This window comes from Schistocerca nitens, chromosome 2, assembly GCF_023898315.1.
Source record: "Schistocerca nitens isolate TAMUIC-IGC-003100 chromosome 2, iqSchNite1.1, whole genome shotgun sequence".
Lineage (NCBI taxonomy): Eukaryota > Metazoa > Arthropoda > Insecta > Orthoptera > Acrididae > Schistocerca > Schistocerca nitens.
Window position 1 is genome coordinate 496,651,996 of NC_064615.1, and position 144,179 is coordinate 496,796,174.

The window sequence follows — 144,179 nt, forward strand, 5'->3', positions numbered from 1 at the left end:
GGCTAGTACTATGCAGTGCTCTGTGCACGCACCCAACCCCAAAACTCTCTCTCTCTCTCTCTCTCTCTCTCTCTCTCTCTCTCTCTCTCGGCAGGAACAGTACAGCTGGGATGCAGGCTTCTGTAAGGCCTTACAGCTGAGCAAGTTATTGTAGTGGTTAACATGCTGGAATCTCAGTGAGGAGGAGACGTCCCATGGAACTGCAACAATCAACCCAGTTACCCTCAAAACTATGAGTGACAGTTCTCAAGGGTGTGTGTGTGTGTGTGTGTGTGTGTGTGTGTGTGTGTAAGCGGATAATTGACTGTACAATAGTAAGTTTTTGTTGTTGCAAGTGACTTTTCATGCTATTGCTTTGAATTTTAATGCTATCTCTATGAAATAATCATTTTTTGTCAGTTCCTGGGACTCAGAAGTCTTTGTGCAGATCAATAAGGTGTTACTCAAGTGAATTTCTTCAAGTACTCAATTGCTTAATCCATCATAGAAGGTGCCAATGTGAATATTTTCATGAACATAAGTATTCATTGTTTCTTTGAAGTCGGACAGTTGCTGAGTATAACAAAGCAGTGTATGTATTCCCGTTTGCCAGAAACTATGGGTTGGTGTAACTCATTTGAGTGAAAGCCATTAGAAGGTGCCTTGTGACTGTACCTGATTCGCTTTGCATTTGACATAGCCTTTAAAATCGTATTCACTGACCCTGTGAATTGCAAAAGAGGAAGCACTAGCATAACTGAAACTAGAATGAAATTTTCACTCTGCAGTGGAGTGTGTGGTGAAACGAACCTTCCTGACAGAACTGTTTGCTGGAATGAGACTTGAACTTGGGGTGTTTGCCTTTCACGGGCTAGTGCTCTACTGACTAAGATACCCAAGCTAGAGCACTTGCCCATGAAAGGCAAAGGTCCTGAGTTCGATTCTTGGCCCGACACACAGTTTTAATGTGCTAGGAAAGTTCATAACTCAAACTGATTATAAATTGTTCATGCATTCCCACCAGTACATCTTATAAGGCAAGCCAGATGGACACAGAATTCCTTTGGCAGTTTAAACTTTGCTTTTGCCCAACTATACCATGATTGCTGATTTTCTGTTGCTGATCTGAGAAGAGAATAAAATCTTTGAAATGTGCTGATACAGAGGAGTGTTGAAGATTATATGGGTAGACAAATTAACTGATGAGATGGTACTGAATTCATTTGGGGGGCAGAAAGAAATTTTATGGCCCAACCCAACTAAAAGAAGGGGTCAGTTGATAGGACACATCCTGAGACATACCTTTGCCAAAGGTAAGGATTGTCACATTTGGCTCTTCATTGCTAGTCTAGGGCAATTTTTTAAAAATTCTTTTACTTTTGCATTCTAGTTACACGCCAAAAATTTGACTTCTTCTGGCTAATGCAGGACCCACAGGTCCTATACAAAATTCGTCCTTCACTCTGATGTTTTTATAGTATTTTAAAATTTTTTTTTACAACCTTCTCCCCTTGTTTGCTTTTATGTATTTTCCCCATGTAGGAATTCTGCAGATGCCTCAAAAAGGCAAAACACATCATTAAAGCTTATGCTGTTTTTGGAACTTAGACTGTTTTTTGCTACTGAGTTCACTATATTTAATCCACACTACTTCAGTAGCATGGTGCATAGATGCACACTCCTGCCCATGGCCCTCTGTATGTGCTGCTTGGCAACAACATGGCATATGCTGATGCATTGTGCTTTGTGACAACTTGGGAGGGTGGAGAGCAGGCAGACACGTGAGGGCAGTCAATATTATTGCTTGTACAGCAGCTTACTTACTCACCATCACTTAATCATATTAAAACTACTCATATGTGATAGCACCCATGACTAACAGCTAGTGTTTAATATAAAGTTGTGTGGCAAGATGGGTTGGGAGACCCCAAGGCGCCGCTTGTGTGAGTGAGTGTCAGCGTCGGCATCAGTCGTGCGAGGCGGCAGGCGCACAACCGGAAGCTCCATCTCTGTCGGGTCAGCGTGCGGAAGGCAGCCGCTGGTCCAACTTGTAATCCAAAAACCACTGGGGGGAATGATCTGTCGCCCAACTCGGGAGTAGCGGTATGAGAGAGGTGGCGGCACGTGAGCGTGCCTTCCCCGAATGCAGACTGAGCTGTCCGAAGAAATGAAAGCTCGAACACATGACGGGTCACACTCTTATGGGAGGGACAAGCTGTGCACCATCTTGATTTTGAGTTCCTCGGTGAGGGTCAGGTCTGTGTTGTCGGTGAGTGGTACAAGCACACGATTATCTAATACCATAATTGACGCGGTCACATGGTACGTTGTAGCGCAAAACGAAGGATGGGGCGTCCGCATCTCTAATACCTGAAATGTCTTCAAAACCTGTCAATGGGGATGATGATGATGATGACATGCCTGAGTAACTCGCAAACTGCGATGGTGAATTGTTGGACAGAGAAAATCCAACCGTAGGTTGCATGGGCTCGTTAGCGGGTTCGTTAAAAGAATGTGCTCGGGCATTCCGACTGGGATGGCAGAAGGGTTGTCAGAGTCTATGAAGGCAGGCTTGAGCGTGTGTGGAGAAACGGGGCGGGCGATCTTTTATTGTAATGTCTAACATCATCTCGCCCCTCCAGAGTACTTCGTAGGGGCCAAGGTAAGGGGGTTGCAAGGATTGTCTGACAGTCGTCCCTGAGCATGACGTGTGAGCAAGAGCTGAGTGAGTGCCATCAGCATGTAAGTGTAAGGTGGGGAATGGCTGACAGGTGGGTGTAGCCGGTTGTTTCTAAAGTGTGCACGCATCCTTCTGATAAAGTCTGGGAAGGAGGGGGAATCCCTGGGATCTTAGTTCCCCAGGTAAAACTGGATATTCGTCGAAAACGAATTCGAAAATCGTCCCGTGTAAATCTGGTTTAAATGTAGAACATAGGCACAGCAACACCCAAGGAAGTGCCTCATACCAGATAGAGTCGTGGCACCTGAGTGCAGTTTTAAGGGTGCGGTGCCATCGTTCCACCAACCTGTTGCTTTGTGGGTGGCAGGCTGTCGTATGGATCTTTTTAATACTGCAAAGATTACAGAGAATCATAAAAAGTACATATTCGAACTGTCGACCGTGGTCGGTTGTGATGGTGGACGGACAGCCGAATCTAGTGATCCAAGAAGACACAATTCCTTTGGCCACAGTTTCTGCTGTGATGTTGGGCAAGGGGATGGCTTCCACCCAACGATACATTCAGTCTATTGTGGACAGGATATACCTGTGGCCCTCTGACGGAGGCAGGGGACCGATAAGTTCGATATGTACATGACAGAAACGTCCCAGGGATGTCAAACTTACCGAGTGTTGGAGAGGTGTGATGTCCTATTTTGTTTTGTTGACAGGAAGCTCTCTATCAAAAGCGGAATATTTCTTCTGTGCTGTAGACAGTTTTTTGGAGAAGAAATGAAGTAGTGAAACTGTGTCGCCTTTGCTCTGTTGTAATACTGCCCCGACCACGATGTCGCTGGCGTCCGTAGTGATGAACAAATCGGCTGACGGATCAGGGTGGGCAAGTATGACTGCGTGAGCTAAAGCTGTTTTAAGAACCCTGAAAGCCTCTAGCATGGGTTCAGTCCAACGGACTGGTTTATCGCCCGAAGTTTGTTTGCCGGAGAGTGAGTCCGCCAGCGGGGCCTGCACGGTGGCGGCAGAAGGTAGATGACGGTGGTAGAAATTTATAGTACCTAGGAAACGTCTAAGTTCTTTGTACGTAGCTGTGGGTGGCAATGACATGAGAACCTGCACGCGGGATTTGGGAGGCCGTATTCCGTCTGTGAAGACAGTGTAACTTAGAAATGTCACACAAGACTGACGCAATTGGAATTTTTCGTTGTTTTCCTCGACACCGTTGGATGCCAAAGTCTGGAGGACCTGAGATAAATGATCTTCGTGGTCTTCAGTTGATTTGCTGAAAATGAGTATGTCATCCAGGTATGTGAAGCAGAAATCAAATCGTTGTAAGATTGAGTCAATGAAACATTGCCATGTTTGTGCCGCATTCTTGAAACTGAATGGCATAAAGCTGTACTGGAACAAACCGAGCGGCGTGATGATCACAGTCTTTGGAATGTCTTCCGGTGCTATGGGACTCTGGCAGTAAGCATGTTTGCAGTCAGTCACACTGAAGATTGTGGCACCCGATAACATATGAGTGAAATCGTTTGTTTGGCACGGGGGAATTGTCCATGACAGTGTGAGCATTTAAATGTCTGTAATCACCAAAAGAACTGTCGTGTTTGGTGATAAGGTGAACTGGTGAACCAATTGCTGTCCAATGGGTTTAGAATGCCTGCCTCCAGAAGTTCGTTAATTTGCTGCCAGGCCGCATGCAACTTAATGGGGTTGAGGCGTCTAACTTGTGTCTAATAGGAGGGCTAGCAGTGGTAATTATCTTGTGTGTCATTCCGTCAGTGACGGAAGAGACTGAGAGCTGCACACGAGGCTGAGTAACGTTCTGATGTGGAGTTTTGGGTCGAGTGGGGTGCGATGAGGCATAGCCGTTAGCGCGAGTGGGAAAGGCAGCACAAAAGTCACATGCCTATCATGCGAGTGCAGCATGTGCTTGTTTGTAGAGGTCGGCTGCACGCACAGCACAGAGCGGAGAGGGGTGCGCAGCGACTGTCTGTTGTTAACTTTCCGTTGGTTAACTGGTGCTGGCGAGAGAGACGCTGGCATCACGCGAGGGACAGCGATGGCCACCGAGTTGCTCAGCTGGCACGCAGGAGAGGGGGAATGTTTATCAACAAGTGGGGCAGCTGCCTGCATAGTGGGCGTGGTCGTGCTGTGCAAGTGACTGTTATTAGAGACAGTGTTTGAAACACGAGGCACTGCGCATAGTGGGCACTTGGGCAGTGCAGAGGTCACTGAATGCGAAGTGTCACATGCAGTGAATGTTTTTGAACCAACCTGATGAGTGTTTGAACTGTTGCTTGGCGATGAAGTTTGATCCGGTGAAGGAACTGCGGATTGCAGTTTCATTAGGGAGGTGCGGGCCGCAGTGAGCTCGTTGTAAGTGTGAGCAATGTGTTGTTTCAGCTCGTCGTTCTCCCGGCGGAGGTGCACCACTGAGTCGTATTCTGAAAGTAGGTAGTGACGCAGGTCACAGTCTTGCCCGTGATGGTGGAACACCCGCGAACTAAATCCCATGTTGCGGCAGAACCGGAACGGCATCTGAGTGTTAGACGGGTGGTGTAACACTGAACACTGGACTACGTTCGGGAAGAGCTTGTAATGGGACAAAAAATCCATACCGAGAATTGGTTCGTCAAAGTTGGTGATGTAGAAGGTCCATGGGAAACACAGAGAAGGGAATAGGTGCATCGTCACTTTCACATAACAGAAAGTTCGTAACATTGATGCCTTGACAGGTCAAAGGAGAGACTTTGTCGGTGAAAAGTCGGTAGGAGCTAATGATTGAGGTATGATAGACATGTCAGTGCCAGTGTCAGTTATGTAGACAAACTGCGATGAAATGTCTGTCACGTGTAAACAGCCGCTTGGCCGAGGGGACGAGTGGATGGAGTGCAATGTTAGGGGATGCCTGTGATGTTCCCCGCAGGACTCGATGTAACTTAGTTCCTGCGGTTAGCATTGGCAAGGTAACCTGCACTTGGCCTCAGCCCCAAAAATCTTGTGGTACCAATAGTACGGATGTGGCAGTGACTGTGACTATGACAGCAGGGGAGGCTAGTCCTCATTGATCTGTTCTGGGACATAAACCGGGACGTATAGAGTGTGGGAGAGTCTTGAGTACTCGGAAAGAGGAGAGAGTGAATGAGTACTGCTTGGTGGCGTGGAAGCGGAACAGGCCCTGCCCTGCCCCTGCCTGAAGATGTCCGGTGAACAGGAGGTGTAGTGTCACACAGCGATGGGGGGATGACCTGGGTTTTTCTGGCGCAGGAGTGCATACAGCTGATCTGCGATGTATAGTCGAGAACCGATAGACTCAAAAGAGTGCGGCAGTAGGTGTATCTGTAGGTCACTTGGCAGACCATACTACCCACAGAGTGACATCAGGCATCGTGTGTTCCCTTAAGAGTAACGAGGCGGTGCCAAAGTTGTGACGGAGAGCGGTCCCCCAGGTGCTCCTCGTACAGAATCTTGATTATCAATTCCTGTGGTGAGCAGGAAAGTCGGTCCAATATCGTTATCTTGGCGAACTCGTACTTCGAAGGCAGTGGAGGTGAAAGTAGATCACAAATTAAATTAGAGTGGTCGTGAAGGTGTGTGACCAAACAGTCACTTGATGCAGCTCGAAGAGCTGCTCCACCAGTGCTAACCATGAAACTGGACTGTCCTCGTATAGGGGAGGTAGCTTGGGTAGGCGGCCTGGAGGTGGAGATGAAGATGAAGGTGGCTTCGGTGTGTCTTGGAAGGCCTGCGGTCCCGCTGCACACGAGTTCATGCTGGGATCCAGCATCACCGGAGCGAAAATGTTACTAGCGCACACATTCAGAACAATAGCTGGTTGTAATGTGTCTGAAGAAGCCCGAAACACGATGCAGCAGGCACAGTCGATACCATGGGAGCGAACAGGTGAGCTGCGCATAATGAGGGCCCGTAAACTGGACCAGAAATTGCAGGAATAGCACTGACATTATCCAACTCGGAAATGACGTGGAAGGCCGGCGTGGCAGACGCAGACGGTTCTGCGGAAGTAGCGAGCAGTTGGAATCGAGGGCCCCCCCATGGATGAGGAGGGGGGGGCCTGGAGCTTAAAGTGACAACAATGAGAGTTTTCCTCCGCGCACACTGGCCACGTACTCTTTGTGGTAGGACCATAAAACACTGGTGAAACCTGTTGGCGGTCGCACTGTCGTTGTACAACGTTGGTGGGTGAAGAGGCTATGTTGGGTGCACTCTTACCCATGTGGTTGCGAAACTGGGCCACTGATCCAGTGGTTTGTTGTTGCCACAACAAAAATGTCTGTTACTGATTTGTGAGGAAGGTGAGGCTGGCTTAGCTTGATAGTTGACTGCATGTGCGGTTTGCACACAGCACTACTGTAACCAACGTCGTGGCGCGTTGAGGATCAAAGCAAGTGTGCGAGTTTCGGTCCCTTTGAACTTCGTACGAGTGATCGATCGTCACACTATTTAGTAGATTGTCCACTTCACTTTTCACTTGTTGTTGTGCGTAATCCGGCGAAACAAAGCCTGATTCCATTGTTTGAGGTAACTGTGTAACACTCGGTCGTTGTGGAATTGCTAAAGTATAGGTTATCCTCGTCGAAGATCGTAAATCATTGTCCATTAGCTGCGAAATAACCGGTTAGCTTGGTCGTAAGAGCTGGGCCTCCAAATCTTCGTAAAGAATGTTCGGTGATGTAGCCATGGCGTCGGACGTGAAACCTGTTGATTCTATATGACCGGCACGGAAGTTGCGGAAGACATAGAACTTTTTTGTCTGAGGTCACCAATATGGGATTCTGGATACGGATTGTAATATACGTAATAAACAGTTCCCAAGGGTTCTATACACGCATATATTTTACCATAAAGACTGATATACATGAACACTGCATGAAGTACAAAGGCAGAATGAATTAAACATTGAGGCTCGTCAGAGCAGTTAATATTCCAAAGATTGTAATTTGTGTGGTCAATGTGACCTATCAATGCCACATATCTTTATGCTTGCTGCGGAAGGTGGCCGCACAAACTAACTTGTTAATAATAATAATGATGATGATGATGGTAATAATAATAATAATAATAATAATAATAATCACATTATGTTCAGACGCAACAGATTCACCTTCTGGCCAGAGTCTTATCCAAACAATTAATCATCAATGTACTTGTGTGATTTCGGCATAATCATTTACAGTGGTGAAGAAACATATTATTTTTAAATTTATGTTGCTGACAGGCACAGTAATTTCCCCCTTCCCCTATCCCCCTTCCCCTATCCCCCTTCCTCCAGGAGTGTTTAGTTTCAGTTGTACTTTGGAAGGAAAAAAATAGGTTTATATTCTATCCAAATTCACAAGCATATAAAATTCCTTGATGTTTTCGCAAATCTGAATGTATAAAAGCATAAGAAAATTTTATGTATGAATCTGTTGGAAAAATAAGAAGAAATATTCTTGATAAGGCTCTTGACAATTTTTAGTGGGGACTAATGTTGAGGAAATAATGTGATTTATAGTTGTAAAAGTGACAAAAAATGCTACAATTTGAAGGGCAAAAATTTATTGTAGAATGCATGACTGAATCATTCAGTCACAAACATTCCAAAAGAAGACACTTAAGCATTGAAATATGTCATGAAACACCTCACTGAATACACTGATTAACCTCAGTCTCTCCTTCAGAACATGGCCTTAACAAGTAATATTAAATTCTCCTCCTACCTCCCCGCCCCGTTGGGGAATATTTTTGTTGTTGGCCACATCAGTCATTTAGCTAAACTTCGCAGGAGCTGCTTCTGTTATCCAGTACCTTCAAGCATATTCTCACTGTCGGTCAAAATAGTCTGTTGAGCTTCTTTCTCAAAATAAGAGTACTACTCCAGTTCTAGTGTGCCTAGTGTTGGGTGCAGAGTCCTGTACAGCTCATCTTTGCGGTTCTTGTTTACCCGATACCCCTTTCCTTAGCTCTTTTTACAGGTGGAGAACCACCTGGCGAAGTATCTAAAAATCTGCATACAGCCTGAAAATTGATAGAGATATCACTGCAACTTTCAGCCAATTACCTCAACTAGCGATAACAGGGGAAGATGATAAACAAAGTGATATAATTTGTATGTACATTTGTATTCTGGCAGGAGCTTTTTTCAAGATTATTTTCATGTAAGGTTCAAATTTATCCATGTTCATGTATTCCTCTTTTTATGCTCAACAACTTGATGAAGGGTATGCACAGTGTAGGTATTGTGTTTTGGATTATATCGCATAAACTTGAGTTTGGAAAATGCAAGTAAGCATGGATTAAGCTTGATCTGTAGTCAATAGCCATACTCGATCATAATTTACTCCATAAGGCCACAACACAAAACACGCATTGTTGAAACTTTGCATCAGGGTACTATTGTCCATTTTCTCAAGAAATTATGTTAAAAAGAAACCTGGGTTTTACTTGTTCTTCATTCAGGAATCTCACTAAAAACTTGTTGTTGGTATATTTTATGGAAGTGGCCAGCAGTGGTTGCTGCTCTCAGGAGCATCAGCTGGTTTTCATCAGATTATTTTGTAATGGGATTGTTGAGCTTGGAAAAGAGATGCAATAGCTATATTGTAAAAAGTTCAGTTCTACTCTTTCAGCCTTTTTTGTACTTTTAACATGCAGCAGAATGCAACTTTGTTTATGCTTTTCATGAAATTCAATAGAGAAGTTAAAAGAGCTGCACTTTCTGGCAGATATGACACACTGAATGACCCGCTATTAAGCTGTTTAATAATGTCATATGTACTCCTAGTGCCCATTATGAACCTTGCATCTCGGTTGCAGACAAAAAAGGAGATCAAAGCACAGTACCAGAAAACAAATGCAACACCATTAATGACTGTGTTCAGTGGCAGCAGGGTACTTTGTGTGCATACTGAGTGGATTTAGTGGTAGTGATTCATTTGTCATAGCCTCAGCGATCATATGGCAGCCAGACCTTTCTGTGCACCCCCAGTGTTGACTCTGCAGACAGTAACTGTGCTGAGTTTAGGTGGCGAACAATGTTTGCAACATTCACACTAGGTTACAATCACAGCCCATTGACAAGCACATACTCCTGTTTAGCAGCTTCAGCCATTTCTAGAGTGCCGCATTGTGAGCCCTCAGGAAGCTTGGTAGATATATCAGCGCCGGCCGCGGTGGCCGTGCGGTTCTAGCGCTGCAGTCCGGAACCGCGGGGCTGCTATGGTCGCAGGTTCGAATCCTGCCTCGGGCATGGATGTGTGTGATGTCCTTAGGTTAGTTAGGTTTAAGTAGTTCTAAGTTCTGGGGGACTGATGACCTAAGATGTTAAGTCCCATAGTGCTCAGAGCCATTTATTTTAGATATATCAGCAGACTTGCACACATTGGGCACAATGTAGCCTATCAGTGGTGAGTTGCTGCTTTCGGAGGTGGTCTGTGGAATATTCCAACATCTGTAGACCAGTTTCTACTCATCCACATAGTACATAGACACGTCAGTATCGATGCATTGTACAAGCAGCAGTGGTCAGCAAAACATCATCCATATTGGCATACTGAATCTCAGACTGCTTCTACTCAAAGTAGTGAGGCACTCTACAATCAATCAATCAATGCAGCAATGTTATCACTGATGTAAATAGTCTGCCCTGCAAATAATTTTCCAAATTTATTTAGAAAAATTGCAGAGACTGGCATACTTTGCCATGTTACATTCTTTCTTTTAGTGATTTCCTTGGTTTTTATTAGCATTTCATCTGGTTTCTTTTGAAAACTTTATTTTTTTTTATTTTTGTCATGACAATAGTATTTCTTCACCATATGTCAAATGTACAAACATTTCTGCATACAATATTGTGGAACCTTCAACATTGACATGTAAACAGTGTGTTTTCTAACAGAAATAAATAAGCTAGAAAGATAAGAAATTTTATGAATCTGTTTCCCCTCTTTCTGGGAATGAAAAAGAATTACAAGAGGAGGAGCTTTTAAGCTTGCAAGTGTGTTACATGGTGTCCAGTTACTAAGTATTTCAGGTAAAGAAACTAAAAAATAGGCATAGCCTAAATGACCTCAAAATATGTTCAAAATACTTGGACATAGGGTGTCACTTTGAGGACTTAATCAACAAGAAAGGCAATCCAATGAAAAGGAACATTAAGGATAAGTGGGTACTTCTAATAAACAAAAGTAAAAATGAAACAGGAAAGTCTGTTACTGAATATCACTAATATTTCAGTTCCTTAGCAATGATGATTGAATACATTTATTTTTGATTAGATAACGCAGATTTCCAAAATACCCCATCCAAATAACAGACCATGTGAGATCCAGTGAGATATAGATCAAAATGTTTGAAAACCTGTCTTCCACGAGTCACTTTTTCAGGCTACAACCTAAACATTCAGTACTCTGAATAAAAAATGTGATAAAATAAATCTGTAATGAAATTTAAAATTGTGGCAAAAAAGTAGAAAATGCTGCAAAAGGATCTCTCACTGAAAAGAATTTGCAAAAAAAAAAAAAGTCATTTACGGGTATTTGTTTTCTTTTCATGTTAGCTATTTACAACTATATTTGAGGTGCAGCATTTAAAAATTCCAGGCTTAGTTATTTCGGTTAATGTCATGGAAGATACAATTTTTAATAGTAAAAGGTCGCATAAGCAAGCATGTATTTATTTGAAAGTATGATGGAATCCTTCTTAAGGGATAGTTACTGTTTTCAAAAAATTGGTGTTCATGATCCATAAAGCAGCAAGTGGACTGTCAAAGAGCTCCAATCGTCACAGGCAGTGTTACAACGACAGTATTAAGTCTGCCTGGATAAACGAAACATTGGTGTTGACATTTAACAAAACAGATATATCCATCAGAAAGATATGTTAAACTTGCTAAGACCTGATGCTTCCAGTTTAACCATTATCCAGTGCTTTATTAGAGCTACACATTCAGTTGCTATAAGTACATGTTACACAATGAATAAATGAGGGAAAGATGAAAAGGTTTAGGGAACTTGCACATATAATGAGGTTTCTTTCTAAAGAGATGTGCAAAATGAAACTCATTATATTGAGCTCAGATGTGAAACAAAAAGTAGTTTAAACATTTGGCAAATCACAATGGGTAAACATGTAGCATTTAAACCATCATATTGTAGTAAAATCTGAAAAATTCTGACAAACTGAATTTTATTCCACATATTCAGATCAAAGAATAATTCAAATGAGCTGACCTAAAAGTTGACAGCAACTCGTACATCTGTAAGGAAGACTGATTGTTTCCAGAGTTTGATATCCACAAAAGCTTTTTCAGGCAGAGCCATATAATTTTAATATTTCCTTTGTTTTTTTGTCTTGAAAACTGGCATTTATTTTATTTTATTTTTTACACTCAAGAATTTAAAAATTCGTATCTTGAGTACACTTTCAAATTAGTGCCTATCTTGTTACATAAACTTCTAAAAGAACTTTTGCATCATCTGCCAGTATGTGTGGGGGCTTTGGTTGAAGGGAGCAGGGAGTAAAAAAAACATTATGAAACAAAAACAACAACAACAAAAATACTTAACTGTAAAATCAAAATTTGTTACTGAGTAACGTTCAGTACTGTAGAATTTATTTCTTTAATTCCAGTGTATGATATCGAAAATTGTCATCAGACTATCACTTTCAGTCTATAGTCTAATAATGCCAAAGTGGCACTGTTAAGAGAGAGAAAACAAAATTAGCAAAAAGTGCCACTGAACAAAACTAATAATATGGTGTGAACTTGGGCATAATGCGAATGGCGCTACTGGTCACAGTATCACAAAAATGTTGACACACATAGGAATTACAGACATTGCTGCAAGTGAGCATTGATTTAAATCAATGAGGAAAGTTGAAAATTTGTGCCAGACTTGGATTCAAACCTGGGTCTCCTGTTTACTACGCAGATGCTCTGAACACAGCCAACTGGACACTAGTCAATGCAACTGCACGGACTATCATAGCTGCTTCCCTTCAGTCCTAAATTCTCAAGTTATCCATGCACAATTAGTGTAGTGCCCCTTGCCCATTGCTCTTCGCACTTTGCAGATTCCCGTAAGAGTTCAAGCCTGGTGTGCATTCACAGTGAATGGATCATTGGCCGTCTTGGCCTGTTCTTTTGGACATGTCCGAAAGAACAGACACCACATATGTACCAAAATTTGTCCCAATTGGCACAGCCCTCAAATTCCCCTCACAAATGACCGACATCCATACATGACCAACATATATGTTGAACCTGATGAGCTGCATGCATTGGTATCTGGCTACCTCCATATTCTTCTTTGATGGTCATCAGGCCTCAGAAAAACATGCACACATTAGCTAATGCAAATTGTCATTATTGGTCTAGATCTCTCTTCCAAGTGTTGTGTTGTTTTGTCTCTTTTTTTTCATAACATGCCTATGAGTCATGATTTGTGTGTAGCAGCCATTAGTTTGCACTGTTGACTGCAAGACATATCTCCAGTGTTACAGTGGGTGAATGTTTGAATGACGTTGCTGTAATGAACACCATTTTGGTGTGCAACTTCCTGAACTGTCAACCCTTCTTGCCGTAAAGCGATGATGCACACATGGTCTGAGCTTGAAATGATCCTTTGAAGCATGTGGACTGTTTTACAGTGTGCTCAAGCTATATTTGCAAGTTCACAGTTAGACTGTGAAGTTGACACTTACCTCCATTACACAGATGACTATGTAGTGAGTTCCAGTCAAAAGAGAAGTTATGAACAGCTTGTTAGATAAAAATATACTTACACTGTAGATTTCACCAAACTGAATCTCTCTCTTAATAATTATTGTTCATTTATTGTCATGTCATCGTTCTGAAACGATATTACACAAAGATGAAAATGAGAAAATTTTATGTTTTTTGTATCTTTCTAGCCTTGTTTCATTAGCTAACTCTTCTTTCTGCAGTCTTTCATTTGTTTGTACAGACCAAAAGCTTTTGTTCTATTTAACTTAGATTTTTAAAATTTTTGCTTCATACGGAGTACTAATTGTTAATTTCTGATAGCAATATTTGTAGCTCATTCTTTTTTGCCAAACTATCTGTGATGGCTGTTCCTGAACTCTTATGGTTCCACGTTCCTGCCAGCTGTGTCTGGCACACCAACCTAACTATGCTCCCCCATTTCTGTCCTTTCCCTGCCATCGAAAATTGTCTACAGGCCACTGTAGAAATCTATCTTCCTCTTCTTCTTCTTCTTCTTCTTCTTTATCACTGTCGTCGGTTTCATTTCCAGAATGCAAGTGTGGGGAAATGTGACGAATGATTTGCTTGGCACTGAGAACACCAAACCATGATTTACAAAAACCTCAATATCCTCATTTTAAAATTAAATTAGTCCTCACAATTACTGTTTGTAGGTAACCTTTCTGCTTCAGTATTTAATAATGTGAATGTAAACTTACTCAGCATATACCAGTTTACCACAATATTGTTGCACCTGGGAGTACTGGCACTTCCATTAGTTTATCGTGAATTAGCATGTAATCAGGGCTGACACACTATGCACAACTGACTTGAAAGCATTGACAGTGTGATGTGTTTTCCTGATACACAACTGCACTTGTTTCTGTAACCTTACCACACCTTTCGGATAGCCAAGTGCTGTTGATGAAAGCTCTTGCGTTTCAAACCAGTTGATTACGTTAAAATACCACGGCGTTTCAAAGGGTGTCATACTCCCCACCTTCTGGCATACAAGAAGCTGAGTATAACACCGTTCAAAATTTCATGTTATTTTTAACACTGCCACCCAGCTGGGTACCGAGAGCTTTCTATCAACAGCGTTTAAATGTCTTCAGACAGCCTTGTAACATGCTCCTACTTTGTCATCCTGCTAAAATGAACAAAACATGAACAATAAAGCTCTTTCTGCCATATACAAGCAATTTCAACATATTTATTAGTACAGATAACACATTCATAAAATGTTGTAGGTAAAATGATGTATCCATATTGTATTAACATTGTTTAATTGTTTTGCAAATGGCATGTGAATACTTCAGTGTAACTGTCTAGATCTTTCACTCTTATTAGTCTGCAGAAGGTGTAGATTACTATATGGGTATCAGCTGCTCCAAACTCATCAATTTTGGTCATTGAAGAAATTAGAAGTGACAGGTTCTCAGATGAATACTGCAGGTAAAAGAAGTGATATACATGCATGAAAGCCCTTTCTATAAATATCTGTTCCATATCTGTGTCATCAGTTCTTATTGTTTTAAAACATGGATATATTATTTTTGATCACAGCTCTTTTGACATCCTGATATGATTACCTGCAAATATAACACATGAAACATCATGCTCTCTCCATGATTACCAAATGGAAATGGCCTGCACACAATGCACACCAAAATAGTTAGCAAATGAGTAGTTCATTCCATAAGAGCTAGCAATCCTTCCCCCTACCTCCCCCTCCCCCCCCTCCCTCCCACGGTCATAAAAAGCTATACTTTTATTCTGTAGGGGGAAGAAAAGGTTCTAAACTTGAAAGAAATATAACATGAGAATTATGGTTCAAATATTACTAAAGCCATATTGTTTGTTTCACCATAACATTGCCTTTCAATGAGACATCTGACTGTCCTTTCTCCACACCATTTGAGATAATACACAGTCCAGTTGTATTAATGTGACCACTACCAACGTTTGACGGCAGTGCGCAATAATCACTCACAGACGGCACAAGGCAGCTCTAGCAGTGAAGGGTATATAAAGTGTGTCAGGGAGAAGGGGAAAACACGCAGTCATTGTAATGTGGAAACAGAGCAGTTTATGTGATGTCCTAAAGGCAAAATGACACTACCCAAAACTGACACCAAGGCAACTGTGGTATATCACAGGTCATAGCTGACCAGGGTGGGTGATGGCTTCAGAGATGTGCACGGGCCAATAGGTGTGCAGCTGTTGAGCTATAACCCTGGGTTCAGTGTGGGGGGGCGGGGGGGGGGGGGGGTGAGTGGACAGCTGTAGCCTGTTGTTGGGGTTGTGTACCACTGAGGCTACACTGGGGACGGAGCCTCTCCGTCGTTTCTAGGTCCCCAGTTCAGTACAATACAACTGTTGAGTAACTGACTGCCCAGATGAACCAAGAGGCTACCAACAATGTTTCCTCAGTGACCATTAAGAAAATGCTGATGCGTATGGGTCTCTGCAGCAGGCATCTGGTTCATGCAACTATGCCGACTGCTGTTCATCAGTGCCGAAGGTTCAAATTTTCAGTGCAATAACACAACTGGTGGCCTTTTCATGTGAATCACTTTTATGCTACAGTGGACAGAAGGCCACTGGCAGGTCTTTTATTTATTTATTTATTTACACATCAAATTCTGCAGGACAAAATTGAGGAGCAAATCTCCAAGGTCAAGGAACATGTCAGTACATGAAATCGCAACATAAAAGTAATAACAGATAAAAATAACATGTGTATGAACCCAGAAAAGTCAATCCATAAGTTTAAGTAAACACAGTCAACAATATTAACAAGAATCAGCTTAATTTTTCAAGGAACTCCTTGACAGAATTGAAGGAGTGGCCCATGAGGAAACTCTTCAGTTTCAATTTGAAAGCTGTGGATTACTGCTAAGATTATTGAATTCTAGTGGCAGCTTATTGAAAATGGATGCAGCAGTATACTGCACACCTTTCTGTACAAGACTTAAGGAAGTCCGATCCAAATGCAGTTTTGATTTCTACCAACTATTAACTGAGTGAAAGACGCTTATTCTTGGGAATAAGCTAATATTGTTAACAAGAAATGACAATAAGGAATTTATTATTATTATTTCTTTCTTTCTTTTCTCAGACATTATGTCTGGTCAAAAATGGAAAGTGACACGGACCTTGATCAAGCGTGACTTCCTTTTAACTGTACGGTATATGTTATATTGCATTTAGGAACTTTTGGGTAATTGAACATGTATCAATAATTACGGATTTCTGTAGTTGTATATATAAGTTTGGATGTAGCTGTATTGCATTGATGTACTGGTGGATATTGTGTGGTATGACTCCTGTAGTTGATGGTATAATTGGTATAATGTCAACTTTATCCTGTTGCCACATGTCCTTGACTTCCTCAGCCAGTTGGATGTATTTTTCAATTTTTTCTCCTGTTTTCTTCTGTATATTTGTTGTATTGGGTATGGATATTTCGATTAGTTGTGTTAATTTCTTCTTTTTATTGGTGAGTATGATGTCAGGTTTGTTATGTGGTGGTGTTTTATCTGTTATAATGGTTCTGTTCCAGTATAATTTGTATTCATCATTCTCCAGTACATTTTGTGGTGCATACTTGTATGTAGGAACGTGTTGTTTTATAAGTTTATGTTGTAAGGCAAGCTGTTGATGTATTATTTTTGCTACAGTGTCATGTCTTCTGGGGTATTCTGTATTTGCTAGTATTGTACATCCGCTTGTGATGTGATCTACTGCTTCTATTTGTTGCTTGCAAAGTCTGCATTTATCTGTTGTGGTATTGGGATCTTTAATAATATGCTTGCTGTAATATCTGGTGTTTGTTGTTTGATCCTGTATTGCAATCATGAATCCTTCCGTCTCACTGTATATATTGCCTTTTCTTAGCCATGTGTTGGATGCGTTTTGATCGATGTGTTACTCCATTTCACTACTCCAAATGAGTAGGTCAATATTGGTATAGCAGAAGTATTTATAGCTTTTGTCTTGTTTCTTGCTGTCAATTCTGTTTTCAGTATTTTTGTTAGTCTTTGTCTATATTTTTCTTTTAGTTCTTCTTTAATATTTGTATTATCTATTCCTATTTTTTGTCTGTATCCTAGATATTTATAGGCATCTGTTTTTTCCATCGCTTCTATGCAGTCGCTGTGGTTATCCAATATGTAATCCTCTTGTTTAGTGCGTTTTCCCTTGACTATGCTATTTTTCTTACATTTGTCTGTTCCAAAAGCCATATTTATATCATTGCTGAATACTTCTGTTATCTTTAGTAATTGGTTGAGTTGTTGCTGCCAGTAGTTTTAGATCATCCATGTATAGCAAATGTGTGATTATGTTCCAGTAATATTGTATCCATAATTTGTATTATTTAGCATGTTGGATAGTGGGTTCAGAGCAAGGCAGAACCAGAAGGGACTTAATGAGTCTCCTTGGTACATTCCACACTTAATCTGTATTGGCTGTGATGTGATATTATTTGAATTTGTTTGAATATTAAGTGTTGTTTTCCAATTTTTCATTACTATGTTTAGGAACTGTATCAATTTAGGATCTACTTTGTATATTTCCAATATTTGTAGTAACCATGAGTGGGGTACACTATCAAAAGCTTTTTGGTAATCAATGTATGCGTAGTGTAGTGACCTTTGTTTAGTTTTAGCTTGATATGTCACCTCTGCATCTATTATCAGTTGCTCTTTACATCCTCGTGCTCCTTTGCAACAGCCCTTCTGTTCTTAATTTATAATTTTGTTCTGTGTTGTATGTGTCATTAATTTCTGTGTAATGACTGAAGTTAATATTTTGTATATTGTTGGTAGGCATGTTATGGGGCGATATTTAGCTGGGTTCGCTGTGTCTGCTTGATCTTTAGGTTTCAGATAAGTTATTCCTTGTGTAAGTGTATCAGGGAATGTGTATGGGTCTGCAATGTAACTGTTAAATAATTTATGTAATAGAGGGAAACATTCCACGTGGGAAAAATATATCTAAAAACAAAGATGATGTGACTTACCGAACGAAAGCGCTGGCAGGTCGATAGACACACAAACAAACACACAAACAAGTGTGTGTGTTTGTGTGTCTATCGACCTGCCAGCGCTTTCATTCGGTAAGTCACATCATCTGTTTTTAGATATATGTTAAATAATTTAGTTAGATGTGAATGTGTTGAGGTGAACTTCTTTAGCCAGAAATTTGCTATTTTATCTTTTCCAGGGGCTTTCCAATTGTGAGTAGAATTAATTGCTTGGGTGACTTCATGTTGCAAAATTATCACTTCAGGCATTTGTGGTATCATCTTGTATGTGTCTTTTTCTGCTTGTATCCACCGTGCATGCCTGTTATGTTGTACCGGGTTTGACCATATGTTGCTCCAGAAGTGTTCCATGTCTGTTATGTTTGGTGGATTGTCTATTTTAATGTGTGTGTTATCTATTGTCTGGTAAAATTTCTTTTGGTTTGTGTTGAATGTTTGGTTTTGTTTCCTTCTATTTTCACTTTTTTTGCATCTTCTGAGTCGTTTGGCCAATGCTTGTAATTTCTGTTTCTTTTCATCTAATTGCTCTATCGCTTCTTGTTGTGAGATTTTACCTAACCTTTTTCGTTTTTTTTTTTTTCTGACATTTCATTTCTTATAAATTGTGTTAGCTGTCCGATGTCTTTTCTCAGTTTTTCTATTCTGATCTGTAGCCTGTGTTGCCATGCTGGTTTTGTGGGTTTCTTCTGTATGTTGGTTGGTTCTGATCTCTGTCTAGTGTGTATATTTAGTGTAGTGAGTGCTCCTATATAAACCAGTAGTTGTAACTGTTCCATAGTTGTGTATTCATTTATTTTGTTGTGTATGATTGTGTTGATAGTTTTTATTGTTGTTTCGACTTGTGGGTTATTTGGTGGTCTATGCAAGAATGGTCTTATGTTTGTATTTGTGTCTTTGTATTCTATATATGTCAGCTGAAATTTTTCTTCTATATCTAACATGTGTGTCACTTCGTGTTCTATTTGTGCTTGTTCTGGTGGCTGTCTTAAGATTTCGTTTTCCTGATTGTTTAATTGGTGCGTGTTGTTCTTTGTTTGTTTGCTCTGGGATGTTTGAGTCCATTACTGTATTTTCTTCTTCTTCTGATTGCACATTATTTTGTTCCAGTATTTGTTGTACTTGTTGTTTGACGTTTTCTAATTCAGACTGGGGTATCCTGTTATTTTTGATTATTACACGGATCTGATCAGCTAGTCGTTGTTCTGTTAAAAATTTTAATTCTGGGTATCTGGTAATAAATGTTGTGTATACTTGTGATCTGTATCCAGTTGTGTTGGTTCCTAGGTTTGTTGCTTGGTAATAACAGAACATGAGGTGTCAATTAACTTCATCTGACCATCTCATCCTCTGTCTTTGTTTTCCTTCTAGGGTGGTTGCAGGAAGCATATCCTGCAAAACACCTCTATTTGGATTTAAATCATTTTCCAGTTGGCTAGCAGTGTCGTTACCATTGTGGGCGGGCATAGGGTTCAAGCGTCGTCCCCGACCATGACGGCGCTTGTCCGAGGCTTCTTTAGTTCTGTCCTGAACCAACTAATCACACTAAAAGGGGGGTTTAGCCCTATTAGTGGTTTGTTCTTTTCGTCGCCTTTTATGACTGGCAGAACATACCGGAGGCCTATTCTTTTCCCGGGCCTTATTATTATTATTATTATTATTATTATTATTATTATTTCTTTACTTTCTCAGACGTTAAGTCTGGTTAAAAATGGAAAGTGACGCGGACCTTGATCAAGCGTCACTTCCTTTTAACTGTACGGTATATGTTATATTGCATTTAGGAACTTTCGGGTAATTGAACATGTATCAATAATTACGGATTTCTGTAATTGTATATATAAGTTTGGATGTAGCTGTATTGCATTGATGTACTGGTGGATATTGTGTGGTATGACTCCTGTAGTTGATAGTATAATTGGTATAATGTCAACTTTATCCTGATGCCACATGTCCTTGACTTCCTCAGCCAGTTGGATGTATTTTTCAATTTTTTCTCCGGTTTTCTTTTGTATATTTGTTGTATTGGGTATGGATATTTCGATTAGTTGTGTTAATTTCTTCTTTTTATTGGTGAGTATGATGTCAGGTTTGTTATGTGGCGTTGTTTTATCTGTTATAATGGTTCTGTTCCAGTATAATTTGTATTCATCATTCTCCAGTACATTTTGTGGTGCATACTTGTATGTAGGAACATGTTGTTTTATAAGTTTATGTTGTAAGGCAAGCTGTTGATGTATTATTTTTGCGACATTGTCATGTCTTCTGGGGTATTCTGTATTTGCTAGTATTGTACATCCGCTCGTGATGTGATCTACTGTTTCTATTTGTTGTTTACAAAGTCTGCATTTATCTGTTGTGGTATTGGGATCTTTAATAATATGCTTGCTGTAATACCTGGTGTTTATTGTTTGATCCTGTATTGCAATCATGAATCCTTCCGTCTCACTGTATATATTGCCTTTTCTTAGCCATGAGTTGGATGCGTCTTGATCGATGTGTGGTTGTGTTAGATGATACGGGTGCTTGCCATGTAGTGTTTTCTTTTTCCAATTTACTTTCTTCGTATCTGTTGATGTTATGTGATCTAAAGGGTTGTAGAAGTGGTTATGAAATTGCAGTGGTGTAGCCGATGTATTTATATGAGTGATTGCTTTGTGTATTTTGCTAGTTTCTGCTCGTTCTATAAAGAATTTTCTTAAATTGTCTACCTGTCCATAATGTAGGTCTTTTATGTCGATGAATCCCCTTCCTCCTTCCTTTCTGCTTAATGTGAATCTTTCAGTTGCTGAATGTATGTGATGTATTCTATATTTGTGGCATTGTGAACGTGTAAGTGTATTGAGTGCTTCTAGGTCTGTGTTACTCCATTTCACTACTCCAAATGAGTAGGTCAATACTGGTATAGCGTAAGTATTTATAGCTTTTGTCTTGTTTCTTGCTGTCAATTCTGTTTTCAGTATTTTTGTTAGTCTTTGTCTATATTTTTCTTTTAGTTCTTCTTTAATATTTGTATTATCTATTCCTATTTTTTGTCTGTATCCTAGATATTTATAGGCATCTGTTTTTTCCATCGCTTCTATGGAGTCACTGTGGTTATTCAATATGTAATCTTCTTGTTTAGTGTGTTTTCCCTTGACTATGCTGTTTTTCTTACATTTGTCTGTTCCAAAAGCCATATTTATATCATTGCTGAATACTTCTGTTATCTTTAGTAATTGGTTGAGTTGTTGATTGGTTGCTGCCAGTAGTTTTAGATCATCCATGTATAGCAAATGTGTGATTTTGTGTGGGTATGTTCCAGTAATATTATATCCATAATTTGTATTATTTAGCATGTTGGATAGTGGGTTCAGAGCAAGACAGAACCAGAAAGGACTTAATGAGTCTCCTTGGTATATTCCACGCTTAATCTGTATTGGCTGTGATGTGATATTATTAGAGTTAGTTTGGATATTAAGTGTGGTTTTCCAGTTTTTCATAACTATGTTTAGGAACTGTATCAATTTAGGATCTACTTTGTATATTTCCAATATCTGTAGTAACCATGAGTGGGGTACACTATCAAAAGCTTTTTGGTAATCAATGTATGCGTAGTGTAGCGACCTTTGTTTAGTTTTAGCTTGATATGTCACCTCTGCATCTATTATCAGTTGCTCTTATTATTATTATTATTATTACTATTATTATTATTGAGAGGCCAGTGTCAAAATACCCAGACTTGTGAACAGGGGTCGACAGGAGTTTCATGAACTTACACCATTTCTAGCCCAAACCATCCGTTTCAGAGCCAAAAATATCATTTTAGAATGGGAAGAGTTACTCCAAAATATAATACCATACGACATAAGAAAAGTAGACTAATTTTCGTGTCAAATAGCCACTCGCTCCAGATACCGTTCGAATAGTAAAAATGGCAGCATTAAGTCTTTGAACGAAATCCTGAATATGGATTTTCCATGATAGTTTACTATCTATCTCAACACCTAGAACTTTGTACTGTTCAGTTTCACTAATCATATGCCCATTCTGTGAAATTAAAATATCGGGTTTTGTTGAATTGTCTTACTGTGATTAGTTCATGAACTGCACTATTTGAAATTGGGCCAATGTTGCACGCAACATCCTAGCTAGTGTCATCAGCAAACAGAAATATTTTAGAGTTACCTGTAATACTAGAGGGCATACCATTTATATAAATAAGGAACAAGAGTGGCCCCAACTCTGATCCCTGGGGCACCCCCCACATCACAGCTATTCTCAACACTGAATAACGACCTTTTACTGTCTGTTGCTAAAGTAAGAGGTGAACCAATTGTGAGCTACTCCCCATAATCCGTAATGGTCCAACTTCTGGAACAATGTTTTGGGATCAACACAATTGAACACCTAAGTTAAATCAAAAAATATGCCTAGCGTTCGAAACCTTTTGTTTAACCCATTCAGTACCTCACAGAGAAAAGAGAATATAGCATTTTCAGTTGTTGAATGACTTCTGAAGCCGAACTGTACATTTGATAGCAAATCGTGTGATATAAAATAATCAATTAACCTTAAATACGTAGCCTTTTCAATAACTTTAACAAACACTGATGGCATAGAAATAGGTCTAAAATTCTCTACATCCCTTTCTCCTCTTTTACAAAGCGGCATTACTACTGAGTACTTTAATCCTTCAGGAAACTGGCAATTCCTAAAGAAAAAAATTACAGATAAGGATAAATACAGGGCCAACACGTGCAGCATATATATGAGGGTCCTTAGTCTTCAGTGATTTAATTATTGACTCCATCTCCCCCTAGTCTGTATCAGAAAGGAGTATTTCAGACATCAATCTGTGAAAGGCATTTGCCAAGAAAGTTACATGATTACCTGTAGAAACTAAATTTTTATTTAATTTACCAGCAATGCTCAGAAAATGATTGTTAAATACTGTGCATATATCTGATTTATCAGTAACAGAAATAATTTTACTACAAACTGACTTTATATTGTCGACCTTGTGCTGCTGACCAGACACTTCCTTCACAACTGACCATATGGCTTTAGTTTTATCTTGTGAATTAGATATTCTACTTGCATACCACATACTCTGTGCCTTTCTCCTCGATTGTGACTACTTCTAAAATTTCGATATCATTCCCACTCTGTTCTACATGATATCCTTATCCCACTAGTCAGCCACCCAGGCTGCCTGTTACTGCTAGTACCCCGTTTAGAACATTCTAATTGAAAGCATTATATTTGTCATTTATGTTATCAGCACTACAAACATCCTGCCAATATTGTTCCTTGGCCTGGTTTAAAAAACTCTATTGCTGTTTGATTAACTTTCCTACATAGTTTGTAATATATGTGAGATTTGTTTGAGAACAAAAGCCTTTTAGTGTTCAAATTTGTGCATCATGGTCCGAAAGACCATTCGCCCTTTCACTAACAGAATGCCCATCTAGTAATGAAGAATGAATAAAAATATTGTCTATGACTGTGCTACTGTTCCCCCGCACTCTAGTTGGGGGGGGGGGGGGGGGGGGGGGGAAGTCTGCATCAGATCATATGAATTTAGGAGAGCTACCAACAACCTTTTTCTTGCACCGTCGTAAACAAAATTTATATTAAAGTCACCATATATAACTAATTTCTGGTACTTCCTACAAAGTGAATCAAGAACCCCCTCTAGCTTGAGCGGAAATGCTCTGACATCATAGTTAGGGGACCTATAAACAACAACAATTAGAAGTTTAGTTTCACTAAATTCAACTGCCCCTGCACAACATTCAAATAGCTGTTCAGTGCACTGCCGTGATACGTCTATGGACTCAAATGGAATACTGTTTTTCCGTACATAGCCACTCCCCACCCCCACCCCACAACGAACTCCTTGGAAAACAGCCGGCTGACCTGTATCCTGGTATGGTGTGAAACATCTGAAAGCAAACACCCTGCAACAATCATTAAAAGGTTCTGTACTGGAGAGCAATCACTGGATGATATCATTCTGGAAGGCACAGTGGGTCAACACAAGTATGCATCTATCCTTTGGGACCATGTCAATCCCTGTATGTTTTTCCTCACTAGCGGGACAGTGCAATGTGTAACACAGCCCACAGTGTACGTGCGTGGTTCAAAGAACACCAGGATGAAATAACTGCACTACCCTGGCCACCACACTTCCCAGATTTAAACACAGTCGAGAATCTGTGGGACCACCTTGATCAGGTTGTTTGCACCATGGATCCTCGACTGAGAAATGTAGCGCAGCTGACCATGGAGCTTGAAGTCACCATGGCTCCGCACCCCTATTGGTACCTATCAGGGATGGTATGCTCTTTCTGTGTTGATGATGTAAAAACAAATTCTGATTAATTAATTGTAAGATGAACACAGAACTTGTACTTCAGTGCCAGCACTCCAACATATTGTTGATGCGTGGTATACCACTCTTTGTACTGTTAAAAGCAAGCTGGTTTACATGCCATCATTCACCTCATTTTAGTTGCTGAGTGACAGTATTTCAGCTGGCTGCCAGAATGGTAAGATGTCTTAAATTATTGTTATAAAACTTTTTATGCACTTTTAAAAACACACCTTGCGAGTATTTTGTGAAAAAGATCTAAGTCACTTTGTGTAAAATTTGACTGAATGAGTTCTGTACAAAACAAGAAACAGTAAGAACCAGAATTTATATTTTATCTGCACTTGCTGCCATATTTCCAAGAGTTCATATTGCAGTCAGTACAAGCCCTATTAAAAAAGGAAGGTTAGAGTTTAATGTGACCCAAACAGATGTATAATGTTAAAAATAATTTACATCCATCACTGTCCCTTGTGTGTGGACACTGCATCATATTGGAATCTACCAAAAAGTATTTCATTAACACCATACACTAATTATGTCTGCATATCATCATCACACAATTGCTATACATTGTATTTGCATTCTTTCTGCTTCGCATCATTAAGCTTACTCCATGTTATTGGACTTGACAGATCTTTTGTTTCACTAAGATGTTGAAATCCTTACAGTGGAACAGTGAATATTCAACAAAATAAACACACTTTGCATACAAATACTGTCTCTCCATAATATAATTTGTATCTTATCTTCTCAGCATATACCTACCTTGAAATGTGGTATGTATTTCAGGGCATACTTATGTCAGGAATACATTCATAGAACTTTTACCTATGCTTGTGCTAGTAAAGTGAAGCGACACAGCCTCAGTTTAAAACTTTGTGTTTATTTTGTGACCCCTACAATTATATCCAAATAAAAATAAAAATTTAGTTAAGAATACCTGCACCTCCCCTACCTTTTGAACTGTGATGATTTCAACATTAATGCTTTTAATAATTAAGAATGTAAAAGTTTATAATTTTACACAGTCAATCTTTTAATTAAAAATATACTAGTCAAATTTCAGCCAATTAAAATGAAGTGACTGGAGAGAAGCACCAGTCATCACTTGTGACTCCTTTTAAAGATCTAACAGATTACAACTGAGTCACCAGATTTTAATTTTTGATTACAATAAATGGTAGTGTGGATGCATCCCCAGCAATAATGTGTATTAAGAGATTAAACAACAAGCTAATGAATGAGTCAGCCAATATTTACATTAAATGTAAGACAATTAATATGCCAATATTGGTAAAGATGATACTATTGTGGGAATGATTGAATTCAGACAACAATGCCTTTCACACTATTATGTTTTATTTCTTTTCTTAAAAAAAGAACTTGTTAACAGACCTTAAATAACAAGGTCAGGAATAAGATACGACAATATATCTCATTATTTCACAAAAGTGAGTATTTTGCATCAAAATAATCCCTTCTTTAACTGAAGGAATATACAGTTTACATTTACTACAAAGACAAAAAGAAGAAACTATGTCTTTCACATGGATCAAACCATTTTCCACTTCAGATGTAAAACATTAATGATTCTTATAATACAGCAAAACAGATAGTAGTACAAAGTAAATTTGAAAAAGATGTTTTGTCTCCAAATGTTCTGACAATCTGTCAGTATAACCATATGCTCCTTCCTCAGATTTCACAGTTGTCACAACTAAACTGCTTCAGCTTGTTCTCTCAGAGACAAAAAGCTAGCAAATGACCTAGGACAAAGCGCTACTTTCCAAATCATGTTCTCTACATATCAAATCACGTTAAATACTTGCTATTAATGTTAGTTACACAAGATCCACCCAACAATGATCTTCAACGACACTGTTGGTGACTGTTTACAGTTATTCGCTTCTCCAATTCCACCTCGGGTTTAAAACACACATAACTGTAGTCATTTCAATAACTTAATTAAAATAAAAATTCAGTTGTCACTGAAAATTAATTTCACTGCACTACTCATCAGCTAGGTGTTGCACTAGTTGACATAATGCTTTTGTGTTTCAATACGACAGTTCTCGTATTACTGCTAATGTATTTGCACTACATCCACCTAGGTCACTAGCCACCAATTTGTCTGTAATGCATTGTCAATTTTTACCAAAGTGAGTGTCAAAAACACACATTAATTATTAAAACCAGACTTTTAAAATATTGTTGAAGCAATAATGGACTGAATGTATGGCAAAAGTACTAATGTACAGTGACATCTTTGATCTTTAAAAAAGCAGTACTTAGTCTCACCTGGAAACAGTCACAGAATGTTCAAAATTCTGCCTTGGAGTTCATGCATGAAACTTGCGATTTAATCTGAACAGCAGTAGTTAGCCAAATAAAACTGTCAATCCAGTACACATATACTGAATCTAACACTTAAAACATCTCACAGGGAATGAACGAATGAATGAAATGACCTCCAAACTACTACGGTTTTGGAAACATAGACAGTATTGCAGCACATATCTTTTGTGGATTTGTTTCATCTGGATACAACTGCATAGCTTTCTGGACCTGTTCCTCAGGGAATATTGATGCCAGATGGTAATGTAACCGGCGCCTGGCATCCTCCGTACCGGAGGAAGAGAACTGTTGGTGTGGTGGTGGCATGTGTTGTGGAGGTGGCCAAACGACAGATGGCACTGGTGCAGGTGGGAGCCACACAGGTAGATTTGAGGGTACAGGCAGAGGGGCATCACTCAAATTCAGCTGAGGATCAGAAGTCGAACTGAGGCGATGCACGTGTCGGGGCCCTGGACCCGAAGGGGGTGGAACGGGCGTGTTCCAGTGGCGGCAAGTGTCTGGCGCAGATGCGATGCGTGTCACACTCTGGTGCCAGGATGGCGACGGTGACTGTGACGACTGTGGCTGCACTCCACCACCCGCACTGTGGCGTGCTGCCAACGGTCGATGCTGTTGTGGTGCTTGTGACGAAGGTCCACTACTGCCACTTCCGTAAGCATGTCCTCGCAGTTGGAAAAGTCTTGCATCGTATGCAGGGTTCAGCGTCAACTGCCTCTGGAGCTTCCGGTGAAGATTGACACCTGATCCCACAGCTTCCTGTGCAGGAGGGGGGCTCTCTGCAGGCTCAGGTGCCAACCTCTGTGGTGGTGCAGGGAACTGCTGCCCATGAGTGCTCCACGTGCTGCCCCATGTGCCATAGGGAGTAGGTGGAGGTCCAGACATTTGTTGGTATGTGGCATACCCAACTTCAGGAGTCTGGTGCTGCTGTGCTGCGACATTTTCTACACTGCGACTTTTTGGAACGCTGCATCCATTACCTGATTTTGCTGACTGCTCTGTGAGAGAGACAGGAACAATAGGCGTTGGAGCAGTAGATTTAGTTCGTGCCAGAGGAATCTTTCGAGGCTGTGTTGCCAAAGCATCAGAATGCTCTGGCAAAGGAAGGCTCACAGATTTACCTTTGAGTTGTGTGCCTGAAAAAAAAGAGAATAATAATTTTTCAGCTTATTTTGTTTTTTAACTGCCTATGACTACTGCTGAAATAATGTTGTTTCTGTTGTGTTGTCAGATCTTAGTGATTATTTTTCTTATTGTTTCTTATCTATCTTGTCTATGACGAACAACAGTAGTGGATTACCTGTCAAATAAGAAGATTGGACAGGAGAGAGGACACAAAAACTAAGGCTACTTGTGTATATTGTGGGACTTTAGACCAACAAGTACTATACCATTTTTGTGCTATTCCTGACCTCCATAATAAGGAATACGGAGATACAAATTTTAGATGCCATGCAATTATGTATCTAAAACTAAAGTCTGACTGTACTTGTGCTAGGTAATAAAATTTGTCTGTAACTTGAGTAAAAATTGCATGATTTATAACAATCATTGATAATTACTGTCAATAGGCTTAACGATTGATTTCCTTGATGTTTAAATTATACATGGTGCATTAAAAAAAAAGTAGGTAACATTTAGTGATTATATTCCCCTTTTAAAGGCAACAAAAAAAGCATGTATCAATGTTGGTCCATAAACGCTTTGCTTCTGAATTATGAGACAGGCAATTAAAGCTACCATCGTGTGTGTGTGTGTGTGTGGGGGGGGGTCTGCATAGACCATCTCACTACATATGTGTAATAACATATAACATCAGCAGTAACTAAGAATTCCCACACCCATGTAACCATTTACTTTTACATGAACAAGCCAGTTCCTATCACCCATCATTTTTATGCACCATATTTGAGGACTCACCTCAAACTTCAAGGAAATTACATAATCCATAAACAAGTAATCTGGTTCCTTTCACTGCACTTAATTTAGAAACAATATTTAGTGTTACAGCTTTATCTTATTCAGAAAGAAAAAGAGAGATTTCTTCTCTCTTCAACCCACCAGGACTGCAGTCACGACTCTCCATTCCCCGTGCCTGCAACTGCCGCTGAGCATTTTCAACAAGTCGCTCGGTGACCGATTTATGTGGAAGTGGGCCACGCTCTGGGTGATGGAATTTGCACTTGTTTCCATAAGTGCACTTTTTACCATATGGACATGGTGGAGGAGGGTCACCACGTTGCTGCATACGAAGAAAAGCATCCAATGTTGGACCAGAACGTCCCAGTGGGTCATCAGGTGGCATGAATCTGCAAAGAAATTATGATACAGTACCCAGTTGCATAAAGTTTCAAAAGAAATAGAAAAATCAAAGGATTGTTTGTGAAAGAGTCAGTATATAAGACTGTGGAGCAATGAGTTTGAAGGGATTTGTTGAAGTTAAGATTGTGGTCAATCACTTTATAGTGCTGTGCAATTTCAAGGCTTATGTGGTATTACTTCAAGATAAATCAAATTCAAAGTAATGTTCTCCATGGAACTTTCACAATAAAAATAATGTACTTGATATGGATCATCGTACATTCCAAATTTCACCTTGTTGCATAGTGTGAACTAAACATATATAACTGAACATGGCTTTTATTTCTAGAGTTAACTTGGGTAAGAAATTTTATGGAAAGTAACAATCCATTTGTGAAACTTATATTACACAGCACTTGGATGCAAATATATTTGTTATTAACTGAAACATCTCTTTACATACCTGTCATTCACAAAAGAATACATGAGAATTCGCTCTGCAACAACTTTTCGGTACTCTGGGCTCTCCTGTACCAGATCTCTGTAATTATCATTAGAAACAACAATTCCATCAACTGCAGATGCCAACTTCAAGATGTAACGATCGTCATAGCATATCAATCGTTTGCCTCCAACCAATCTCGAAGGTGTGAAAACGAGGCAACGATCTCTCTCTAGCTCCGTGAGGATTTCTTGATCTGAAAATAAACCCATTTGAAGAATCAGCTTTTGTTCACACATTACACATGGAGGAGAAATATTGGGTTCCAGTTCAATAATACTACTTAACTGGTAGTTCTAGAAACATTATCAATGAGTTCAAATCTTTTGATTCCAGTTCCCTTAGAACAAGAAGTAATACTAAGCTTCAGTTATGTATTATAATGGTATACTTCTTTACTTAAGCAAGTAATAAGCATCATGAAAATGTGTTATTAAACTATGACATTTTCAAAATCCTATAGTTTCTAACATTTCTACAACTTATAGTAATAACAATAGTGTAAACATTGCACCTCAAACACTCTCACCTGTAACTGGATTATCTGGGCGTGCTGCTTCTTTACGCCATTTTGGAACAAATACTGTTATATCTTTGTGCCCTCTTGCTCTGAACCAGTCCACACAAATCTTTATTCCTCGGCAAGAAAATACTTCCTTGTTACCATGGCTAAAAACAAAAATAACATTTTTACAAACTGAACTTCATGCAACACACAATTTTAAGAAATCTGATAACATAAGAAAGAACACAGAAAGAGATGAGCTTTGTCACTGGTTATTTCTGCAGCTTTTGAAACTGTTTTACTGGTTCTATTCATGCCTCATGGGGGCATACAAATTTTAATGATGATTTATAAATTCCGTGGCTGTCACATTTCCATACTTGAAGCTGCTTCCCCATTGATGTAATGCCCAAGGCAATATAACAATGATTTTTTCAAATAAAAAAAGCATCAGAAAAAACAAACAAAAATGAATTGTGTCACAACAAGCATGCAGTTCAAGATACATGCTTGTGCACACTAGCGCTGTACTTGAGAAGCAATGTCACTATGCTGATTACAATCTGCGACATGAGAAGTTGGGGGATCATACGCAAACCATGAATACATAGTAATAACAAATTCTTCTAGATATCAATGAGCAAAGCCTAATGAATCTAGTACAGGTGGAAGTGTCAAAACGGTCTTGGGGCTTGGGGGGGGAGTCTGGATAAATGTTCTTGGACCAGCCCTGCTAATAACAGCCACACACACACACTTAAAATGTCTCAGAACAGGTCTAAAAGGACCATAATATGCTGCATTTATTCTATATTTGTGGCCGAAATCGAGAGACTGCTACAGGAAACACTAAATGTAATCTATGAGGCACTGGAATAGATACCAACTGTGTCGAAATATGTAGGGGTAAACACAAATATTTAACTATTTTCTTGTTAGATGGTGACCACTTTAAACAACAATGTGTTTCCTCCCTAAATCCTATTAATGTCGTGGGGCCTGCAACTACTAATAAGGGCAAATGCTCTGTGATGTGTATCACTGGGACGCGGAAATGTAAATGATGGCCTACTATCATATTCTCTTCCCTACACGACAGTGCCCATCCACTTCCTAATGAAATACTGAAACTTGTCTTTTTTTTGCTACGTTATCCCTCCACAGCTCAACAAATGGTCACAATATGTGACATGCTCATGAAGCATTAACATTCAACCGATGCTGCCAAATTTGCTGGACTTGCGTCACGAGGTTCAAACTTCATGGGACGGACCTCACTAGTATGCTATAAAATCAATGATAAGACATAGGAAATGCTGCATGAGTAAATATGGCGACCGGATAAAGAGCGGAGACAGTCTTCAACTCATTCAGCGTCGTGCATGATCGTTTCGATTTTCGATCCTTTTTGTGGGTAACGAAGCTTGCCGCCTCTCCCTATACCATCTGCCCAAACAACGTCGAAATCCGAATTTTTGTCGTTGTTTTGATGGTTGGATTACTGTGTAAAACCTCGCCGTAGAAGAAGAAAGAATGATTAAAGTCCAGTCGACAAGGAGATCATTAGGAGACGGAGCACAAGTTCGGATGAGGGAAGGAAATCGGTCGTGCCCCTCGCAAACAAACCATCCGGGCATTTGCCTTAAGCGAGATAGGGAAATCAGACAAAGCATGTAGGGTGGCTATAATGAAACTTTCACTACTTGAGACAGAGCTGAGTGAAAACTATTTGCCGTATGGGTACCCAACTAAATAGCAATGACGTTCAGACTCTGCGCAGGATTTGCGTTGTTGCTATTGTTAGTGTCGACACTTCTACTGGTACGGCGAAGTAGAGTTGAAACGCAAGTATCAGTGTGCATTACAATTGCAGTCAGTCAACACGAGTGTGGACAAGGTGAGCGGGGCCTCGCGCATCAAGCTGTTTCATCAAATCAGCGGTAGTACTACTACTCTTCGAGAGTATCGATGCTTAAAGGAATACGGAGAGGCTAGTTCCGCACCTAGGTTGGTGAACATGGTTCGGAAGTTCAAACTAACTGGAAATTTGGGAATTCTCCTGGAAGAATTGCGCCACAAATTGTTGAAGGAGTTGCTGTTGCCATAGCTGAGAATTCTGGACGCAATGTGCGATCTTGAAGCAGTGCACGAGCTGTGACGACAGCTGAACATGTCTGAACACTCCATGGCCCACCATAAGGAAAGTGCTGCGCAAAATTGTGAAATTTACCTCTAGCGCGACTCCAGGTTGTCGTGCATGCAAATGATCGTCACACAGAGAAGTTTGTAACCTGGAACGTAAACATAGTACGCAACTAACGAATGTTATCCCTCTTTTCCGGAAACTGAAATGCGTTTTTTTTTTTTTCTTCCACACGTCTTTACAAATGTTTTCACAAAGTTTCATTGTCCTAGGATCATTCATTTTTCATGGGGGCTCTTTCAAGAAGTGGAAGTTTAATTTTAGTAAATTATTTGTATGTGGAATGTCGAACGGATATTTTAACCGTTGCCGATTGTAAAACTCGCGGTCACAGCTGTGAAATTTCTGTAATAATACCAGCGTACACACTCAAGGTCACATTTATTTAGTTTTTATGCGAAGTAATACAGCAAAAGTTGCTGACACAGCCCCAAGTCTCACATATGGTACCTACCGAATACATACACACATCTTCGGAGAAATTATAAATTATGACGACTTGTGGACATGTCTAGAAGCTCGTGCAGGCGCCTAAGGCATTTTTAAAACCACACTGTCATTACTACACAAGCGCTCTGCCGGAACGAGAGCATTGTACAAATAGGAACATTATGGGGCAGCCCAGAGATTAACTCAAGCATCTCCAACTGGACGCTGCAGGAGCTCAAAGCACAATTATTAATTCCGTACGTCACAGAGGAGGCGTTTGAAAACATGACTGATCGCCACCAACAACTCTCAAATCCGCTTCAGCTGACTGTAGGTTGATACTACCCGTGAGGTGCAGTGTTTCAATCACTGGATTACCTTGTTCAGACCATTCAGTCAGTCATTTTTCCAATGATCGACTTATGTGTACGTTTCATTTAAGAGCCTATATATTGAGAGTGAAACATAGCAGCCTGGTGAAGGAAGTGCCAATATTTGTAACGGTTTTATAAAGATTTTGTAATTGCATCTGACGAAACAGTTCATAGGATTTAAAAATATCTGCAAGTAGTGTTAAGGGTGCCGTTATAGCTACGAAGTGGGGTCGCTGTTGCTGTAGACAATAGCTTCTGTGGCTCCGCACTGTTCACAGCAATGATAAATCAGTTTGCGTCGATGTACTGATGTTCCAAATAGCTGCACTCTGCAATAGACTCCATTCCCCGTTGTGTACCAGAGCATAATCTTTCTGGGAGGGATTCTAGCAAATATCAGAACGTTACTTCTTACGAAACCAATCTTGCTTTAGACGTTCTCCTGAAAGGATTCCGCCTGCACTGGAATCCCAAAACGTTGCTCTGTCGCATCCTGGAACTGCGAAGGGTTCAAATATTAGATTGAGGTACCGTCACAGTTCGAAATTAGCATTCGAGTTTTAATTATGAACATTAGAGATCGCTGACAGACTTGCGGAAGATTCAATCAAATACTGTCACAGCAGTACTCACTGGAATTCCCAGGAGACAACTGAGTGAGTTTTCCTAGTTCACGTCACCTCGTGACAACCACCACTGGCTGCGCCTTGGAACTGCCATGCCTCGACTTTATGACCAATGTGGCAATTCAAAAATGGTTCAAATGGCTCTGAGCACTATGGGACTTAACATCTGTGGTCATCAGTCCCCTAGAACTTAGAAATACTTAAACCTAACTAACCTAAGGACATCACACACATCCATGCCCGAGGCAGGATTCGAACCTGCGACCGTAGCAGTCCCGCGGTTCCGGACTGCGCGCCTAGAACCACTAGGCCGGCGTGGCAATTCACAAAAGGTATTTAAAGCCATCTGAATTTCTTCCATATTTCAACGGTATTGACTCCTCTTTCATTTAATAGATAGCTCTTAATGGAATCACCGCTTCACTGTTAGTCTGCAAAAATAACTGTTACTACAGGGACCACATAAAAGTGACTACAGAAAAAGCAGATGCCAAACAGATTCAACTGGAGGATCCTCAGGAAGTGTAGTCCACCCACGGAGGAGGTGGTTTAGAAAACCCTCGTTCCACCTATACTAGAGCACTGTTCGTCTGTCTAAAACCCTTACGAAATAGGATTGATCTACGAAATAGTAAATATGTAAAGGAACGCCCATGTTTCTTTATTAAGCGCGAAAGCGTTACGAAGATGCTTTTCGAACTACAGTGACACGCTAGAAGAGCCCAAGAATCAACCAAAATGTAGCTTCCTCAGGCAACGTATATATCATGAAGATAAAATTAAAGACATTCGAGCTCTCGCAGTGGCTTCCCAACGATTGTTCCTCCCGTGCAGCATCCGCAACTTGAATAGGGTAAGGTGGAGGGGTGGCGGGGAGAGAGAAACACGGTGATTAGCAAAGTACTTTCCGCCACACACCATACGGTAACTTGCAAGGTATAGATGCAAACGTAAAAAAAGAATATCATAGCAGCGTGTGACAAATTTTGTTTCAAATCACTGCAGAAACTTTCGAAGAGATGGAAATGGCAACATATGCTTGTCGCTGAATTTGTACTAAGCGAAGGAGAGGGGGGAGGGAGTTATTTCTCGAGGAACGATGATGAATGATTACCCTTGAGCTGAATTTCCTTGTACAGCAACACAGACAATAATGTGCCAAGTGCGCGGGATCTCCTCCGAGATGTCAAGAGATAAATGAGATGCTGGCGAAACTGTTCACACCATCACAAAGGTATAGATTAACCTCAATATCCTTCTGCCCATCATTACCGACGACGAAACATGGTGGTGTAAAATCGATTCACTGCAACTTGCAGAGCTGATGTAGACCACAGCCGTATTGGGGTGGTCTTGCGCCACCGACAGAACTGCCGAAGCTACGTTCCCCCGCCCCCCTGTAAAGCTAACTTTCTGTAGTTCGGAGAGTTAATAAATTCTATAACATAATTAGTATGTTTAATAGGAAAGAACCACAGCAAAACCAAATGCCGAAGATTTGATACAATAACTACATGGCTTAAAAGTTTAGTACAGTGATAAGGAAAGAAATTTAAGACTTTCAAAGCTTTGTTTTTATGCGCGCCAGAGTTTCATTCTCGCTAGAACAACAAAAAAATACGTAATGCATAAGGAAGGCCAACTTTCAGTGGTCTTAAGACACCACATGCTTAAGCAATGCAATGGTCAACCCTATTCGTGGTCCATTGAATATTGTCCCAGTTGCAGATTGCCAACAGAGGCAACAAAAATTTCATTTGAAATATTTCCTACAATTATTGATCGAACTTTAAGATTTAAATGTTGTCATAATCTACTCGTTAAGAGGTAGACTCTAACGTTAAGCTTTAACACAGTGAGACAAGTATTGCAGTTACAAACTGTGTGTATGCCTTGAAATAGAGTAACTCACGGCTCGTCAATAGCCACACTAAATTCATCCAGTATCTGAGAAAGAGAGCACTTAGCGATTTGTAACAAACTTTACGCATAATTTCAAACCTTTCCGAAACTTTTTCTCGTTTCCGTGTGTAACGTCAAATATTTAACACAACTCATTCGTAAAGTAATATATAAAACCTGTCTCTTGCCAATCATGAAGTACACTCTGCAGACCCTTGTCATAAATAAGAGTGTCAGATACAGGCGTATGATGAAATCAAGTTTCCTAAGTCAGCTGAGAGAGAGAGAGGGGGGGGGGGGCGACGAATATTTAAGAACCGACCTGTGAGTGAGTTCGACCACGGTGGGAAGAATGAGCGCTGTAAGATTGATTGAAACGAATGCACCCGACTCCACGTCACTATCTGGAGACAGGTTCAAAATGGTTCAAATGGCTCTGAGCACTATGGGACTCAACTGCTGAGGTCATTAGTCCCCCAGAACTTAGAACTAGTTAAACCTAACTAACCTAAGGACATCACAAATATCCATGCCCGAGGCAGGATTCGAACCTGTGACCGTAGCGGTCTTGCGGTTCCAGACTGCAGCGCCTTTAACCGCACGGCCACTTCGGCCGGCTCTGGAGACAGGGGTACGGGGGAAAAGACCGTAGGGCGGCATAGAAAGAGATGGACAGACCAGGTTAATGGCCGGCCGCGGTGGTCTCGCGGTTCTAGGCGCGCAGTCCGGAACCGTGCGACTGCTACGGTCGCAGGTTCGAATCCTGCCTCGGGCATGGATGTGTGTGATGTCCTTAGGTTAGGTAGGTTTAAGTAGTTCTAAGTTCTAGGGGACTGATAACCACAGCAGTTGAGTCCCATAGTGCTCAGAGCCATTTGAACCAACCAGGTTAATGAAGGCTCAAATGGCTCTGAGCGCCATGGGACTTAACTTCTGAGGTCATCAGTCCCCTAGAACTTAAACCTAACTAACCTAAGGACATCACACACATCCATGCCCGAGGCAGGATTCGAACCTGCGACCGTAGTGGTCACGCGGTTCCAGACTGTAGCGCCTAGAACCGCTCGGCCACTCCGGCCGGCGTTAATGAAGGCCTCAAGGGGAAGGAGTAATGTGGGATGCAGTGGACAGAGAAAAGCTATACCAGGACAGAAATCAATGGAGACATATCGTTCACAACGTTCCTAACCGGCCCGCTGGGCCGGCCGGAGTGGCCGTGCGGTTCTGGGCGCTATAGTCTGGAGCCGAGCGACCGCTACGGTCGCAGGTTCGAATCCTGCCTCGGGCATGGATGTGTGTGATGTCCTTAGGTTAGTTAGGTTTAATTAGTTCTAAGTTCTAGGCGACTGATGACCTCAGAAGTTAAGTCGCATAGTGCTCAGAGCCATTTGAACCATTTTTGAACCGGCCCGCTGGAAGAAAAGCCTGATGATAATGATGATGATGATACCTCAATGAAGTAACAACAGGATCTCCATTGCTCAAAATGAGCATGAGGCGGATAATATAAGAGGGGAGTAGAAGAACTAAGGCACCTCTTCCGGTTAATTCTCATATATCTTTTTTTGTAATTTTTGCACCCGCTGTATGCACCCTTGGCAGAGGCCTAACTCGCCGTGCCCACGGCACGGTTGTGACGTAGGGGTACTAGTGAGACACTATCGAGAGAAAGCAGTGGGATGTGTACCTCATGGCGACGTTGCTGCCGTCGATGACGATGGGTCGCAGCGGCACCTGCGGCTGCGTGGCGGGGCCGGTGGTGGCCGGCAGCGGCAGCGGCAGCGGCAGGTCGTCGGCGGGGTCTGCGGCGCCTGCCGCCCCCGCGCCGCCGCACACCGCCGCCCCCGGACAGGCGACCGCGAGGCCGGCGTCTTCGGTCGCGAGCGCCAGCGCGGGGTCCTGGCGCAGCTGCTGCTGTTGCTGGTGTTGGTGTTGCGCGCCCAGGCGCACCAGCTCGGCCAGCAGCTCGTTCTGCGCGGGCGCCGGGCCCAGCTTGAGAAGCGCCGCCTGCACCAGCCGCTCCGAGTAGCCTAGCTTGACGCCGAACTCGACGCGCGCCGTGTAGCCCGGGTCGTGCTGCGCCTGCGCCGCCGCCGGCTGCTCGCACGACACGTACTCGGCGAATTCGGCGCCCAGCGTGTCGGAGACGGTGCGGCTCACGTCGTGGTGCTGGCCGTGGCCGGCGCCGCCCGCGGACGCCGGCTGCGCCTGCGGCGGAGCGCCGACCGCCGGGCCCTCCTCCGCCTCGAAGTCGGAGTCGTAGCTCGAGTCGTCGCACGACTCGCCGCTCGCCACGCCGCACACCGAGTCAACATAGCTCTGCGAACACACGACAGTGCACTCCTGTTAGCACGGCAAACCTGTCAGTGCTGCAGCTGCATCGCTGCTGCACCATCACAGCTTTCGCAATGCTGCGTACGGAAAGCTATCCGATGAGCAGGAAGGCGCGAGTCGTAGAACAGGGGTGGAACTGGCAGTAATGGAACCCCCTCCCCCCAAAATAGCAACAGCTTCCTGAAGTATCGAGCGTCCATAAATGTTTACCCTCATTTCAAAATTAAATATTTATTATATTTATGACGATAACGTTTGTTTCTTGTTAGAGATCTACTAGGGAACCCGTGAAGTTTCTGCACAGCTGTGTCTCATTCAACACTTTCGCTGCCTGAGCTATATCGTAAAAGTGGCTTCCCCCCTCCCACGTGAAAGCTCAGTGTGTTGTGTGGCTAGCAGAAACCAAATCACCGATTAATGTGCACCGAAAGTTTCTGTCCTACTATGGCAAGAAAGCACTTAATGTCAAATTAATGAGAACGTGGATGGTTCAGAAACGCACAAGCAGAAACAGACTATCTGTTTTGGAGCAGACTGTGCAGGCAGTTCAGACCGCATTCACGAGGTCGCCACAGAAATTGACTGGACCAATCGTTCAAATGGCTCTAAGCACTATGGGACTTAACATCTGAGGTCATCAGTCCCCTAGAACTTAGAACTACTTAAACCTAACTAACCTAAGGACATCACACAACACCCAGTCATCACGGGGCACAGAAAATCCCTGACCCCGCCGGGAATCGAACCCGGGCGTGGGAAGCGAGAATGCTACCGCACGACCACGAGCTGCGGACCCGTTTAGATGAGAACAATAATTACTTTAAGCGTGTTCGTTTTTCTGGTGAGGATACATTTCATATTCGTGGCTCAGTTAATCGCCACAATAGCGGGATCTGGGGATCATAAAATCCTAATGTACGAGAACAGATCAGAGGCAATCCAAAAGTTAATGTGTGGAGCCGATTAATGTGTGATCGAGTCAATGGCCCATTTTTCTTCCTTGAAAGCATTGTACGTGGATATGTTCACCTACAAATGGTGAATTATGCCGTTCCCCAGGATATGCAAGACACCATCGTCTTTCAGCAAGATGGCGCTCTCTCTCATTGGGCTCTAGAACTCCGAGATTTTCTTAATGAAACCCTCCCCAAACATTTGCAGGGAAGCCCAATTCCATGGCCACCGGCATCACCTGACGCTACCCCCTTAGATTCCTTTCTTTGGGGGTATGTGAAACATTGTGTACAAAACAGCGGTTTCTGATAGTGTCACTTTGCAACAACGCGTTAGAAATGCCACTCACACAATCATACCAGACATGTTGCATGGAAAGAGACTGAATACCGGCTTGCTATCTTGCATGTTACCGGGGGTCCACATGGTGAAGGGATTAAAATATTTAAGTATATTAATGTTTACGCAAGGTTCAAAACTTAAATGGTATAATTCATGTTTCATTTGCTGTATCCAATAAAGATTTAAATTGTTTTGTTATTAGGGTAAACATTTATGGACACCATGTACAATAACTTATCCATTTTACTGGCTGTTGAGCTCCTTGGCTGTGGATTATATCAATTTAATAAATACAGCAATCAGTCGATGATAAATCAGATACTATGCTGTTTTTGTGCAAAAAAGTAAAAAAAAAGTTAGTGCCACATCCGCAAGGGCAAGAATCGAAATAACAGAAAGCAGAGTAGAAAGGGGCTGCAGCATGCAGTTTGCTGTCTATGTTTCAACTGTGTACTGACTGAAGAATCAAATACGTATTGCGCTAACTGAAGATGAGCGAAAGCCCGAAATGCTTATTAGCTCAAATAAAAATACGTAACAAAGCGGTTGGTTGCTACCTTTAATAAAATAATAAATAATAGTTTCCTAAAGCCCTTACATTTTGGCGTAGTAGGTGTCCTTGGGAGAATATCAGGGATATGGCAGGAACGATCGTTCGAAACAAAATATCTAGTCAACAGGGGCTCTAGAATGCGTACTGCGGCTGTGGTTGTGGCTGAACATGACTAACAGTACGAAAGGTTTACGGCGCAGTTGTCTCGGGTTCTCTTTGATCTTTCGATTGCCCCGCGATCTAATGACGTGTTGGTACAGTATTAACCTCCACGACCTATCTTCGCGTATCTAACGCACTATGGGTTTTAGGAATGCAAGTGAGTGTGAAACACGAACTGAAATATTTTCTAGGATGCAGGTCGTAAGTAACAAGGGCGACTAATAAATGAAGGATTGCTATCACGATCTTGCCTAATTCGCCAACTTTCTCTTGGTACTGGGCAACTATCTTTAACAGTGGTGTTGCAGCTATAATTTATTATCGCGATAGCGATATTACGGTCAGTTTACTACGACACGTTTCGTTTGTTAGGCATTTAATTCTCGATTAATTTCTTCCTTGTTTCAGTTTCCTTTCGTCATCTTGTTTTCAAACTGATTTGTAACGTTTTTCCCAACTATTATAGTGGTATATACACGAAAATTAGCCCCTCGTAATAAATAAAATATTGCACTGGCTTCAGCCGCATAGTTACTTCCGTTAGACAATGTTATAGTCTTTTCCTCTTACCTTTAGTTAAAAATCAGCTTAAGTGTTTACATATCCATACAAACCGGTACTTTATGACAGCTCTTACTGCAAATTTATTCAAATACAAGAGTAGTTTGTGTAGCAGTCAGATTTAATGCTATTTCACGTAAATGCCAAATTCTAAGCAGAGGGATAGCTTGTTGTTATGGCTATTTCGTAGTTTCTGGCGTATCCCCAGCATTCGCGCCGCGCGAGTCGAACGTCACGTGATTGTTCGAACACGTTTGATGTGTATCGAACGCTGCGGCATATCGGAAAATTTCTAGCCCGTTCGAAAACGAGTGTCGTTTGCCAGGTCAATGCTTATCTTAAGAGCTATAAGCACTTGTTGACTAGAAAAAAATGTATTTCACAGTATCAAAGATGAACAAGTGCTCTTCGCTCTTAAGGAACGCGTTTTAGAGCTCATGTTTACGAGACTTTTTGTTTCCAGTGATCATTCCTGTCACATTTCTGAATATGCACCTTCCTCCTGGAACACACTATATACCAATCTCTATACTTTTTCAGCTAACTTTCGGTGATCAATAAACTGGCCTGAAAACTGTGGACCTCGAGAATGGGAAAGAATTCTAGACGATTACAAGCAGGACATTCAGTAAGACAGGACTCGATGGGAAAGGCTCCGCACTAAGAAAAAATGAAGTCGGACTTTCCCAAATATAGGCGGAAGCGATTGAACCGTGTAAACTGCGAGATTGTGGAAGTTACAAGACTTTGCTGCTATTTTAGTTCTTAAACCAATTGCGTAAGATTGAAAATTCAATTTTTCGCACAAATGCGTTTTCAGTTGTGTTCCCCTGAAGTGAAGTTGCTTAGAAGTTACATTACAGCGACCAACCAAACACTGATCCAAACAAATTATTATAGATTTCTTAGATATTGTTGCTATCAAAATCGCTAGCATTTGTGGTACTTGAGTGACTACGCGGAAGTTCAGTGTGGGTCAATGAGTTACGTCACTGAAAACTGGAACATCTGAAGAACCAGCAAGGAATCCTGGTCAGGGTAAAGTTAGGAACTACAGAACTTCATGACAGCAGAGCAGCCCGTCGTCGGGAGTATACTCGCACAACAGCGCACGTTTCCTGCGAAGACGTACGTGGCCGGGAGCTGGTCGACAAAATACAGTACAAAGCTGGCTCCTATCGCTGACCTTATACAAGCCAACACGCACGCAAACAAAAAATTAAGTACATTAAAAAATAGGCTAACTTTTGAATTTTAGAGCGACGAGCCTTTTGTTTTTGTGCTCTTCAGTAACTATGAGTACACAATGAACTCCGCATGGCGGATGATACCCTGCACCAGTAATAGTGATTTCCTGTCCTGTTCCACTCGCAAATAGAGCGAGTGGAAAACGACTGTCTAAAAGTGTCTGTACGACCCCTAATTTCTCCCATCTAATCTTCATGGTCCTTACGCTAAATATACGTTGGAGGCAGAAGAAGCGTTCTGCAATCGGCCTCAAATAGCAGTTTTCTAAATTTGCGCAGTGGTGTCTTGCGGAAAGACCATCGCTTTCCTTCCCCCATTCGTATGTGAGTTCAAGAAGCATCTCCGTAATACTTGGGTACTGAGTTAACCTACCGTTAAGGAGTCTAGCAGCCCGCCTCTGAACTGCTTCGATGTCGTCCTTTAATCCAACCTGGTGGGTATCCCAAACACTCCAAAGTACTCAAGAATGAGTCGCCCTAGCATTCCATGTCTCGATGGTAATTGCCTGGCAGTCAAGTTTTCCTTGGCATGAAAATTAAGTAACCCCATGTGTCATTTACTGCCTCCAACAAAGCTGCTATTAGTCACAAAAACCTCTTACAAATATGGAAACATACCAACATAATATTTCTCATAAAGCATCTAAATGCTCCCCACCAGTCACTTCTCACTACAGTTAACGTCGGCGCCATACACCATGTAAAAGTAGCCATCTGAACATGGGCGTAACTGACCGAAACCAGATGTCCCCTGAACGAAGTAGTTATATGGAACGACGACATATCGAATCACCCGACTGACGTACAAATTTGCAGTCAGGGTGCGAGGGATAACCACACGAGTGCTGCTGTTGTAATTTGAAATCGCGCTCCAGATCGTAAATCCTGGAACCAAAACACGGCCATCACTGGCACCGAGGCACAACCAGCCATCTTTCATCATAAAACACAACAGACCTCCATCCTGCCCTACAATGAATTCTCGCTTGACATCACTGAAGTCGCAAATGGCGGTGGTCTGGGGTCAGGGGAATGACTCTACAGGGAGTCTAGGTTGGAGCTGTCCTTTAAGTAATCGCTTTGTAACTAACAACTCACTATGTCCATTCGCAAAGTTAGCAAAGGTTCACGACCGTTAGAGCGCGCATTTAAAACAAGCCATTTTGCATCCTCATAGTGGCCCTAATAGCTGGCGCGAAATTTGAACAGACATCGTCTTTCAAGTGTAGAAACACGCCTCCTTTGTGTTGCGACTATTTTTCCGTACGCGAGCGAGGCAGCGATCAAAAAGCATGTATCAATATACAAATATGAAAAACTGAGGTGCGAGATAATTGCGGTAGAATGAAGCTGATAGGAGAACGCAGAAAAATGATTGCGGCAGACGCCGGCCGTGCAGACTGGGGCGCGTCAGATAAGAAAGCGTCCGGGAGTACAAGAGCCTGATAAGGGGGCGGCTGGCGTGTCGTACCGTTAGGCAGCCGCATTACGTAAGGTAATGGGGCGGGGGAGGGGGGCTCCCCGCAGCAGAGCGTGACCTGCGCAACCACGGGGCTCGCATCCGCCTTGCCTCCCCTCCCCCTCCCCCTCCCCGCCTTTAATCCGAGCGGCCTTCACCGATGACGCCCAGCAGCTGACTCGGGCACACCCTCTGCCTTGCTGTAATGCCTCGCTTCCAGGAATCGTCCGCTCCCCCACATTCACCATTTCCATAAGGAACCGCACCACAGCCGATGCAAGGTAAGTCCTAGTCGGAAATGCCGTTCGCTAAACCACAAAGGAGAACCACTATCCATTACAGCAGCCCTAGGCAACAAAAGCGACATCTGCCTCCCAGCACCTGAGTGAATGGTTGCGTGCCAATGGCAGGAACTACAGTCCGCTGAAACTCTGTCGGACCGGATTTAAATCCAGAAGAGAAACAAGTGTCCATGAAAGGCAAAGAACAGGCATCAAATCCCGGTCTGGCACATAGTGTTTATGCATCAAGAAGGTCCTCAACAACGTACATTATTCTGCAGACTGAAATACTGATTTTAGAGTTGTTTCTGGTCCTGAGCTAACGCAGAAAAACTACCGCATTCGATCCTCTCGGCAGAGAGACCAAGCCCTTTCTTTTTAAGAATAAAAGGAGTTCCTCAGGAGTAAATTATTCGATTTTTTGTCTCCCCATAGAGTCTTAACGTGCCTTTTCTGCGCTCTTTCGAAAGATACTTTCCTGTTCGACAAATAAAACATTAACAAGTCGAAGAGACGTTGTACGAAAATGAAAGTTCTGTGGAGCAAGTGTGTGCTTCTGCTTTCGCCTAGTACTCGATTTGAAACAGGACTAGTTTTTAATTTTTGCTTTAGCTTGGATATATTTTATCTACCCAATCGATTATCGTACAGAACCGCAAAACACTGATTTTTCTTCACATTTTGCTGTCACTGTTAATGTGAGTTTTTGAACTGGGCATTTACATGTGGACATAGAAGATCACACTGTAAAGCATTTTGTTTGTGAGGAGAATCCAGACGATAATGGACACTACTGCATCAAACACTTCTACAGTGGTCTCTGTTCGGACTGGTCCCACCTACAGAAGATAAAAGCTAAACTTATAAAACACGCCGGAACACCACAGCAAAGAGAGCTCACGACAGTTATAAAAGGCAGTTTAAGTGCAGAGACTCAAGCGGTTCGATTGGAGTATTTCAAATAATAAAGAATTTCACAGCACAAACGTGACCACTTTTTTACTGGCTATTACAGCTTCTCAAAAGAGAATTACAGAGACATGACAGATGACAACGCCCTTAGTGAAACTATACGCAAAAGCAGACGACGAATGTTCTGAATGCGAGGCTCAAGCCTGGGGAGACAACGTAGTTTCACATCCATACCCAAGTAAACATCGTACCTATACTACAAAAATGGTTCAAATTGCTCTGAGCACTATGGGACCTAACTTCTGAGGTCATGAGTCCCCTACAACTTAGAGCTACTTAAACCTAACTAACCTAAGGACATCACACACATCCATGCCCGAGGCATGATTCGAACCTGCGACCGTAGCGGTCGCGCGGTTCCAGACTGTAGCGCCCAGAACCGCTCGACCACACTGGCCGGCACCTGTACTACACCTCGCGAGTGGTCTCTGCCTCACATTTAGCATATTTTTCGGAAATTTTTTTGCGCAAGGCTTCGCACCTTTGGAAATCGATGCTCACCAGTTTCAACGGCCTGTTGAATATAGATCATAAAAAGCACACATTACTACCACACCTCAAAGTCTCAGTAGATAAATCGATATATACTATGAAGTCCTCCGCCACATTTTTCCGTTTGGGCGTGAAGGATTATCTCAGAAGCTACTGTAGGGATTTTGATATATTTTTCACTAACAGGTAGACTGATTCAAGAGGAATGTTGTGTGCATAAATTACCGCCACGCCGGACAAGTCGTCTGGCCATAGATATTCAGTGCTATCCGTGCGAAGCCGGGCCATGTCGATAGTACACATCTAGTAATTTTTTTGTGCTTACTCTTGTCAGAAAGCATGCTCAAAATCAGCCAAAATTTTAAAAACTGAAGTCCATGTTACGTGGTACCTCAAGAAAAGTAGTGCCTGTGTAGTATTCGCAATTTTAACTGCCTTTTTTTGGTATATATTTCAGCAAATGTCCTTCGACGCTACAAAACAGCCCAGAAGATTCGCCAGGATGCCGAGTTCCTGCAGTAAAGAAGAGGCTGGCAGACGGCACAACCGGGCGATCTCTCTTAGCACTGCTTCGCACAGTAAGCCGCTAAATTCCAGAGACAAACCGCAGCGTGAGCAGGAGCGCGAGCTCAGAGGGTAGCATTCAGCACAAACAGCGTGGCGGCCGCGGACAGCCGGATCTGGCGAGGCGGTGGTTTCCTCGCGTCGCACCTCGCGGATGCCCTTCCCGTGACGCAAACGGCGGCCCGCCACAGTCTGGTCACGGAGCGCGCCGGAACCCACAGCCAGACGCACGGCGCGTGCTGCGGCGCAACAGGATACACGGAAAGCTGGCGCAACCGGCCGGCGTCCAAACGCGTCTCGTGGCGGGCTGTTTCTTGTAAGCCCAGTCCACCATCTTACGCACTATCATGTACACTAGCTGTTAAAAAGTACCCGCACACCCCTATGTAATGCGGAATGATGTCACGAAAGGTGGATCCGCCGGGATAATATGCCCCCGTCAGGAGAGCTCAGCAACTTAGAACCTGGACTAGGCACTGGATGCCACTTGAGAAACGAATCCATCAGGGACCTTTCCCTTCTAAAGCTACTCAAGTCGACTGTTGGCGATGAGATTGTGAAGCCAAACACAGACCAGGCAGACCTTACATACTGACAGACACGGACCTTCGAGCAGTGTGGATAGCAGATGCACTGTATCGCATGAAATCGACTGAACGAATCATGGAGTTCCTAAGTGGCACCAATAACCCAGCTAACACAATGACTGTGTCTATGGAATGGGGTATAAAGGTCGAGCAGCTCCTCGTAAATCACACTTTTCTGTAGGCAATGCTGACCGCGCTTGAGGTGGCGTAAAGAGACGTGACTGAGCAGTGGACGACTGGAAACGAGTGGTCTGGGATGATCAGTCCGTTATACCGTGCAGCAATGCGATAGAAGGCTTTCAGTATGGCGCATCCGCGGAGAAGATTGTCTGCCATCGTGTGTAGTGCCAGCAGTGAAGTACGGAGGGGGTTCTGTTACGGTATGGGACTGTTTTTTTTTATGGTTAGGGTGCAGCGTCCTTATTGCCCTTACGAAAACGCTAAACGTGAAAGCATATGAACACAAAAAATGGTTCAAATGCCTCTGAGCACTATGGGACTTAGCATCTGAGGTCATCAGTCCCCTAGAACTTAGAACTACTTAAACCTAACTAACCTAAGAACATCACACACATCCATGTCCGAGGCAGGATTTGAACCTGCGACCGTAGCAGTCGCGCGGTTCCGGACTGAAGCGCCTAGAACCGCTCGGCCACCGCCGCCGGCCATATGAACACACTTTACAGTACTGTGTACTGCATACCACAGACGAGGAGTTCGGAATCGGCATGACAGTGCACCCTGTCATAAAGCATCATCTGTTAGGCAAAGGTTTATGGACAATACCATTCCTGATAACTACTGGCCTACCCAGAATCCCGACCTGCACTGAACAGAACGTTTTTGGGATGAGTCAGAAGATCGACTTCGCTCGACACCCCACCGTTCAACATCCTACGTTCCTGATTTCGGCCGTTGAGGGAGAATAGGCAGCCATTGCTCCCCAGACATTCGGACGTCTAAGTGAAAATATAAGCAGCAGAGTTCAAGCCGTGACAAAGGCGTTGGACACACCCCATATTAATACCCACTAATAGGTGTTCGGATACTTTTGGTCAGGTACTATCAATCTTCGCGTGGGACTGCATCGAATTAATCAGAAGGCTAAACACCTAAAGCGAAATCTTCACAATGCAAATGCGATTGCAGGAAGACTATCAATCGTTCCACTCGACTAATCACAGGCTCTGTTTTATATAATCGATCCTCTGCAGCTCGCACGAAACTCAAGAACTATATTTTTAATGTTTCCGTTCTCTATACTGCCTGCATTGGATTTTTTTTAATTTATTGTCTCTGACTGGTATTGGGCCACACAGTCTTCAGCAGCACACTAGGTGCGTATCGTTATGTCCTATGAAGTCTTCAAAACTTGTACGGCACACGATCATGCATACATGGGTCGCAGTAAACGCCTTAAATATGATTCATATGGCACAGTGATACCCCCTAAAGAGGCCAGCATAATAAATTTAAAATACATGATCTGCCGCCACTGTCGACATTTCACTCTTCAGAAATAATGTTCCTAAGTAAATATTTTCTGTGATTTTGTTTCATGGCGTCTTTTGTGCCGCGACGAACTGAAAAATGTAAACTCTATTCTTAACGCAATCCTGCAGCTAAGAGTCCTTTGAAGTGGTCTGGTGAGGTACACTTAGTGAGAAAGAATAAACATATGAGATCCATGACAGTTTGCTTAGATTTTTCCCGTGGGATGACTTGGCTGAACCTAACATTTGAAGGCATCTTCAGTTTTCAGTTTTATGAAGAGTGGAATATCAATTCAGATTGCTATCTCTTATGGTTTCCGTAAATCTCTTTACGCATTTGCCAGGATAGTTCCATTAAATGAGTCACGACTGATTTCTTCTCCATCGTTGTTCATATGAGATAACGTACTATATGGAGTCTAGGAAGTAAGGATGACGTAAGTGCAATGGATGAACGTTACTGACCAAATGCTTACAATGAAACTTCAAAAAACTGAGTGTACAAAGACAAGGCATACTATCTAAATGGAAAACAGTGAGCACCTTGTGAGAAAATTCTGTACTTGCATTTTTCAGCCTCGGGACGCACAAATGATACGAAGTGTGGTATCGGCTTTCCAGTAAGTGGTCAAAGGATAACCAATTTATGGCGCCCTAGTCTATTCGGACCTCGTAACATAGTAATTTATGTATGTTATCAATTAACAATATAATTGTGTGTTGAATTCCTAGTGGTGTGAAGAGTGAAAACGAAATTTCAAATGACAGGTACCACAGGAAAAACAGCTGTAGGAAAGGAACAAGAACACACCATGTACATCAACATGCACGAAACATGCCACGGAAGATGCCTTGCAAAGAATGAAGGTGAAACGAGTATGGCACAAAAATGGTGTTTTATTCACCTGTAATTAGACGGCCTAAAGCAATAATTATCAACATGCCGTAATGTTATATGCAACTGACGACGACAGGACTACGAAAGTTGATTATGTTAACAGTTAGGGTGATTACTTTCGAGATAATAAACGGTTTACTTTTTTTCCATCTGCCTCGATTTCATTCGACTTTCCCTTATAAGATCGGTCAACTTACGGCCGGAGATGCCGCCCCATAATGTCAGTACGGTACCTGCGCAAAAAGCTTTGATGCTCACTGGTCTAGGAGGCGTTCATGGTGTCGGAATAAAGTTCCATTGTCCGGCTGCAAGGACCTGTGACCGGTGCACCGTACGTACACATTATGTGTGCACTCCTTTCTGACGTTACATTACCCTGTTATTATGTCCATGTTAATGACCATGTCACCGTTCTTTGGTTGCAGCAGGTGGCTTTGATGAACACTACAATGAGTTCACAGCTTTGGCTTGGCCCACCGTATCACCGAATCCAGCATTTATGGAAAGCTGTCGACACCTGCGTACGCTCTACGAACCCAACACCAACAGCATAGAAAGAGTTCTGGGTAGGGCTGCAAGAGATGTAACTGAGTTTCTCTCCAGAACGAGCCCAACACCTCGTACAGTTCGTACCTCGACGTGCTACAGTAGTTTCGAAAGCTGGCACAGGGGCGACTCCCTATTAATGACATCAGGGCACTCAGTGTACTTATGAGACTTGCGTATCGCTGGTAAAGAGGAGAGGTGAGAGAGTCGGCGAAGGTGGTCCGTGAAGAACGAGCGAGGCCGCGGGCCAGTGTGTGGGTCGGACGGAGGCCGCCAGCTTACGTAAGGCGGGACGGGACGGGACGAGACGGGACGACGTGCTGTCAACAGCGCAGGCTCATCCGGGACAGGACAGCGCGCCGTCTGAAACCTTACACCGCGCCTCTCCTGCTCAACTTCCCAACTGGACTCGGTTCAGATTCTTCGATGTTGTTTATAAGAGTCTGCGATCGTGTATAAAATTACGTGTATTTATACAATTCGCCGTCTCTCGCACACTGCCTAAAAGGCAGGAGCATCTCACATTTTGCGAGGGAATTACTAATTTGTTGTGGAAGTGGTGTGATTTGCGAGGTTTCAGCCGCCGAAATATTGCACATAAAACTGGTATCACAAACTTAGCCGGACATCAGGAATATACCCATGTCCTGTAAGTAACCAACATTAAAGGAGTTAATTTCGTCAGCGACTCTTTGACAGCGTTGTTGTTCTGCTCATCGGGTACCCCTGTAGCACATCCATTCACGAGATTAATGAGGAATTATACATTACTTCGGCGACATTTGCAAGAGAAGGCGGAGAAAGCTACAGGCGGGAACTTACCTCCAATCAGCGCAGTGATAAGACATCGAAAACCACTGCCAAAATATATACTCGTCTCTGATTTCTGACCATTTCTTCCAGTGTTCTTCCCACCTTCTTCCGGATTTGATTCTACGAGAGGTTGGATATCCTTACTTTTGTGTGCAGCAATGGTTCAAATGGCTCTGAGCACTATGGGACTTAACATCTGTGGTCATCAGTCCCCTAGAACTTAGAACTACTTAAACCTAACTAACCTAAGGACATCACACACATCCATGCCCGAGGCAGGATTCGAACCTGCGACCGTAGCAGTCGCGCGGTTCCGGACTGAGCGCCTAGAACCGCTAGACCACCGCGGCCTGCTGTGTGCAGCAGGTTGACACAGTAAACACTGAGGCTCTACATCGCGTCCCCTGGTTTCGCGTGCAACCTTACTTCCTTTTCAAACATCGTTACGTTTTGTGCGATACCAAACATATGGGGGATTCGGTAACAGGAAGGAAGGAAGGAAGGGAGATTAGTGTTTAACGTCCCGTCGACAACGAGGTCATTAGAGACGGAGCACAAGCTCGGATTTGGGAAGGAAATCGGCCGTGCCTTTTCGAAGGAACCATCCCGGCATTTGCCTGAAGTGATCCAGGGAAATCACGGAAAACCTAAATCAGGATGGCCGGACCCGGGATTGAACCGTCGTCCTCCCGAATGCGAGTCCAGTGTGCTAACCACTGCGCCACCTCGCTCGGTGGGATTCGGTAACACTACAGTTTTCACGAGTGAAGTTTCTCAATCTTCAACTCGAGCATGTACTACGAAGGATATTAATATTACGTACATTTTTGGAAGAAATTATCTTTTTTCCTGTAACTACTTCGCGACTCGTCGAGAAAAAAAGGATACAATAGTCTCCTAGCGCTTTTTGCTATTAAAGTGAGGAATATTCTGGATTCACTTTGCACACGTTATGAATTTAGGGACCAAGTAGGTAGTCAGATAGATATCGACAGGATGAAACACAAAATATGCAGGCCTATTTATCTGTTGAATTTGTCAAAATATTGAGAAAGTAGCACTTTCTTTAGAAAAAGATTTGAAACATTGCTGTTTTTACATCACCTACTGTGTTTTGTACTTGTTTTGCGGTTCCGTGCCTAAGTCAGTAGAAAGGGAATCCTCATGGTCCTCGGGTGGTGCAAAAAATTTAAGCTTCTAAGTCAATGCAATCAAAAACGAAACGGCTATTTATTTGGCTCTGAGCACTATGGGACTCAACTTCTGTGGTTATCAGTCCCCTAGAACTTAGAACTACTTAAACCTAACTAACCTAAGGACATCACACACATCCATGCCCGAGGCAGGATTCGAACCTGCGACCGTAGCAGTCCCACGGTTCCGGACTGCGCGCCTAGAACCGCGAGACCACCGCGGCCGGCAAGGCTATTTATTTCGCATATTTTAATACTCGCGAACTCATTCATCAGAACCTACTGATGAACTATCTATATGCATAATTAAGTCTGTACAGAGCAAGAGTACCACTCGCACTTTTTTTTTTTTTTTTTTTTTTTTTTTTTTTTTTTTTTTTTTTTTTTTAATTGGAGATTCAGTTCTGTTTTCGTGGCGTCTTCGTGAACGGCAGTGATTCCCAACCTGGTGTAAGACGAAACTTTATGAGGGGTGAAAATGAAATGGGTTTCAAGAAGATTTGGTCACCACATTAATTAAAAAGAAACCACTATTACGGTAGACTGTGATATATGGTAAATCATTGTCATCCTCCTCTAGATATTCCTAAGTAGAGCCATCTTCAGCGACAGAACTCACTGTTGGTGCTGCATATTTTCTAATGCCGTCCGCCTACCTTTCGTTAGTTTGTCTCATCAGTCTCCCGTTATTTCTTGGAATGCAGAAATGAACTTGCTCTGGCCAACCTGGCTACTGTCCAGCCCATCACCAATTCTTTTTATGAATGTCATGGTTCCGTCTTCTATTCTAGCCTGTCCCATAATATATTTTCCTTCCTGGCTCTTCCAGTAACTTGCAACGTGGATATGTGCTTTCGCCGCCGATCCAGTGCCACAATTAAAAAGGTCCTTATGTTAAAATACCACGTCTCACTGTCAGGAGTAAAAAAGTTCATACGAACTGTTTGTAAAAGTTCAACTTCATGCAGACTGAAAACTTATCTAGTCAACCAAGAGCACTGTAGGCCGTTTTTTCTCTTTGTTTTATTTCGTCTGCTGTTCATCCAGTGGTAGTAGTTACCACTCGTCATGGGTAATAAATTCTAACAGGAACTTTTTCTGGTTTGAAAAAATAAGAAAGAAATATATGGGTTTCAGATTTAGTTTTTATTATTATCATTATTGTTACCAGCTCCGCCCCGTGGTGTTACCCGCGATTAAAGAGTTATTTATAAAGTAATGTTGATGCCGAAACTCGCTATCCAAGTATATGCTGCATTACGAAAGTTCTGTCTTGGAGGTTTTGAATCGGTAGCCACTTGCGGCCCAGCAGATTGCGCGACTTCAATAAAAAAAATAAAAAAATTAGACGATTGTAGAAGCTAACAATATATTTCACTCAACTCTCTCGTTTACTTAAGTAAAACGTTTTTACGCGACCGAGTACCGAATTACAAAGTGTGCCAGAAAAGGGAGTAAATATTTGCACGACTCTCTGCGACGCGGGTAGCACGGAAAAGATCATAACTGTCTTGGTGTGTGCACGAAGAGCAGAAATCTACTGTAATATGGTCTCTGTAAACAACGCTCTGAGGCTTATTATATGCGCATATGTAGACATTTCTGGCTCTCGTACACGCGAGCAGCCAACTTATAGAACTGTCGATGCGGGAAACATAGTGTGCCCAGATGAATACCTGCCACTTTAGAAGTTTGTCCTTGATTGTTATTTACAGTGGTCGAGAAGGCCACTTTCAAAGGGAACTGCAAGCGTTTGAACAGGAAAGGTAAGTTTGTTGGAATGATATAAATTTGTCGTATCAATCATTGCATTTGTCCAAAAAGTCAAAACTAATCTCTACGCTAAACTCAATGCATTCATTTGATAATTAACTTTCATGGATGACTTTTTAGTCACGTTGACCATCTCAAGGGAAGAAGGATTTTTTTCGGAATAAAAAGGCTATTTCCATTCTAAAATTCATCGTCGAGCCGCATGAGCGTCAAGGTGTAAAAAAAGTACAAACACAAACTTTCGCGTTTATAACATATGTGGGACTACTACTACTAAAAGGACTCTTCGAATGCAGGTTCCATGCGGCACATGTTACAGGTGTGAAATTAGAGCTTAAACTATGGTAAGAAAGAAACAAAAGTGAAGAAGTGAATGAACTCCGAGTACGACTTGCGATCTGCAGTGGTGGACGCCAAACCAGATATAGAGAAGGATTAATAGAAATAAGCAGAACCAGGTATCCCACTGACTACATTTTTGCTTTAGTGAAAATATATAGAACGCGTGAATTTCAGTTGTTTGAACGTTCATTATGTAATAAAAATGATTTGTCAGTTTAAAAGCAGGAGTGTTAATTTTTCAGTGTAATGTTTAATGAAGTAGATAGTGTCGGAAGTTCCATGCGGCTTTTCGCGGATGATGCTGTAGTATACAGAGAAGTTGCAGCATTAGAAAATTGCAGCAAAATGCAGGAAGATCTGCAGCGGATAGGCACTTGGTGCAGGGAGTGGCAATTGACCCTTAACATAGACAAATCTAATGTATTTCGAATATATAGAAAGAAGGATCCTTTATTGTATGATTATATGATAGCGGAACAAACACTGGTAGCAGTTACTTCTGTAAAATATTTGGGAGTATGCATACGCAACGATTTGAAGTGGAATGATCATATAAAATTAATTGTTGGTAAGGCGGGTGCCAGGTTGAGATTCATTGGGAGAGTTCTTAGAAAATGTAGTCCACCAAAAAAGGAGGTGGCTTACAAAACACTCGTTCGACCTGTACTTAAGTATTGCTCATCAGTGTGGGATCCGTACCAGGTCGGGTTGGCAGAGGAGATACAGAAGATCCAAAGAAGAGCGGCGCGTTCCGTCACAGGGTTGTTTGGTAATCGTGATAGCGTTACGGAGATGTTTAGCAAACTCAAGTGGCAGACTCTGCAAGAGAGGCGCTCTGCATCGCGGTGTAGCTTGCTGTCCAGGTTTCGAGAGGGCGCGTTTTTGGATGAGGTATCGAATATATTACTTACCCCTACTTATACCTACCGAGGAGATCACGAGTGTAAAATTAGAGAGGTACGAGCGTGCACGGAGGCTTTCCGGCAGTCGTTCTTCCCACGAACCATACGCGACTGGAACAGGAAAGGGAGGTAATGACAGTGGCACGTAAAGTGCCATCCGCCACACACCGTTGGCTGGCTTGCGGAGTATAAATGTAAGTGTAGAAACTTTGCTTAGTATATTGGATGAAATCCGATCTCGTTCAGGCACGGTCGCAGAAAGGTCGCGACCACTGTTATCGACGGTGCTCCGGTGCTGTGCCAGCAGAGAACACTGTGTGCCGCCTACCGCATGCGGCGCTCGAGCGGAGCGCGCATCGGCGAGGAGACTTTGTTTGTGGAGCGCGCGAGGTGTGGGCGGCTGCATTAGTCAGAGCGGCGGCGGCGGCGGCAGCGGCCAGCATCCGGATCGCCGCGCCGTAAAAATAGAGCCAGCCGCAGCACGGCACGGCGGACCGGTCCGCTCCGGCCAGGCCCTCCGCATTCCTCTCACTGCCGGCCACTCGCCCACTCCTCCACATCAGCGACGTGACTCGCAGCGCCGCGCCACCTCCCGGTACCCAAAACCGTCTCAGCAGGAGGTGTGGGTCCTTTATCTGTTCATTTCGTTCTTCATCTGCAGTTTACAAGTCTGAAACCCTGTGATGTAGATGAATTATGTACTACACTCCTGGAAATTGAAATAAGAACACCGGGAATTCGTTGTCCCAGGAAGGGGAAACTTTATTGACACATTCCTGGGGTCAGATACATCACATGATCACACTGACAGAACCACGGGCACATAGACACAGGCAACAGAGCATGCACAATGTCGGCACTAGTACAGTGTATATCCACCTTTCGCAGCAATGTAGGCTGCTATTCTCCCATGGAGACGATCGTAGAGATGCTGGATGTAGTCCTGTGGAACGGCTTGCCATGCCATTTCCACCTGGCGCCTCAGTTGGACCAGCGTTCGTGCTGGACGTGCAGACCGCGTGAGACGACGCTTCATCCAGTCCCAAACATGCTCAATGGGGGACAGATCCGGAGATCTTGCTGGCCAGGGTAGTTGACTTACACCTTCTAGAGCACGTTGGGTGGCACGGGATACATGCGGACGTGCATTGTCCTGTTGGAACAGCAAGTTACCTTGCCGGTCTAGGAATGGTAGAACGATGGGTTCGATGACGGTTTGGATGTACCGTGCACTATTCAGTGTCCCCTCGACGATCACCAGTGGTGTACGGCCAGTGTAGGAGATCGCTCCCCACACCATGATGCCGGGTGTTGGCCCTGTGTGCCTCGGTCGTATGCAGTCCTGATTGTGGCGCTCACCTGCACGGCGCCAAACACGCATACGACCATCATTGGCACCAAGGCAGAAGCGACTCTCATCGCTGAAGACGACACGTCTCCATTCGTCCCTCCATTCACGCCTGTCGCGACACCACTGGAGGCGGGCTGCACGATGTTGGGGCGTGAGCGGAAGACGGCCTAACGGTGTGCGGGACCGTAGCCCAGCTTCATGGAGACGGTTGCGAATGGTCCTCGCCGATACCCCAGGAGCAACAGTGTCCCTAATTTGCTGGGAAGTGGCGGTGCGGTCCCCTACGGCACTGCGTAGGATCCTACGGTCTTGGCGTGCATCCGTGCGTCGCTGCGGTCCGGTCCCAGGTCGACGGGCACGTGCACCTTCCGCCGACCACTGGCGACAACATCGATGTACTGTGGAGACCTCACGCCCCACGTGTTGAGCAATTCGGCGGTACGTCCACCCGGCCTCCCGCATGCCCACTATACGCCCTCGCTCAAAGTCCGTCAACTGCACATACGGTTCACGTCCACGCTGTCGCGGCATGCCACCAGTGTTAAAGACTGCGATGGAGCTCCGTATGCCACGGCAAACTGGCTGACACTGACGGCGGCGGTGCACAAATGCTGCGCAGCTAGCGCCATTCGACGGCCAACACCGCTGTTCCTGGTGTGTCCGCTGTGCCGTGCGTGTGATCATTGCTTGTACAGCCCTCTCGCAGTGTCCGGAGCAAGTATGGTGGGTCTGACACACCGTTGTCAATGTGTTCTTTTTTCCATTTCCAGGAGTGTATTTCATAACCAAAAAGAACGCCCCTATACAGCTGACTATCGTGACTACGGGTGCGTTGCAAGGGAGTGGGAAATTCATTTACAATGGAGAAACGGAGTGTACAAGTCTGTGTCCGTGTGGTGAAGGTTTGCACTGAAACTAATCCAACAGAGACCCAACGAGCTTTCCGCAGATTAAACTATCGCTGACACGTCCCGGATGGCCATATCGTACGGAGTTGAATAGCTAAGTGACGCAGGGATGAGTCAGTGCGTGACAGCAAGTCTCATGGACGATCCTGGAGTGTGAGAACACGGGAAAACAGACCGTGTATGGCCACGTGTCCGCACGATCTGACAGTTCCAGACTTCTTCCTCTGGGATATTGGCTAGGATGGGGGCAACAACTCCATTTATTGGACCGGAACCTGTCTTGACAATCACCAAGGCTATGATCAAATTAGAACTACGGAACTGGCTTAGGAAACAGCACGTAGGATATTGGACCAAGGTCCATAAACAAAAACATGGTAAGGTAATGATGTCCAAGCCATGTTTTAAAAGAAGCTCTGTAATCCTGGGATTGAACAGGAAAGATATCAAACTCAGGACTGGACTGATGACCGGCCATGGGACTTTCAAAAAACACCTACACACAACAGGTATAATGGAAGAGGACCCTAAATGTAGGATCTGTGACGAGGGTGAAGAAACTGCGTCACACCTAATCTTTGAATGCATGGCATTGGAGAGTAAAAGATACATAACCTTCGGGACAACTAGACCTGAAGAAATTGTGTCTAACAAAAAACTGGTAGAGGGACTCTTTGCACTATTTAAGGGCACTGGTTGGCTTTACTAGATATACAGGGAGCGATACCGCACAATAAACCTAGTTTCGGTGCGGGCAGTGGCGGGTTGGTCCTAAGCTGTTTTAGCTCTCCTGTTAGAATCAAATCAAATCAATCCTCTCGGATATCGTAGCTCCAGGGGAAACCATGGAAAACCTAAATCGTGATACTCTGACGACGATCTGAGCCGCCCTACTTGCGCCACCTCGAACAACAACTTCCGCTCACAAAATAACAATAAATCGTCTGCTTAGTTTTAACTATTGAGTAGAAACCGTGTCGGCATTCGTTGACACAAGAAATGGTCAACCATTAACAGTATTTGTGCTGCCAATAAAGTGTGTGTGAAAGCATTGCAGACACTGGTTCGACACCAGTATGCTCCTAAGTTGCCAATACCAACGTATTAAGTACCATTAGGTCTTCTACCTGCTCACAAAACATAGTCTTAAATTCTGCAGTGAATAGCAGTTCTGCAATAAGTAATCAGTGCGGCATGATGTGCTGAACCTCGCAGTACACAGTGTGTTTTAAAAAAAAGTGTCACATATTCCTGAAGGAGGCAGCAGTGCTCAAAACCAGAAGAAAAATTCCTATAATGAGATGTCCGAAAACCAATAACTGTTGAGACATCGGCCGCTGAAGATTCACAGTTCCCAGCCAGCATTTTGTTTGCACATAAGGCAGGATTCACGACCGGTGGCAGCACAGTAAATAACCACAATATGCACGCAAATATGCAAATCGTCGAGGAACAGTGGAGGTGAGGCATCAGGATCAATGTATGGACAGGAACTGTCCGTGATAGATTCTAAGTGCCACACACCTGACCCAACACATTAACAGGTGCTAAGTATCACCGATTTCTGCGCGATGAATGGCCAGCGCTCTACGAGAACGTTACCGTTTCCGAAAGCCGACAGTGGTTTATGCGCTCTAGGGCACCATCCCATTTTCTACGGCTCATGCGCAGTATCTTAGTGTTTCAAGGGCGATGGGCTGATCGAGGACATCCGGTACACGGCGTTCCCCTCCACCAAACGTGACTCCGTTGCATTTCTGGCTATCGGGACATGTAAAGACGTTCGTCTATGTCCAATCCATGGACAATGTGCAGATGTGACTGGAATGACCAAAGGATGTGACTCAATCGGAATGAAGGCAGGTGTATCTGAAAGAGTGCGAGGTTCACTGTGCAGAACACCTGAAGATTTGTCAGGAGACCTGCCCACAGTATCTACTTCTAACAGGCAGATCGGAATGAGATAGAGGGGTCCATATCTTAACAAGTACTGGTTTTTGGACGTTTAACTGCAGGAACTTTTCTTCTACTTTTGAGTAATACAACCTCTTGGAGGAATATGTATTAGTTTTATAACCACCCTACGCACGCAGTGTAACCGCTCTCGATCGGTGCCTCCCTACACCCCCCTTCTCGGAATGTACCCATCGCAGTCATTGGCAAAGATGAGGGAAGTTACATCCAGTATTTCCGCAAACTAAGTGTTGCCGGATAGCACTAGACATTGCTGATCCTCCACCCACGTGCCAAACGAGAGCATCAAACAAATATTAAGTTGAGAGCGCTCGATTCACCAGTGTATGCTCTGCTGACGGTACAGTGAGATGACCGATTCCTGAGCTTGTCTGTCTGCAGCCCCCCCCCCCCCCCCCAAATCCAGGACATTCAATCTCAAAATCCTGAATGAAAGATCGTCAGGGAGCCAGCATAGCTTTCCTCTATTGTTCTTCCCTGACGTATCTTTTCAGCAAATATTCTCTCAGAAATCGTCCAGGACGCGCAGCAACGTCATCATCGCCGACGCCGGCAGTGATGGTTGCTCGAAAGGACGAGAGCGCGTGAACAACAGTGTCTTTGTCAACAGAATGTTTATATTATGATGCTGATGATGCGAAAACACTGTTTTCACTGCCAGAGGAATAGATAGGATCGGCATAATATTGAAATTAGTCCACCACACACCTCGCAGCGGCTTGTGGAGGATAGACGTAAGGCGATAAGCAGGACGACCTGCTTTCTGATTAGCTTATACAGGTTCAAATGTTCAAATGTGTGTGAAATCTTATGGGACTTAGCTGCTAAGGTCATCAGTCCCTACGTTTACACACTACCTAACCTAAATTATCCTAAGGACAAACACACACACCCATGCCCGAGGGAGGACTCGAACCTCCGCCGGTACTAGCCGCACAGTCCATGACTGCAGCGCCTTAGACCGCTACGCTAAAACGTATAGAGGTTTTTCAGGAGCGTCGGAGCAGAGGGGAGAATGTAGCTGGGGGTTTTGAGGGGCTAAGTCTATTGGGAGACGCATTGCTTCCACTCCAACCGAAGGTGGAAATCAAGGAAAGGTGTCTAACGACTGGTAGTGATGCGGAAAACAGGTGGAGGGGGTGTGCAGCACTACAGAGTTTCTTGAGAATGTCACTGCAGGAAGAAATACAGCTGCCTTACAAAGTCCGTCCTTGTTTAATAAGGATTCCTACATGCGTAAGGACCTTTCGCGAAGAGATGTGCCAGATGGTGGTACTCCACAGCATGTGACTGCAAATTTTCGTCATGTCCGTGTTCCGCTTGTCATGAGGTGGCAGTAAGGTGCGTTACCCGCTGGACACTAGAGTGGAGGAATGCTGCGCCTCGCGGAAGTCTGCGTCAGGGTGGGCGAGCGCACGTCGGGCCCAGGAGACGGCTCGGTGGCTGATGGCGCGCCGGGGCGGCGACCCAGCGACCGACTTGGCGGCTGCCCGCTAACTGTGCGGCTGCAGGAGCACGCAACGGTCCGCCGCTTCCTGCTCAGGACAGCGAACCCGGCCCGGCCGACCAGGGCCGCGGCTCACTGCACGCACTTCCCATAGTGTCCGCCATCGCCACAGACCATCACGCCTCTGAGTGGACTCTAATCTCTCTAATTTTATCTTCATTGTCTTTTCGCGAGATATACGTAGGTGGAAGCAATATACAAGGTGTTTCGCAAGTCGCGTTACACACTTCTGGAGGTCGTAGGGGGACTTACTAGATCACGTTTTACGCAGGAAGCCATCTCAGGAAACGTCATTCAAAGACGCTACAGGCGTCAAAGTTACAGGCGGCGGCGCTTGTAAATGTATATACAGGGTGTCACATGTATCTTGACCACCCTAAATAACTGTTTGTCCAGATGCAAATTACAAAATGTTTCAAGCAATTGTTGTTTAGCTGTCACGGGGACATCAATCAGCATGATTGCCTTCGTTGTAGCTTTGTTGTTGTTGTTGTTGTTTTTTTTTTTTTTTTTTTTTTTTTACGAAGATATGAACAGCGGTATGACTTAAATGGCACCCTGTATTTTTTTATTCGGTAATTCATTTCCTCTCCTAAATACCTATTCAAAAATGTATCACAGTGTACCATTCACTGAAACACAACGTTATTAATTACATAACACAACATCGACTTTGAGCCCAGGATCTGTCTACCGGACCTTTTCTTCTTGTTTTGGTCCATACTACCACCTCTGAAAGTTACCTACCCTACAGTTTTAACAATAACAGAACCAGTATGTACTCCACTGTCAGATGTATCAGAACGGTTTTCGCTTATAATTTTCGACTCGTTCATTTCCGGTACAGCAACCCTTACCTCAAACTGAAAATTTATCCCCTCCACCATCATCCTAGAAAGTTTCTGTGTCATCACAGAATCACCCTGTATATACATACAATTACAGGCGCTTGTAACTTTTGACGTTCTATAGCGTCGTTGGATGACGTTTCCCGAGACGGGTTACTATGTAAAACTTTATCTACTAAGTCCCCTCTACATCCTCCAGAAGTGTGAAACATCCTGTGTTAGCTGAATCTTCACGGAACACACACTCTCGGGATATCTCAACACTGAAGCGCCAAAGAATCTGATATTGGCATGCGTATTCAAATACAGATATATGTAAACAGGCAGAATACGGCGCTGCGGTCGGCAACGTCTATCTAAGACAGCAAGTGTCTGCCGCAGTTCTTATATCGGTTACTGCTGCTACAATTGCAAGTTATCGAGATTTAAGAGTTTGAACGTGGTGTTATAGTCGGCGCAGGAGCAATGGTACACAGCATCTCCGAGGCAGCTATGAACCGGGAATTTTCCCTTTCCCGTACGACCATTTCACGAGTGTACCGTGAATATCAGAAATCCGGTAAAACATCAAATCTCCGACATCGCTTCCACCGGAAAAAGATCCTGCAAGAACGGCACCAACGACGAGTGAAGAGAATCGTTCAAGCAAATTGCTGCAGATTTCAATGCTGGCCCATCGACAAGTCTCAACGTGCGAAACATCCAACGAAACATCCTCGATATGGGCTTTCGGAGCGGAAGGCCCACTCGTGTACCCTTGATGGCTGCACGACACAAAGCTTTACGCCTCGCCCCGGCCCATCAACACCGACATTGGGCTGTTGACTGGAGACATGCTATCTGGTCGTACGGGTCTCGTTTCAAATTGTATCGAGCGGATGGACGTGTACAGGTATGGAGACACCCTCATGAATCCTTGGACCCTGTCTGTCAGCAAGCTGGTGGAGGCTCTATAATGGTGTGGGGGCGTGTGCAGTTGGAGTGATGTGGGACAACTGATACGTCTAGATACCACTCTGACAGGTGACATGTTTTAAGTAGCCTGTTTGTGTGTTGGCAGCGCTGTAGACTGTGTTAATATCGCTGACAGCGCTCTGCGCCTTCGGCAAGAGAAGCTATGGTTGGACGTACTAGCAGTTGGCGAGTGGATAGGGAGGTGTATGGACATGATACTCTTAGTGGAGATTCTGTGTTGGTAGGATATGCAAGTAAAGTGATATGAAACGATGTGTATATAAGAAAATAAGCAAGGAAATGTATGATAATGAATATTTGGTTGATAATGTTTTGACAGTCGACCTATTGACAACTACATGATGTTGTAAACTGGATGTCACATGAACAAGGTAAAATTTTCTAAATACATTGTTTGCTCTTTAACAAAATCTTCCTTTCACTAACCACAAGCCTCCTAGTAGTTAGAATCTTTTTGTTTAGCTGGATGTTGTTGTTACTTGCTGTAATTGCTGTAGTTCGTATTACGAAGATTTTCTGTGAGGTAAGTGACTTATGAAACAGAAGGGGGTTTCCACTATCGGGATTCGTGATTGAAATGAGTTTAGGCAATTAACAGAGTTGGAGGTAGTTTTTTAATTTCATATTTTCTGGATTTGTGTTACTATTAGGATTTCTTGCAATTCAGGGCTATACTTTTGTGTTAATTATTGGAAGTCATGTTGTCAATGTATAGCAGTCAGATTGCGTTGGGCTTGCATATTGTGGGTAATCAATGAGTAGGTTAAGTTTGAGTTGTCTGTCAGGGAAAATTCTGTACGTGAGTATTAAAAAAAAATAAATGAAGAGGTAGTTTCAATGTACGTAAACATCCTGTCTGATCACCTGCACCCATTCATGTCCACTGTGCATTCCGACGGACTTGGGCAATTCTGGTCGGACAGTGCGACACCCCACATGTCCAGAGTTGCTGTAGAGTGGCTCCATGAACACTCTGGGTTTAAACACTTCCGCTGGCCACCAAATTCTACGGACATACGCATTATTGAGCATATCTGGGACGCCTTGCAACGTGCTGTTCAGAAGACATCTCCAGTTCCTCGTACTCTTACGAACTTATGGACAGCCCTGCAAGATTCATGGTGCCAATTGCCTCCAGCTCTACTTCAGGCATTAGCCGAGTCCACGCCACGTCGTATTGCGGCACTGCTGCGTGCTTGCGGGGGCCCTACATGATATTAGGCAGGTGTACCAGTTTCTTTGGCTCTTCGGTGTACTTAAGAAACAGGCACGCAGGACGCAAAGTATCGCTTTATACAGTAAATGAGGAACCATGGACATTCTGCAAAATATCAACTGCAACAATGCAAAGCCAATAGTGACGTAAGTGGGAGAAATTACAGATTATCATTCATCGACGTCGGTATCTTCAGAAGAGCAAAGTACTTGACTTGAGAGAGGGAGAGAAATGCTAGAAAAGGCAGGGGTGAGAGCGGAAGGAGGATTATTTGTGACCTTGATTAACCACGGTGTTAGGGGTCGATTGGCATAGGCCTACAGAAGACCAGGTCCTGCTCTATCTGCATTGTTGGATTAGGCACTCGCGTAACGATAATTATACTTCAACTTTCGTGAAACTTTGGAAACGAGTGTTTGCACTTTTGAGGGCGCACACGTGATAGTAGTGGTGCCGGAGTGTGCACAGGTTTGTCGGGGCGTCCCTGCAGCGGTGTGTAAGCAGAGACAGGGGTGAGGGACCGGCGCCGGCGATCGGATCCGGGTTGAGACTCGGGCGACACGGCTGGCGCGGCAGCGGCAACAGGATCCAGGATCCGGGTTGCGGCGGTGAACCCCTCGCCTCGCAGGCGCACCGGCAGCGACAGCGGCGGATCCGGGTTCAGAACCCGGCGGGGCCGCTCGCGTCCTTGACACATTGTGCCGGCAGGCGGTCGCCGGTTGCAAGGACGCCGCATAGGGAAGCAGGGCCGGTGGTGGGGGCAGGGGGAGGGAGAGGGAGAGGGGAGGCAGAAGCGTGAGCGCGTGCGCGGCCGGCGGCGCTGCCGTGGGCGGGCTCGCAAAAAACAGCCGCTCCGCAAACACAGCCACCGAGGCTACGCCGCGATTCAGTTCATGCGAGGCGCACCCAAAATCAAAACACACATTCTGTAAAACCTGACACTGTCAGCTAAACACACTCGTCATCCGCAACGGTTCACTATAAATTCCTTTGTCCTGATCCCAAGGTAAATAAGCAGTAAAGTAACCGGTTTCAGTCTTCAAGATCTACGAAAAGTAAAAACGATTATCAGTAAGCGAATTATACATTTTAAAAACATTTAAAAAATGGAAAATTACTTATCACTCGTAGGACTCCGTAGCTGTGTGATCAGCGCGGCTGATTGCCATGCGGAAAACGCAGGTCGCTTCCCGGTACTGTGACGGACTTTTCCTTGGTGGGAGGACTGGGACGGGGTGCACTCGACTTCGCGTGATGCCAACTAAGGAACTACTTGTCCGATTAGTAGCACCTCCAGGTCACGAAAACCGACATCGGCAAGAGCGGTGTGCTGACTCCACACCCCTTCGCACCGCATCTAATGACGCCATTGTCAGAGGATGAAACGGCGGCCGGTCGGTACCGATGGGACCCGCCACGATCTATGGACACGGTGATCAACAGCCAACTCAAGACCGACGGCTGTGCGTCCTAGTGCGCCAGATGCTTGTTGAACAACTGACACCGAATACATAAATGCACCTTCAAATTACAATCGAGACACATTTATGGTGGATTATTAAGGATCGCGTGTGTCCGTACAGTTCTTGGAGGACGCTACTTCAGCTGTGCATCGTGTAAACTGATTACAATATTAGCGATAAATTACTAGAAATAGAAAAGATCGTCCTGAAGTTAAATGGCCAGACGAAGTGTAGGAAAGGCAGACGTCAGGCTCAGATTCATCGGCACAATCTTAAGGAAAATGGAATGGCTTACAAAACACTAGTTCCGATTCTTGAAGAACTGCTCACCAGTGTGGGGCCCTTACCAAGATGAATTAATAGAAGGCAGAGAAGATCAAGGGAAAAGCGAAACGTTCCGTATGTATGCGCAAGGTTACGGAGATGTTCAACAAGCTTCAGTGACTGAGTATACAGGAGAAGAGTTTTAGATCACGGAAAGGTTTGCTGTTGAAATTCAGAGAGCGGACGTTGCAGGAAGAGTCGACCAAGATACTACTTCATCCCACATAGTCTTATGTCAAGACGAAAAAATCGGAAACACGCCGGTTAACCAACAACTATTATTCCCACGCACCTTTCCGGAATGAAAAAGAAATGAGGGCAATGAAGACATTGGTAACAGAAATAATTTCAGCCACACAACCTAAGGTGGCTTGCAGACCGTAGATGTAGTTCCGAATAAAACTTCGATAGAAAGAGACTTCGTGATAAATAAATGTTTCATTACCTGCCTTAGCTTGCTGAGTTCATCTCGCTTATATCCATAACCCGTCACTGTGATATCCCTACGCAAAAAAATATAAGAAATCATCTGAGCATGAAGGCATAAATTCTACAGCGTCACAGTTCTTCTGTTCTGAAGAAACGCATGGACACCGACCGAGCCCACAATGAAAATACTGAACACCTCTGAACCGGGCCACCTCCAGGGATTTTGCCGCCGCCCTCTTCCCTCCCCTTCCCTCTCCCCCAACTTGTATTTTCAGACATATTCAACATTTTTCACAATCTCATTCATCCATTATGTCTTATTTTCACCTATCAAACATTTTTATTATTTTACGTGAATTTTAAGACCAGTATGGGCCACAATTCGGTGACACCTACGTGGAATGTTTACGGCACTGTGCGTTTTGAGTTATAACCCCAAAATTCATTACATTAAGTGAAATAAAGTTATGTAAGTCGCACAGTATATAAACTAAAATCTGTTCAGTTTTTCTCGTCCTCTGAGCAGAGGAGAGCGCGTGCGTTGCGAAAACTACAGCAGCCAGTACACTGTCGGCAGTATCTTCGTCGCTTCTGTTATGCGAAGTAGAAGGTTATACGACAGCAAGTGACTTACATATAAATCGTTTATTTGTTGCAAAAACAAGTGTATAAATCGGCAGTGTATGTTTAGTGTATACGTAGTACTTAAAAGGAAAAACGGCTATGGTCGGATATTGAGGAGGCGTGCTCTCCGACATGCCACGACCATCATTTATGGCCCAAAACTAGTAGTTTTGAAATCACTCATTTACTGTAGCGGAAAGTTACAGTTGAATCCTAAATAAAGTAGCTGGAACGCAAGTATTATGAAATACGACGAAACTAGAGAAACAGCTCGTGCAACGGAGTTCAGTTGCTGCAGCTCCAGAATGAGGGTTCCGTATGATCTAAATATTTATTGAGTATGGTTCAGTATCGAGAAAGAGAAGGGAATTAGGTAAAATTTAATAGAGGCTACAGCCAAGGAAGAGATTAATTTGGAGGACGTGGAAAGAGGAGGAGGAGGAGGAGGAGGAGGAGGAGGAGTGTAAAAGGTATTAACGGCAGATCCAAAGGAAAGGGAGTGGCGTGGGAAAGGATGAAATACATTTTCCACGTGTAAATGCCGCTTAATCACAATATCTGGATTCAAAAGACTATGGCACGTGACGGGTAGTGTATATTTTACTTATTCTTTATTTGCTTTTATTTATTTTTTTACGAAGTGTTTTTCTCAGTGATACTGCTATGGGTGATCAAGGTTGCTGTGTACGAACTTTTAGGCCGTCATATGCTGACAATTATTTTTATTTCTTTGTCATAAAGTTTTTCGCTTTTTTAGGGAACTTTCATGCTGACGTACGTGTAACTACTTTTTCGAGGGTTAGGTGCATAGCAGAAATTAAGCTGGCAACACTGCCGTCAGTTAAGTTCTGCCATTTTGAAAGACGCAACCATGGTGAGGAACTCCAGCACTTAATTTGCGACATGTTTCACTGCACCGTACATTATTTCCAGTAAGATTAGCTTTTATGAATGGTTTGTATTTACAGATTGTCACAATTCATTGATACAAAACTTTCAGTACCTGATTCATCCTTTCGGACCCATACTGAAGTTTAACATTTTGCCGCCCTACTTCGCCGTCGCCCCCCCCCCCCCCTCCCCCATTTTCCCTAGAGCCTAGAAGAAGACGGATTTTATGCATCAGAAATAAGATGTTTTTAGGCTTCTCCTAATGACAAAATTGTCGCGTTGCTCTGGACTGTATTAAGGAAGGCTAGGGTTTAAAGCCCCGTGGATGGCGAGGTAACCTGAGACGGAGCACATGATGGGAGTGGGTAGGCTAGGGGAGGAAATACGCCGTGTTTATCAGAGAAACCATTGCAATATACTGCCTTTAGCGAGTTAGAGAAACCCTGCAAAATTTTAATCTGCATGGCCAGACGGACATCTGAACCTCCGTCCTTCCAAAAGGAAGCTCTGTATGTTCAGCTATTTTGTCAGCAGTTGAAAAATGGTCTCTTGTAACTGACTTCTGATTACTGACAAGAAAGCAGCGTCGAACCACATCCAATACAATAGTGTCCAGACCAAAGTGAAACATTACAGTCAGCCGTCGCTTTGATGCCTGCTTTACAATTTACTGCAAAGGCAAATAATTAAAACCGTTTTAATTTCTTCCTAACTCCCTATTCTTTCCCATACCCTTCGAAATCAAAATGAAGCTGTGTACAGAGGATCGGAGATGAGTCATTTGAAGGAACCGTAATGCTCTACTTACTGCTTCGCCTGAGGCGCAGAGTAACTATGAATATTGATTGCTGTGACATAACGTAATCGGCTCCTCTGTGTCTCCAGGTAATTAACAACAGCGGACACAACTGTCACACAAAGGTCGACAAGGTCTTATCCAATCAGTCGACGGTGGGATAATGTGCAGAAGTGCTCCCGGATGCACCGGCACCACACGCGGATGATAAACACATCTAACGCGACATCGAAGCCGATAGCGAGGCGTATCCGCCTCGACACGTGAGGCTGTTGCGCAGCATTGATCGCTGGTTCGCACCGGGAAAATCACGTGCAAATCACCGACAGTTACATCATAACAGTCCCCGTCCCCTCCATCAAACCCGTTGGTTCAACGGGTGACGCGACGTCTTGACAGTGTGAAGTGTTGGTAACTCCAGCATAACTCCCAACAACACTGAGCAAGATCTATTTGTGACGTACTTGCAAAATACAAACAGAAAAGGAGACTTCAGTGACGAAACCCTTCCGGACAATCTACGTTATTCTGTGGCGACGTAATGAGCTTCACATAAGGTGAACTGCGCCCCAGTCCCGACATTATACGAAGTGACATAATCTGGGGCAAAGGTACAGGGTGACAAATATTGAACTACATGAAATAAAATCGTCATAACTTCTGAACGGTTGGCTTTAGAACGTTCAAACTGCACGATTACCTGCGGGGTATGATGGCAATTGGTACGCGCATGGTGGTTTGGTTTCGTGACGAAGTCCACTTTCATTTGGATGGATTCGTCAATAACCAAAAGTGGTGCATTTGGAGGACTCAAAAAACGCATTTCGCGATAGAGAATTCTCATCACCCAGAACGGGTGACTCTGTGGTGTGCAATGTTCAGTCACACAATAATCGATGCGATATTCCTTGATGGTAGGGTGACTACCAACGTTACGTGAAGGTTTTGGAAGATGATTTCATTCCCATTATCCGAAGTGACCCTGATTTCGACAAGATTTAGTTAATGCTAGACGGAACTCCACCCCTTCGAAGCAGGAGATTGATTGATGTCCTGGTGGAACGCTTTGGGGACCGCGTTCTGGCTCTGCTGTACCCACTCGCATGGATCTCGATTGGCCGCCATATTCTCCGTATCTGAAGACATGTGACTCCTTTGTGTGGGGCTATATTACAGACAAGGTGTACAGCAATAACCCAAAAACCGTTGCTGAGCTGAAAACAGCCAATCAAGAGGTCATCGACAGGATGGATGTTCCGACACTTCAGCGGGTCATGCAGAATTTCGCTATTCGTCTGCGCCACACCATCGCCAGTGATGGCAGGTATACAGAACATGTCATAACCTAAATCCGAATATCTGTAGTGACGTTTACATTATGAATAAAGTGTGTGCACGCCGTAGTTCGTAACTATTTCACTTGTTTTTTCATACAGCTCAATATTTGTCACCCTGCACAGACACAGAGGCCATTCTCGTGAAGTTGAACTCCGGAAATATGCTCTTTGATGGCTTTCTAAGTCGGGAGTAGACATGCACAGACTGTTTCATCGCAGAGATGCAAGATGGTGGGTCTACCATCATCTAATCACCGTGATGGCTGCTGACAACTCATTCCTTCGCACACTCCAGTTTCTTTGTAAACTAAATTTCAGTCGTAATTGTGCTCAATTACGCAAATTACTCCCGAGTGTCAACAAAATAGACTACACGGAGTACCGCTGCAAACGTGTGGATATAGCAAGCCTTTAATACCATAGGGAGAAGACCATGTTTACACGACGACACACAGACAGTTCACAATGTCTACCTTATTATCTTGGCAAGATTCCAGTGGAGATCGTTAAGCTACGGTGGTTCCCGCGTGTTGTACTTTTGACCCAACAGAAACCCTTCATGCAACGTAAGTCGATTGCGGTTGCTGCAGAACATTAGGACTAAACAGCGCAATTATGGACATCCATACTAACATCTTGAGAGACATTCACCTGGTAAATTGTGTTAAACGACCTGATAAGGCAAAAATTTGACGAAAAAATGGTTCAAATGGCTCTGAGCACTACTGGACTTAACATCTGAGGTCATCAGTCCCCTTGAACTTAGAACTACTTAAACCTAACTAACCTAAGGACATCACACACATCCATGCCCGAGGCAGGATTCGAACCTGCGACCGTAGCGGTCGCTCGGTTACAGACTGAAGCGCCTAGAACCGCTCGGCCACTACGACCGGAATTTGACGAAAACCCACACTCAACGCCTCTTACTTATATGCCACCCCTTCCCCAACATTCACGCCGATTACTCTAATTAGTGAGACTATTTGAATATCGTATTGCTGTTGTTGAGTTGTTTCTTAACTATGTTTTTATATAAACTTTACATTAAACTTATGCGTCTCAGAGTAGAGTGCAAGACACCAGCCAACATGCTGGAGTACTCAAGCGACACACAAGAACTGATGGGTCTTCTCCCTCTGAGAGGAAGTGATTCATCATACGGGAATGTGTTGCCATCTGCAGCGAATCACTGTACGTATAACCGCTGGCTTCACAAGCCGTGTCTTCTGGTATTTCATCCCAAGTCGCTTAGCTGTAATCAGTTAAGTCCCTCTGCGCTGTAGTGACTGCGAGGGAGAAGGTAGCATTTTTTCTTCACGCTGCTTTCCCGGCACTGGTCTTTTTGGGCTGGTTCGTGTTTATCACATTTCGAAAAATTGCTCTTCTTACAACTTCGACTACTGCAGTGCACGAAAAATGACAATAGAAATCAAGAAAGACTGGAACAGCTGTCACGCGGCGTCTGCATTTACATCATCCGCGGACAACTCTTGACGGACCGACAAGACAGCTACCGGCGAAAGCTCGTTTCAGCCCCTTCTATGCGATCGACTTTCGTGTCTCAGTTGACTACTCGAGACAAGTGAGACTACTGCAGCGCCCCTGGCGTCTTATTTCTGTAATGATTCTCGTATGTTTGGAGGTACTGTTTTCGTTTACATTTCAACACCAGAACTGCGTGTGTTGTGGAAGCTCCCTGTCGTGCAGTTTTGAAATCTTAACAGAGAAAGTGAGGTGGTGAGGGATTATACTTTTCACGAAAAAAATATTAGTGCAGTAGCAAAATCTTGGAATAACAGAGCTTATCAAGGTCACAACAGAGTTTATTGTGGAAATACTTGTCAAAGATAGTGCGATAAATTCTTTAAACTTCTGAAAACTGAAAGAATAGGCAAAGGGCCATCCAAACATTTCGAAACGTACGTGTACACATTTATTCACTTGAGAAAATATATATATTTTGAAAGAGCAAACACAGAAACAATATTCAGAACGCAGTAAATAGCGACTTTTTGCTTTATCCTTTCTATCTTGTTTTCTTGCTAAGTGTCAAGTAATATCAAAAATTATTTTTCTCGTCAAATAACTTTAACCTTATCACGGCTAAAATAATTTTCATTAAAACAGTTTATCTATCTATGTCCTTATTTCTGCCTAGTCCGCGGTGGTCGTGCGGTTCTAGGCGCTACAGTCCGGAACCGCGGGGCTGCTACGGTCGCAGGTTCGAATCCTGCCTCGGGCATGGATGTGTGTGATGTCCTTAGGTTAATTAGGTTTAAGTAGTGCTAAGTTCTAGGGGACTGATGACCCCAGAAGTTAAGTCGCATACGGCTCAGAGCCATTTGAACCATTTTTTTCTGCATAGTGTACGCCTTTTCTTTGAAATACGTAAATAACTTTTTGGTTTCAGTTATTTCGTCCATCTTGTAAGGCAACACTAGTAAGAAAAAATACCAGAACCTTCTGTAACTTCTCGACGCATCACGGTAACACAGCAAACAACGCAACAAAGATTAAGGAGACACGAAAGCACAAAATCCATTACTGTACTAACAAGGGAACCTCCCAATCGCACCCCCCTCAGATTTAGTTTTAAGTTGGCACAGTGGATAGGCCTTGAAAAACTGAACACAGATCAATGGAGAAAACAAGAAGAAGTTGTGTGGAACTACGAAAAAAATTAGTAAAATATACAAACTGAGTAGTCCATGTGCAAGATAGGCAACATCAAGGAAAATGTGAGCTCAGGAGCGCCGTGGTCCCGTGCTTAGCGTGAGTAGCTGCGGAACGAGAGGTCCCAGGTTCAAGTCTTCCTTCAACTGAAAATTTTACTTTCTTTATCTTCGCAAAGTTATGATCTGTCCGTTCGTTCATTGACGTTTCTGTTCACTGTAATAAGTTTAGTGTCTGTGTTTTGCGACCGCACCGCAAAACCGTGCGATTAGTAGACGAAAGGACGTGCCTCTCCAATGGGAACCGAAAACATTTGATCGCAAGGTCATAGGTCAACCGATTCCTCCGCAGGAAAACACGTCTGATATATTCTATACGACACTGGTGATGGCATGTGCGTCACATGACAGGAATATGTTGTCGACCCACCTAACTTGTACACTTGGCGAATGGGCAAAAAGATTCTTCTACCTTGCCCGATTTAGGTTTTCTTGTGGATGTGATAATCACTCCCAAAAAAGTGATGAAAACATAAGAGTTTGTCACATAAACTGAAAATAAAAAATTAAACTTTTCACTCGAGGGAAGACTTGAACCTAGAACCTCTCGTTCCGTAGCTGCTCTCGCTAACCACGGGACCACGGCGCTCCTTCACTGACAGTGTCCTTGATGTTGCCTATCTTAGCATGGACTACTCATTTTGTATATTTTACTAATTTTTTTCATAGTTCCACACAACTTCTTCCTGTTTTCTCGATTGATCTGTGTTCAGTTTTTCAAGGCCTATCGACTGTGCCAACTTAAAACTGAATCTGAGGGGGGTGCGATGGGTAGGTTCCCTTGTAAGAGTAAGATAGGCCAGAAGAGATTAACTTTCGATTGTGTTCAGACGCTGCCATAGTGCCCTGTTTCTGCGCGTGCGCAGGGCACGGAAAATTTAGGACTCCACTCTCGGCACGATCTATAGAACATTGACGTCGTACACACACTGGTGTCGTGGTTGGTTGCTGATTTATACGCAGGCACGAAAGGTGCAGACACACACACACACACACACACACACACACACACACACACACAGAGAGAGAGAGAGAGAGAGAGAGAGAGAGAGAGAGAGAGAGAGAGAGACTGACTCTTAGCATCTGATCAATCAGTTTAGCTCAAAGATGAATGACAGTGATCCGTCGTTTACAGAAAGGGTCTCTTGACTTTCATTTACGAGATTGCTGGGAGGAACTCTTTTAAAAGTATCTCGGCCGATTTCATGCAACATTTTGTCTGCCATCCGAGGTCCGCCGTAGCCGACAGGGCGTTAATTCTAATCTTAGTCCTGGCGAGACCACCAAGCACTTTACTTTAAAGCTCACTATGAAAATCACGCAGATTGCGGCTCTGGGTGCAAATTTTAAACTACAAACCCACGGATTGGAGGTTCGTCCCCAGTTGGACGAGCTTCTTTTTCTGCTGCTTTATCTAACCTCTGTCAATGCTGGGTTGCTGTGTAGTTGGTATCCCATATTAAACTGTGTTCGCCACCCCTGCTTTGGTGGCGGACGAGGTTCGGCTACCACACGCAGAGGGCGACTGCGCTGCAGAGGGCAGCTTTCGCTCGGGCGGCTGCCTCGGTTATGAATGCGGCGACTGCATTGGCCGCTAGCCTGAGGACGCGACATTCCAGAAGAGAAACTCGCGTGTGCGAGCCACGGCCACGTGTGGCGGCGGCCGCGCGGGGGACGGACAGAGGCTGCGGCTGCGCCAAGGCTGGGAGCGGAGCGTCTCGGCCGGCTGCTCTGCCCTGCTCTGCTCTTCACAGCCGGAGCGCACTGGGGAGTCGCTTTCTTCCCTACACCGTGGCTCTATCCAAAACAGGCAGGTTTCTGGTGGGAGAGGATGCCATACTCCCATACTTCGCCCTTCCTCGATATATTTTGCTTTCACTTCCACTTGTAACGCACCGTACCACAATTTCCTAGGATTTAATAACAACTAGCTTACATCACTGCTCGGTGCACAGCTTCCAAAATAATAATTTACACTATGTGACGCTACACGGCCCTTTTCAATACGAAAAATCTCGTCGTCGTTTACTGTTAACTTAGCATCTTGCCAATACTAGCGTTACGTGATATTTGTTCACTTAATGCAGCCGTTGGGCAAAATAAAAAGTCACTGTTTTAAAATATGTAACTTTATTCCTGTTAAGTGGTCACATCCACATTCCAGCGCTGCCCAAACGGTAAGGACGCCAAGCAACACGTGCCACCGCCCCATCACTACTTGCGCTGCCTCCGCCACATTCCGTCACACAAAGTAGTCCGTCCGAAAATAACAAAGATTTCTGCAACTTTCCCACATTCTGGAATTCTGAAATTATTTTCTATCGCTAAATGTCGCTGTTCTTGAGCAAGTGTAACTACTGTATTTTAATTCTACGGGAAATTCTTGTAATAAATATGGCGCATGGATACATTATGTAGGCATACTGATTTCCTGAGAAAATAACCAACACGTGGAAATAGTATCTTTGCATTATTGCAAAGAGCCTCTGTGATGTGTGCCACAGACCATCGTAATGTTGTGTAACTACCATTATAGGTATTTCACTTAGAACTTCGGCTATGACCACGTGTCTTGCAGCCGGCCGGAGTGGCCGTGCGGTTCTAGGCGCTACAGTCTGGAACCGAGCGACCGCTACGGTCGCAGGTTCGAATCCTGCTTCGGGCATGGATGTGTGTGATGTCCTTAGGTTAGCTAGGTTTAATTAGTTCTAAGTTCTAGGCGACTGATGACCTCAGAAGTTAAGTCCAGTAGTGCTCAGAGCCATTTGAACCATTTTGAACCACGTGTCTTGCAGACTATGCTTACGCGAGCTTGAAAATGAAAGCTGTTTGTTTCTGTCGTTTCCGCCTGTGGTCAGGAAAATCATTTCTTCTCTTGTTTTCTTCCCTTAAAGTAGAAGCATTTTCTGTCTTGCCTTGCTTAGCGTCCTGTATTTCGTTGATTCTACCTGTGGACTCACGAACCATGTTGCACTTGTTGTTGAAGACAGGGACGACCAGTCTGTAAAAGTGTGCCTTCACTTGCCGAGAACGCTCTCTTCAGCTCGTCACCCCGTAAGTCCATCCTCTCAAACATCAAACGAACAAGTCTAAAGAGCCCTGTGTTAAACATAGCTTCTAATTTTCTAGAACTGCTTGCCTCATTCAAACTACACGTAAAAATATAAACTCTTAGTAAAATATACTCATTTATAGCGATTTTCGTCACAGAAAACTGAAGCAAAACACCAGAAACTGCAGAACGGAAACATACACATACAGTAAGGTAGGTAACACTTTAATGTCTTGCTGACATTTTGTCAACGGATTACAATGGCTGAAGAAAGTGGCATCGCCTTTTTAACGAACCATTCCACCATTCTCCACCTGACCCAATATTCCGGAATCACTACGAAGCTGATGGCAGAGTACAGCTTTTGCGGTATCCGCCAGACATCGCGGTGCCACACCAAAGTCGGCAACGCATATCGATGCCACAAACATCAGGCAAGATTCGCTGAAATCCGCAACAACCAATGGGAGGACTCCAGAAGACGTCGTCTCCCTCAGAGCATACCAGCGCTCTCGCGTTTAGGTGAATATAGTGTCGAGCATGCAAGAGCTCGGCCCCAGTTCGAGACCTCACCTACAGCAGTCAGCCTCATCGTGTAGGGCAGTGACAGTTACGAGAGTAGTTTCGTCTGCCGACAACAGCTTTTATTGCGTAATACAGTGCTTGACGAAAAAAAAGTGAAGTAACCGGTGTTACTCGCGTCGCCACACTGAAGGGAGCCGTGGGGTATGACTTCGTGTCACGGTTGGTAGTGATTAAGGGAAATGACGGCATAACGGTGCGCCACAGACATCCTGTGTCCTCACGTGTTCTTTTATACGACAATGTGAAGGTGCCATTTTTCAATGGGATAATGCTCGTCCACACATGGGGAAGGGTCTCTACGAAGTGTCTGCGTGATGACAACTCTGTCCGAGTGCCAATACCCAGGAAAACAAGCACAACTGCTGTGGGCCATCTCGCCTCAGGGGAAGACAACGACCGTGACACGCTGCACAGCCAACATCCAGGCTAGATGAGTAGACTCACACTGCCAAGTTCGTTGTAATTACTGAAACATCACACACCCTTTCAACCTGTAAAGTTTCATTTCGTTTCCTCCTCCCCTTCTTAATGGTTCACTTTTTTTGTCAGGCAGTGTATATTAAGCTTCTTCCAATTCCATTTGGGAATGGAGTGTGGGAAACAGGACGTCTTGTGTTTTTCTGTGGTATCAGTCGTAAGTCTAACTTTATTAACTTATCTCCAAAGGTTTTGTACTAAGGTAGTGATGAATATCCATGGTTTCCACCTTTAAGCCATTTTCCAGATATATTTTTTCGGCATTTATTTTATATTCTATAGCCAATTAAATATGCGTCATCCTTCGTTGTATACGCTTGAGGTTCCTGTTTAGGCCGACACAATGTGAACACCACGAGAGAAATATTCCACTATTGATCGCTCAATTTTATTACAAGTAACCTCTTTTCTAGACGAACCGCAGTTTCCCACTATACTACAAATTAGTCTGTTGTTTACTTCTGACAGACTTCAGGTACCCATCAATCCTTGGTCAGGAAAATATTTTGCGACTAATGGGAACTGTGGATCATTAATCGTGTACTCAAAGGCTACTTAACCGACTTACGATTTAGATCATTCCCCGTAAACCTTAATCAGGATGACCGCATACGGAGCAAGAATCCAGTCTTTGCAACCACTGCGCCACCTCGTCTCTTACCAATAAATATAAGTGGATTACAAGACAGTCTACCACAATCAGTGAGATATGAGGATGATCTTGCAAATAATTCTATAAAAAAAAGGTTATTTTCGTTAGAAACGTTCTTATGTATGTGAACATGAGTAGTAAACTGCAGCACTAAACTGCTCTGCCTCCCACGGTGCGTTACTGACGTTCCTCACTTCTTAAATTAGGCATCTCTATACATACACACTAACGCCCAACTGTCACATTTCGGTTGGCTACAACGCAGAAAATCTGAAAGAATTAATGGAGTGAAAAAATATTTCGTGCAAGTGTAAATGCACGAAGCAGCAACACTGAACTACTGAGTGCATTAGTAGAAAATGACAAACGCAAGGGATCTGCGATGCTCTGTGTGATTGACTAGCGCGCCTTTGGGAGAGATGAAGCAGCTGGTCTTCTCTCGTGTACCTCAGATGCGTTCCGAACAGCGTGTTGCCAAACTATGGTGCACCGAAATATGTGAGAATTGGGACACAGATCCCCGTCTGCTGTGGGCGCTGGCAGCCGGATGTGCTCGGCAGGTAGTCGGCAACGTTCTACACCTCCTACTCCCCCCTCCCTCCCGCCCCCCACCCCCACACACACACCTATAAAAAAAGCATATCCTAGATGCCTCTATAGGGCTTCCACGAAAGTAGGACAAGAATTCATTAGGGAAAGAAGCAGGTACCAGATGCAGTTCCTGCTTTTATAACAGTTTTAACATCACCACAGCGTTAGAGGCTTCTGTTCTTCCTATATCTACGCTCGACAGCTAACGAGTCTATTGTGGCACCTTAGGCAAGAAGCTATGATATTGAAAGAAGCCTTTGCTTTTCCAAATGTGCTAGCCAAGGAGATTTCTATGATCCATGCACCAAACGGTTGCCAATATCCAGCTTCAAAAAGGAGGTACTGGAACGAGACAGAAACACTCACAGCCTGGTGTCCTTGTACTGCCAGACTATCATACTGTCAGCAGATTTTCTCCTGCCACATTCAGACGGGATCTGTTGAAGCATGGGATTCTCCATTAAGCCTCTTTTACACGAGCGACATTTTTGTCTCACACGACCACTCCTATCAAGTGAGTCTGCCGCAGCGGCGCCCCCTGCCCCATCTCCACGGTCGTGTTACTCAAACCGAGCCACCCTCCTAACGAGTGGTCATCTTTGCTGGGACGTAGGCATTAGGAGTGATTTGAAATGGAATGACCATATAAAGTTGATCATCGGTAAAGCAGATGCCAGACAGATTCATTGGAAGAATCCTAAGGAAATGCAATCCGAAAACAAAGGAAGTAGGTTACAGCACACTTGTTCGCCCACTGCTTGAATATTGCTCACCAGTGTGGGACTCGTACCAGATAGGGTTGATAGAAGACATAGAGAAGATCCAACGTGGAGCAGCGCGCTTCGTTACAGGATCATTTGGTAATCACGAGAGCGTTACGGATATGACAGATAAACTCCAGTGGAAGACTCTGCAAGAGAGACGCTCAGTAGCTCGGTACGGGCTTTTCTTGAAGTTTCGGGAACATACCTTCACCGACGAGTTAAGCAGTATATTGCTCCCTCCTACGTATATCTCGCGAAGAGACCATGAGGATAAAATCAGAGAGATTAGAGCCCACACAGAGGCATACCGACAATCTTTATTTCCACGAACAATACGAGACTGGTATAGAAGGGAGAACCGATTGAGGTACTCAAAGTACCCTCCGCCACTCACCGTTAGGTGGCTTGTGGAGTATGGATGTAGATGTAGAAAATTGCGTGTGTAGTGTCTGCTGCCTGCTTTCAAATTTCGGTTAAGAGGGACCGTCCTTATAAAAATTGGAATAGGAACATCATTAAGCTAGAAGCTCCACTGCAAAATCTTCCACACTGTTGGAAACTGAAAGAACAGGAAAAGTGTGTTACGAACATTACAAAAAGTATTTGCTCAAGAAAATACATACAAGCTACCCATCAAACCACATTTAAAAATAATATATTGCGCTTTCTTACTTCATTTATCTTTTGTGTCTTGTACTTGTCCTAGGAGTCAAATAACATCTAAAATTACTTTTCTCGTTCAATACTTTTTCCTTGCTGAAGCTATTTTTATTAAAAAAGGTTCATCTGTTTACCTTTTTCATGCACGGTGTAGTATTACTCTTTGTTCACGTAGTGTACAAATTAAATCCTTTCAGCTTTCAGACGTATGATCTGTATTGTTAAGAATACTAATAGGAAAAATATGAAGTCTCCTAGATTTACGCCTAAAATATTCCGCAAGCCAACACACGTTGCATGGCAGTCTTGGTTGTCACGAAAACAAATTAAAAAATAAAATTAAAATCAAGAAGGAATCGAAGCATGACATCCATTACTGTGACACGAGTGAGTGTGGAGAGAATAGGTTGACGTCTGACGTTAGCAATAGTTCCCTGTCGCTGCTTACGCGCAGCCTGCAGCATATTCGCGATTTTACGTCAGCACAGTCTTACCCACTTGCGACGCGTTTGGCGGTGATTTACACGCACAAGTGTTACGCGCAGCTTCCACTAATGGTGGACTTCGACGAGATAGTCGTGTAAAACGGTCCTCAGCGCGCAGTGTGTCGCTGGGAACGGCGCGGAGAGAATGACTCAGTTGGCTCACGTTATATTTTGCCAACGAAAGAAATGGCATTTCGTGCTAGGCAAAGCCGTCCTCCCACGAGGCGAGGCAGCTAACGTTGACGCGGATGGGACGTTTGTTCTCACGATAGATAGGGCCGCCGGATCAGGGGACGAGCCGGTGAGTGTGATCTGCGTACTCCAGCGGCCGCTGACGGCTTCATTTGCCTCGCAAACCATACAGTCTCTTTGTGAAACTGAACTCGTGTAAAATAATTGCATTAACTCTATTGGCGATTGTCGAAGAAGAGCGGAGACAGATTCTGGATTCATCGATGGCTTCAACAGCGAATTGCTTCTAGAGGAACACTATATAACGCTCTGCAACGATCTGACATACATACTAGTAGAAGTTATTCGTTAACTCAATTGCACTTTAACCCCATTTTCAGTTTTGAATTCAATATACTTGAGGTATAGTGTCCAACGTCAGTTTGCGCATGCATAATATACATGTTCTCGAAGTTCCATGGACTATCGAGATTCTGAAACAACGTTACTTCATCACATAAATTTGAAGATCTAGATTCGTTTCGTAATTTCATTCAAATGGAAGAAGAGACTTCTTCGAAGTTGCTCACCGTCACTGAAAAACCGGCAGTCGCGTTAAGATTTCTGGCCACTGGGGAAACATTCCAGTCGTTGGCTGTTCCAACAAGAATTGCAGCAAATACATTATTTCGTAGTAAGTAACATTGAATTTTGAAGTAATACTTCTATTAAATGAACAAGAAAGACCAAGAATCTTTTAGAAAACGAAAGGTGAGAAAAGTATTTGGAAGAATGTGGACGCGAACACACTACTGCATTCACAACGTTCGACCCCACGACGCCGACAACTGCGCTACAGCGTCGACACAGCACGGAAGCATCTGTGTATGGTATACAGGGGCTAAAAAGTATCTATAAATACACTCCTGGAAATTGAAATAAGAACACCGTGAATTCATTGTCCCAGGAAGGGGAAACTTTATTGACACATTCCTGGGGTCAGATACATCACATGATCACACTGACAGAACCACAGGCACATAGACACAGGCAACAGAGCATGCACAATGTCGGCACTAGTACAGTGTATATCCACCTTTCGCAGCAATGCAGGCTGCTATTCTCCCATGGAGACGATCGTAGAGATGCTGGATGTAGTCCTGTGGAACGGCTTGCCATGCCATTTCCACCTGGCGCCTCAGTTGGACCAGCGTTCGTGCTGGACGTGCAGACCGCGTGAGACGACGCTTCATCCAGTCCCAAACATGCTCAATGGGGGACAGATCCGGAGATCTTGCTGGCCAGGGTAGTTGACTTACACCTTCTAGAGTACGTTGGGTGGCACGGGATACATGCGGACGTGCATTGTCCTGTTGGAACAGCAAGTTCCCTTGCCGGTCTAGGAATGGTAGAACGATGGGTTCGATGACGGTTTGGATGTACCGTGCACTATTCAGTGTCCCCTCGACGATCACCAGTGGTGTACGGCCAGTGTAGGAGATCGCTCCCCACACCATGATGCCGGGCGTTGGCCCTGTGTGCCTCGGTCGTATGCAGTCCTGATTGTGGCGCGCACCTGCACGGCGCCAAACACGCATACGACCATAATTGGCACCAAGGCAGAAGCGACTCTCATCGCTGAAGACGACACGTCTTCATTCGTCCCTCCATTCACGCCTGTCGCGACACCACTGGAGGCGGGCTGCACGATGTTGGGGCGTGAGCGGAAGACGGCCTAACGGTGTGCGGGACCGTAGCCCAGCTTCATGGAGACGGTTGCGAATGGTCCTCGCCGATACCCCAGGAGCAACAGTGTCCCTAATTTGCTGGGAAGTGGCGGTGCGGTCCCCTACGGCACTGCGTAGGATCCTACGGTCTTGGCGTGCATCCGTGCGTCGCTGCGGTCCGGTCCCAGGTCGACGGGCACGTGCACCTTCCGCCGACCACTGGCGACAACATCGATGTACTGTGGAGACCTCACGCCCCACGTGTTGAGCAATTCGGCGGTACGTCCACCCGGCCTCCCGCATGCCCACTATACGCCCTCGCTCAAAGTCCGTCAACTGCACATACGGTTCACGTCCACGCTGTCGCGGCATGCTACCAGTGTTAAAGACTGCGATGGAGCTCCGTATGCCACGGCAAACTGGCTGACACTGACGGCGGCGGTACACAAATGCTGCGCAGCTAGCGCCATTCGACGGCCAACACCGCGGTTCCTGGTGTGTCCGCTGTGCCGTGCGTGTGATCATTGCTTGTACAGCCCTCTCGCAGTGTCCGGAGCAAGTATGGTGGGTCTGACACACCGGTGTCAATGTGTTCTTTTTTCCATTTCCAGGAGTGTATCATTATCTGGACATTTAAGTGGTACCAAAAAGACGCGCTTCTAACGCATCATCGTGCCGTAGCACTGAAAGGTACTCTTTCGTAGCACACGCGTTGTGACACTGAAAACATCAAATACAGACAGCTTTTACAAACCACTATGTACTTTCCTGTTACTTTATTGTAACAAATCTAAGCTAAAACGACGCGTCTTCGACAGATCAAGTGGCTGATGCTTTGAAACGGCCACGTACACCATAAGAACGAAGGCCCACCTAATACGATGTTTAAATGAGTCTCCTATGTTCTGCTTGTGATGTCGCATCTCAGTGGTTACGCTCCTCTCCTCTAATACGCAAGATCCTTTATTTCACGCTCCGCGGTGTAGTGAGACGTGGTATGCCACGCTGTGACGTCACTAGCTCCTCGTACAAGTGCCGTTTTCACGCTCCGTGAGAGGGCGGCTCTAAGGATCACGTTAAGACTGATGCACAGGAATAACGAGAGCCCATGTCCTAGATAGTTGAGGCTGAAATATCTAACGAACAGTGAGGTGTACATAGCAATACATACTACTAAAATATCTATTCCCTCACAATAATCCACAAAAAGATTTTCAAAGAATATCGTTGCGTAAAGCGTTCTTGACCAAATGCGCCATTTGAGAGAAGTCTTGTTATTCAAGGCTGTCTTAGGATAGGAGAGGGAAACAGCAAGTGGACAAATAGCAGGCACGCCATAGCAGAGCTGCGTTCAGATTCTTCGCTTGCCACTGCTCGAAAGCGAGATGGGAACGTAAAAAACAGTCTCAGGGAGAACGATTGTCGAGCTTGCATCTGGGCGACGTATCTGCTTTTAAGCCTACCAATAGGCACGGATTTGCGTCTATGTGCCTACTGCCTCGTTTAAAAACCAGCTACAGTGCTCAAATGGGGTTTAACAATCCATCACTCTTTTTGCAACGTACAGGATGCCCCAGTAGGATATACAAGGATAAGGCAGGAACGATCATTCGAAACAAAGGAAGTCTGGAAACAAGGGCTCTGCCTACCTTAAGAGCTATAAGCACTACATTTTCCATACTACGAAACATTTTCTACTGCAAGCTGCTTTTCTTATTTAGGGAGTTGGTAGTTTGGGCCAAAATAAGAAAAAAATGACCAGTAAACATGGGCTTTGAGGTGCATACCTTAAGAGCTACGGGCCCTTGTTCGTCTGTGCTACTGTGAAACATAAGCCTTCTAATGAAGTGTTCATAGCTCTCAAGCGATGTATTTTTAAGCCAATACTTAGCAGACTTTTTGTGTCGAATGATCGTTCCTGCAATATGCCCGAATATTGACCATCCCTCCTGGGACACCCTGTACAACAATGATTAGATACAAGGTACACAATGAACGCATGAATGTCCACACATTGTCACTCCGTACTCTGTGAGCGAAAAGCTCAAGACGTACGGTGACTATTATGGGCGTTTGCTCTTACAGTTGAGTTTAGTTGTCAGAACGTATACATGGCGCAAATTTTCGAGGCATTCATCAATTATTTACACGACAGCGAATTCGGAGGAAGTTACTACCAGGAATATGCCCTGTGGATTTCACCTCGTCTAGACCGGGTCATCTCAGAGATGTTAACGATCTCGGGCTTCCTTCAGGTGAGTGCCCAACACTGTAAGACAGTGCATAATGCTGAACAGGGCTCCCCACAACCAAATATCTGAAGCAGATCATTGAAGACGTAACCGGCGCGAATCTGTGCTGGCCAGTACATGTGCGTCTCAACGAAGAGGAAGAGGCAGTGACTTCCACTTTTTTCAGCATCAACAATCACTGGCCGTCTCTTCCTTCTGCTCCGGTGAACCGAAGTCTCCATTTCTGATGGGATTTTCATGATTATTTTAAACTCACAGGAAGTTGTTAGAAAAGCGTCTCGAGCCCTTAGACCGCTGTCAATCTGCTACCGAAAGGCGCTCTCTCTGTTCATGTGGTAAATTACGAATTTTATGAATGTTACGCACATAAATAATGTTTGTTTGTGCTGCAAAGCGCGATAGAAATTTTGCGGGTGCGCGTTAATTGCCTAGCTGCAGTGAAATTCACAGCAGCATTTACATGAAGCGGTGTTGAGAAATGCGTTATAGCGTATCTGGACGAGCGGTATTCGACAAGGCTGAAAGAGAGAACACCAATGATAGCGGTACCACTTGTTGCGACACTGCAAGACCGACCAACCCAAACAATGTAGTTCTGGTGAACTACGGAACCCACGTCAGCTCAGATACAGGCAAGCGTCAGATTTGCACAGACCACAACGTCAAGCCCCTGAAGTAGTGCAGCGACATTTACACAAGCTGAGCAATCCCAGTGATTAACATTATTTATGAAGAGCTATCAACCGTATTGTTCTACCCTTGATTCTAGAGAACACTAGTGTTGTCTTCAGTCCGAAGAGAAGTATGATGCTGCTCTCCACGTTATTCTAAGCCTCTTCAGTCTCCGAGTATCTGCTGTAACCGACATCTATGTATACCTGCTTTCTGTAGTCAACCCATCTATCCTTCTCCATCAGTTATCCCTCCCCCAACGCTCCCAATCGCACTCTACCTGCCATTATCAAATTTACGATTACTTCACACTCTAGGACGCAACTTATCAACCGAATCCTACATTCAGTCAAGTTGTGCCATAAACACATTTTTCTTCCAAATCATATTCAGTACCTATCTGATCTGCATTACCGACGGTTATGGCCAGGGCACTTCGCCATCCTTTCATTAATAAAGTTAAACTTCACTCTGCGACATCAAGGAAATGACAGTTTAGTGTTGGAGGGAAGTGTGTGATTCAGTAAGAAGGTTCATATGGATGTAGGCTGCAGTTTGCATTCGTTATCAGAGTTTAAGAGGCCTGCACAGGATAGACTAAAATGCAGACCTGCATCACACCAGTCTTCACACTGAAGGTCACAACAACAAACTCCATTACTGATGCAAAGATTGTGCCGATGACGAGTTAAGAAACTCAATCCCTTTCTTTAAAATATGGTTAGTGACGCCAAATAGAGGAGTGCGACAGATGCGATAACTCACATGGATTACTTCGAGCAAAATGTGGAGAACTTCCATGACGTCGCCCCCACTGAAATAGCAGACTCCGTTCCGGCGGGAGCAGCGCATATGGTCTCTCTTTCTTACGAATGAGTTCACCACGAAACTGTTTTCCACTGTTAGCAAATCGGCGTTTCCACAGCTCGTACATCACCGGTGAGAGTTGGAAATCTGCCGACGGAACTATACTCGCGGTTACGAAAACACGAGGGTATCGAAAGCGAATGTGACTGAAAACCCCACAGCTAGCGAAAACGAACTAGAATTCAACAGCGCGGTATTTATCTAATTTAACCGACATATTCTCCGTTGTAAACGACAAACAGCAATACGTTTAACGGTTATCGTTTTAATAACGGCTTCCTGTTGGCTGTAGCAAATTCAATAATTATGCTAAGTCTCGTCGTTATCGTTATTTCTGTCCGATATATTTTGGGGTAACATAAAGAATGAGCAGGTGCGCCGCAGAATCTGCGAAGTAAGAAACATGGAAAACACTGACAAGAAAGAAGAAAGAAGGGACAGAATGATAGGATATGTGTTAAGACATCAGGGAATAACTTTCAAGGTACTAGAGGGAGCTTTAGAGTGAAAAAAGTGTAGGGGAAGACAGAGACTGCAATACGTCGAACAAATAATAGTGGACGTAGGATTGGAGTGCTGCTCTGAGAAGAGTTTACCACAAGAGGAGTGGCGGGCGGCATCTAACCAGTAAGGAGGCTGATGACAAACTATTTTGGGAGGCTGAACCTTTATACAACTCAGACATTTTGGCAACTCACTCAGTTGAACATATAAAAAGGGGGCCATGGACCGGTCTCAAAATTAAAATACTAGAGACTAAATGACGCAGAACTAGGAGGAAAGGAGGGACTACTAGCAGAAAGAATTCTGGTATAGTCATTCAATGATTGCTATAACTAAATGCGGGCAAGGTTGTCCACTGAATTGTAGCTTCTGCTAGGCACGGACACCATCGAATTAGACGCCCCGAGTTCAGTTGTTACATTTGCTTGGAGACGCAGGACTGTTTTCGATGAGCCACAATGTCGAGAGGGTGGGATAAAAGTAAGCCAAAACTGTGCGTTTGCTTTTTTCGCAGCAAGAATTCAAAGGAGAAAATACAATATGAGGAACAGAAGCACTCATTTACTTTCTCCCTTGCTGTATACGCGACAGAAAAGGGAAAGAGCGATCACAAGACATTTACGAAGTACGTGCCTACCTGCTGCCATTAACTGAACAGCCAGTTGCTGAAAACTAGTGTAGCAGAAAACAAACAAAGCATCTCAACGGCTACTGGCTTTCAAACCAGAACCACAACTTTCATTGAAAGATCGTGTCGCAATGGGCTTTCAAGATGGCACTTGATATCTTTTTATCGCATTCGTATCGTTGTTGAACTGGTGCACTCCTTTGGTAGTGAGTGGCAGAATGGTAGCGGAGCAACTAGTCAGGTTTCTCACTGTGACGGAATACTTTGGCGGAAGGAAAAAAAGAGAAAGAGGAATGATGCTTATTGACAAGTCACAGATATATGTATCACTTGGAGCGATTCTCATCCGGATGCAGCTAGAGTTTCGTTGTTATTGGCCAAATGTAATCATGTGACTAAAATATGTCACAAAACTGATATCTGCAAAAACTACTCTGGTGTGTGATGAAAGGCGCCACAAACGTCAGTGTAAACGGTGACAAGTAGTAAACCGCACACCTCCCACGATCTTCAGTCTACTAGTCTACCACGGACAAGACGTTTTCGCACTTTTGTTGCAGAACAAGGAACTGATGGCTAACGCTCATCATTAAAGTTTAATAACCCACGTGAAACTGTAGGCCCTCTCAATAGGTAGGATGCTAGTTCTCTGGTTGAAGGAAAGCAAGGGGAAACCACCTCCAACAGACAATCCAGTGAAGCAATGGCTGGTCAAACCAACATGTGGTTCCACAGCCGCTTTATATTTTTAATGCGAAGAGGAAGTAAATGCCTCTTTATCTTTGCAACGCGTATTACCAACTATTTGTTAGGAACCAAAGAAATAAAATTTTAACATACTCATATCCGTCGATAGAAAGATGCTGTACAAAATAGGTTCTTTTAACCAAACTGCAGACGTCCCTGAGGAACTCCACCTGTGTTGACGAAAATGTTCGCCCTTATCAATTTGCACTCCATAAAACAATGCTACAACAATAGCAAAAAGTAACAAATGGAGGCGGCATTTTTCAACCCGGTCGTATTTACTTAGACCTCTTCATTCCAGAACTAGTTTGACTTTTTACGCCATTTTAAAATGTTTATATTTATAAGAATCACATTGCACATCTAAGTATACGCGTAACTATACTTGAATCGATCTTTTTAACTGTTTAGTTCGTCCCCAATCTCATCCTTTAATATTTTTCCCAACTGAAGTGTACCGCCTTCCAGCCACAAGCGATTATTATTATTATTATTATTATGCGCCCAACTTCGGTGTCTTTTGAAATGTGCGGTATTACAATAAGACAACTGCCGAAAAATAGGAAGGTGTACAGTAGCAAGTAGTTTCATAGTCTAATAATGAATACATGCAGGAATTATAAATCGATCCCATAGTGGCCATACGACTAAGGGATTATACGTTTTCCATTTCAAAACTATTCGGACACGGAAAAATGACGTCAAGCAAGCATAATCTCTATTGAAGACATAATCCCGCTTCCAAGACCGACAGACAAAAAAAAAGGGGGGCGGGGCTCATCAGAGAGCAGTGTCAACGTCAAAACTCTCATACCACTGAACTGCTGCTCCGAGGCAGGTATGAGATAACTGCGTGAACCGAATGGTAGAGGCAAAATGAGTCTTATATGCTGTTGGGTGGCCATCCGCAATTCCGCACCGGGCGGCACACACAGTATTACAGCGCGTCTAGCCATAGCTGCTCACTTTCGTAGTTCCAAACGCAAGGAAGCGCCAAACGGGTCCCACGGCGCTGTGCGGAACAAAGGCAGGGCACGGACGAGCAGACGCGAGGCGATTTTTTTTTCTCTGCAGCAGGCCTGGCAGCTTGCAGCGCAGGTGCCACCGAGATCCGGGTCTCTCTCTTCCCGTGCCCGGCCTGCGAGCAACAGGATACGGTACGGTACGATACGCTACGGCGCGCCACGCAGCCGGTCCCCAGGTATTAATAGCTCCCAGCCGCGCGCCTCAGACACGAGGGTGCCTCAGCCAAATATGTGTCAACCCAGACCACGCGCCTAACGTGGCGGAACAATAAAATCCAGTCAGCGGGAGGTCTGTCTGAATGTGGCATCTCACGGTTGAATAAAAGGGCTTTCATGACAAATTTTGAAGCAATGGCTTAGGCTTTAAGAGGATCTCGTTGGCAAAACTGCGGTATCTGTTTATCGCATATTCCTACAAAATTGATACCACTAGACTAACCAGAAATTTTTGTTTTTTTTTTTTTAAAAAAGGAATTTTCTGTGGTAACATTGTCTGTTTGGTTCTCTCCGGCATAGATTCGCAAAACTATATTCACGTTAGAGAAAACACGGGAACAGATATTAGTCCGCGTGCCTTGACAATCATGATTGCAGCACAGTTGCAGAATACAAATCTGTCTTCTTATCTGTCGCCGTTTGATTTTCGCACGAGTATATCGGTGCCTAACTATGTTTACAATGGAGTGATGTGTTCTGATACAACTTACCTATGCATTCTGTGAAGGACCTGAAAATTGTGTAACAACGCCAATGAAGGAAAGAATCACATAATGAAGTACAAGACATAATAAAATCATACAATACAGAAAATAATTACTATCATTTCTTCATGTAATGGATCTGCAGCCATGATAAATATTTTAAAAGAAATTTTCAATTTACAGTTGCTAGCTTTATTCAAATTATTTTGCTACGACCGTTTTCGACGTTTTCACAGTACACAGCAATACGGAAAAAGATTATTATTCCGCGTATCACTGGATTTTAATAACATTACAGTTGCAAGCTGAAAATGATGGGTTTTAAATGGTTGTATACTCAAGCGCAGCTGTTGCCTAGTTACGAAAAATGTAATTTGATGGCTAAAACCAACAATGGGAGTTATTTTAAATAATCAGCATCCATAAGCTTACATACACCTAACATGAATTAATTTTTATCTTTGCCATTATTTTAGCAGTTAAATCTGTAGTTAAAATTATAAGCGAGCTACAAAAAGGACAATCAGTTCTGTAATACAGTACATTAGTTGTATATCCCAATAAAACATCCGCTCAAGAGAACGACTCCTGAAATTTTCGAACAGAATATCACACTGCGATTCAAGGGAGTAGTAAACCAGAACATCCCTAATGCCCATAATAGTTATCCCAGTTAAGAAGGGAAGATTACTGGATTAGATAGTTAAAACCTGAATAAAATGACTGACAGGCATCTAAAATTGCCCCTTTACTGCCTACACGCCGTATCAGCAATGTATTTCAGAGTAAAATATTCTTCCCTCTTAGTTTCACTGACGGAGAGAAGTGTATAACTTCTTACTTGTCACAAGGAGAACTTGACGGATGCCCTGCCCACATTTTAAAATATGACCTTCGGCTGCTACAGCAAACAAATGTATGACGATGACTTGTGATGGGCGTGGTTGCACATTGTTAATATCCAGCATAATAGTCGCGGTAATGACAAATCACGCGATTAACTTTCTTTAAAAACTGACTTCCTACTTTCCTGTAGAATTAATTTTGCGTGAAGTACCATTGCCAAATGTATTATGATTGTAATATTTCCACTAAATCGCTGCTTCAAACATGAAAAACGTATGCACCCACTTCACTTTCATCTTTTACCTTAAAAATTCAGGACGTCAGAAGAAAAGATCATATTGAAGCACAGAAAATGCTGCACTCGCAATCAGCACAAAAATGATCAGCTGTTTCTTCGAAACTCAACTCACACTGGAATGGTTGGTCCAAATCTCCAGCATATCTCCCTTGTACGTCGTCGTGTTCTATGCCGGCGCCTCCGCAAGGGTGAAGAATGTCATCGGTGTAGCACCTGCAAGAGCGAGAAAGTATCGCGCACACTTCGCGAGTCGGGACGCTGTCGCACACCCGCTGCTTCTGCTGTTTCTGTCCCTCGCACTCCGCAGTCAATGTGTGACTGACACGCCGACTCTCCCGAGGCCGCATCCGTGCGCACGCGCCCTGCCCCGGCGGCCAATCACAGCGCCGCAATCGCATCCGGGAGTGAGTGCTGCTACCTAGCGGCGACCCGCACAGTCTCCGGACGACAGAGCACAGCAAGCGGACAGCTGATTTCTATGACGCGACTTCCGGGTCTGAAGGTCCCTCGCAGCCGCGTATAGGGCGCAACGCGCACCGGCGTCGCCATATATAGGAATCTGTGCAGATTTAATTGCAAATTTATCTTTGAAGAAATATCCCAGCTAGCAATCTCTTGTTTTCACGGATCTTTTTAATAATACTACTACTATTCCAGTTCAGGTTTTCAAACTGTTCCCTTATAATGTAAGATACAACTACAAAACAGCGACTCTCGTCAAAAGATTCAAGTTTTGCAGCGGAAATTAGAGGAACAAACAATATAAACGTCGACGTCTTCTCTTTTGAAAACTGGTATTCCGATATACTCGCAGGTGACACATACCTGACAAAAGCTTTACGCCATAATTCTGTTTTTGAAATGTTCTCGGAACAGTACTGATAAATAAAAACTGAATATTAAACAAATGCTATCTTTGGTACTGTGTATAATAAATGGCTATCGAAAACAGTAGCTAAATGAAGCTAGACAGAAAATATTGTAGTCCGTGCTAACGGCCGAATCGTGATGCTGCGTACCTAAGTCGTTACATTTGTGATAGAACAGCGGAGATATATATCACTTTCAGTCGCTACTTTTTTGTCCCACACTGCGTGTTTGAGTCTGGGAAGGTCATTCAAAATTAAAGCGTCGCTATCAAATATGAACATCAGTCACAAGGAGAAAATAAAAATATATTGGGATACAAATACCTGCAGTGTTCCTGTATAAACAGCATGGCATGGTGAGATGCTTTAAAAATTTGAAAATTAGCTAACTACGTCTCTACAACCTTCAAGGACGTCTCCAGCGTTAGGAGAGGAAACATAAGACGAAGAAATATGCTTGGGACCACAGCCTAATGCCCATAAAACAGAAATGACCGAAGACTAGTTCGTTGTCCTACACCCACCTCCTCCAAAATCATAAATGATTAAAGAAAGCTCTAAATGGTACGCATAGAAAAATGTAAGGTATAAAGTGGAATTATGGCATTTATTCTACTCCATGATGTGGAACACATGAACTGCGAGACTTGTGTGAACGAAATATTCTAGCCAAAGCCTCTTGCAAGATTCGCCGAAAGAAAGCGAGGTGTACACACCTTTGCCTCTTGTTTGTTTACCAAATTTTTTTCGTTGTCACGCATTTTTCACAGGGACACCAACGTAATCGGAGTGACTTAACGTAATGAAAAACTTCGTGCTGATCGTCAGACAGCTATATGAAGAATTAAAAGGCCAAATACTGTAGCGCATCTAAGTAACACTTGACATGTCGCTAAAGACATGCGCTACGTAAGAAATGTAATTTTAGCCATCTGAAAATGGAAAAGTGCTGACGGAAACTAATTACAGGGACAAAATGAATCATTACAAGGCTTACCAGGCTGTCTTAGTGGACGAACTGGACGATACGCCACGCTATATTTCACGATACATATCAAACTTTGCGACTTAAAAACCTCCACCAATTAACGAGACGTAAGCAGATACCGCATGATGCTCTAAGGTGAGTCCCTGTCTCCTCTCAGTTACCTAAAAAATATTTTCCTTCGTAATATTGCATTTTATTAGTAATGCTCTTCACAACATCAGCTAAAGAGCAACACGAGTAATGTATCGCAGCTAAATTAAATTAGGCGATGGTGAGGGAATTAGTCTAGGAAAAAGGACCCTACAAGAAGTAGTTTCGTGATAAACGCACAAAAATAAAAGCCAGTGGGCGAGGTAGGATGCAAAATGCAGACGGGGATCTGCAAGAAAAGAATTACTGAAAAGGAGAAATTTGTTAACATCAAGGCTTTTCTGAGGGTATTTGTCTGCCCTGTACTCTTCTAGGAAAGTGAAACATGGACGACGAACAGTTCAGACAAGTAGAGAATAGATGTGTTTGAAATGTGGTACTGTGGGAGAATGACGAAGCTTAGATGGGTACGTAAATTAACTAATGAGGCTGCACTGAATCGAATTTGGGGCAAAAATCATGGCACGACCTGATTAACAGAAGGATTCGGTTGATAGACACATTCTGGGGCAACAAGGAACCGTTAGTTTCATAATGGAGGGAAGTGTAGGAGGTAAACATAGTAAAGGGGAACCAACGCTTGTCTACCATAAGCAGGCCTACTGCAGTAGCTATGCAGAGATGTAAGGCTTGCACATGATAGCCTAGCGTGGCGAGCTGTAGCAAACCAAATCTTCGGACTGAAGACTACAGCAAGAACAATACTCTTTTCATTACCGCTTTTATATGTCACCCAGTATTTCTAGTCGAAGAGCAAACGGCACTATGTCAAATGTTCCCACTGAACAGCTAAAACACAACTTCAGCTATTTCTCGTAACGAGATTCTGACTTACGTCCATGTGTAATGAATCGATGGGACACTTTCCAGCCCGCAGTCCGCTTCAGACAGGACACGACTGATGCTGGAACGTCATTTCTCGCACATTAGTCTAACGATGTTTTTCCTGTGCGCCATCATTGCATACCGGCGTTCTGACCTAGAGTTGTTCTCAAAATTATGTCCGTGCATGCAAATATACCGCTCTGAGGGCATTGAATCATCCACGGAGAAGCCCTTCACACATCGGTGGGAATTCGTGAATACCCGACGGCACATACAGTAATGTGGCTCACATTACGCAAGGATTTGCGTCAGCGTAAATGCTATAGAAGTGCATCGCTTAGCTGACTACGCTACATTATCAGTGGCGTGACTCGGTTTGAACTGGGACCTTCGAAAACGTGCTTACTGCGTATCACATGCAAAGAAACTGAATCCATTCAAAGATAAACTTCTGGACCTGACAGAATAAATACGCCATTTTACATGGGGAGGTCAAATAAGAACGAGACAGATGGGGAAAATAATAAATTGTTCACCATTTGAAAAGTAATCACCACAACCGTTAATACATCAATCACACTGTGAGAGAAGACGGTCAGTGCCTTCACGCAAAAATGTTTGCGGTTGTCTGTGACACCATCATTGTACCCAGGCGTGCAACTATTCGTCCGAAGCAAATCGACGGCCACAAATGTAGTTTTTCAGGGCTCCAAAAATTTGAAAGTCGCCTGAGGAGAAATCGAGACTCTGTGGAGGATGTGTAGGGACTTCCAGCGAAACTTCAGCCGCGTATTCAAAACAATATTGGCAAAACGAGGGCTGGCATTATCCTGCAACTGGATGATGCGGTCCATTAACATTCCTAGACGTTTGGAGTAGATGGCGCGCTTCAGTGTTTGGAAAGTGTCCACGTATCGCTGTGCGTTAATTTTGTCGCCGCATTCCGGGATGTCCATGAGCAATGGGCCCTTGTAGTGAAAGGAAAAGGTCATCATGACTTTTCCGGAGCTGGTGTGCACGGATTTGGAATTTTTCGGTGGGGGTGAATTCATGTGCTTCCACTGTTGGTTCTGACACTTGTTCTCCGGCTTAAAATGATGACATCATGTTTCATTTCCCGCGACAACACAGGACAGGAAACGGAATTATTCATCGTGATACCGTTCCAGGGGCTGCGGTGATGTCGACATTCTGTTCCATTTCCACTCCTCCGCCAGGCTGTGAGGAAGCCAATTTTCCCGAACTTCCGATGTTCTGTTGTGATGGCGTGTGCGTGGCGCCGTGACCGATGCCCAACATGAGCCGTATGTCCCGGCCAACTGCTGTCTCTCAATGACACCGAACTTCCCGAAGTCATTTATTCCACGCAAGCACACGCGCACGTGACATACTGAGCTCGCCATACACAGCAGACGTAAGGGCGTGAATTTTGCTTTCTGACACTCAGTCCGCCAGCAGTCAAGCCTGCACTAAACCTCGCTGCTTCTCTTTCTCGGGCTCTATAGAGAAGTCGGACGCACACACGACTCGCTAAGCTCACGTCGAGTACGTTTAACAAATGGTACAGCTGTGAAAGTTCGCGCTAAATTCTCCTCATTCCCAATAGACGGCAGTTCTGCACAAAGACGTACCTGCGTTACCAACGTCCGCGCCATGTTCTTTATTTAGTCTGACTCATTTTCATTTGACTGCCCCTTACACTACTTATCGCTTCACTCATTCTGACAAGATTTTATTATAATGCTAAGTTCAAATACCAAATTATCATTACGTTAACTATTTTCTCCAAGAATCCGAAGAACTGTTCTGCAAATGTTTACTACAATCGCGTTCTGCAGTTGTTAACAGAGCGAAATATGTAGTTTTAGATCCTGTAAGGCCTTACGGTCCGTTTTAGGGCAAACTCTGTGTCCGATATCATCACAGAGACGATGTGAAGCGAGCTTCGTGACCACACGGCGTTTACTTCCCCTGCCACATCCCTGTATTCGGCCATCTTCTCTTTTCAGGTGGTTTGCAAATTACGGATGATGGGTACATTGATGTACGGACACACTTATCACTGTTTACCAGGTCGATCACAACATGTCATTTTATCGCGTACTACGCTACAGTCGCATTAAATTTTGAAAATTTAGTTTTCTACTGCAATGATAGGATCGTACCTGTAGTGTCGAGGATAGTCTTTCAGTAACTGATACTACTGTCCCAACTTCTCATCGGTCATTTTGGCGGCCTCAACATGTCTTTTAAATAACCCGTCGTGTCAAGATTTTACACCCAAATGTAATGTACGGCATCGGCTCGTTTAGGTCGCCACTCTTCCTGCAACTATCTGGACACACTCTTTGCACACACTTGTTCTTTCAGGACAGAGTTCCGATAGTTCCTCGTCACAGTCACCTGATCTTGTACCACTGTCAGAAATCCGTCAAGCAAATCTGTGTGCGTCAGCCAATTGTTCGATGTCACCAAATCGACATCATCCTGGTTGATGACGTTCGCATGTTTCCTGCGCAGTTCGTTTCTAAGCCAGATCATTATGTCGGTGTCAGCTATTTCTGTCTTAGACCTTGGGACTGTTCAGGATGTTTCTGCCACACTGAGTGGTGTGTCAGAAACGTCTGCAGCTGCTAATGCTTTATGAATTGAGGATGTTTTGAAAACACTACTTCAGACTCCAAAGTTGCTTTCCGAGCAGCTGCTCACAGCCTTTATTCGCCTGGCTCTACTCACAGTTAAGGGACTGGCAGAGGGTTCATTTAAAACCCTCCAACATGTTTTCTACCATTCTATCTCGAAAAGCACTCGGGAGAAAAGAAACTTTAAATCTTACGGTGAAAACTCTGATTTCTCTTATTTTATGACGATGATCATTTTCCCCTATTTGCATTCGGAAGAGAACTTTGAAGAAAAGATATCGCCGCAACGAGAAACGTCTTTGCTTTAATGACTGCCACACCAACTCGTGTTATCATATCCGTGACATTCTCTTCCCTGTTTGGAGATAATACAAAATGAGCTGCCCTTCTTTGAACTCTCCATGTCCTTATTCTGTCTTACTTCGAGCAGATACCCCGCCGCGCAGCAATACGCCTGAAGAGGACGGACAAGCCTAGTGCAGGCACTCGCTGTAGGAAACCTGTTGCATATTCTACGTGGCCTTCCAATCGCTTTCACCACAACATTATATATGTGATCGTTCCAATTTAAGTTATTTGTAATTGTAATTCCCAGGTAATTAGTTAAACTAACAGTCTTTAGATGTGTGTGATTTATCGTGTCACCTAAATTGCGAGGACTTTTTCAGTACGCATTTATATGACCTCAAACTTTTCATTCTTTAGTCAGCTGTCACTTTTCGCTCCATAAAGATATCTTTTCTAAACAATTTTGTAACAGGTTTTGATCGTCCGATGACTTTACGATACGGCAAATGACAGCATCATTTGCAAACACTCTAAGACGGCTACTCAAATTGTCTGCCAAATCATTAATATAGATTAGGAACAGCAAAGGGCCTACAAAACTTCCTTGGCGTACGTCAGATATCGCTTCTGTTTTACTTGACGATTTTACGTCAGTTACTAAGTACTGTGACCTCTCTGACAGGAAATCACAAATTCATTCGCACAACTGAGACGACGTCCCAGAGGCACGCAATTTATTTAGAAATCGCTTGTGACAAACGGTATCAGTAGTCTTCTGGAAATCTAGAAATATGTAATTGAAATCCTCTGTCGATAGCACTCATTACACTGTGTGAATAAAACGCTAGTTGTTTCACAAGACCGATACATTCCGAATCCATGATGACTATTCGTCAGTAGATCGTTTTCTTCAAGGTAAGTCATAATGTTCAAAACAGTATATGTTCCAAAATCCTACTGTAATTCAGTAGACTACTCCTATTTCCTGCCTTCAGTACTGGTGTGACTTGTACAACTTTGCAGTCTTTAGGCACGGATGTTTCGATGAGCGAGCGGTTGTATATAATTGCTAAGAACGGAGCTACTGTATCAGCATACTATGAAAGAAACCGGACTGGTATGCAATCTGGACCAGAGACCTTGCCTCTATTAAGTGATTTAAGATGCTTCGCTACACCGATGGTACCTACTTTTAAGTTACTCATGTTGGTAGCGGTTCTCGATTTGAATTCTGGAATAATTGTTTTCTTTGGTGATGGAAATTCGGAAACCCTATTTAGTAACTCCGCTTTAGTCACTGTAATTGCTATGAGTAGTTAGGTACTGATTATCTCTTACCGTTTGTGTACTTTACATACGACCAGAATCTCTTGGATTTACTGCCAGATTTCGAGAGAGAATTTCCTTATGAACCTATTAAAAGCATCTCGCATTGAAATCCGCGCTAAATTTCGAGCTTCAGTGAAACTCCCTCTATAACTTTTGTTCCCCACACTTCTTTGCATTACCAAGGTGACGATTCCTTGATGCTTCAGAATGTGTCCTATCAACGGCTCCCATCTTCTAGTCCAGTTCTTCCATAAATGTCTTTTCCCCCTAATTCAACATCTCATTAGTAATCCAATCTACTTATCTCTTCTTGAGCAGTCTCCTACTGCAGTACCATATTTCAAGAGCTTTCTCTTCTTGATCGTGGTGTTGATCGTGTACGTTTCAAAGGACTACGTTCCATACAAACGTCTACAGAAAAGATATCCACACACTTAAATTTATACATAATGTCAACGAATTGCTCTTTTCCACAAATCGCTTTCTTGCTGTTGCATATTACACCCGCCCTACTTTGACCACCGTCACTTCTTTTGTTGCCCACATAATGAAACTCATCTACTTTTGGTCTCTCATTTCCTAATCTAATTCTCTGCCCAACGCCAGATTTAATTCGACTACATTCGTTGTTATAAACGGTCACAGTATCCGAAATGCGGTAACACTGCCATTTCTACGAGAAGAGTGGCAGGTAGTATGAAAATATGTAAGAACAACCGACTAACCTCCTCTCAAGAACAATTTATGGGCTGAACTATCTTCAGCGATCTTACCAAATCTCTACCGGGTGTGGGCTTAAATACTGTGCAGCTGAAGCACAAAACCAAATAGTTTCCGTTGATGTGTCTGGGGACTCCAGCTCTCATGCCTAATACTGTATCACTGTCTGCAGGTAATTCAACATAAGGCGGGAAATTAAGTTAATGTGCTACCAAGACTGAGATTTTCAGCTACGCAATCTTCGTCATCTGCCAAAGATTATGGAACAAGGGCTGATTTGCATTAGAACGTTTTAGTGAGACCACTTTCAGTCTAAACGCTGCTACCTCGATCAGAAATTTACTTTCAGCAACTGCTTGACATTGAACTCGACATTGAAGTCGATCCACGGGTCAGAAATAATGTGATATTCGTAGTACGCTCCTGCTGTCTTGTTAAATTCGTTTACGAGTATCGTTAAAAAAAATGCAATTCAGTCGGGAAATTGATAACCCACAGCGCTGTGACATGCTGGAACTACTGTTGTTCAATATGATCCGCAATCCGACTTCTACTGTTGCAACAAATTGCAAGTCTTTCAAAATACTTTACGTAGGTCTGTTAACAATTTTACTCCTTAGCTGAAAATCTGAGCCTACATTTGTTTACAACATTTAGAATCACTGTAAAGTTGAGGATTCCTCAAGTTCAAGAAAAAATAGGATGCAAGATACAGGAAATGACAAGGAGGGAGATATATGACTGTTGTTGAAGCATAACATCGTTTGTTAACTTTCTGAGACGCACCAACAGTAAAGCTAGGACACACTGTTTCCTTCATAATGCTCTAACATCCCGCACTGAGACACAGAATTAAATCAGATGCGCAAGACTGGATTGACTAAATCCGCCATGGCGTTCGTCTGGACTGGTTTAAGGAAATGCCGGAATAAGCCAAGGAGGCTGAACTGAGATTCAAGGCTGAAGAAGACACCGGAATCGCAGACTGGACGAGGATGGAGCAGGAAATTTGTTGCGGCCATGGCGACATTTTGTTGAAGTCGTTTAGCGCAACCGCGGAAAACCAGAATCTGGATGCCCAGGCGCGGTCTGAACCTCGCTCCTCCCTGCTAACAAGGGGAGGCCGCGACGATCGGCTCGCGGATTACTTTAAACCTCGTACACTTTTAGTAGTCCAGTAGGAAAACATAATGTGTATATAGTAAGGCGTACTTCTTAGGCGATTTTGAGAAAATCGCAAGAGAAGTTTTACGCGTCAATGAGGGACTGGTGCGTTGCGACGGCGGGGGCGGTCATGAGGTTAATGCTCAAGCTCCATAATCGGTGGATGGCTGGATCAAGTCCAGTTCGATTTTTTTTTAAATTTATATCCTTTTCAACACTCATTGCATTCATAAGGCAATATGATGAAAAGACAAGTGGCTTTGTTGTTTTATTCCCAATGTTATTTGGCTGTTTACTAATTTTATTACTACAATAAACATTGTGCAACTTTTATTTCTATAGGCGAGGTAAAAGCTCCATCAAGCGCTTCGAATTTGTTCGTATCTAACAACAAACGAGAAGAACGTGAAGATGCTAATAGAATACATCCAACAGCTATAATATTTGTTGTGATTATAAAAAGATTAACAGGCGGCCAAATAACATTGGGAATTCCTTAAAATTTCATGCAAATACATCTTACCTTTACCTTTCAAACGCAATATTTGTGAAATAATATGTCTAGTGTTGAAAAAACATAAATTTAAAGAAAAACATTAGCGTTACTCGATCCGCCGACATTTCGTCCTCAGGGTTGCACCGCACCGGTACATGACCGACGCGTAAAACTTTGCGATTTTCGCGAAATCGTTTAAGCAGTACGCCTTACTACTAGCACAAAAGAGTACAAAGTTCGGAGTAATTCCGTGATTCAAACGTCGTAGCCTCTCGTTGTAGAGTCAAATGATTTAGCAAATGCGAACACCTACTTCCAGTAATTACACTGCTGGCCACCGTAAATGCAACACCCTGAAGGAAGCATCCGAATCAAGTGAAATTTACACAATGAGTTTGCAGCGATGAGATATGCAACTGATTAGAATTTCAGCGCAGACGCACATCACGCGCGCCTGTGGCGCCACCTCATAGCGCCATTTAAGGCTTGGCGATTTCGACGAGTGTACGTTCGGCACGTGTGTTTACCTTGTGGTTGTTTCATAAGACGATCAGTTATGCCTCGTAGACAACAGCGAACATCTTTTGATCAAGTATCCGAGTTCGATAGAGGAAGGATAGTGGCTTACCGAGATTGTGGATTATCATACAGAGAAATCGCTAGTCGTGTTGGACGAAACCAAACAACTGTAATGCGGATATGTGACCGTTGGATGCAGGAGGGTACGACGGACCGACGTGGTCGATCGCATTCACCTCGGTGCACCACTGCACGTGCTGATAGGTAAATTGTGCGCATGGCAGTGACGGATTGCTCAGTGACATCCCGAACCATAGCACAGCACATTGCGTCTGTAACGCATCATCCAGTGTCTGCGCGTACCATTCGACGCCGTTTGCAGCAGAGTGGTCTGTCCGCAAGACGTCCATTGCTTCGTCTACCATTGACGCTGAACCACAGACGTCTCCGTCGCCAATGGTGTGATGACAGACGGATGTGGACGGCAGAATGGAATGACGTTGTCTTTACTGACGAGGCACGCTTCTGTCTGCAGCACCACAATGGTCGGATTCGAGTGTGGAGACACCGTGGAGAGAGGATGCTGGACAGCTGCATTATGCACCGCCACGCTGGTCTTGCACCGGGTATTATGGTATGGGGCGGTATTGGATATTACTCTCGCACGCCTCTAGTACGCATTGCCGGTACTTTAAATAGCCGGCGAAACATATCCGAGGTGCTGGAGCCAGTTGTCCTTCCTTACCTTTAGGGCTCGGCCACAGCCATATTTCAACAGGATAATGCGCGACCACACGTGGCACGCATTGTCCAAAGTTTCTTCGTCAATAACCATATTGAATTGTTTCCCTGGCCGGCTCGCTCTCCGGATCTTTCGCCGATAGAAAACATGTGGTCCATGGTTGCTCAACGAGTGACCCAGATTACATCCCCAGCTGCCACACCAGATGATCTTTGGCAACGTGTGGAAGCTGCTTGGGCTGCTGTACCCCAGGAACACATCCAACGTCTCTTTGACTCAATGCCGAGACGTGTGGCAGCGGTGATCTCCAACAATGGCGGCTACTCTGGCTACTGATTCTGGCAGGAACCACATGTCACAGACGTCTGTAAACGTAATCATTTGATACTTGGTCAACATGTTATCTACAAAACAAATTTTGTTGTGCTACCTCTTGTCTTTCTTGGTGTTGTATTTACGGTGGCCAGCAGTGTACTTCGGGGATTATATTCTCGTGCGCGCTACCGCTACAGTGCAATGGTGAACTCTCAAAGCACTGCCGATTTTTAATGATTTTCGTTCGCCTGGCTGAAGCTGCAGGAAAGTAGTGGACCCACTACAGCGTTGCGACCAGGAAGATGTCTGAAAGTGTTCGCCAACAGGCTGACACGCGCGCTGACTTGTTGGTGGATTCCACTGCAACCGGCACCGGCATCCACGCAGCGTCGTAGGAAAACGTCCGCTCGTTAACAACATACTGGCTCGCATCTAAATGACGGGCGGCTATCCAGCGCGATACGAACACATGCTTTGTTCCACCCAGTCTCCAAAACAAACGCTGTATTTCGTGTACCGGTAATATAATAGTACGCTGAATTAATCTGAAAGCTACTCGAAGAACCGACAGCAACGTGTTGTCTGTGGGGAATGAAAACTCGTCCTCGAAACATTCTCTTGAGAGTGTCAAATGTTCAAAAGTGTGCCAATTCCTAAGGGAGCAAACTGCTGAGGTCATCGGTCCCTAGACTTACACACTGCTTGAACGAACTTATGCTAAGACCACACACACACACACACACACACACACACACACACACACACACACACACACACACAAGGGAGAACTCGAACCTCCGGCGGGAGGGCCCGCGCAGTCCTTGACAAGATGCCTCAAACCGCACGGCCACTCAGCGCGGCTTATGGGAGAACAGAAATTACATATATTCAGTTGCACTCATATGTAAACTCAAAACTGCCAGGATAATAATATTAGCAAAATGAGGAATGACGTCTTAACCACGTGAAAAAAGGTGTGATTTAAGAAAAGCGAGGAAACGCTAAACCAATATCCAGGCCAGTCATTTGTATCCTACATCGCGTGAGAATGATTTAGTGACCCCAGACCAGTGACTTACACTAATGAGCCAGAACATAACCACCTACTTAATAACTTGTCTGTCCGTCTCTGGAACGAAATACATCACTGATTCTGCGTGTCAGGAATCCGACAGATTGCTGGGGATTCGTGGAGGTATGTGGATTAGATGTCTACGCACAGGCCATGTAATTCGCGTAAATAATGGGCCGCTGATTTGCGTGTCAGGAATCCGACAGATCGCTGGGGATTCGTGGAGGTATGTGGATTAGATGTCTACGCACAGGCCATGTAATTCGCGTAAATAATGGGCCGCTGATTTGCGTATGCGGTGATGACGTCCGATAGATAGGTTCTATAGGACTTGGAGTAAGGTAAATCTGGTCGCAGAGACATCAACGTCAGTTTCTGGCTCCGAAACACGGCCAGTTATGTTGCTGAAAGGCGACATTGCCGTCGGGGAAGCCATCAAGCATGAAGGGATGCAGGTGGCTCGCAGCTGTCAGCGTGCCTTCGATTGCTTACTCAGGTCCCATGCGAGCGCAGGAGTATGTCTCCCACAGCATAATACTGCTCCCGCCAGCCAGAGTCCGTGGCGCGCTGCACGTTTCGAGTCGCCGTTCACCTCGACGACGACGTTTGTGCAGACGACCATCCACCTAGTGTGGCAAAAAATGTGATTTGCCCGAAGAGCCGACAGATTTCCACATTGATTAATGGTCGAATACCGATAGTCCTGTGCCCACTGTAATCGTAATTGACGACGTCGTTGCGTCGACATGTGAACACGTAGGGTTGGTCGGCTGCAGACCTCCATGTTCAACAATGTACGATGAAAGGTGTGCTCCAAAACACTTGTGTGTGCACCAGCACTGTGCTCTTTCGGGAGATACGACACAGATCGCCATCTATCATGCTTTACGGAACAGACAAGCCTCCGAACCCCATGTTCTGTCAAGAGTCGTGGGCGTCTAACCGACCATTTAGCGCCTAGTGGTAGTTTCACTGTCCTGCCTCTAACCGTAGATTCTCGCGACAGTGTCAAGTGCACATTCGGCAAGCTTCGCCGTTTTCGACACACGTTCACAGGCTCTGCGTAATAATAATCTGCCATTATCAAAGTCGCTTATCTCAATAGCCCGTATCTTCGCTAGAGTTATCCCCCGTCCGTGTCTGCTACGCTTACATACTTTTCTTACCGCGTCACGTGCCCCCAAAACCACCAGGCGGCATCCGAACGTCGCGGTGGACAGAGTTCACAATTTTTTGGCTCATCAGTTTACATTCCGACAGTCATTCAAATTACGATTTTTGATCCTTCACCACTCAAATGTCAATAGGATGTATATTAAATCAACTGAAAACTACCTGCCAAAGCTTCGCATTTTCAACGCTCGCTGGGTATCGGCGTAAATTCGATTTTTAATCACAAAGTTAAATAAGAAACGTGGTATCTGTCACATATACACCTCTACCGCATCAACGAATCCTTCATATCTTGGAATTTTAACATGGACAACTAAAATACTCGAAGATGTGGTGTTAATCCTCCGAAATTGATAGCGCCATTGACAGTAGACATCGTGGCACGAGTAGAATTTTATTTACAGCACACTGGATACAGCTGAAGGAAGATACAATTATATAACTGGAATAGGCTCTCTAATTATGCAATAAATTGTGAAAATCCACAACTTCCTGTGTCGTAAAATACGTATGTAACGCTAAGAAATAAATCCTACCGTGTAGAACAGGAACACAGAAATAAACTGAGAGTAACGCATCATGAACGAAACTATAGAATTTTGCACCTCGAACCCACTACATCAGTACAGTGAAATCAGTAATACTGAGATCCGAAGTGAAGCCTAGGAGCTACAATGACCTGCTAAACGAAGTAGAAACGGTTGTTTTGACAACTTGTGGCTACTCTAAACTCATTAGGGATGGGGATTTCTGTTCTATTTGACACCGACGGGAGAGAGCCCACAACATCCGCTTGAAATGAGTTACTGAACCTTCGGGCATATCCTTGTTGCGACATTTCGTTTAACAGTAAAAATTAGGGTTTCACGAACTCTAAAATCCTATTGTTTCTTGAGATAACTGGCAAATAATGCAGGCTGTAATAAAATATCATTTTTAACCAAGAATATGGACATGGCGAACTGTGTCGCATACGCAACTCCAATCAGTAAGTGATTACTACCAAAGAGAGTGGAGCGTAAGAGCGGGGCATAAAAGCTACTTTAATCGCAGTAAAGCCAAAGAAACTCTACATTTGCTTCGTTTACCTCGGGTTAAACAAACAGTGTTCAAGTTGGCCACATTTGCTGTTTGTTTTGAAAAATTCGTTTCGACGTCTATTGCCACACCATGTCCACCTATGGTTGTCACTGGAGCACGTTCCGAAAAAAAATGTCACAGATGTGCTTACAACACAACGAAAACAATGGAACAGTGTTACAACCAGATATGAAGTCACACGAGAACAATGTCACTGTACAATAACGTCCTCGCACACGGATGTCAGATGAGGAAATATCTGCTTCATAATCTCCGACGTGAATGTACCAGACGCGCGTCGACCGATGGAGACACATCTGGTACAAAATGATCCGTATGATTATCAACAACGTGCAGCAAACTGAGCTAGAGAAGCGCGGCTTCTCTGTAATGGTTCACTTGCAAGTAGTTTGTCCCTACTCTCCTATATCATAGAAAGTAATTGCTCCTCTGTGTGCACCAGCGTGTACAGTGATTTTGCGAGACTTATTCTGCTATGGAAAACAGTCTTTCATCTTGCCGTCCACGTGCGATCAGATTGCAAGCAAGCACATGTTCACTGCTCACGGAATATCGGGTGAATATTAGCTTAGCGTTTTTCATACACTACTCTCCGATTACTGAATACTCATTCTCTATGTCCTTTCAGTCAGTTTATGTAATTATCAGAGTTTTTAAGGTTGTTGACTTTTACTTCATTTTTGTTTTAATTGTTCTCCGAGTGGACTGCTTTCCGAGGCTACAAGCCATCAGTCACGATAGAGCCTTTCCCCTGAGCCGTTGCGCTGATAAACGAAGAAGGTTCCTTTACCACAGTTAGGCTGTCGATCGCACTGTTAGTCATTGCATATGGATGTCGTCTCCTCTCAAAGCGCCACCGCGTTTTCACTCCCCCGTTACTTCAGGTTATCTCTTTTGTATAAATTATGGCTCAAATGGCTCTGAGCACTATGGGACTTAACAGCTGAGGTCATCAGTCCCCCAGAACTTAGAACTACTTAAACCTAACTAACCTAAGGATATCACACACATTCATGCTCGAGGCGGGATTTGAACCTGCGACCGTAGCGGTGGCGCGGTTCCAGACTGAAGCGCCTAGAACCGCTCGGCCACTCCGGCCGGCTATAAATTATGTTCTGTGTGTGTAGACTAGGGTCTCTTGTGGCAATGTTGTGCAGTACATTAAGTGCTTATCAGATCCACGAGAGAACCACCGTGTGCCAAGCCCCCAAACGTACAGTGTGTATCACTGAAGTGACAGTATTAGTGTTGGTTTAAGATACCAATAAGAGCTAAGGGCCTAATAAATTCACATTATAGGCAGTTTAGTCGATCGATGTCACAAACAAGGAAATGTGATTCTGCCTTTAAAAAAACACAATTCTTCTTCTTTTAGTACCGATGTGTGTTTCAGAAAAGTTTCTCCACCTTCAGTGGGTTTTAATTTATTCTCTTTACAACTGAGCTTTGAGAGTGTAGCATGCAACATGAAATGCTCAAGGAAGAGTTTTATGCTTGACAGTGCTTGTTTGCTGCTGGGATTCTACTTTTGACGGTGTCTAATGGCGTAGAAACTTTAAAAGAATAAACTAAAACTCACGAAGATGAGGAAAGTTCTCCGAAACATCTATGAGTACTAATAGAAGAAAAATTGTGTTTGTTCAATGCAGAACCACATTTCCTTATTATATGTTAGGAAGCAAAGGTGGACAAAGGAAAAAAAATCCAGAAGTCATTACCAAATTTAGGTCCTGTCATTTTTTAATATTTAAACTACCTAACGGGAAAATTAACTGAATTTACTTATTTGCTCTGGATTAGCAATGTTGAGGCGCTGCTGGTCTCCATATAATTCCTTATTACCTGCTGCATTTATGTTAGCGTTTTCCGTTGCGCGACCCTTATCAAAACTTTCGAGTCTGATTCGGTTGTGCCATTTCGTTTCAGAAGGCACCAGGTCACCTTTCAATCTTCTTTTAGGAATAAAAAGGTAGCCACCGTTCATATTTTCTTTCGATTCGTGAACGAAACGCGAGGAGTATTATTGCTCAGACACTGTTTTGCTAGTTGTATCATAGTAATTTTTGTCAGACTCTTAATATATCGGTATGTAGGGAAGTCACGAGTAGACACGGCTTTACAAAAAGACTGTTTGTATTCCCCAAGTACGTTGACATTTTGCAGAACTTCTGTTCCACTTTCTCGCACGGCAAACTAGCTCAAAATCATTCGTCCTGCACTCCTTTGTACACTATCTGATCAATAGTATCTGGACACCTGTTAGTGGATATCAATATGGGGTGTGTCCATCCAACGCCTTTATGATGGCTTGATCTCTGCTGGAGACACTTTCAGTGTGGTGGTGGAGTAACGGCCTATTCTTCCTAAAGAGCCGAAAACCGAGAAGATAGTGATGTTGGTCGTTGGCGTCTGGAGCGAAGTAAACGTTCTAATCCATCCCAAAAGTGATCTATTTGGTTCAGGTCAGGACACTGGCCAGATCAGTTCATTTCAGTAATGTTATTGTCCACAAGCCACTTCCTCACAGATGCTGACACAGTCATCGTCTCCGAACTGTTCCTCTTCTGAACGCAGTAAAAAAATGCTGTAAATTGTGTTCATCTCCTTCCATATCCCATATCCAGCGTTTTCTTACGCGCAATAAGGGGACCACGCCCTCACAAGGAAAAACGCCCCCTGCGGCGGCGCGGTTCCTTTTCTCCATTACCTGCACCTACCTGTGAACTCACTGCAGCAGATCGCCGGTAGGAAAGCCGAGCAGAAACCCACCGTACTGCAACTCGCACCCGGCTGCATACAACGTAACTATTCCAAGAATCGGGAAAAGGTCTTAATTTTGAATGAAAGGGGGAAATACTGGCAAAACTTCGGTATATTCTGAAGCTTGATAACATACACGTTCAGTGCCAAGCCCGCGCTGATCTTAATACAGTCATGCACAAACCCTTTCATTCACGTTAGCAAGTTTATGGTAACGTATTTACCAATATTTGGACAGCTACTAAGCACGGATTATTCTTAAATGAAAATGTTCGCCATACAATTTAAGTTTATTGGTGTCTAATGCACTTAATTTTTTTTCACCTATCTTCTCAATATGCCACGCCGCATTACTGTCTTTTCTCATATACAAAATTACTTTAAAAAATCCGTACTTCCTAAAAAAACACCGGAATAAATATGCCTTCACTTTAGAACACTTTTGAAAAATGTAGAACAACTAAACCCGGCAAATTATTACTTCCTCCGGAGCTCATACTATACGAGACCGTACCATTTAAAGGCTGGGCTCTGACTCCTTAGAATGGTGTAAGCATTCTCTATCTCCAAGAGAAAAGACGCGTGAAGAATACTCCATTCTGATTGGTCAGTTTTCTTTAAGGCTAATAGAAAAATATTGTTCTCCCGTGTAAGTCCGCGCTTTTCATGACCAACCAATCAATAAATAACACACTTTCGAACTGTACTTTTTCCCGAAATATTTAACATTCTGATATTTTGTTTATACTTTACGTTATTAACTGTTTCCATTTGCACTCGAATTAGCTTTCCTTTTACCATGAACTTACTTAAAATATTATGATCAAAATTCCCCGTCAAACAACGTTCATCAGCAGAACAATGATCTACATATTTACTTTAGACCACATTCACGCATCATTCACACTACCAAATGCATATAGAAACAGCACAAACATAAATAAACAAAAAAAAGCCTTCAAGAAATAAACAGAATTCAAAAAACCGCGCGCGCGCTACTGTCATCTAGCATATGAAAATTAGAACTACGTGCTCGACTGAACCCGCTTCAGACCATCTGCAACTGTGCACGCATTAGTCATTCTCCCGATATACCTCTAGAAAGGCGCCACGCTTCACCCCGTACCGTAACACCGCCTCCTCCGTATTTTCACTGCTGGCACTAGACAAGACGGCTGGCAACGTTCTCCAGGGATTCGCCAAACTCACAACCTTCCATCGGACTGCCGCACGGATGGCGAGATTCATCACTCCAAATCACTCGTTTCCAGTTAACCATTGCCCAGTGGCTTCTTTCTTACAATTATTTTACAGCCGCCCTCAGCATCGCTCGACAGACGCTGTTGGTCAGTACATGACGTCTGCCTGTTCTTAGTTTAGCTGTGGTTGCTCCTTCACGTTTCTACTTCACAGCCACATCACCAGGAGTTGAACTGAACAGTTTTAGAAGCTGTAATATCTCGTGGCTGGAATTACGTGATCTGCGATAGCAATAAGCTCTGATTCCGGTAACGTAAGAAACGAGAGGTGCAATGCGCGCTCCGCTGAAACGTTTGTCGCCCTCCTTTCGCTCGCTTCATTACGAGAAATTATAAAAGAAATCTCGTATCACGGCCATTTATAAAACTCCAAAGGTTGTCGATGCTCTAAGGGAGCTGACAGGCGCCCTTGTAGCCGTATTGTAAGTCAACATACAGGGTAGTCAGGAACAGTGGAAAACCTTGTAAGGGTGTTGCAGGATAGTTTGTGCTGAGAAATAACTGTTAAGAAAAAAGTTCAATACGTTGTGTCGTTTCAGAGTCAATCAGCACTGAAGTTAGCCAATCAAACCGTTGCGCGCGCCAATTTAAGTGGCTTTTCAGATACAGTTATGTAGTGCCAGTTGTTCTCGCAGCGTAGCTGATAGCGCACGAGACTCTCAGCCTTTGGTTCGGGTTCAATCTTTACAACCGTCCCACGTCCAATTTTTGTAACGCTTTCTTGCTCGGTTTTAGGAAACCCAACGAATAACACGTATGGCGACATCGTTTCTGGACGGCGGCTGCTTAAATTTTCACAGACTTGTTTCCGAGCACCGTACGTATATAAAGGCAAATGTATGTACGTAAAGGCACACGCTTCTCCACGACCACCCACTCGCAGTCATGGTGATAGGTAGCCCTCCTGTTCGCGGTAGATTGAAGTGCGTAAGTGTGCGTAGCAAAACTCGTTCCCACACACACTGTGTCCGAAAAGTGTCTAAAATGTTTTGGATGGTGTTTCATGTGCCAGTGAGGGACAGAGATGAATTCGTAATTTTGTAGAAAGTTCCAAAACCTTTGAAGATATATGTGGCTGAAAACTATTATAACATTATTATCATGATTCCGCGGTCATAGAAATTTTACCTGTTGATAGATACCATGACTGATGAAAATGAAACTGTAAATTTCCGTACTGAATTTTTAAATTCGTTGAATATTCCAGAATGCCGTTATACTGCCTCAAATTGAAGGTTGGTCCGCCAGTCATTTTACTGCGGAGTCTGAATTCACCGAAACTGTGTAATGGTACAAGACTCTCCAGCAAACACCTGCAGAATATCATCATCAAAGACAGAATATTGAATGAATGGTAACGAAAAAGGACAGACGCGCATGCTCACGAATTGGGTCACCCCAAAATTTGCTCGTTTATAATCCGAACAACAAAGCTACAAATACAATGTATAAGGAAGTTTTGTGAAAAACGAAAATATAAATATGTATAAACAGAAAAATTTTAATTTCTTATTAAACTAAGTAATTTTACAGTCCGATCTGTTTTATTTAAATAATAATATCGTTGATTAAATACTTTTGTATATTACAGGGTGTATACGTGGACAAGGAAAAAAAATCCCGGATTTCTCCCGGATTTCCCGGTTAAAAATACACTTTCTCCCGGGTGAAAACATGCTTATTCCCTGTTAACTGACAGTATATTTTCTCTCGGAACTGTATAACTTATCGTCCTTTGAATGATTATGGTTTTATACACGGGCGTAGAATTTCCCGGCGCTTTAGAAAACTAAACACGGGGAAAAAACACGTTTCGGAACGATCTTTGATGTGCAGCAACAAGTATTACGAAAGTATAAATTCGAATTCCACGAAATACCGCACGTTACTTTCCGAGCATTGAAATCGAGATTGCGATGCGCTTTTGTAAGCCAGTCATAGCTCATGTCACGAGATCTCGCCAGCCGATGACTGCGGGTATTCAGAGCTTAGGACACGTGATGTAGTCAGCCAATAGCAACAGCACTGTTAAGTAGCGCGAACACACAAACAGAAAAAGTTAATGGTTTAAATTAAAATACATAGTGTTGCTACATGAAACGAAAAGCTTTCACATATAATATTGGTCTATAAGATTAATAAGCTGCAAGAGAAGCTAAGCTTTCACATATAATGTTGGTCTTTTGGCGCGTATTACAATTTACGATATATCACACAAATGTGCCTGTAAAATTTTTGATAACGACATAAATGTCTGATATTCTCGGCTCGAAATTCATCTAAATGGCTCGTTATCAAAGAGTTGATTTTTAAATGAGAATCAAACGAAACTTCCTGGCAGATTAAAACTGTGTGCCCGACCGAGACTCGAACTCGGGACCTTTGCCTTTCGCCGGCAAGTGCTCTACCAACTGAGCTACCGAAGCACGACTCACGCCCGGTACTCACAGCTTTACTTCTGCCAGTACCTCGTCTCCTACCTTCCAAACTTTACAGAAGCTCTCCTGCGAACCTTGCAGAACTAGCACTCCTGAAAGAAAGGATATTGCGGAGACATGGCTTAGCCACAGCCTGGGGGATGTTTCCAGACTGAGATTTTCACTCTGCAGCGGAGTGTGCGCTGATATGAAACTTCCTGGCAGATTAAAACTGTGTGCCCGACCGAGACTCGAACTCGGGACCTTTGCCTTTCGCGGGCAAGTGCTCTACCAACTGAGCTACCGAAGCACGACTCACGCCCGGTACTCACAGCTTTACTTCTGCCAGTACCTCGTCTCCTACCTTCCAAACTTTACAGAAGCTCTGCTGCGAACCTTGCAGAACTAGCACTCCTGAAAGAAAGGAGACGAGGTACTGGCAGAAGTAAAGCTGTGAGTACCGGGCGTGAGTCGTGCTTCGGTAGCTCAGTTGCTAGAGCACTTGCCCGCGAAAGGCAAAGGTCCCGAGTTCGAGTCTCGGTCGGGCACACAGTTTTAATCAGCCAGGAAGTTTCATATCAGCGCACACTACGCTGCAGAGTGAAAATCTCATTCTGGAGAATCAAACGCTCTGTGATTTAGGAAATTCATCGTACATTCTCGCACATAGTTCAACTTGCGTAAGAGGAAATGTGCTTTGATGGTAACGCTTTTGAAACCACCATTCGGAGTATTTTTCCGCGACCTGTTAGAAACAGGTTCGTTTCTGCAGTTGCCAGAGAGCGCCAGATGACAGGTGTCACCGCGCTTGCGCAGCTACGGTGCCGTAAGGAGCCCGTGTGTTCGTACGTGCAAAGCATTAAAAGCTCTTACATTATGTCACAAAAGAAACAAGACATCAGAGGATACTCCAAGAGCATCGGAATTTCGTGACCCATACTAAAATGTGCACATTCGTATGTCTAGATTCCCAGTGAAGTAGGCCACGACCTGATATTAAGCTTATCAATGTGGTTTTCGGGATGTAAATTTTCTTGGAGTACCAATACTGTGTTCTCATGATTGGTTGTTTGTTATGGCATAGAGCCATACGTGCTAGAAGCTGAAAACGCGCACTTGAAATGCAGCGAACAGTGTGCGGAATTAAACACTTCGTTTCAAATATATTGTCTGCGTCTGTGGAAAAGATTAATAAAAGAAAATTTCCTTAGCAAACTGACAAAAATAACTTCATTGTCGTGCAAGGCAATTACTGTTTGACTGTCAGGAAGGTGGAAATAAAATAAAATCTGCAACTACCAACACATTTTAGCCTTCCACAATTATGTGAATGTATTTTAATTCACTTGATAGCTCCCAGCCCCAGAAATCTGTTTTGTTTTCATTTGACGTGAGAGCAAAAAAAAGGTTCAAATGGCTCTGAGCACTATGGGACTTAACTTCTGACGTCATCTGTCCCCTAGAACTTAGAACTACTTAAACCTAACTAACCTAAGGACATCACACACATCCATGCCCGAGGCAGGATTCGAACCTGCGACCGTAGCAGTCGCGCGGTTCCAGACTGTAGCGCCTAGAACCGCTCGGCCACCCCGGCTGGCACGTGAGAGCAGTAAACGAAGAGAAAACAGCAAAATCACTAAATGTAAACACGGGTCACGTGGAGACTACCCACTTACCCACTATAACTCAGACTGCTCTGCGCATCAGCCCCGGGTTTATGATATTTCCGAACCGGGGCAATACCCCACCACTCCCCGAGCGTTTGAGACAGGGCGTCAAAAATTGCAAAAAAAAAAAAAAAAACGAATTTTCAAAAATATGTTCATTTTGTAACGTTCAGCTTTCTGAAGAGTCTGAAAACATATGTATTCGAGGAAATGTAAAACGTTATTTGGTCTAAGTGTGCCAAAGTGCAGTGCCTCGCCTTCTCACACAGAATTCTTCTATCGCACGCCACTGCACTTCACTCTGTGGAATTGAAACATGTATATAATGTATTTTGTAATGGATGCCATCAAACCATATTCAGGACAATCGAAATTAAAATGACCTTTGGTGCCTCTCCTGCTTACAGTCAGCTGGTTTGGAATCCTTCCCTCTTTTTTAATAAAAAGAAGAACTCTTCAGAAAATATGCACTCTTTATTCCCTATCAGCTAACAACTTGCTGCTACACAAAGACCCAGTAAAGACACGAGACAAGCAAGACAATATACAATCCTTAGCCCCTAGAACTTTTTTTCTCTCTAATCTTGCTACAGCTTTATATGGCGTGCTTTCCTTTCTGCGAAAGTTCGTCAAACGTTTTGCTACATGAAAAATCGAAATGTTGCTCTCTAATACTGAAAAAGCTGTTAATACAAATAGGACCCAAGACAGGTGTGGTTTCCCGATCTAATTACGTCTATTTTGTCACGGCAACAATTGTAACATACACTAAATGAACGAGACTGTTTTGGCACAAACGGTCTTTTTTGTAACGACAGAATTTAAATCAGTAAGTACCAATATCAAATGCCTATTGGGCCTACTACAAGCAAAAAGCTGTACGTTAGGGGATAGTTTCACACTTCATTCATACTCTCCAGTTTCTCAAACATGATCGAAAAGTAGTAGTACGGAATTTTTATACAAACTTGGAATCGTCATATTGTTCCATAATTTGTGTAATGTCCCCGTTTCTTCTCCTTCCTCGTTCTAACAAACAGGCTTGTTATCACTAATTCTGTAACTATTCCTGCCAATGTCAAAGCTTATTCACAGGTTAACTTCACTAACTCTGCTAGAATCACCGGTTTAGTTATTCCGCGATTATTCTCTGGTTAGGCGTTGTTACATGTTCGTACAACGTATTTTCCGCACTTCTTCCAGATTAGAACTTAAAGCGGCTGCTAGCTGGGCACTGTGCAACTGGCCCTTACTAGTATAGCGATCTGGCCAAAAATTTTCCGTCAAAATTTCATTTTCTTCGATACACCGAGAAGGGAACATGTAATCTTTGTTACCTGTTATTCGTTTATTTCCACTTCTGTAGTCTCAATGTATGGATTTCGCTAATAATTATAACAACGCTCATCATTCGCAAACCCAATCAACCAGACAATCAGACAGCGGTTTTCATTCAGCCGTTCGGCTCTCCTCCGGTCAGCTCGTATAGCCGCTTTTGTCTGTAGGAAAAGTTTGTTTCTACATGCGACGAGGATTGCCCTGACAGAGACATCATGTACACTATGCACGCATTCACAAATCAACTTATGATTCATTCAGAAATCAACTTATAATGTGTTCAAAAAGCGACAGGGATGCGTTTCAAAGTCATATGAATAATCGATAGACTTAAGTGCGCTGGATGCTAGTCGCTTTGTGAAACAACGTTTTTTCCCCCTCAAGAATATGAATTTGCCCACACCCCTCCGCCTCCTAGATCTGGACCTGCTGCGCATGCATTAATCTGGAAACTTGGGCGCTCCAGTAAAATTTTTCCCGGTAGCATCTAGCTGCTTGCTGCGACTGCTTACACAGCCAACAGCCACATTTCTGTAGCCAGAAGCTGGAAAAGGTACTACTCAACTGCGCATGCGTTTGATCCCGCTCGTAACTGCTAAAACGAATCTAATGTAAACAGTTGTGACGGCACGCCCGTCGGAGGCAATTTGTTGTTACGAAGCATCGCATGGTCTTCCTAAAGCCTTTGACTCATTTTGCTGTTGGTAGACGCTTGTATGAGCACTGTGTTTTGTTGCTGTATATGGCGCATTTCCTTTGCAATTTATGTTTTATTTTTGTTTTTTCTCTCGTTCATGTCTTATTGCTGCAGTATTATCTGTAGTAGCGGGATACAGTAATATCCTTCGTTAGAGTATCAGTTCTTACCAGTCAAAATTACAAAAATTTAACTGAAAACAAAAACAATGAAAAATTCCCGGAATTCTAAAACATTCCCGGGGTTTTCTCGGTTTTCTCCCGGGTTTTTCCCGGATCTCCCGTTTGTCCCGGGTCGTATACACCCTGATATAATATATACATCGTACTTTTAATGGAATATACGTCGTATCGGATAGAGAGAACGGTTCTCATGCCTTCAACTGTGCGATTTATTTTGGGCCGGGCAACGCCGGGTATGGCAGCTAGTGATTAAATATTAAAAGACTACACTGTTAAGTAAGTTCAGTTAGGCTAAAACATATATTGTTATTCCTACACCTGAGATATTAGTCAAAGGTAATTTACTTTCATGATTATGAGAATAGGCGAAAATATTATAGTGTGTGCCTATCTGACCCTGCAATTACTAGAGACATTGATCCCTGATTTTCTTTTGGCGTATTTCGAACCTGCATCTTCGCGATTTCTTTGAAAACATTTAGTTTTATTCTGGCTTAGAACTAAATTGGCATGCCTCGTTGTTGGAAGTCGTCAGGTAATAACGCAGACACTAAATATCTTCATATTACACATTATAAAGGGTTGAAATTCCCCTGATGGATTTGTTATTCAGGTGAAATCCAATGAGTAGACAACGATCGAAGTCTCCTACCCGACCCATTCCGCCCTTAACGCTTCTCTACAGACACCGCAGTATCCTTTTTCGTGGCATCTAGTGGTCAGTTCCGCATTACAGAGGGGTGTTCAGTTACTTTTGATCGGATAGTGTACATGATCAGAGTCCACTGTTAGTCCATGTACACACTGCATGCCAACTTGCGGTGTGTGGTAGAGGGCACTGCGTGTACCACTGCCACTTCTCTTCTTTCCTGTTCCAGTCGCCAGGGAAGAAAGATTGCCCGTAAGCCTCCGTGTCAGCTCAAATATCTCTAATGTTTTTATCTTCATGGTCCTTTCTCGAGATATACGTAGGAATTAGTGATGTATCGGTTGTCTCTTCTAAGAAAAAACGCTCTGGGAATTTAAACAGTAAATCACACAGTCATGTAGAATGACTCTATTATAGCGTCTGCCAATGGAGATGTCTGAACATGTACTTGACGCTTTCGCGCTCACTAAATTAACCTGCAAGGGAACGCGCCGCTCTACTTTGGGTCCTTTCTATTTACCCTATCAATTCCTTCTCGTATGGACCCAGAGCGACGAGCAATATTCAACTATTGGCCGAACGACCATTTTGTAAGCTACACTCAAGATTCTTCCAATGAATCTCTTTTTGCAATCTGCCTTACCTGCGGTGAGTTTTATGTGGTCGTTCCACTTCAAATCGCTCCGTACGCGTACCCTCAGATATTTTATGGTTGTGACTGCTTTCAGCGACTGTTCTGCAACTGTCTAAACGTACAATACCGGGTATGTCTACCTGTTTATGCTTAACACGTTGCGTTGGTTTATGATGGGGGTAGAACGCCAGTCCCAGCGCCAAGCGTCTATTCTTTGCAGGTATTCCTGCGTTTCGGTAGAGTTTTCTAGCGCTTTCACATCTCTTTATACTTTTTTTACGCTTGATAATTTCTCTCCGTTGAGAACGACATGCTGTGTTCTGTTTCGTGGAAACTTTTCAATCCAGTCACACAGTTGGTCTGAACTTCCACTCGCTCGTATTTCGTTATCGAAAGGCCACTGTGGATCCGTATCGAACGCCTTCCGGAAGTCAAGGAACACGCCCTCGACGTAGGCACCGGTATCCTGGCTTCTGGGTCTCGCGGACGAACAGAAAGAGCTGTGTTGCACACGATCATTGTTTTCGGAACTCCTGTTGATTCCAGCAGAGGAAAGTGCCTGTCTCCATAAGTGTCCATGTGCGGGCTTAAAACATGTTCCAAAATTCTACAACAGACGGACGTCAGAGACACAAACCTACAGTTTTGTGCGCCTGTTCGACCGCCCTTCTTGAAAACAGTAATGACCTGAGTTATTTTCCAATTATTTGGAACGCTTCACTACGCCGGCGACCTATGGTACACAGCTGCTGGAAGTGGATCAAGTCCTTCCGCATACTCTATATATAATAGTACTGTTATCCTGTCAGGCCCAGTGGCCTTTCCTCTGTTGATTGATTGTAACTAGATTTCTACACGGTATTCGTTGACGTTCGAGAGAGAATTTACAGCAGGAACTACAGTACGATCTTCCTCAGTGAAACAGTTTTGGGAAAAGGCGCTTAGTATTTCAGCCTTCTCTGTCAACCTCCGTTTCGATGCCATTATGGTCACAGAATGGACAGATGACTTCGAGCCGCTTACTGGTATAACAGAAGACCGAAACTTCTTAAGATCTTCTATCAAATCAGTAGATACAAATTTATCTCCGAATTTGTTGAAAGTTTCGTGTATGGATTTCCTTGCGCTGCTTTTGGTCTCTTCAGTTTTTGTTTGTCTGTGAGGTTCTGACTACGTTTAAATTTACAGTGAATTTCATCACTTTCTTAGCACCTTAAGAACACAGCTTTCGAACCGTGGCAAGTCTTCCCCTATCTCTCACAATTTTGCTCGGCAGGCACCTGTCCAATGCATATTGTAATATACTCATGAACCTTTCCCACTGATGCTCAACATTTTCGATTTCGGAGATGAGTTTTCCAAATCAAACACTCAAGTAATCTGAAAACTGTTTACTGACCCTCTTGTTAAGCAGAAACATCTTCCTACCTTTCTTTACATTTCTATGTATAGCAGTATTCAGAGATGCAATAACGGCCTTAGGATTACTTATTCTCTCTCTGTGATAAATGAGTCGAAAAGTTCGGGACTGTAGCTGAGCAGGAGACCTAATACGTGGCTATCACAAGTCGGTTCTCTGATTACGATTACAATAGAAGTCACGTAAGTGTTAATAAGCTACCTCCTTTTGAAGCAAATGGCAGTTTTGCTGTTTGCTACAAGGATAAAATATTGTCACGTACTTTAACTATAATTGAGCTTAAGCGATTGTTCTACGCCATTGTACTGCTAAAACCATGTATTTGTGTGACACAATTGACTCCAGTTGTGTAGTCAAAGAATTTTTGCTTTACGCGAATTACAGAAGCATATAATTAAATGTTTACATTGTTGTTGTTGTTTTCAGTCCTGAGACTGGTTTGATGCAGCTACTCTATCCTGTGCAAGCTTCTCCATCTCCCAGTACCTACTGCAACCTAAATCCTTCTGTATCTGTTTAGTGTATTCATCTCTTGGTATCCCTCAACGATTTTTACCCTCCACGCTGCCCTCCAATACTAAATTGGTGATCCCTTGATGCCTCAGAACATGTCCTACCAACCGATCCCTTCTTCTAGCCAAGTTGTGCCACAAACTTCTCCCCAATCCTATTCAATACCTCCTCATTAGTCATATGATCTACCCATCTAATCTTCAGCATTTTTCTGTAGCATCACATTTTGAAAGCTTCTATTCTCTTCTTGTCCAAACTAGTTATCGTCCATGTTTCACTTCCATACATGGCTACACGCCATACAAATACTTTCAGAAACGACTTCCGAACACTTAAATCTATACTCGATGTTAACAAATTTCTCTTCTTCGGAAACGCTTTCCTTGCCATTGCCAGTCTACATTTTATATCCTCTCTACTTCGACCATCATCAGTTATTTTGCTCCCCAAATAGCAAAACTCCTGTACTACTTTAATCATCTCATTTCCTAATCTAATTCCCTCAGCATCACCCGACTTAATTCGACTACATTCCATTATCCTATTTTGCTTTTGTTGATGTTCATCTTATATCCTCCTTTCAAGACACTATCCATTCCGTTCAACTGCTCTTCCAAGTCCTTTGGTGTCTCTGACAGAATTACAATGTCATCGGCGAACCTCAAAGTTTTTATTTCTTCCCCATGGATGTTAATACCTACTCCGAATTTTTCTTTTGTTTCCTTCACTGCTTGCTCAATATACAGATTGAATGAGATCGGGGAGAGGCTACGTCCCTGTCTCACTCCCTTCCCAATCACTGCTTCCCTTTCATGTCCCTCGACTCTTATAACTGCCATCTGGTTTTTGTACAAATTGTAAATAGCCTTTCGCTCCCTGTATTTTACCCCTGCCACCTTCAGAATTTGAAAGAGAGTATTCCAGTCAACATTGTCAAAAGCTTTCTCTAAGTCTACAAACGCTAGATCGAAAGGTTTGCCTTTCCTTAATCTAGCTTCTAAGATAAGCCGTAGGGTCATTATTGCCTCACGTGTTCCAATATTTCTACGGAATCCGAACTGATCTTCCTCGTGGTCGGCTTCTACCAGTTTTTCAATTCGTCTGTAAAGAATTCGCGTTAGTATTTTGCATCCGTGACTTATTAAACTGGTAGTTCGATAATTTTCACATGTCAGCACCTGCTTTCTTTGGGATTGGAATTATTATATTCTTCTTGAAGTCTGAGGGTATTTCGTCTGTCTCATACATCTTGCTCACCAGAAGGTAGAGTTTTGTCAGGACTGGCTCTCCCAAGGCCGTCAGTAGTTCTAATGGAATGTTGTCTACTCCCGGGGCCTTCTTTCGACTGAGGTCTTTCAGTGCTCTGTCAAACTCTTCACGCAGTATCATATCTCCCATTTGATCTTCATCTACATCCTCTTCCATTTCCATAATATTGTCCTCAAGTACATCGCCCTTACATTAAGAATTAATTTGTAGTATTTCCATCTGATAAACACCTTGTAAAAATTTTTACTGTTTGTATCTTCCTCGGAGAGCCGTGTCACCCGGATAAAAAGCTGATAGAGTAACGAACACTATGGTCTTGCTCACTGAAATACGAGAAATGTATGCCTTGTGTCTTTTAGGTTTCTTCAAATGTCTGTCACCCAACTATATACTTTACGACAGTAGGGAGATGGCAACAACTATTTTACAGAGCTGTACTGGCACAGTATCAGTGAAGTGTATAGGGAAAAGTAATTTATTTTGTACACCTCAGACCAAGTTGACGGCTTGTTTTTAGTATTTTAGTACGACATCCCATCAGCCTCAGCTGCCGATTGAGTCATCATCACTTTTCTTTGCTCCAATGTGTTCGTTTTTTTCCGCGCGCTATTCGAGAGTGGAATAATAGAGAGACATTGTGGAGGTGGTTCGATAAATCATCTGCCCCAGACAAGTAAGTGTGATTTGCAGAGTATCCATGTAGATGTAGATGAATGTCCGTACAGCAAGTGGCACCTCGCGCTCACAGGGTACGTTTGAGAGACTACAGTTCTGCAGATGTCTAGAGTGGGACACTTGGAAACAAATATAGCTTGTTGACGGCTGAATTTCGTTAGATTCTCGGAATCTGTGAGACCTAAAGTGGAACACGTGTTGGCTGACGTACCTCCTTTGAAGTGTGTTCTCCCACTTTCTCTAACAGTTCAGCGTATTAAGGTCAGTAGTATGACGTCAGAGATGCTGTCGTTACATCGGAGGTTCACAAAATCCATCAAACGGACTACTGTGCGTCTGCTATTGTAATTTAAAGGTCAAGTTGTATAACGTGTAAAATTATGTTCGTCTGTTTTGGGTTTTCTGTTAATGTAAAAATAACATGCTTTCTACTAGAAGGAATTTGGGTGGAATACTGACGAGTAAAATCGAATAGTCAGAGTATCAGGTTTTGTAGTATTTCGATGATGAAACAGTGGAAGGTGACGTCAAAGTACACTCACAAACTGAAGAAAATTTGCGCTAATTCCGAAAATTGACAGACACATTTAACATTACTGACAAGTTTACACTAAATCGACTGTGGAGTTACCGGAGGTAATACAGTACAGTGGATGTTATGAATGTGGTCTGCAGTGCTCTTGAATTACGTCGAAGCTGCACATGTGAACCGCGTAAGAGTGAATACTGCGGAACCTATTAGGTTATTTTTTGAAATGAAACACATAAATAAATAAATAACCAAACAAAATACATTTGATCATAAAGGATGGTTTCCGTTCATAAATCTATCAATTTTTTTAAAATAAATGAACAGTATCTAGCTGTTACGCAGGTAATGAAAGAACAGTTGACGACACGGTATTGCGAAGAACTTCGAAAGAAAAAGGATTACTCCATTTCTTTGGCGAAATTCCTGTGCTGCTCTATAAAATCTGTATTAACAGAGATCATCCTGAAGTAACTTTGGTACTACGTTATTCTGGTCAGATACACTCCAGTACTAATCGAGCAGGCCATCGACTGTACACTTTTACTAACAGCCACAAAAAGTGACGTAAACAGAGGGCAGACTTTCACATTGTTACCTGAAACTGTGTTGTTCATGAAACAAATGAAAAATTAATTCTTGCCTCTGTTCTGACCGAGGATTTGAGGATTTTTTTCACGGTTGTAAGTCAGCATTGGCGGCCGAAGACTTCCGGCATAAGAAGTCAGCCTCATTCTGCCAACGGCCTTGTCAAAGAGGGCGGAGGAGCGGATAGAGGTTCAGGTTACTCTCTTGTCCTAGGGGTGGGAAATTGCCCCTAAAGGCGGAAGAATCAGCAATGATCAACGACATGAGGATGCAGAAGGCAATGGAAACCACTGCATTAAAGACACGTAACGTGTATCCACAGGACATGTGGCCTGTAATTGAAGAAGTGTCATGATGATCTCTCCATTGGCAAAAGATTCCGGAATAGTCCCCCATTCGGATCTCCGGGAGGGGACTGCCCAGGGGGAGGTTACCATGAGAAAAAGATTGAATAATCAACGAAAGGATAACGTTCTACGAGTCGGGGCGTGGAATGTCAGAAGCTTGAACGTGGTAGGGAAACTAGAAAATCTGAAAAGGGAAATGTAAAGGCTCAATCTAGATATAGTAGGGGTCAGTGAAGTGAAGTGGAAAGAAGACAAGGATTTCTGGTCGGATGAGTATCGGGTAATATCAACAGCAGCAGAAAATGGTATAACAGGTGTAGGATTCGTTATGAATAGGAAGGTAGGGCAGAGGGTGTGTTACTGTGAACAGTTCAGTGACCGGGTTGTTCTAATCAGAATCGACAGCAGACCAACACCGACAACGATAGTTCAGGTATACATGCCGACGTCGCAAGCAGAAGATGAACAGATAGAGAAAGTGTATGAGGATATTGAAAGGGTAATGCAATATGTAAAGGGGGACGAAAATCTAATAGTCATGGGCGACTGGAATGCAGTTATAGGGGACGGAGTAGAAGAAAAGGTTACAGGAGAATATGGGCTTGGGACAAGGAATAAAAGAGGAGAAAGACTAATTGAGTTCCGTAACAAGTTTCAGCTAGTAATAGCGAATACCCTGTTCAAGAATCACAAGAGGAGGAGGTATACTTGGAAAAGGCCGGGAAATACGGGAAGATTTCAATTAGATTACATCATGGTCAGACAGAGATTCCGAAATCAGATACTGGACTGTAAGGCGTACCCAGGAGCAGATATAGACTCAGATCACAATATAGTAGTGATGAAGAGTAGGCTGAAGTTCAAGACATTAGTCAGGAAGAATCAATACGCAAAGAAGTGGGATACGGAAGTACTAAGGAATTACGAGATACGTCTGAAGTTCTCTAACGCTATAAATACAGCAATAAGGAATAGCGCAGTAGGCAGTACAGTTGAAGAGGAATGGACATCTCTAGAAAGGGCCATCACAGAAGTTGGGAAGGAAAACATAGGTACAAAGAAGGTAGCTGCGAAGAAACCATGGGTAACAGAAGAAATACTTCAGTTGATTGATGAAAGGAGGAAGTACAAACATGTTCCGGGAAAATCAGGAATACAGAAATACAAGTCGCTGAGGAATGAAATAAATAGGAAGTACAGGGAAGCTAAGACGAAATGGCTGCAGGAAAAATGTGAAGACACCGAAAAAGATATGATTGTCGGAAGGACAGTCTCAGCATACAGGAAAGTCAAAACAACCTTTGGTGACATTAAAAGCAACGGTGGTAACATTAAGAGTGCAACGGGAATTCCACTGTTAAATGCAGAGGAGAGAGCAGATAGGTGGAAAGAATACATTGAAAGCCTCTATGAGGGTGAAGATTTGTCTGATGTGATAGAAGAAGAAAGAAGAGTCGATTTAGAAGAGATAGGGGATCCAGTATTAGAATCGGAATTTAAAAGAGCTTTCGAGGACTTACGGTCAAATAAGGCAGAAGGGACAGATAACATTCCATCAGAATTTCTAAAATCATTGGGGGACGTGGCAACAAAACGACTATTCACGTTGGTGTGTAGAATATATGAGTCTGGCGACATACCATCTGACTTTCGGAAAAGCATCATCCACACAATTCAGAAGACGGCAAGAGCTGACAAGTGCGAGAATTATCGCACAATCAGCTTAACAGCTCATGCATCGAAGCTGCTTACAAGAATAATATACAGAAGAATGGAAAAGAAAATTGAGAATGCACTAGGTGACGATCAGTTTGGCTTTAGGAAAAGTAAAGGGACGAGAGAGGCAATTCTGACGTTACGCCTAATAACGGAAGCAAGGCTAAAGAAAAATCAAGACACTTCCATAGGATTTGTCGACCTGGAAAAAGCGTTCGACAGTATAAAATGATGCAAGCTGTTCGAGATTCTGAAAAAAGTAGGGTAAGCTATAGGGAGAGACGGGTCATATACAATATGTACAACAACCAAGAGGGAATAATAAGAGTGGACGATCAAGAACGAAGTGCTCGTAAAACCCTTTAGCGACCAGATAGTTCCCACCTATTTGTTTTCGCTGTAAGTTCAGTGGTAACCCGTTTTCCCACTTCTAACTTGTGCTGTCATCTCTATCAGAGTATGCTAAGTAAAACTAGATTGTCAACGGGTGTGCGAAAGCGGTTGTATTTCTAACTTGTTAGTCAATCAATGCAGAAACGCAGTTTCCGCGGGAAAACGAGCCACTGTTTCGACCGCTACAGCGTTTTTTGTACAGTGTGCTTTCCTTTTGCTTGTGAAACGACTTGTGTTGTATTTATCTACTTTTATATTTACGAGGGAGATAGTATTCGTGTATATTTGCTTGATTTGACTGAAAATTATGTAAATAATACAAGGTAAGTTAGTGGGAACTATTTTTCCCACTGAACCTGTGTGGAGTGCAATGCATATGGCTATGCAATCGGCATCGGAGTTATTGTTTGTTTCTTATTGTTTAGAATGTGTGGACTGACGCCAGATGAGGTTTTCAGAATTTTGTACGCTTTACCAGAAGATGTAGAAGATAGGCGAAGAGGAAGGCCCGTTCATTTTCAAACACCAAAAAGAAGTGTGTCTGGAGTACAAGATGAAGTTCATCTGGAGAAAGTTGGAACTCATTTACCTACAAAAGGTACAACAAATAGAAGACGCCGCCAATGTAGCACCAAGAACAAAGAAAAGATAACAAAAATAATGTGTAGCAACAGTTGTGTACCTTTGTGTGTAGCACCATGCTTCTCTAAGTTCCATAGTAGACCACCTTAGTGAACTCAGAGGACAATATGAACTAATAAAATTATAAATGTAATGTTTAACATGCTTTTTGTACTAAAAATACAGGATATACATTTTTTTTTAAATTGGCAAGTGAATTTACTCCAGAGTTCGGTGGGAACAATAGTTCCCACTAATTTTTTTATACTCGTAGGCTAAACTCTCACTTTCAAGATTTAAACTATGATTTTATGAATGGTTTCTTAGCCTAATAAAGGTCTCATAAAAAGTCTACAACTTCTGGAAATAATTTGCTCACTAAAGGGTTAAGAAGGGTGTAAGACAAGGCTGTAGCCTTTCTCCCCTACTCTTCAATCTGTACATCGAGGAAGCAATGATGGAAATAAAAGAAAGGTTCAGGAGTGGGATTAAAATACAAGGTGACAGGATATCAATGATACGATTCGCTGATGACATTGCTATCCTGAGTGAAAGTGAAGAAGAATTAAATGATCTGCTGAACGGAATGAACCGTCTAATGAGTACACAGTATGGTTTGAGAGTAAATCGGAGAAAGACGAAGGTAATGAGAAGTAGTAGAAATGAGAACAGCGAGAAACTTAACATCAGGATTGATGGTCACGAAGTCAGTGAAGTTAAGGAATTCTGCTACCTAGGCAGTAAAATAACCAATGACGGACGGAGCAAGGAGGACATCAAAAGCAGACTCTCTATGGCAAAAAAGGCATTTCTGGCCAAGAGAAGTCTACTAATATCAAATACCGGCCTTAATTTGAGGAAGAAATTTCTGAGGATGTACGTCTGGAGTACAGCATTGTATGGTAGTGAAACATGGACTGTGGGAAAACCGGAACAGAAGAGAATCGAAGCATTTGAGATGTGGTGCTATAGACGAATGTTGAAAATTAGGTGGACTGATAAGGTAAGGAATGAGGAGGTTCTATGCAGAATCGTAGAGGAAAGGAATATGTGGAAAACACTGATAAGGAGAAGGGACAGGATGATAGGACATCTGCTAAGACATGAGGGAATGACTTCCATGGTACTAGAGGGAGCTGTAGAGGGCAAAAACTGTAGAGGAAGACAGAGATTGGAATACGTCAAGCAAATAATTGAGGACGTAGGTTGCAAGTGCTACTCTGAGATGAAGAGGTTAGCACAGGAAAGGAATTCGTGGCGGGCCGCATCAAACCAGTCAGTAGACTGATGACAAAAAAAAGAGTCAAATGTCGAGAATGGGAATCCCCGTCCCAAGTTTTCCAAATTGGGGATCTTCTGCTTCGATTTCATCTCGCAACGTTCTACTTGAAAAGTTCACAATTCTACAATGGTCCAATATCTCAACGAGCCTGTCTTCGCCACTAGGAAAACACACGAAAAAATGTAATAGATAATGGTTGTAAAGTAACTGTCAGATCTTCACAGAAGAAGAATTTTAATCATTCACGCTTACAAACAACACTTTCAGGTTTACGAATATTGCGTCTGCTCTTCATAAGCAGTCAAGAGGCTATATTACAATATACTTACATGCAGTTGGTGTAATCAACTGGAAAAAGGTGCATCAAGAATAAGTATTTTATTTTAGAGTATATTTAGAACTGAAGGAACGTTATCCACTTCAACCAATTACAAGGCATACCGCTAGGCGCATGAACGAGTATTAATCAGTGCTACACAGTGATCTGGAAAGCATATATCGAAACTATGTATCATAAGCATTTTGCGTGACTGCCACTGTTCTACTTGACGTGTACAAGAAAGGTCAAAGGTACAGGGGCCGGACAAATATTTGGAAACACCGCGGGAAATATATGATTCAAAATAAACACAGATGCAAGCGAAGCCTGGAGGTCGCGGTGGTATATTTGAACACGAACAGCACCTGTGCAATGTCCTCAATACTTTGCGAGTGTCAGTCGTGGTCAGAACAATATTATGTGTAGTTGTCAGTGCGTTGTGTCGGAGATAAGTGAATTCGTACATGAGCAAATTATTGGTGCTCGTATGGTGGGTGCTTCCGTAACCAGGGTAGCTGAAGTGTTTCGTGTTTCATGAGGTACCATGTCGAGGATGTTACTGCATCCGGAAAAGCATCATCCGCCAAATCACAACCGGACGAAAGTCTTTGTTGAATGGTCGTCACGGACGGCTATATAAAAGGACTATGTTGAAAAATAAGAAGTCGACAGTAGCAAAAGCTACTGCAGAACTCAATGTCACACTCGCAAACCATGTCAGCGACTAAACACCTCAAAGGGTAATGGAATTCCAAACCGACTCATCCGTGATGCAAATGCCCGTAACATGAAAACGTGTTACCGAAGCTCCTATGGAGCAAAGGAAGAAAGTCATTTGGTCGGATTAGTCTCGTTTAGCACTGTTTCCATCTTCTGGCCCAGTTTGCGTCCCCAGAGTGAAACACGGCCGAGGTTCGGCGATTGTCTGAGCTTTCATATAGTGGTATTCCATAGGCCCCATGGTTACTCTACAAGGTCACATAATTACCGAGGATTATCTGACCATTTTAGATTATCAGATCTACCATTCAGTAAAATGTTTGTTTCCGAATGGTGATGCTGTGTTCCAAGACGACAATCACCGTTCACATAGCTCGCATTGTCGAAGGACTGGTTTTGCGAGCACACGGATGAACTGTCGCGTCTCCCTGGCCACTACAGTCGCCAGATCTCAGTAATATTGAGCCTCTGCGGTCTACTATGAAGCGAAGGATGAGTAACCGCTATCCACCTCCATCATCGTTGCCTAAACTTGTCACTCCCGTACAAAAACCATACAGGTTCTGTATTTATCCATTCCAAGACGACTTGAAGCAGTATTGAACGTCAACATGTTTCCTAGACGGTACTGAACACAGTAGTTTGTCGTGTTTTCGGTGTTTTCATGTTTTTACCCACACTCTGTATAAAGTAACGGAGCTGTCGAGTTATATTTCTAGTGTAGGAAAAAAAAATACTAGTTTGTTCATCACGAATGAATTCGTAGTGCAAAGTAGTACTGCATACATAAGTACAAAACTACGAAAGAACTCTTCTCACTACACTTTGACCCATTGTCTATTTTCTTCAAAATCAAACTCGCTTTCCAGCTTATAAGCTGTCACTGCTTGAATTATTTAACATAAAATGGACTGAAGGTACGATACCAGTGCTCCATTATATATCTCATAGACCGATTCTATTACTCTGCCATCGGATGAAACAGCTCTAAGTCTAGCATATTACTTTATGAAGTTCAGCAGGCTTTCTAACAAGTAACAAGTTACCATTTCTCCAGGTTTCAAAAAGTTAGTCGCCGTTCTCGCTATAGACACAAATGCTTAAACGACTGCACGCCATTACTTCTAGAAGCTCCTGAACCGCAGCCGCTGCACACTGCCTGCACCTGAGTGCAGCACGTGGCAAGTGCACGGCCTTCGCTGGAGAGCCACGGCGCCTACACAGTCGCTCCTGCGTATTAGTCTCGGGACCAGCGCCATCCTCTTCTCTTTCGCATCCACTGCTAATGCTACACGAAGGACATTGCAACACAAGAGGTCTCGTCTCTCCGATTTCCAAGGCCCAGACAAAATTAAGGACAGGTAAGACCCTCCCTTAGCATTCGGTAGTAGAGCGAATGAAAATCGTCGACACAGCGTGTTTCAGGAAAAATCAATACATGTCATGTCATAAAAGTAGATGGATGTATGTTCTGCATCTCCTCCTGAACCACAGGATCGATTTCAACCAATCTTGATACACGTATCACTTACTGTCTGGAAAGAGAACCACTGGGATGGTTGGACGGGGAGGGAGGGGGGGGGGGAGGCGGAGCTGTAAGAGCGATCTACCTTGCGGGGGGGGGGGGGGGGGGGGTCAAAAAGAAGCGCAGCTCATGACGCAAAATTGCCGGATTATATTCATCCAGTATTTGTAAATAAGAGCACGTAGTAACTTGCAAAAAACTTTACACATAATTTCAAACCTTTTCGAAACTTTTTCTCGCTGACCTCTCACTCCCCACAAAATGATGAAAAGAAAGAAAGTTCATCAGTGACTACATACTTGCTGTTCACGATGCAATGAAACTGCCGCAATAGGCATGATCTTTTAATTTAATATTTCTTTACTAATGACTGTATTCGCAACACATTCTGTAGATATTTTCCACACACAACACTGAATATACCTACGAACAGTTCAGGATATATGACGTCATAAACATTGAGCTGCGTGAAAATTAAATTGCAGCGCGAAATTCGCTAGACTTACAGCTGAAATATATGTGGAGATACGTGTGAAATACACACATCAAAAAACGTTTTGCATCGCCCCGGTTCCCAGAACTCCTGAAGATAGACGTTTACTGTGGGTATTCTATCAAACACACAGTCCCTTTGACTGTTCAGAGATGTCACTAAATCCTCCCAAAGATGTAAACAACCATGCATGCGCAGCGCCTATTAGACGGACGGGGTCCGACAGCCGATCACTTCCAGTCATTCCACCAGGAATGAGGTACACGGCTCGTGTTGTCTGTAGTTCAACCATTCCTATACGGTCAATACCGCGGTTCGATCACGTTCGCATTGTTACTTTGTGCCAGGAAGGGCTCTCAACAAGGGAAGTGTACAGGCGTCTCGGAGTGAACCGAAGCGATGTTTGTTTGGACATGGAGGAGATACAGAGAGATAGGAACTGTCGATGATTTGCCTCGCTCAGGCCGCCGAAGGGCTACTACTACAATGGATGACCGCTACCTACGGATTACGGCTTGGAGGAACCTTGACAGCAACGCCACGCAATAGGCTGCATGATGCGCAACTTCACTCCCGACGTTCATGGCGAGATCCATCTTTGCAGCCACGCCACCATGCAGCGCGGTACAGATTGGTCCAACAACATGCGGAATGGACTGCTCACGATTGGCATCACGTTCTCTTCACCGATGAGTGTCGCATATGCCTTCAACCAACCAATCGTCGGAGACGTGTTTGGAGGCAACCCGGTCAGGCTGGACGCCTTAGACACACTGTCCAGCGTGTGCAGCAAGGTGAAGGTTCCCTGTTAATTTGGGGCGGCATTATGTGGGGCCGATGTACGCTGCTGGTGGTCATCGAAGGCGCCGTGACGGTTGTACGATACATGAATGCCGTCCTCCGACCGATAGTGCAACAATATCGGCAGCATATTGGCGAGACATTCGTCTTCATGGACGACAATTCGCGCCCCCATCGTGCACATCTTGTGAATGACTTCCTTCAGGATAACATCGCTCGACTAGAGTGACCAGCATGTTCTCTAGGCATGAACCCTATCGAACGTGTGCCTGGGATAGATTGAAAAGGGCTGTTTATGGACGACGTGACCCATCAACCACTCTGAGGGATCTACGCCGAATCGCCGTTGAGGAATGGGATAATTTGGACCAAAAGTGCCTTGATGAACTTGTGGATAGTATGCCACGACGAATAGGGCATGCATCAATGCAAGAGGATGTGCTACTTGCTATTTGAGGTACCGGTGTGTACAGCAATCTGGACCACCATCTCTGAAGGTCTCTCTGTATGGTGATACAACATACAATGTGTGGTTTTCATGAGCAATAAAAAGGGCGGAAATGTTGTTTATCTTGATCTCTATTACAATTTTCTGTACAGCTTCCGGAACTCTCGGAACCGAGGTGATGCAAAACTTTTTTGATGTGTGTATGTTAAATATATGCTAAATATACGTGACATTTGCACGCGTATGCGAGCAACAGTCGAACATCCTATACCTCGAAATAGTCAGGACAGCACTACGACTAACATGCCTTGCGCTATCTTGTTGAACGTGTCCTCGTCACAGAGACCTCCAAGATAGGCTACGGACAGCGGCCTGTCCACACCAGAAATGTATCCCCTGCTGTCCAGTTTAATGGCTTCGCGAACATGTTTGTTGAATACCGCCTTTGTGGTGTTGGAATTTTAATGGCTAGTAGCGTGCTTAACTACTGCATAATAAGGACCTATAAACTAACCTAAAGTGCCTCCGTAAAGTCACGATGCAGTTACCAATGCTTGTTGTGGGGAACACAAACGAAACGAAAGGTTGAATCTCGCGCTACGTTGGACAGTATCGCAAAGAGTTTCTGTAGGATGATGATCAAAGGGATGCGTATGCAGGTGATGACGCAACTACACTCCTGGAAATGGAAAAAAGAACACATTGACACCGGTGTGTCAGACCCACCATACTTGCTCCGGACACTGCGAGAGGGCTGTACAAGCAATGATCACACGCACGGCACAGCGGACACACCAGGAACCGCGGTGTTGGCCGTCGAATGGCGCTAGCTGCGCAGCATTTGTGCACCGCCGCCGTCAGTGTCAGCCAGTTTGCCGTGGCATACGGAGCTCCATCGCAGTCTTTAACACTGGTAGCATGCCGCGACAGCGTGGACGTGAACCGTATGTGCAGTTGACGGACTTTGAGCGAGGGCGTATAGTGGGCATGCGGGAGGCCGGGTGGACGTACCGCCGAATTGCTCAACACGTGGGGCGTGAGGTCTCCACAGTACATCGATGTTGTCGCCAGTGGTCGGCGGAAGGTGCACGTGCCCGTCGAGCTGGGACCGGACCGCAGCGACGCACGGATGCACGCCAAGACCGTAGGATCCTACGCAGTGCCGTAGGGGACCGCACCGCCACTTCCCAGCAAATTAGGGACACTGTTGCTCCTGGGGTATCGGCGAGGACCATTCGCAACCGTCTCCATGAAGCTGGGCTACGGTCCCGCACACCGTTAGGCCGTCTTCCGCTCACGCCCCAACATCGTGCAGCCCGCACGGATGCACGCCAAGACCGTAGGATCCTACGCAGTGCCGTAGGGGACCGCACCGCCACTTCCCAGCAAATTAGGGACACTGTTGCTCCTGGGGTATCGGCGAGGACCATTCGCAACCGTCTCCATGAAGCTGGGCTACGGTCCCGCACACCGTTAGGCCGTCTTCCGCTCACGCCCCAACATCGTGCAGCCCGCCTCCAGTGGTGTCGCGACAGGCGTGAATGGAGGGACGAATGGAGACGTGTCGTCTTCAGCGATGAGAGTCGCTTCTGCCTTGGTGCCAATGATGGTCGTATGCGTGTTTGGCGCCGTGCAGGTGAGCGCCACAATCAGGACTGCATACGACCGAGGCACACAGGGTCAACACCCGGCATCATGGTGTGGGGAGCGATCTCCTACACTGGCCGTACACCACTGGTGATCGTCGAGGGGACACTGAATAGTGCACGGTACATCCAAACCGTCATCAAACCCATCGTTCTACCATTCCTAGACCGGCAAGGGAACTTGCTGTTCCAACAGGACAATGCACGTCCGCATGTATCCCGTGCCACCCAACGTGCTCTAGAAGGTGTAAGTCAACTACCCTGGCCAGCAAGATCTCCGGATCTGTCCCCCATTGAGCATGTTTGGGACTGGATGAAGCGTCGTCTCACGCGGTCTGCACGTCCAGCACGAACGCTGGTCCAACTGAGGCGCCAGGTGGAAATGGCATGGCAAGCTGTTCCACAGGACAACATCCAGCATCTCTACGATCGTCTCCATGGGAGAATAGCAGCCTGCATTGCTGCGAAAGGTGGATATACACTGTACTAGTGCCGACATTGTGCATGCTCTGTTGCCTGTGTCTATGTGCCTGTGGTTCTGTCAGTGTGATCATGTGATGTATCTGACCCCAGGAATGTGTCAATAAAGTTTCCCCTACCTGGGACAATGAATTCACGGTGTTCTTATTTCAATTTCCAGGAGTGTATGTAGCAGCAGCGGATCAGGCCACGTCAGTCGAGCTGTGGACTGTTCTATAGATTGCTAAGTTCGAAACTGTGGCCAATGTTCAACGATGAATATCGTCGCGTATAAAACGAAGAGCCATCACACAAGAATAACAATCTATGGGACAATCAGTGAAAGGATGCCGGCAATTTGTTGGACAACCCCTTGTCTATAGACCTTCGGACAGTAAGGAGTCTGTAGAAGTTATACGGGATAGCTACCTACGGAACCCCAAAAGAAATCGGTGCGTCGTGTGCTCGAGGATTAGGCCTAAAAAATACTGCAGTTCGTAATATTTTCAAGAAAGATACAGAATTTCCCCCGCGGTCGCTAAGAAAGGGTAGTTTTAACTCATGGCCAACGCTATACCCGGACCTAAGCCATTAGACTTCTAATTTTGGGGTTATGAGAAGCAACGTGTGTACAGTGAACGTATCAATGTCAGTAGTCATTAAAAACACAGAATCGCAGACACTATTCACTCGGTTACTCCAGATGTCCTTACACGCGCGTGGGAAGAACCAGAAAATCATTTAGATGTGTGTAGGGCAGCAAATAGAAGCCACATCGAGCTGCGCTGAACAGGTATGCACAGTTGGAGAGTTTCTCTTTCATTTCCATCTTACTTCACATATATGTCTTGTTTCATTGCTTTTCTGTGACCGATTAAATCTGCATCATGATCTTACGGGCGCACTGTACATTATATATTGATTCATTGCACCTGTGAGTTTCCCTTTCCTGGCATATTTCTGATCTTTTGGCTACGTGGAGACACCAACGAAGTTTCGACAAAGTAACCATAAAAGAGAAACAGGTTTATTTACAGTGAGCTCCCACGACATAATATAAATTATCCAGACGCGAAGGACGGAGTCACGCAATAAGCATTTCTCTTACAGTGGAACTTGGGCGTTCACTGTTTGACAAGTGGTGAAACACTGTAGATTAGGTGTTTATCTCTGGACCAAAGATGTATTTTCCGGTCGCCACTACCAAAGAGGTGGTGCAGTGGTTAACACAATGGATTCGCATTCAGGAGGAGCGGGGCTCAGGCCCAGTCAGATTTTGATTTTCTGTTGTTCAGTTAATGTAAAATACATTAAATGCATTCGCATTTGTTAATATGGGCAACAATCAACTATAGAATGGATTGACGACAATGAAAATTTGTGCCGGACCGGGACTCGAACCCGGATTCCCCAGTTTTCGTTATTTCATTCTACAGTTGATGATTGTCGTTATTCACAATTCAAAATACACTTATTTTATTTCATAACGGCTGTAGTCGCCGCAGTGCCTGTTTCTCTGAACATGCACGCGTGTCCAAAGGAGCTTTACATCGTAACTGATAACAACACAGGCACTGTAATATCGTAATTAACGCGATAGCTGCAATGAGTCCTTTCAAAAAGCACACTGCCGAACCTACTCTTATCCGATCTAGCGTTCCACCTCTAATTCCATCGCTGTCGGTGGGTTAAACTGTAATCTTCATTTCTTTTTGTCGCCGCATCACCTCATATAACGCAGGTAGTAAAGACGTGTACAACTGCGTTATTCGAATTGCTCAAAATTTAACGCTGCGTGGTGTTGTATGCTCGAGCTAAGCTGCGGCGTAATACGAGTAGACTGCTTGACAAAAAAGGGAACCACACACAAGACATCGGATATAACTGTAGCTCCGTAGACTTACACAACATCGGCGAGTATGTAAATGAATAGAGTTGTTAATTCTCTGTGACAGGTAGTGTTGTTTGTGTTTAGTTTACCAGACCTAGTACGACACATAATGGGCATGTACAGCATCATATATTGAGTGAACACAGAAGGACTCGGATATGACGCGCACTTTGTAAGCTTCCTCACTATATGTTTCTGTATGAAATTTAGCCCTGAATTACCTCCCATCCTATAAAAGGTCTAAGTGTTACCAAAAGTATGTGCCCACAAACTGTTATCCAACTTAAATCCGTATGCTAACCTTGGACTAAACAGAGCCTAATCCGACATGAACTGCAACTGATCTGAGTACAACGTGTCTTTATATCAAATGCCCAACTGAACTAAAACAGTTATCTGGTCCTAATCACAATTTCCACTTACGTCGCGTCTTGACAAATTTGTCGCAGATTTCTCGAAAGCACAACAGCAAACACCAAGCAGGCAGCGGCTACGTTAGATTTCTATTTCTGAGTAAATATTCAAACTGTTGGATACCCCATAGTTCAAATGGTTCAAATGGCTCTGAGCACTATGGGACTCAACTGCTGCGGTCATCATTCCCCTAGAACTTAGAACTACTTAAACCTAACTACCCTAAGTACAACACACACACTCATGCCCGAGGCAGGATTCGAACCTGCGACCGTAGCAGCAGCGCAGCTCCGGACTGGAGTGCCTAGAACCGCACGGCCACCACGGCCGGCTACCCCATAGTGTAATGTGGTAACGCATAATGATAAATCTACTTTAAACAGTGTGATGGGGGAGTGACTCTTCCTATGAAATGATACTCCAAGACAACTAGTTTAGAATGAAGTATGTGTTCAATAGGACAGAGTAAATTTCGCTTCATCTTCACACATAGCACTGGTCTGAACGATACTATGCTTAACAAAGTGAGCAATGATATAAAAAGGGTACACTGTTAACAGAGAAATTGTATAAAAATCAAACAGCTTAATCAGTTGATATGTTTCTCTCAGCTCTGAGCAAGTTAACTAGCTGACAATAATTATTATAACAAATCAGCTGCAGTATTGCCTCGAACTACTTCTCTTCAAAAATAACATTATTCAAAATTTATATTCCTTTCGCCTTCCAATATATACATCATGTTCACCCTTGCTGTCCTTTACAGTAAGTCTTTCTTCATGTAACAGAAGCCGGCCGCTGTGGCCAAGCGGTTCTAGGCGCTTCAGTCCGGAACCGCGCTGCTGCTATGGTAGCAGGTTCGAATCCTGCCTTGGGCATGGATGTGTGTGATGTCCTAGGTTAGTTAGGTTTACGTAGTTCTAAGTCTAGGGGACTGGTGACCTCACATGTTAAGTCCCATAGTGTTTGGAGCCATTTGAACCATCTAACAGATACAATCACAAGTCAACACAGCACTACATAATACGTCCATCACCTGCCACACATCAACTAACAATGTATCAGACTGCGCAAAGGGGAAGACTGTGCCACAACAAGGCCAACGATTGTTTAACAGTAACGTAACTTGGTCTCTCTCTGGCATGCACATCTATAGCATACAAAAATCAAAACTACGTGCCCATTTTACAACTTGTTGGCCGCCTGGTCGAATCGAGCACTATTCAGGTTTCCAGGCGTTCGGATGTTAGAATGCATAAGTGCCCGAGGGCAGGCGTACTCGTCGCCGAGGTTCGAGGTCGACCACGCCTGACCACCACAAGGGAAGATCGCCTTACTGCGCGCCAAACACATCATAACCCCTCCACATCTGCCCCTGCATCTGGCAAGTAACAGGCTCCCTGCGACGTTCTGTGTTGTCCCGCACCACTGCTCGGACACTAAAAGCAACCCGAGTAAGTAACTACCGTCCCTCACACAACAACACAAACGGCTGTTCTTGGAGTGGTGCAGTGACCGGGAAACATGGGCTGTCGCTGATCGTGTCCCACCACACAGTTCACAGGATCATCTACATCTACATCTACATCCATACTCCACAAGCCACCTGACGGTGCGTGGCGGAGGGTACCTTGAGTACCTCTATCGGCTCTCCCTTCTATTCCAGTCTCGTATTGTTCGTGGAAAGAAGGATTGTCGGTATGCCTCTGTGTGGGCTCTAATCTCTCTGATTTTATCCTCATGGTCTCTTCGCGACATATACATAGGAGGGAGCAATATACTGCTTGACTGTGGTGAAGGTATGTTCTCGAAACTTCAACAAAAGCCCGTACCGAGCTACTGAGCGTCTCTCCTGCAGAGTCTTCCACTGGAGTTTATTTGTCATCTCCGTAACGCTTTCACGATTACTAAATGATCCCGTAACGAAGCGCGCTGCTCTCCGTTGGATCTTCTCTATCTCTTCTATCAACCCTATCTGGTACGGATCCCACACTGCTGAGCAGTATTCAAGCAGTGGGCGAACAAGTGTACTGTAACCTACTTCCTTTGTTTTCGGACTGCATTTCCTTAGGATTCTTCCAATGAATCTCAGTCTGGCATCTGCTTTACCGACCATCAACTTTATGGAATTAACTGCTTCCAGTTGCTGACCTGCTATATTGTAGCTTAATGATAAGGGATCTTTCTTTCCATGTATTCACAGCACATTACACTTGTCTATGTTGAGATTCAATTGCCATTCCCTGCACCATGCGTCAATTCGCTGCAGATCCTCCTACATTTCAGTACAATTTTCCATTGTTACAACCTATCGATATACCACAGCATCATCCGCAAAAAGCCTCAGTGAACTTCGATGTTATCCACAAGGTCATTTATGTATATTGTGAATAGCAACGGTCCTACGACACTCCCCTGCGGCACACCTGAAATCACTCTTACTGCGGAAGACTTCTCTCCACTGAGGTTGCCATGCTGCGTTCTGTTATCTAGGAACTCTTCAATCCAATCACACAATTGGTCTGATAGTCCATGTGCTCTTACTTTGTTCATTAAACGACTGTGGTGAACTGTATCGAACGCATTGCGGAAGCCAAGAAACACGGCATCTACCTGGGAACCCGTGTCTATGGCGCTCTGAGTCTCGTGGACGAATAGCGCGAGCTGGGTTTCACACGATCGTCTTTTTCGAAACCCATGCTGATTCCTACAGAGTAGACTTCTAGTCTCCAGAAAAGTCATTATACTCGAACATAATACGTGTTCCAAAATTCTACAACTGATCGACGTTAGAGATCGGTGCCGAATACGGAGGCGACCTGGGTACAGGCCTTATTCATTAATATTTTGAAGAGGCACAGCGGCGTTACTCCTGACGTCACGGCGTGGGACACGTCGGGCATGACTTCAGGTCACAGCTGGGTGACTGAGGGAACAGACGGCACAGCGGCACGTGACGAACATGCTGCGTCCTCGTGCGTTACCTCTCATGTGCGTCTCTACGAACTGTGAGCATGATTTGAGATACTCCCCTGGCCACCAATATTTCCAGATCTCTCCCCGATAGGATATGTATGGGAGCAGCTCGGACATCAACTCCGTCATAGGGCCAGCATCGAAGGACATCAAACAACAATTAACAATAGTTGTAGGCCATCTAGCCTCACCAGAGAATACAACGACGTCATGACACCTTTCTCAGCCGAATCAGTGCATTCACCCACGTCAGAACCAGTACAACGCTATGCACACACACATGGCCTCGAGCTGGTTAGTGGATTCATACTGCCAACTTCTTTCTACATTTGAATCAATTTTGTAATCACCGAAATTACATCACATATCCTGCAACGCATGAGCTTTCGATTCTTCGTTTAGACAGTGAGTGTGTGTGTGTGTGTGTGTGTGTGTGTGTGTGTGTGTGTGTGTGTGTGTGTGTGCGCGCGCGCGCGCGCGCGCAATTCGTGAAATATTTGATCAAAGGTAGACATGACACGCTTAGCTCCCCGTCGAACTGGGCTTATCACCCTTTTGTCGAATTGGAGGAAAGGACGAATGTCCAGTTCAAAGCATTACCACATATACCAAAATGACTGTGTCCATTCAATCATCAAGCTGTTGATAGCATTTCGGATTATTTCTATATTTTATAACGCGTACTGTCCTTCTGATGGTAAACGTCCTTAATGTTTCGGCGTTACCGCTGGAGCAACATATTTGTAAATTGAAATTAGCACACGCAGGCATCGCTTTCAAGCTATACAGCGACAGTAGAAAGTTAAAGTGCAAATAAACCTCCATAAGTTGAGTCATAATGTTTTGCTTCATCACTAGTTTACATCTCCAGAAGAGAGCATCTTCAGCAATTCATTGCCCTGATGGCAATACGATAAGAGTTGAAAGTTCCCCGTTGCACCGACGTGAACGCAAAGTGGTGCCGAACGGCCGGCCGGTGTGGCCGAGCGGGTCTAGGCGCTTCAGTCTGGAACCGCGTGACCGCTACGGTCACAGGTTCAAATCCTGCCTTGGGCATGGATGTGTGTGATGTCCTTAGGTTAGTTAGGTTTAAGTAGTTCTAAGTTCTAGGGGACTGATGACCTCAGAAGTTAAGTCCCGTAGTGCTCAGAGCCAAGGTGCCGAACGGAGCTCTCAACCCTTATCGTGCTGCCGTCAGGGCAATGCACATCTGAAGATGCACCCGTCTGAAGAGCGAAACAGCTACTAAAAAATATAAGTGACCCGTGGCGGTTTACCTGTATATTTACAAGATGGAAAAACTGTGTAAATCACATACACGGTAAAGTTGAGACATCTTTCCAATTCAACATACAGTAGGACGTTGCGCCTCAAGTATGGAGAACATCTAAGGTTCGTTTCCTTCGAAGGACGGAAAATCATAGTTTAGCGTACCGCTGCTACACTCGAAGCACAGTTTTGACTGTAAAGGCGGACTGTTGTATGCGGGTGTAGTGTTGTTGACTGTAGGACGACACAAGATGGCTTACACAGCTTATCTAATTGGTGTGATAAATAGCAGGTTGCTTAAATGTAGAAAAATTGACGGTGATGCAAGTTAATGCGGACAACTAGGAAAAACAATCCTGTAATGTTGAGATACAGTATTAGTTGTGTGCTGTTTGATACAGTCACATCATATCTGGGCGTTACGTTGCGAAGCGATTTGAAAACGAACAGGTAAGGTAGGTAGTAGGAAGGCGGATGGCCGACTTTGGTTTATTGTAAGAATTCTAGGTAAATGTAGCCCATCTACAATGGAGACTGCGTATACGAGAGTGGTATGACATATTCTTGTGTACTGCTCAAATGTTTGGGATCGCCGTCGAGTCATATCCACGGAATATATGAAGATGGTATCTGTTCTTTCCAATATGTCCGGAAGAACAGATACCATCTTTTTATATATATATATATATATATATATATATATATATATATATATAGTTAAGGCTCACCGGCCATTTGACCATCTTCTCGGATGCACACACAGTGCCCGAACTCTTACGATGATCGGTAGAGCCGCGAGTAATAAGTGTAATGGGCAGGGGCACTACGAATATAGTGCCGGATAATAAGTTGGGAATGTGGGTCTCACGGGAAGCGTGCCAGAGATAAGTTCCTGCAGTCGCACTATCCTCTGTGTCCTCGGTGGCTCAGATGGATGCCGGCACGGTGGCTCAGCGTGTTCGGTCAGAGAGGTGGTTGGCCTCTGTAATAAAAAAAAAACTGAGTGGAAGGATCAACAGACGAACTATAACAGATGTCATGTGACGTCCGAAACGACCAAACACAACGATCAACAACGAGCAAAAAAAAAAAAAAAAAAAAAAAAAAAAAAAAAAAAAAAAAAAAAAAAAATTGGATAGAGCGTCTGCCATGTAAGCGGGAGATCCCGGGTTCGAGGCGTGGTCGGGGCACACATTTTCAACTGTCCCCGTTGACATATCAACGCCTGTATGCAGCTAAGGATATTCATTTCATTGTATTGAGAGACGTGCTGCTAGGTTCGGTCAACACCCGGGTAATGCGCACATGAATGATCAAACTGATATCCCGAGCGGGAAGTCGACATTTCGGCGAAATACTCTTGAAAAAGTATTGCAGATTGATTCCACAGACGCTAACGTACACTTCGCTTGTAGACCACAAAGATAACGGTATATCTACATGCACGTACATACTCTGCAAACCACCGTACGCGCAGCCTGTACCACTAATAGTCGTTTCCTTTCCTGTCCCACTCGCAGATACAGCCAGGGTAAACAACTGTCTATGTGCCTCCGTATGAGCCCTATTTTCTTGTAGCTGATCTTCGTGGTCTTCACGCGCAATGTATGTTGCGACAACGGATTGGTCCTGCAGACAGATTTAAATACTTCTCTCCAGGGAATCCCACCTGAGTTCCCCAAGCATCTCTTGCAGCACTTGCGTGTTACCTACCAGTAACAAACCTAGCAGCCCGCCTCTGAACTGCTTCGATGTCTTCATTTAATCCGACGTGGTTCGGATCCCAAACTCAAGCAGTACTCAAGAATAGGTCACACTAGGATGTTATATGCAGTCTCCTGTACACACGAGCCACACTTTCCCAAAATCCAGGCGGTCATTCACCTTCCTTACTACGGTCCTCACATGCTCGTTCCATTTCGTATCGCTTTGAAACGTTACGCTCAGATATTTAAAAGACGTTACTGTATCAAGCAGGAGACTACTAATGCTGTATCCGAACATTACTAGTTTGTTTTCCTACTCATCCGCATTAACTTCAATTTTTCCAGATTTATAGGCAGCTGCCATTCGTCACAGCAACTAGACATTTGTCTAAGTCATCATGTATCATCCTAATCTTCGACACCTTGCCGTACACCACAGCATGATCGGGAAACAGTAGCAGGTAGCCGCTCACCCTGTCCATCAAATCATTGGTGTACGCACGCAGAAAACAATAGCGGGCCTGTCACACTTCCCTGGGGCACTCCTGAAATTAAGGCTCGTACGGAGAGGTACAGGCAGCAACTTTACAGTGGCTCCATTTGCGAGTGGAACTGGAAACAAAGTGACTACTAGAGGAAGCTGATACTGTCCGCCACGCACCGTACGGTGGCTTGCGTGCGGAGTATGTATGTAGAAGTAGACGTAGAATGTTTTTGACGTTCCGTTCAATGAAGTCCGGTGTGAACCGACCGTAATCTCTTCGAGAAACCGTACTTGCCATTTCGTGAACGCTGTTCCCATTGCCTTCCTTCTTTCAATACTACAGGGAGTTGGTGCCACCGGCTGTCTGTAGTCACAGCCTACTGTATTCTGTTCGTACAGGAGACACAGGTGGGGCGGCCTCTTGGACACGGCGGTGACTCGCCGATAGGCAGGGCGCAGCGCGGCGGCGGCAGAATCCGGCAGGCGGGCGCGCAGCCTCCCGCGACCGGGTTAGCGATCCACCCACTGCGCTGCACTCCACTCCACTTCCCCCGCCTGCCCTGCCCTGCCGCTTTCTGGCCGCGTGCTACATGCGCCCAGGGGCGCGAAAGTCCCCCAGTTCCGGAAACCGCCCGCCCTCCTAGCGCCGCCGTTCGCGTTTCGCGACCGCCAGTCCCGCTTACGACATCCGGCCGTGCTCATTACGGCTCATCTGGAACAGGCGTGCATTGTCAAGCCGTTACAGTTCCTTACCTACCACAGCTTTTGGCTAGGGAAATTCCGACATTACTGATATCAGTACGTATGCAAATTTTTGTTTCGATACCTGTTGTATCGGTATTGCGTAATTTGACAGTAAATAGATAAATAGCAGAGTATCGAAAAATAACAACAGTTCAATATCAGTTCAGTAAGAATTTTATGTCGTACATAGACTGTCCAGTCACATTAATGTGAGCATCTGTTAAACGCCTGAATAATCACCTTTTGCTACGAGGGGCGTTTGAAAAGTCTGTGCAAAAATAAAAACTACTTACGTTTTTGGCGTAAACCTTTTTTATTTTTCGACATAGTCTTCTTTTAGACTTCTACATTTCGTCCAACGCTGTTCTAATTTGTTGATCTCTTCCGAATAATAGGAATTGTCCAAGTCTGCAAAATAGCTATTAGATGCTGCAATCACCTTCTCATCTGAATAAAATCTTTGTCCCGCCAGCCATTTCTTCAAATTGGGGAACAAATAGTAGCCCGAGGGAGCCAAGTCTGGAGAATAGGGGGGGATGTGAAACGAGATGGAATCCTATTTCCAATAATTTTGTGACCACAACTGCTGAGGTGTGTGCTGGTGCATAGTCGTGATGGAAAAGGACTTTTTTGCGGTCCAATCGCCGGCGTTTTTCTTGCAGATCGGTTTTAAAACGGTCCAATAACGATGAATAATATGCACCTGTAATAGTTTCACCCTTTTCCAGATAGTCGATGAGTATTATCCCTTGCAAATCCCAAAAGACAGTCGCCATAACATTTCCGGTCGAAGGAATGGTCTTCGCCTTTTTTGGTGCAGAGTCTCCCTTGGTAACCCATTGTGTAGTTTGTTGTTTGGTCTCAGGAGTATAGTAATGCATCCATGTTTCATCCACAGTGACGACGCTTAAAGTCCTGCTGATTCTTGCTGAACAGCTGCAAACCATCCTTGCAGCACTTCACACGATTCCGTTTTTGGTCAAGCGTGAATAATCGCGGAACCCAGCTTGCGAATAGCTTTCTCATGTCCAAATGTTTATGCAAAGCAATCTCATGCATCTTAAGTCTTCCATCACCATATCATGGATTTATCAATGATTTCTGGAGTCGTAACCTCCACAGGGCGTCCAGAACGTTCAGCATCACTAGTGCACAAATGGCCACTCAGAATATTTTGAAACCACTTATAAACTATTCTAATCGAAGGTGCAGACTAATTATTTATCAAGCTTCTCTGTAGTCTCCTGAGGCGTTTTGCCTTTCATAAAGTAATGTTTAATCACCACACGAAATTCTTTTTCGTCCATTTTTTGACACTCACTCGACGTCCTTGATTCACACGAATGCCAAACACAAAGAAATAGACGTGCGTTCTTTCCAAAGAAACTACTACCTAAACATGACCTCGATACGCGCCGGTGCTGGCATCTCTCGGACTTTGCACCGACTTTTCAAACGCCCCTCGTATAAGGACCTCTGTGAGACATGCAAGTTCTGGAAGGTACCGACAAGGATGTGGAGCTATGCCGACTGCCGTGCCGTGGTCAGTTGCGCTACGTTTCTCGGTTGAGAATCCATGTCGCGAACAACCCGATGGAGGTGGTCCCACAGATTCTCGACTGGGTTTTAATCCGGGAGTTTGGTGGGCAGGGGAGTACGATAAACTTATCCTGGTGCTCTTCGAACCACGCACGTACACTGCGAGCTGTGTGGCGCGCTGCACTGTCCTGCTGGTAGCTGCCACCGTACCGAGGAAAAACGAACTGCATGTAGAGGTGAACATGGTCGCTAAGGATAGACGCATACTTATGCTGATCCACTTTGCTTTCCAGAACGACGAGATCACCCAGCTCGTAACGCTCCGACGATTGTTGCAAGAAGTTTGCTGTCAGACGTTTCACGGCGAAAACGCCAAAGGCCATCTTTCCGATGGAGCTTGAAAATGATTCATCTGGAAAGGCCCCTGTTGCCACTCAGTGGAAGCCCAGTTGCGTTTATCGCCGATGAGAAGCAATCAGAATTGGTACATGAAACAGGTGCGTGCTGTGGAGGTCCAACCGCAGCAACCTTCGCTGAACGGTCGCTGAGGAGACACTTTTTGTAACCCCTTGGTTCATCTAAGCGGTCAGTTGCTCAACAGTTGCACGTCTGTTCGCCATTACACACCTACGCAGCCGTCGTTCACGTCTCTCACCTTCGTTCAAAATGGCTCTGAGCACTATGGGACTCAACTGCTGTGGTCATAAGTCCCCTAGAACTTAGAACTACTTAAACCTAACTAACCTAAGGACAGCACACAACACCCAGCCATCACGAGGCAGAGAAAATCCCTGACCCCGCCGGGAATCGAACCCGGGAACCCGGGCGTGGGAAGCGAGAACGCTACCGCACGACCACGAGATGCGGGCCCCTCACCTTCGTCTCTCGATGCACCACAGCTGCCTCGGTGCCGGTTTTGAAAGGCTTCATCTTGCCACGCACAGTATACTTTAACCACAGCAGCACGCTACCAATTTACAAACTTAGCCATTGCGGAAATGCTTCCGCCCTTGCCCGAAAGCCAATGATCATGCCCTTTTGGACGTCACATAAATCGCTCCGTTTCCACATTGTAACAACGGCTGCACTTGTCTTTCGTGTATCCCCAAAACGCTTTATATACCCTCCACCTGCAGTCTGTAAGTGGTTATTGCACGTTGACGTCGAACATAAGAGGTGGTCCCGCATTAATGTCACTGGACCATGTGTGTAGTAAACGCGAAACAAATGCAGTAGTAAAATGCACAATCCATGACAAATCTATAATGAATTTAATCAGATTTCAGCAACATAAACCAGTAAGATTAAGTATCTACTCACTACTTTGGAAAAGTGATTACAGTCCTAAGGTTGCTGTGGCTGTGGTGGTGGAAGTTTCTTCAGCACGAACGCCGGTTTCATGAACCTCTCCATGATAGTCTACCCTGTGCAAGTATAGTAACTAAAGTCTACATGGTCATGAATCTGGTTACCGAAGTCAAGACTTGGTGTCCCTGTACGAGTTTTACGCTTCCACACTTCCCTCAATAGCCAAATTAACTATTTCTTGATGCCTCGGTATGTCTTTTGTCAGCCGATAGCTTCTTTTGGTGAAGTTGTACCATAACGTTCTTTTCCCCCCAGTTTGATTCAGTACCTCCTTGTTAATTAAACAGTTCCGACACGCAAGTCGCCGAAGTGGCGTCAACTCGAAATATTTGCACCAGGCGTACGGCCTACCCGACGGGAGGTCTTAGCCATATGACATTTCCAATTAAACAGTTTACGCATGAGAAGCGGCCGCATGAGAAGCGGCATATGGTTGTAGCATGAAGTTTACGTCAAGGCATATATTTCAGAGTTTCGATAATTTACCT

The 144,179-nt window shown here is 43.8% G+C and overlaps 1 protein-coding gene across 1 annotated transcript; it reads right to left on the reverse strand.

Moving 5' to 3' along the window:
* Positions 1–26,142: 26,142 nt before the first annotated feature.
* LOC126236461 (endoribonuclease ZC3H12A) lies at positions 26,143–89,864 on the reverse strand. The gene is made up of 6 exons (XM_049945779.1): positions 89,650–89,864; positions 37,675–38,306; positions 30,478–30,617; positions 29,910–30,144; positions 29,207–29,454; positions 26,143–28,281 (listed from the first exon to the last, which is right to left on the reverse strand). The coding sequence occupies exons 1-6, from the start codon at positions 89,677–89,679 to the stop codon at positions 27,272–27,274; spliced, it is 2,295 nt and encodes a 764-aa protein (XP_049801736.1). The 5' UTR covers positions 89,680–89,864; the 3' UTR covers positions 26,143–27,271.
* Positions 89,865–144,179: the final 54,315 nt, after the last annotated feature.

Excerpts from the sequence above, each read along its gene's own strand:
- LOC126236461 (XM_049945779.1), bottom strand. The coding sequence starts at position 89,679 with ATGCTGGAGATTTGGACCAACCATTCCAGT. Across the intron at positions 38,307-89,649 it reads TTTGGACCAACCATTCCAGT|AGCTATGTTGACTCGGTGTG; the intron begins GTGAGTTGAGTT and ends GTGTGTTCGCAG. Across the intron at positions 29,455-29,909 it reads TATTCTTTTGTGAATGACAG|ATTCATGCCACCTGATGACC; the intron begins GTATGTAAAGAG and ends ATTTCTTTGCAG.